Raw genomic sequence first — 144179 nt, forward strand, 5'->3', positions numbered from 1 at the left:
TAGCTTCCTTAGTTGCTGTGAAGAGACACCATGACCACAGTAACCCTTATAAAGAAAACATTTAATTGGGGTGACTCTTTTACAGTTCAGAGGTTCAGTTCACTATCATCATGGTGGGAGCAGGCTGAGAGAGCTACATCTCTCAGACAACGGGAAGTTGACTGAGACCTGGGCCATATCCTGAGCATAGAAAACCTCAAAGTCTTCATGCATAGTGACACACTTCTTCCCACAAGGCCACTCTAACAAAGCCACACCTCCTAACAGTGCCACTTCCTATGAGATGGGGGGGTATCAGTTACATTCACATGATCACATCAGCTTTGCTCTCTCACGTTATTCTGTGAGCAGCTGGGCCATGGTACACCTTCAGGTGCAGTGCTGGCCACTGGGAACAGGGTGGCAAGTAACAGGAATGATCCTGGTGTCCTGTGGCTAGCATCCTGGTGGAGGTGACTTTTAATGATCTTTTGGCTGTCAATCAAGCACATTTCTTAGTATAGTACAAAAAACATACAAACAAACAAAAACAAATAGGAGACTCGGCTGTGTGGCACAGGAAGAACACTCTCAGGGTGACTGCTGAACAGGGAGGACATATTAGCCTCTTGAGAGCCAGTGTGAAGACCTGGATATTAGGGGCGCAAGCAAAGCTGCTCCAAGACAGACTTAAGAGGCAGACATGGGACATAAGAGTGGGGCCTGATACCTCAATAAGGACTTTATGCTGAAGCCCTCAAAATGAGGAAGATTACTGTTAAAGATGCCTGATGGAATAATGAAAGGTCACATCATTATTTGATTAAATTGATTTACTGAAAACACACAGGGAAGACTTAGTAAGCACTGTGAAGCCACCAAGTTTTAAAATAATTAAACAGAAACTTACTGAAAGAAAGTGAACCCAGTCAGCAGAAGATGTTTTGAAAAAATGCTGTGATTATTCCAAAACATTTGCACATACACACACATATACATACACACACATACACACATACACACACACACCTCTTGATGACAAAAGCAGCATTTTTGTAGTTATGTATGAAAAAAAAACCACCAGTCAAGTGGTTTTTTGGCCTGTGCAGTCAAGTTGCTATGGTTGGGCTGTGTAAGTCTCCCCTCCTGCCTCGGTGTCGACTGCAGAGAGCATGAGCAGTGGCTGCTCCCTGTACAGGGCAATACCATGCTTCTCTGTGACTGCAGAGCTGTGGCAGGGGCTGCTCAGTGGGTAGAACAGAGAGTTCAAGTGCAGGCAAACCATGCTTTTGCTGCTATTTGCTAGACTCTGCTTCAGAACCAGCTGTGAGACAGATGGTCCTAGGCAACCTGTGCAGCAGCTTCTACAGCTGTGGGACAGGTAGTCCTGAGCCACGTGTGCAGCATCTACAGCTGTGAGACAGGTGGTTCTAGGCCACGTTTGCAGCATCTACAGCTGTGAGACGGGTGGTTCTAGGCATTTGTTTTGCCTTTCACCCAGTCTTCTGATTTGTAGTTTTCCATCCACAGCTAGGCAGATGTTTAAGATATGCAGTGTGTTGTGTTTGCTAGCCACACGGTTCACCTACCTTAACCCCTCCACAACCTGTAAAAAATGCAGTTAAGATGATGGTCACCCAGCCCAACCTCATCCACAAACTCCCTCCTCAGCCTTGAAAATCCAATTTGCAACCACTTTAAATAATTCTCCTCTTTAGTGGCCCCTTGACTTTCTAATTAATACAACTTATGGGAAGGGAGGGAGCACTGACAGTTTTAAATACATGGGGTGGTAAGTATAAGCAAAGAGTGTACTAGTTGTTACTATAATGAGCTACATGAGGCTAGACACTTCATAAAGCAAAGAGGTTGATGTCATTTTTCTGGGCCTTCAAGGGCAGGTATGGTGGCTCTGTCAAGGGCTTCTTGGTAGATGACATCACAATGGCCAGATATCACTCTGTAAGATAGGAAGCCAGAGAGCAACTGGGGCCCAAGAATGACTTAAGAGCTACCTACTAGGGTCTTGTATCACCTTCATGATGAGGATCAAACTTCTAAGTCTGGAATCATCTGAGGACCAGCCACATCCAAATCAAAACCACAGCAGCAGGAAGGAATCTGATGCAGCACGTCCTGCCAGGGGACCGAGCTGGACAAATGCCTGTCCCTTCATGCCCATGGATGGGCTGGTGCCGTGGAACCAGCCTGGGCTTTTCTGAGCCAAAGCATCAGAGACACCCAAGGAACATTCAAAATTTCAGCACGTGCATGTGGGAAGTCTTTATTACTTTTTCTTTTAGTGGGGTATTTTTTTTCCAGTTTATTTATTTTTTATTAAAAATTGCCATCTCCTCCCCTCCTCCTCCCCCTTCCCTCCCCTCCCCTCCACCCATACCCCCACTCCCTCCCTCTCCAGGCCAAAGAGCCATCAGGGTTCTCTACACTATGTTGAGTCTAAGGTCCTCCCAACTCCCTCCAGGTCCAGGAAGGTGAGCAACCAAACTGACAGAGCCCGTCCATGTCGTAGAGACCAAGCCCATCGCCATTGTCCTTGGCTTCTCGGTCAGCCTCCACCATCAGCCACTTTCAGAGAGTCCGATTTGATCGCATGTTCCATCAGTCCCATTCCAAGTGGACTTGGTGGTCTCCCATTAGTTCTGTCCTGCCGTCTCAGTGGGTGAACACATCCCTCATGGTTCTGACTTTCTTTCTCATGATCTCTCTCCTTCTGCTCCTCATCAGAACTTTGGGAGCTCAGTCCTGTGCTCCAATGTGGGGCTCTGTCTCTATCTCCATCCATCGCCAGGTGAAGGTTAAGGCTCACAGTGAGCCCGTCCATGCTGTAGAGTTCACATTCATTGCCGTTGTCCTTGGTTTCTCAGTCCTCCTCCACCATCAGCCACATTCAGAGAGCCCGGTTTGGTCCCCTGTTCCATCAGTTCCATTCCAACTGGACTTGGTGGTCTCCCGTCTGTCCCACCGTCTCAATGGGTAAACGCACTCCTCACGGTCCTGACTTCCTTGCTCATGATCTCCCTCCTTTTGCTCCTCATCGGGACCTTGGGAGCTCAGTCCGGTGCTCCTATGTGGGGCTCTGTCATTTTCTCCATCCAATGCCAGGTGAAGGTTCTATGGTGATATGCAAGATATTCATGAGTATGGCAATAGGATCTGGACATTTCTGGCACCCTCTCCTCAGCTGCCCAAGGACCTAGCTGGGGGCGTCTTCCTGGACACCTGGGAACCCCTCTAGAGTCAAGCTCTGCCAACCCTAGAATAGCTCCCTTAAGTAAGATATATAATTCCTTGTTCCCATATCCACCCTTCCTATATCCCAACCATCCTATTCCCCCAAGCTCTTCCCATCCTCCACTTCACACTTTTCTCGCCCCATCCCCCCTCCCCCCATCCCACCTCACCCCTATGTTCCCATTTTTTGTCCGGCAATCTTGTCTACTTCCAGTATCCAGGAGGATAACTATATGTTTTTCTTTGGGTTCACCTTCTTATATAGCTTCTCTAGGATTTTTACGAATTATAGGCTCGATGTCCTTTATTTATGGCTAGAACCCAATTATGAGTGAGTACATCCCATGTTCATCTTTTTGGGCCTGGGTTACCTCACTCAGGATGGTGTTTTCTATTTCCCTCCATTTGCATGCAAAATTCAAGATGTCATTGTTTTTTACCGCCGAGTAGTACTCTAATATGTATATATTCCACACTTTCTTCATCCATTCTTCCACTGAAGGGCATCTAGGTTGTTTCCAGGTTCTGGCTATTACAAATAATGCTGCTATAAACATAGTTGAACAGATGCTTTTGTAATATGATTGGGCATCTCTTGGGTAAATTCCCAAGAGTGGGATTGCTGGGTCCTGGGGTAGGTGGATCCCAAATTTCCTGAGAAACCTCCACACTGCTTTCCAAAGCGGTTGCACAACTTTGCATTCCCACCAGCAATGGATGAGTGTACCACTTACTCCACATCCTCTCCAGCAAAGGCTATCATTGGTGTTTTTGATTTTAGCCATTCTGACAGGTGTAAGATGGTATCTTAACGTTGTTTTGATTTGCATTTCCCTGATTGCTAAGGAGGTTGAGCATGCCCTTAAGTGTCTTTTGGCCATTCGAACTTCTTCTGTTGAGAATTCTCTGTTCAGTTCAGTGCCCCATTTTTTTTTTTTTTTTTTTGGTTTTTCGAGACAGGGTTTCCCTGTAGTTTCTAGAGCCTGTCCTGGAACTAGCTCTTGTAGACCAGGCTGGCCTCGAACTCAGAGATCCGCCTGCCTCTGCCTCCCGAGTGCTGGGATTAAAGGCGTGCGCCACCACCGCCCAGTTCAGTGCCCCATTTTTTAATTGGGTTAATTAGCATTTTAAAGTCTAGTCTCTTGAGTTCCTTATATATTTTGGAGATCAGACCTTTGTCTGTTGTGGGGTTGGTGAAGATCTTGAGAGGACAATAATCAACTTTATATGGAAGAACAAGAAACCCAGGATAGCCAAAACAATCTTATACAATAAAGGAACTTCTGGAGGCATTACCATCCCTGACTTCAAACTCTATTACAGAGCTACAGTATTGAAAACAGCTTGGTATTGGCATAAAAATAGAGAAGTCGACCAATGGAATCGAATAGAAGACCCAGATCTTAACCCACAAACCTATGAACACCTGATTTTTGATAAAGGAGCTAAAAGCACACAATGGAAGAAAGCATCTTCAACAAATGGTGCTGGCATAACTGGATGTCAACCTGTAGAAGAATGAAAGTAGATCCGTGTCTATCACCATGCACAAAACTCAAGTCCAAATGGATTAAAGACCTCAATATCAATCTGAACACACTGAACCTGTTAGAGGAGAAAGTGGGAAGTACTCTACAACATTTGGGGACAGGAGACCGCTTCCCACGTATAGCCCCAGCAGCACAGACATTAAGGGCAACATTGAATAAATGGGACCTCCTGAAGCTGAGCAGCTTCTGTAAAGCAAAGGACACTGTCACTAAGACAAAAAGGCAGCTTAGTGGGGTATTTTTAAGGCACATGAGTGAACGGAATGTGGATGTCATCTGAGTTAGATGGATACTCATTTCTGTTCCCCATGGCAGGGGGTCCCACCGTGATGTAGCTGCTCCACTGAACACTGGAAATGCCATGCCATTCTTTCTCTAGCATAGTCACAGGTTTCTGAACTAGCTCTTCAATTTACATGGTTTGCTTTATACCACAGTCTGTGCCCACTCTGGGGCTGCATTCTCCATATGGATCTTGGACATAGGGCAGGCTTTCAGCCCACTGTAATTAAACTTTCTCATATCATGGAGTCAAGCCCACACGTTCTGAGTGCAGTATTCACTCCTGGAACAATTGGACTCTTAGTTACGCCTCATCCAACTCCTCCCCTGGCCTCTTACATTCTGCTACAGAGAAAAAGGAAAACAAACAGGGAACATAGCCAAGCACTACAAGATCATTCTGGTTTGAAAATTTTAATTTTCTTGCACTACCTAACAATGAGCTCTGGCGTGTCACCAATCTGTAACATAATTAACTTCTTGTATCTTTTGTTCCAAATGAATTTACATATCCAATTATCTTTTTATTTAATTTCTCACAGTTTTGCTACATTGACTAAAACTTTTTAACGAGAAAGTTTTTTTTTAATTTAATGGGCTTCGCAGTTCATGTATAACCAGTGAGTTTTTAAAGTTGGTTTAGGATTCCCCTGCGCCACTGCAGGACACTGTAAAACCTCGGCAGCAGGATACAGAGCCCAGGTTACTTCAGCATCAGGCCTGAAGATAAACGGAGGGAGAGTCAGACAGGCAGAGCTCCCAGAGGAGGCGGCACAGCAGATCCCACAGTGCAAAGAATTTTAAGTAACTCTTTTTTTTTTTTTTTTATTCGAGTGTTGTATGTCAGTGGCCCTTAGCATGGTGTAGTTTGCCCAGTGAGTTCTGTGTTGTTCTCGGGAGTCCGCAGCACATGCAGTTTCCCCAAGAGGTCCATTGTGATTGGATAATACTGTGGCTGCCTGCAGCAGAAGGATAGAAACAGGGCAGATGCGTGGGCTGTCCAGGGCCTTCATGCTGCATTCTCTGTTTTGGTCAGCTGAGTTTGTACATAGAGGTGATGTCTGTCACCAGAAAAGCAAACACACCCTCACATGAATCACCCGTGTTCATACCATCAGCAGTAACAGCCAGTGGTGGCTATGAGGAATCTGTGGGCCCGGGACGGAATGGTACCGTTTGGTCTGCCAGGAAGGAAGGATGGGCCTTTGTTTCCCCAGTGCTCTGGGAGTCAGGATCACAATGTAGCAAGAGCAGATGCAGTTTGTTTGAGGAATTATTAAATATCACACGTGGGTACTGAGCTGGGATTGAGGGCAGGAGGTGTCAGAAACAGTGGGATTTGAGGGCAGCGTGAAAGCTGCACAATGAGGAGAGTCTCACACCATAATCAGAAAATATGGCTTTGTAACGGGATGACAGCCCCCTTTTGAATACAATTGAGAATGGGACCCTGTACTTTGATTTACATAAAAGGACATTCATTTATAAACCCGCCTGTCTACTCAAACATTGCTATGAGGGGCTGTGAACATTCTGGCAAGGTGAAAGGTCATGGGCATGGAAACTGGGTGGGCCAGGTGGGGAGTCACTCCTTCATCAGCTCCTTCAGGTCGTCGTCAATTCCTCCTCGACTCAGCTCATCTAAGCTGTAGTAACGATGAACAATTTTCTCAGCAGTGACGACCACTGCGCGGAGCCCATGGGTGTCTTTGCCTAGTTGGCATCCGATGGCCGATGAAACCACCATGTCAAGGTCCTGGTAGGTTCCCCCAGCATTCCTGTGGTAGTGACCGGAGAATACAGCTCTGATACCTGCAGGGGAGGGAAAGATGTTAGGAGGGCCTAGGACTTCCATGTAGGTTACCCGTTGGCACCAAGGTTTGATTCTGTGAATGATATTGCCATTAATGCTAACTGTTGGAGAATGCATTAATTGAACTTTTCATAGGGGTCATGAATGATGAGTTCACAAAGTTCCTTAACGTGATACCAAATGGTCACAGGGCTGGGAGTGGAGCTTAGTAGTAGAGCATGTAAGTCAATACATTAGTACATGGGAGCCCCAAGTGTGATTCTCATTGCATGCATGCTTGTGAACACATGTACCTAGGAGTTCTCCAGTGTACCTCTGAGCTTGAACATCACAACTTGAAGTTCTAGAAAGGACAGCAGATTCGGGCTTCGTTTCCAGATTTTACAGTGTTATCTCCAAATGGTGATGAAGAAGTCAGATGTGAAGGAGGGTGTGTGTGTGTGTGTGTGTGTGTGTGTGTGTGTGTGTGTTTGCGTGCTGGAGGGGTAGCCAAAACCACCAGACAGGGAGTGTGATGCTGGAACCCAAACAGAAAGTCCTGATCATGCACCGAATCAGAAGAAACAGCTTCCAGCCCTTGAAGAAACTTCTTGTTAAGTAAGGCAGCCCAGATACCTTAGTTAGGGGCAGGAGTTCACTCTAGGATTAATTAGAAGAAAGGGCCTAGCAAGTATTAAATATCTTTTATATATCAGAGTTCTTCAGAAAGACCAACAGCCATAAAACTAAGACCCTTTGATGGAAAACAAACAAAAATTGAATAATGGGAAGCAGTGAAAACTCAGGAACAGTGTAACATGGAAAGTTCCACTAAAATCCCCAACAAAACAAAAGGAGTAAATTCTACTAGGAAGCAATCAAAGAATAAATGAGCAAACAGAAGAAAAGAATCAAGGCAACAAATCAGAGGACACACTGGATACAAAGTAGTGAACATGAAACCGGGAGAACTAAACAGGTGTTTGGGAGATTGGGAACAGAACTGGAAAGGAGAAAGGAGGGAATGATGCAGTAAAGTGTAGTGATGAGCTGCGGGCCGGCTCCCCACCGCCCGGCTCCCAACCACCGGCTAGCTTTATCCAAAATAATTACACAGAAACTGTATTCTTTTAAACACTGCCTGGCCCATTATTTTCAGCCTCTTACTCACATCTTGATTAACCCATATCTAATAATCTGTGTAACACCATGAATGGTGTCTTACCGGGAAATACTCAGCATCTCTGGCCTGGTGGCTGGCTTCATGGCATCTCGTTGTAAAGGCAGGGCAATTGTCTGATCCATCTAACTCACTTCCTTTTTCCTGTTCTGTCTACTCCACCCACCTATTTTCTAACCTATTAGGCCAAGCAGTTTTCTTTATTAATTATCCAATGAAATCAACAGATTGATAGAAGACCCACCTACATCATAAAAGAACAAGAATTTTAGCTGAAAGTTTCCAAGGAAGGTTGAAGACATGGGTCCTCAGAGAAACTGTCGCGGAGGAAACAACGATCCCCACACTGATACATAGCACGATAAAACTGGCACATCAGAGGAGGGAAGGAAACACCCTTAGAAGGACGGCGTGGTGCCACAGTCACACCAGACGACTTCAGACCAAAGGACCGGCCTCCCCTGAGAGCAGGAGCCAGGAACCTCAAATCCCATACCTAAGCTCACCTGACATTTGAGGGTAAACAAAAGACATGTCTAGAATGTGTGTGTGTGTGTGGGGGGGGAATCAGACTTCTTCATTTCCAAAATCTGTACTTACAAATCACCAAGAGAAACAGTTCAGCAAGGGACGAGAAGACCGGAAAAGAGGAACACTGGTATGTGAATCCTGACGCACCACTTTGGCGACTACTAATTGTTGATTTAAATATCTATAGTTTCCACTGCTAAAAGTGAGACCAAGCGATGTCACACGCAGCAGGGTGTCTATATAAAACACAGAGAAAGCAGCGAGCACTCACATGCCTTCCCAGATATGGCAGTTCTCATGCAGTCATCTAGATAACACTACCCAGAGACCTCGCTCTAGAGAAAGACCCAAGAGAAATGACAGCACACATCTCCGCTGATGGCTGAGCATGAGAACCGCACTAAATGTCCATCCATATGATGGAACAGTAGCCAGTCACATAAAGGAACAAAGTATAAACACCGGCTACAATGTTATGAAAACATTAAGCTGGGTGAGAGAGCCAGACAAACGGCCATCAGACAGAAGACCCCGTCATACGGAATGTCTGGAGTAAGAGGAGTTAGGTGCCAACAGTGGATCCCTGGCACAGGCTGACAGGAGTAGGGGCTGATGCTGAGGACATGGATTCTCTGTGAAATGGTAAATAAAACTGGCCAGCTCCCAGACACTAGTGATGCTGCAGAACCTCTTGAAAATATTTAAACCACTGAATTTTACTTTGAAAGGCAGAATTGTATAATGTGGATTGCAGTTAGGAAAAAAACAATTTATGGGAAGGACAGGAAGCTGGAACACTTGACTTCAGATGGTCTCAGAGAAGGGACCAAAGCTGTGTGCTGTGTGTGTGCATATGTAACTGTCTGTAATGTTTCTTTACAGGTGCTGGTTTCATTGTACACAGATGCCCCCCTTACCCATGAACAAGATCGTCATAGCCCCCAGTAGATGCCTGAAACTGGCTGTACCGGCCCCAGGAATTCCATGCTTTCCCTATGTATGCAGATGGCACAAACACCATGCTTCCCCATGTATACATATGCCATGAATGCTATGCTTCCCTGTGTGTACAGATGCCATGAATACAATGCTTCACCCATGTATACACATGTCATAAATACCATGCTTCCCCCATGTGTACACATGCTATGGATATCATGCTTCCCCCATGTGTACACATGCCATGAATACAATGCTTCACCCATGTATACACATGTCATAAATACCATGCTTCCCGCATGTGTACACATGCTATGGATATCATGCTTCCCCCATGTGTACACATGCCATGGATATCATGCTTCATCCATGTATACATATGCCATCAATACCATGCTTCCCCAATGTATACATATGCCATAAATACCATGCTTCCTCCGTGTATACTAACCCCATGAACTTTATGCATTTCTATGTCCCACTGAGGCATTGCCACACAATGGAGTCCATCTGTCTTTCTGCATGTTCTGCCTTATTGCCAATCTTGCACTTAGGGTCTAGTAAGCAAACTGTGATATTGTGACAGCCAGCGTGATACCCGAGAAGGCTGCTATATACTAAATGCGTGGACATCATATATAGTGTGGATACTGAACTAAAGGACAATCTGGGGCAGACAGAGGACATGCTATTCAGAACAGCGCAGAATTTACAATTTATATAGACTGTTTATTCCTGGAACTTCCCAGTGGATCTTTTTAGATGGGAGGTATACGTGCATAGCAAACTTCTAGATGGGGCAGGCTTCTGAATATGTATTTAGAACGGAAGTGGTTCATATCTGCTGGTATTGTAAGGGGTTCTTAGCAAGGGGATCTCTCTCCCTTTCTCATCCCTGTAGATGAGCTGTTCCAACCTGTGGGTGGTGACCCCTTGGACAAACCTTTGTCTCTAAACGTGTTTATATTATGATCTATAACAGTATCAAGATGATAACTGCGAAGTACAACAGAAATAACTCTGTGGTTGGGGTCAGCACACCACAAGGAGCCTTAGGTGGAGAAGCACCGCTGTAGTCAGTACTTACGGTGAACGTGACTGATCTGTGGGTCAGGAGTGAACGTGACTGATCTGTGGGTCAGGACACGTGAACGTGATAGTGGTGGCCAGATGGCCCAAACAAGGGCAGGTGCTGTCACACCAGGGTGAACCACTCAGAGCTGTAGCAGGACCCCCAGGTTAGGTACCTGAAGGGTCTTCACTACACACAGAGAACCAAATGCTCCCAACTGCCAGACCTGAGTCTGAAGGCTGTTGGGATCTGAAGTTCCATTGCCCTGGAAACTCTCAGGAGCTGCAGAGAACAGGCTCGGCAGGGTTCTTTGTGTGTGCTAAATGTTAATGAAATATGACTCTACGTCTAACTCACAGTTGTAAACAGCACTGATTTTTGTAGCAGAAATGCCTGGTGATTTTGAGAAGACCTCACAATAGCAGTGGTTAGCTAGACTCATTTTTGCTGAAGTGTCAAGCCATTTTCCTTGGGATTCACAGAGAGGGGAGCAGGGGCCTTGACTGGCCAAGGGGCCCATGGGACTTTCAGAACAGAACTTACTGGACTTCAGTCATCTGTTCTGCAACATGTATGTCCCCTTTCTGCCACACCCCCAACACTCTTAGGGTTCACCATTTACTATTAGTGTCCAAAGACAAAAAAAAATGACCAAATGAGAATCCTTTGCAGAGAAAAGATACCTAAAGAGGATTAGAAATAAGCAGTCAGTAAGCAAAGAGATCCCCTCGTGATAACAAGGAACTAATACTTTGGGGGCCTGAGTAAGAAATCAAGCAATGGCAATGTGATGTTTACAAAGGAAGGGTCTGGAAGGAGGTTGTAGTCTTTCTAAAAGCAGCCAGATAGAACCCTTCCTTCCTGGACTCAGATGGTGCTCTCAGCAGCTCTGGGTCTCCTGGCTGGCCGAGAAACCAGACACAGGAAGGATGAGATACCATAGGCAATGGCGGAGCTTCTGCAGACCAGAACTGGATCTGCAGGAAGCCCTGTGTGGGTGGCCAGTGGGAAATTCTGGGTCTCTCTCTGACTCTAAGCATTTTGAATTGGAACATGCTTTTTTTGCATGGCCTCGCTAAGGATGGGGGAGTGCTGTAGAGTCCTCTTGTCCTTCATCCTGGTGCTTCCTCCCAATGGCCCAAATGAGAACAGTGGGGCCCAGTGAGGTTAAGAAACCAACTCAGAGCCAGATCTCAGATACTTGCAGACTGAGGTTCAATTTTTGGGGGAGCGTGGGCACATTTCCGTCCTCTGTGGCTGACTCCTTACCTAAGGTGGATGCTATCAATAGCACATCCATGGGCAGGACAGACATCTGGGGAGAAGCAGGGAGGGTTAACAAGCTTCCTGCCTGGCCTTGCCTCTGGACAGCCTTTCTCTAGGGCAGGCCCAGCTGCTCACTGCTGGCCTGGGGCCCAGCTCTGGGCTGGCATCTGAACTCTGCAATGTGCATATCATGTTCACGCCTATAGCTGTGAAGCCTCGTCAGAAGTTTCACTGCCTTGGCTCAAGCAGCTTCTGAGCATTGACTGGCCATACACAATGCACACTGATATGTCACGGCTTCCGTGGTGTGGCACTGATGGTCACGGGGTTTCCAGGAGTCAGGCAGAAGAGCCAGGCCACCCGTTCTTCAGTCATCTGTGGTTGACATGCTTCTGTGCTTCCTTAGTTGAGAATTATGGATAAACTGATTTTGAGTTATGAATGGCTCTCTTAAAATCACTGCAAGGGAAAGGATTCCCAGTGAAGGCCACCCCTGCATCTTCAGGCCTTGAGTGTAGCTGTCACTGCCCATTTATTGCTCCATGGCATTAAGTCATAAAGAGACAAAAAAGCTACTTTTAAAGTTGCCCTGACTCAAATTCATTTGGAATTAATCAGAGGACTGGGATACAATCTCCATATAATTTAATATCCTAATATTGGAAACGTGCCATAAGTCACAGAAGTGAGCTGCAACACACAATTCTGGTCTGAATGGTGGGTGGCGGGAAAAACTGGGGTGCTTCTGACTTAGGTCTGAAGTGTGCCGGGTTCTAACTGGACAGTTCTCGTTTTTATTCTGTGCTGAGTATATATTAATGAACATGCGATGCCACTGTATACTGCTAGCTGAAGCAGTGAAAACTACGTAAATCTCCAAGCACACTTGATTTATTCTTCCTCAGTGGTGAGGGAAACTCTAACTCACAAAGGCGGAGGGGGGTAATAAAGGAAGGTGTGAGCGGTGTGGGGCAGCAGAAAACAGTACACATCTATAACCTCACAAGAAATAGGGTTTCCTCAGCAGGCAGTCAGGGTTCTGGTGTAGAGCTACGACTGTGAGCCCACTCTGGCTTCTGAACGCAAGGGCTCCATGGGTTTCCAGTCTGGGAAGTCTACACTTCTCATCTTCCCGTCGGGGCATGTGGGGATGACTGGCGGTGGTTAACTACAGGCTCTCAGGGAAGGCAGGAGGCAGTTTCTCCCCTCAGCCTGAGGCCAACACCGCTCTTGAAGCCACATGTTGATAATGCACAACAGGACACTGGGGTGACCTTCCCGACAACTGTGCAAGGTTCACATGTGGCCAGGGAGCAATGGAGGGCACTACTCTTGACAGCGGCGGGAGAAAGCACTGAGCACGCTCCATCTACTGAGTGGGGCACTTTGCACACGCATTAGTTCCCACAGGGAAGAAATTACCCAGCATGCAAAGGAAGGAAGACACAGAATAAGGTCAGGTGGCTTGCTTGGGGGTACACAGCTCAGACACAGATCTGGCTCAGGCTGGTTTAGGGTATGTTCAAAATGCTAAAGGCCACAGAGATGAATCCGCACACGGCTTCCTGGAGACTGTGGATTGGCCAGAACACACCTACACTTCTAGCTCTCCATCCTGATCTGGCATCTGAGGGAAGACACTGTAGAAACAATGCTGCCAGACACTGCTGTGGGCATGCAACTGGCTTTTAATTTACATCCCCACCTTTCCCTAAGGAGGGAAGGATGCATAGTTTTACAGATAAGAAAAGGGAAATCTTGAAACATCCAGCATTTGGCTAACTCAGGTTAACTGAATTGTGATTGGCAGTGTGTGGTCCCAGCCCAGGCTCTTAACCAGCAATGCCTGGCCCGAAAAGTCAGAGGGTCAAGGAGGGCTTCAGGAACCATGGGATTGGACAGAGGCTCACCGGTCTCCTGGGAGGCCTCGGAATGTTTCCCCAGCACTTTAACCGTGCTGACACTGGCGTGGGAAAGAAGCTTTTCCCAGTGTTTTCCAGGAGGGCTGGGAGTGGGAGTGGAAGTCTGTGTGGGACACAGCAGCAGACTCAACAGGCATCGGTTGTGCTGGAGGACAGGGCACGGAAGAGCTGGGCCACGGCAAGATGGACCTTGGCGGGGGAAGGGCGGAAATGATTTCAGCAAAGTGTCCCCCCCCCCCCAACCTGTCTACCCCACACCTGGCTTCTTGCCAGAAGCAGGGAGGCAGAGTTGCAACACTCAGCCTTTCATTGGTTAAACCCTCCTGAACACTCTCAAGCTGGGGACCCCTCCCGTGGGGTCCCAGACATTTCCACAGAGCTTCTGAGAATAGGTCCTAACTCCATTGACCTCCACCTTCCAGAGCAGGGCAGGGAGGTCAGCTTTGTGGACCCGGCCAACCACTCCTTCCCTTCTGTATGTGAAAGCAGGGGGGGGGTGTGAGCCTAGGTGCACAGCTGTGAGCCAAGAAAACCTGGAGGAGGAAAACCTTGGCAAGGCAGGAAGAAACACTCTTAAAAATAAGCAGTCTACCGAGGTTCAGCCAAGATATCAAGATTCTGCAAAACCTGCAAGTTTCTGTGCTTCTCAAGGCTAACGGAAATGATACATGTGATACTGAATATAGCTTATGAGAACAGCATACGATGCTCACGGAGAGTGGTCCTTCAGGAAATGGGAGCACCTGTACAAGGACAGACATCCAGGAGGCCCAGAGTGGAGACATCTGTTCAGCAAACTAGAGGTCCTGGGTTTAACCCCAGAACTGAAAAATAAACAAAGCATCACCCTCCTCCCTATGAACTGGTCTATTGAATGTTAGAGAAATGTAGAAATATATACACAGAATCAAGCCTCGAAATTTTTATAAAACATAAAACTGGCTGAGCTTAGTGGCACATGCCTTTAATCCCAGCACTCGGAGAGCAGGCAGAACTCTGTGAGTTTGAGGTTAGTCTGGTAAATATAACAAATTCCAGAACAGCCAGGGCTACATAGTTAGACCCCATTTTAGGAACAATTGCTAGAATTTTGACTGAATCTGTGTATCAGTTTTGGTACGTGCCATATTGCCTGCCTGCAGAGCCAGGGATGTGCCTTACCTTCCCACTTTTTAAACCGTTTCTGCCTTCACAGAGTTTTGGCTCTCCTCTGGGACACCACGCTCCTCTCGGGAATTTCTGTCCTCCTCTTGGACACCACGCTACCCTCGGGCTACCCTTGGGAATTTCTGTTCTCCTCTTGGACACCATGCTACTCTGGTGGGGGCTTTGTTTTCCTCTTGGTGGTGCTGGAGATTAAGTTCACCTAACAATTGATTGCTAAGAGTATGAAGAACAGAATTGAATTTTGCCTGTTATTAGCTCTACAGTCTTGGGACCGTACTAAATAACTTACTAATAACTATTTTTGTTGATTTCTGGGATTTGCCAAATTAAAAACAATAACCACCTGCCAACAGGTACTGCTTTGGCTTTGATCTTTATGTCTTTCCTTTTCCTTGCCCTTTTACAAGGGTAAAGGTATCCAATAAAATTTAAAGAGGTGTATGAGGGTAAGCATTTTTTGATGGGAATGTAGTCTTATTGCTATTTTTCCAACTTGACACAATTCAAAGATTCAAGTTATTCTTCAGAAAAATTTAACTAACTAAAATCCCATCAAGGTTGTGAGTCTGGCCACAGGGATTTCTCCAGTGGCAATCTCACAAGGAAGGGATACGAAGTTCCTATTCCCTAGAACATCCAGGTACTGCTGTTGACTGCCGCTCTGGTATCCTCATGCTGACGGCTGGTGTCTTCCTCTCTAGTGGACACCATGATAGCTCCTGGACAGGCCGAAGTCCATTCTCTGTTGTTGGGAGGGCAGGCTGCTCAGGGTGCAGAACAACTTTTCTCAGGAGGTTCCCTTCCCTTGATGGGTCTGAAGGAATCACACCCATTCAAGCAGCATGCTATACGGAGTCATTTAAATGAACGGTTCAGAACAGAAATAACCCGTGGCCGAGATTTCTAGAGTTGGGGTGAGGTGGGAGGAAATGCAGGGGTAACTGCAAGAAGGTTACAAGGTTGCTTTACGGGAAAAGAAAGTGCAGAGCAAATAGCGGTGTGCATAAACTTTTGATAACTGAATTGTATGATGGGATAAGAATATTTCAAAGTGCTATCAGAAAAAGGAGCCAATTATGGTAATTGGAGCTACAACAATAGTTAACTCCCATAGTAACCGGAGACCTGCTGTGGTCCAGGCACTGTGAACAAACTTTAGGACATGTTATTTAAACTTCCTTAACATTCTCTCCCCCCACTCCCCATTAACAGTCTTAAAATAGATGACCACACATAGGTTAGGTGCCTGCCCCCGCCTCAGGACGGGGCCCCCAAGGATCTAGCTGGGTCAGATGATGTGTGAGACCGTACCTTTCTTGGCTTTGCTGTAGTCTCACTTCCTTACTCTCCTATCCCCCAGAGCCAGCTCTAATCCTCGTCCCAAAGTGTCCTTCTAGGGACTGCACCTAACGCAGTTACTGGCTAGACCTCATGAGCTCACACTGCTGTGACTGCAGGACATGTTCAACCCACAGGAAGTCAGTGACAAGCCCAAGGGCTCCGTGGCCACTAGCATTTCCCCAGCTAGGCCCAAGTAAACACGACTGAAACCTGTTACCGTTTCAGCTTTTGTCACTGCTGTCTTTACCTCCTACAAAAGCAAATCATGCCTCAAGAGAGATGAATAAACTGTGGCTTGCACACACACATGCACACACATGCACGCATGCACGCAGCTGCAAACAGAGAGAGGACCATCTCCATGAGTTGACAGTGGAGTGACTGCTAAGGAAGTGACTAGGCTGGCAATAGGAGAGAGCAGACACACAGGAAAGGCTAGCTTTTGTGTGATGCATGCAATTAGACGTCAAATAGATCAGCAATGTATGTATTTTACACACACACACACACACACACACACACACACACACACACACACTAGCTCTCAAAAACAATCAAAATAATAAAGCAATGGGGTAAATGATCAGGACAAATCCCAATAAAGGACAAAGGCATGCCATTTCCTACCACATCCTAGTAACTTTAATGTAAGCCTAACTGTATTTCTGGATAGAAAGATAAAAAGAACAACAGATGACCACTAGAAATGAAAGCAAATATAAAAAGTGTAGACTGTCAAGGCAAAACAACAACAACAACAACAACAAACAGGAGGCAGAAGGAAAATACCCTTCAACCTTTCTTCCCACTTTGCGAGTTCAATATCTTCTTTCCTGATCATCTGAATACATTAGGGGTGACGGGACTATATGAATGCATACGGATTTCACAAGTGGGTGCACCATGTAGGCATGTGTGAATTAGTGGACTATGTTCAAAAATACATTTTCAGGTGTTCCACGTAGGACCCACAGCCGCATTTCAGAGCTACCTAAAACCCTGAAGAGGAATTACTTCCCAGCTCCCCTGCTTACCCTGGAAACTCTACTGCTGATCTGTAAAACCTAAGGCTAAGATGCTCTTTTTGTATTTTAATAAACACTCTGTCATCATGGAAGGTGGGTGGTTTAAGGGTCTTTTAGCCCCCCCACCCCCGGGACTGCTCAGACACAGGGACTTAGGCAGCTAGTGCCCCCTCAGGAGGGTACACTTCAGGTGTTGGGGTGTGGGTTGGGTATTGGGAGGAGCTCCTTGCTCCAATTCACTGATCTTCTTGAGCACAGATTCTCTTGGTTTTGGGGCACACACCACCCAGCTGCTCCACTTCTACATGACTGAGGCACTTGACTGAGGATTTTAGAGGTTGGAAGTCTGGTTCTATGGTGGGTGCTCTGTGTACCCAGATGTCACATTGGCACTAGTCACATCAGGCAACTACTTGAATATTGGGTCTGAGACATAAAGTACCTGGCTTCCCTGGGAAGCCTCCTCTTAGTGGCTTCCTCTCCCCACTCCTCCTTCTCTTCCTTCACCGTTCTCTTTTCTCTTCCCTTTCTGGGTCTCCTCTTGATAGGAATGACCCAATTGCTAAAATGACCTTCACCCAAGGTCACCTCATTCTATATAAATTACAGGGATTCCTTCTCTTTCTTTCAAGAACTTCTCACCATTTTTTTTTGTCTAAGAATTAGGTATGGAAATTATACTCATCTTGCCTCATCTAAATATTAATCAAGTCACATTTTAATGGCAGCCAGCAGAGGATTGGCGCATGCGTCTTGGTGACAGAGAAGCAGAGGAGAGTGAGAGCAGGATACGTACAGCTGACCTAGCACACAGGAGGCTCTTCTGTAAGTCTCCACAGGAGTGGGATGACGATGCTCAGGTCAGCACCATCACAGGAATCCCTGGGGTGAGTGTAAGGGACCAGAGTTCTTATTTGTAGTATGGTATTTCCCATGCCAGCCTTTGCACACACACACAGTCTGCTCTGCCCCCTGCAGCCTGCAAGTTTTCAGCTCCAGGGTAAGCAGTGGTGCTGGGAAATAGTTACTCTCCAGAGCCCAGAGTGCAGCTGCTGTGAATCCACTGCCCAGGAGGTGTGGTTGACACCCAGTACCACTCCCTGGATGGGACTTCATGGTTAATTACAGTCCTGCAGCCTTGCTGCCACACCCCTGAATCCTCTACTCCACAGCAGATGATGCTCGACTTTTTAAGTTGACTTCCTTCTGAATGAGCTTGGCATTCAAAACCTGGGGAGACCATACAAGAGGTTTCTCTTTTTTACTCATATCGGTATTTGGCTGCCAGAGAAGCAGTACCAGGAAGGCACACTCTGCGCTCCCTTCTGTGGTGTCAAGGTGAGTGACATGGTGCGTGCTTCCACATCTCCAGGCCGTGCTCTCCTCAGTTGGAAGGCAGGCTCAGCATTGACCACCCTGGGCCACTGAGAAAGTCAAGTGAGAAGTGAATGGCATGCAGCTGGGGTCTGGGGGATGCATCGCACGGCAGGAAGCTGCAAGTCACATATTGAATCCTTGCTTGATAATTATATTTCTCATCTTCCAACTATCTGATCAGGAGATCTTTTATTCTTCATTTACATCTTTCTTGCTATTCATAACATTCTCTGTATTTCTAAAAGAAGTGAGCAAGCTTGGGAAAGAGACGGAGTATGGGGCAGGCGTGAGGGCTTCAATCCAGAATGGACAATTTTCTATACTTCTATACGCTTCCCATGTCCTGTCTTAAACACAGCTGTCAGGACAAGAGGCTCATTAAAAAGATTGTTTTGACTGATGCAATGTTCATGTATCAAATTGGAAATCCATCCAAAAATACTAGAGGGAGGTAGACAGAGGTGGCTGTGAGCCATGAAGGGAACAGTCTCGCAGAACGTGAAAGGGACATGTGCCAGGAGCAAGTGCCTCTGCCTGGAGCCAGCAAAGACTATAGACATCAACTATGAGCACCATGGCTAGGTCCATTATGATTTAAAGCCGTGGAAAGGGAAACTACTACCAGGAGTCCCTTAAAGAACACGTCAACGGCCTACGCACCGGAATGCCCGTTGCACAGTGGCTTTGAACAGGGACGAGGGGTCGCCCTAATGTCCTCTTCCTGGTTCATTCTCCTATTTGGACCTGTTCATGAGCTTCCTCTCATTTTCAGAGTGCCCTCTGGGAACTCCCGTCGGCTGTCCTCTGACTCTAGTGTGTCAGGATGATATTCAGCTGTTAGAGGCCATGGAGTCTTAACTAAAGCCTGTGTCTATGTTTAGCTGTGATTTGCCGATCCCTAAGGGAGGCGGGTGGGCCATCCACGTTAGGGGGGAGCAACTACTTGAAGGCTTCATTAAGATCCAGGCTTTTATCTTTCTGTTTTAGTACTCTGAGACTGTAGCTTTTGTCTTCAACAACATAAAAGAGCTATGGGGCTTCTGGACATTACATCTAAGTTCTAGTAGGGAAGCTTTGCTTGCTAAATTCCACAACTGGGTCATGAGGCCACACTTAGGTTTACAGAGAGTGTTTTAGTCTGAATGGCAGCCTCAACAAAGCAGGCACAAAGTGGTGCTCTATGAATAAGGACAAGACTGAATAGGGCCACCTTCCCCAGTGCAAATACCCAGCCATATCAATTATAGAAAAGCATCAGGCCCCACTTCAGGACCCTTATCTGGCTCCTATTCTGTGACATCACATGAAGATATAATTTATTAAGGAGTGCAGAAAACAGGAAACAGACTCACAAATACAGAACAAGGCAGATGCCACTGCTGACCAGCTGCTGTTGTCCTGCCGTTCTGCCCAAGGGTGAGACTAACTACAGGCTTTCTCCTGCTCTCACCACCCCCAAAAAGAGAGCACACAACCCCTTCCTCAGTTTTATCTGGTCACGTATCCAGAGGTAACCATGCCCACAGGGCTACTCACCACCAACATAATTGGCTGAAATGGATGGAATTCCCCTAATAGTCATACAGTATCTCCCTGTGCTGCAGTCACCCGGTACCTCAGAGCTGGCCCTCTTCCTGCAGCTCTGTCTTCTGCCTGCCCTCTGCTCTGTTCTCTGGCGCCTCTTTCCTTTTCAAATGCCTTCCAGAGATGCCAATAATTGCATTATTGAAAAACTCATAAAGAAATTCTTAGGAAAACAAATTAAACCTGAAAACAATCTTCAACTGTTCTATTGCCAAAAGTCAGAGTTCAAGTGCAAGATGCTGTCAATGAAGCTTTTTCAGACAATCCAGGCCAGGGTAACCAAACCAATGCCTGCCCACTCCTCTGCTCGTTCTGAGATGGTGATGGTACACCCTCGGGGACAGCTGTCCTCTGCTCGTTCTGAGATGGTGATGGTACACCCACAGGGACAGCTGTCCTCTGCTCGTTCTGAGATGGTACACCCTCAAGGACAGCTGTCCTCTTCTCGTTCTGAGACGGTACACCCTCAAGGACAGCTGTCCTCTTCTCGTTCTGAGACGGTACACCCTCAAGGACAGCTGTCCTCTGCTCATTCTGAGACAGTACACACGCAGGGACAGTTTGCATTTTACCAATGGTAATCTAATGGTTAGTGTTCTCAGCCTGACATATGCCCTCCCAGATCACCCGGGAGAGCTTTGTGGACTGCTGTGGAGGATTCACTGGACTGTATTAGCTGAGATGATAAGATCTGCTCACTGTGGGCAGAACCAGTCCCTGACTGAGATGCTAGAAAGGGAGCCAAGCAGCAATTAGTCATCACTCTGCTTCCTGACTGTGGACTGGATGTGGCTGGCTGACTCAAGCTCCGGTTGCCTTGACTCCCATACCATGATAAATCCTCCTCTTGACCCAAAAGCCAGAATAAGCCTTTCTCCCTTAAGTTGCTTTTGCCAGTGTTTTTATCATGCAAATATGAAGCAGACACACATTCACTTTTAAGATTTTAAATTCTTTTAATTTTATTCTTTTTTTCTAGATCCATAGTTCCCATTTCTAGTGACCTGTTTCTGGAGTCCATAATTCTTAGCTTATGTGCCCACCAGGATTTATATCCCTGAGGAGCTGTAGGGGCTAGGGTCCTGGATCCCTCCATTTCAACAAAGACCAGTAACAACATAGCTTGCTCATATGCTCAGGGTGACAGGAGAAGGAGGGAGGCACAACCTGGGGGTGGCTGGAGCTGCTGCTAGCCAAGCCCCCTTCAGCACAGAGTCTTTGGGACAGTCATGTGCTAAGCTTGCTGGCTGGGCAGACCAGCTCCTTCCCTGCAGAGGCCCTGGTAGAAGAGCTTAAAGGTAGCTGTCCTACATAGCTGTGCTTTATTACCCACCCCTTCTGGCTGTGGGCACTAAAGATACTCATTAATGTTCTCTGGGTATTTGAACAGATCCAGGCAGGACCCCAGCCCAGTCTCACTACCTCCTGCCTGGAAAGTTTACTTGACCTCCTGCCCTTTAGAGTGTCCTCGTCTGTATAAGGTTACAATGGCACTTGCCACGGAGCATTTACTAAACGGCAACTAGTAATAGTCTAGTTACTGTTTTAAATGTACACTTTAAAATTGATCCTCAAGGAGGCTGGCTACCCCATGAACCTAACTATCCACTGGAGACAGGGTGAGGTCATTGCAGGGACACGGGACCCCCAGCACAGTCAGCAGAAAGGGAGAACATCAACACTAGACAATGCTCCAAACAATATTATTATCAGCATGCTAAAGATACTAAAAAGAAAATATGCCCCCTAAGTCTCAATTTATCTAACGTGAAGTCATTTCAGTTTTTTCTCAGTAATAATAATGAGGAGATGGATGGAAATGAGGAAGACAACATTTAGCAGTCATAATTTGCATTAATGAGCACCAGTCAGAAGCAGTTTCTGGGTCAAGCGACTAGAGGCCAGCACCTTGTGGCACAGCCTCGCAGCCCCAATGAGAACTCGGCCTCTGGGACCTGAGTTTGCATGCCAATGCAACGGAGAGACCATGCCACCTCAGACTCGTGTGGGTATGCCAGCAGTGACAGGAAGATGTGTACCAACTTGTTCACCTCCTGTGTTTTTGAGGAAAAAAGCTCCTCCTTTAGGGGTCTTAACTGAGAAGACATCGCATTGATAAATCCCAATAGATGGGAAGCTCAGACTGAGTCCTCACCCTGACAGGACAGATCAGTGCTAAGGCTAAAGTCAGCCTTGCTCTGATGTGACCCCTTCTACCTGTGATGCTGCCTCAGGAGCAGTTGCTCAATGGACGCACTCCTGTGCCTATGGAATTATAAATGGACACAAGGCTTGGACAGCCCCTCCTAATTATCCATGTCTTGGTTGGCTCCCCCACCTGTACTGTGGACAGGAATGGGCATCTGTAGTGATGGGCTGGCATGGAGGACAGTCTGAGTTACTTTTCTATTGCTGTGACAAGATACCATGACCTAGGCGACTCACAAAGGAAACTCTTTAATTAGAGTCCACAACCACCATGGCAGGGAACGCGGCAGCAGGCAGACAGTCATAGTGCTGGAGCTGGAGCAATAGCTAAGTGCTTGGTCAACAAGCAGGAGGCAGAGAGAGCTAACTGGGAGAGGTGTGGGCTTTTGAAATTCAAACCTAGTGACACACCTCCTCTAAGACACAGCTCTCAACCTTTTCTAAACAGTCCTACCACCTGGGGACCAAGCGTTCACATGTATGAGCTTATGAAGGCCATTACTCTCATTCAAACTGCCACAAGGACCAGGACTGTGTCAGACCCAAGGGAATATTGCCTAAGTCTACTGTTATCTTACTTCCAAGGTTATGATCAATATGAAAACTCTTTAACATTTTTTTATATTTATTTATTTAGCATGTGTCTAGGCACCATGGCACATGTGTGAAGGTCAGAGGTCAACTTGGAGGATTCAATTAGCTCCTTCCATCACATGGGTTCCCAAGCTTGGTGACAAATGCCTTTACCCTCTGAGCCAGCTCACTGACCCTGCAAATATTAAATAAAACGAAAGAAAAGCAGCAACATTCAAGCAATTCTAGGTGACGCTGCACAGGGAGGTTCCAGACCTGGATTGTGCTGCTGGGAAGTGGAGATGAATCTAGAAAATGAAGAATTAGAACTGAAGAGGAAGTTAGGGTGTTCTGCTCAGACAGGGACTATGGGTCAAATGTCCCCACAAAGAAGTCATGCCATGGTTTCACACTCACCGTGAGGTACCAAGAGAGTGCTAACGTAAGGGTGGGGCCCTGATCTGATGGGTTTGTGGGTTTATGAGAAAGACCTGGGACAGGGTGCTGGTCTCATCGTGTGACATCCCATACCGCCTTAGGACAACAGGGAATCCTCACGAGCAGAAAGGACTGGAAGATGCAGTCTACTGATCTTGAACTTTGTAGCTGTCAGAACTATGAGCCAAATGGACCTTTATTCCTTATAAATGACAGCCATGGTGTACAGTTAGAGCAGCAGAAAATGGACTAAGACAGTAGGGATATCCAGCTCCTACAGAGGAATAGCACTGGCCATTTCAGAAGGATGTTAACTGCCATTTTAAAAATGTGACCTGAAAGAGCAGACAGGATATCCTTCACAAACCCCAGACTCCGCTTCTTTGAAAGGTTGCAATGCAATTTTCACCAATATGTTTAACTTGCACTTTAAGAATGATCTGAAGGCTGAGGAGATGGCTCAGTCAGTCACATGCTTGCTGTACAAGAGAAGCTGAGTGCAATCATCAGAACATATACTAAAACAAACCCAGATGCAGTGGCATGCCTTTGTAATCCCAGAACTGACAGGGGGAGATGGGCAGATCCCTGGGCTTGCTGGCCAGCTGGCATCCAGGTCAAGGTGGATGGCACATGAGTTGACCTCTGGCTTCCACATGCAAGTGCATATATATATACACTACACTACACACACACACACACACACACACACACGCACGCACACACACACACACGCACACGCACACATGCACGCACGCACACACACGCATGCATGCACACACACCACATGCAAACACACACACACACACGCACATGCACACAAACATACACAACACACACACACACACACACACACACACACTACCTGGAACTCTGGAGAAGGAATGGCTACCTATTTTGTTCATTCCTCTGGCCTGTGTGCTACTGAGGGGCCTGCACTGTTTGCTGCGTGAATACAGGCTGGCTTAACTTCAGGAATCAGTAGAACGCATTCGCACGCCAGATTTTTGATTTATAAATATTTACCATCAGGACTTGATTTTTAACTTTAATTAGCCCAACTGTTAAGGATACCTCCAAAGTGAGAAATGAAATCCACCACTTCACACCAGATGCAGCTTCAGCAGCTGGTCTTTATCTTCTATGGTGGAGGAGATGCAGGCATCAGATGATATTTTACAATGTATGATGTTTTACAATGAAAGGACCAAGACATAAAACTGACCAAAGCTGGAGAAATGAATGGGGACAACATGCTAGAAGACAAGCAAAGGGAGGGAAATTCATCAAGCTGATCTGCCCCAGAGCTCAGGGTCTATGGATGCTTCAAAAAGGGACACTTGTCTGGTCTATTACAAAGTTGGCTGAAAAGAAAGGTCAAGATAAGCTTCTTAAAAATGTACTTCGGAGGGCTCTGTGGGGGTGATTACCACTGTCCTGCAGTCACTCTCTTCTTCTTCTTCTTCTTCTTCTTCTTCTTCTTCTTCTTCTTCTTCTTCTTCTTCTTCTTCTTCTTCTTCTTCTTCTTCTTCTTCTTCTTCTTCTTCTTCTTCTTCTTCTTCTTCTTCTTCTTCTTCTTCTTCTCCTCCTCCTCCTCTTCCTCCTCCTCCTCCTCCTCCTCCTCCTCCCCCTCCTCCTCCTCTTCTTCTTCTCTTCTCCTCTCCTCCTCCTCCCTCTCCTCCTCCACTCCTCCTCCTCCTCCTCCTCCTCTTCCTCCTCCTCCTCCTCCTCTTTCTCTTCTTCTCTTTTTTTTTTTGAGACAGGGTTTCTCTATAGCTTTGGAGCCTGTCCTGGAACTAGCTCTTGTAGACCAGATTGGCCTCAGACTCACAGAGATCTGCCTGTCTCTGCCTCTCGAGCGCTGGGATTAAAGGCGGCGCCACCACTGGTGGGCACATTTCTTTACTTGGAAATCCTGACTATGGAATTATGCATCCAGAACAATAGGGAAGTGTGTGCTTTAATAAACAATCACATGTAATTGTTAAATTTCAAAGGAACTTTGCATCTAGATTTGTGGCTTTCCCCCTTCTAAACTTGTGATACTTTTGGTAAAACTAAAAACACCATGCAATCCCATCTACTCTAAAGAACATCAGGCTTGAAGCAGTATAATTCCCACACACCCCTGGAGCCAAAAGGCTTTGGTCTAGCTTTTGCATGATGCCCAGGGTGGACAACTGCACCCCGAGCAGCCTGCAGGTGGTCTTTGGAGCACACCTGGCTCTGCCAGGAATGTTCCAGTGATCCCTCAGAGAAGGAAGCCAGTGTGCCTGGGTTAGGAAACACCCGTCTAGTTAAAGGAGAGCTAAGGAATCTCACCTCAGTTCGGGGCAGGTGCTATAGGGCAACAGCTCTTCACAGAGCACTCACGACGTGCAGGCATGGTGCCCAGTACTTCTCGGCCAGGCCTCATTTTATCTGCCGCACCCACCTCAGGATGAGAACCTCTGTTTCACAAAGACAATGGAAAGCAGAAAGAGATGCCACTTGGCTGAGGGCCCCAACCCATGGCCTAGCGCTTACCTACCCTATCACACAGCTTCTCCTGTCCCATCAGCCCCCACATCAACCACCCTGGACCACTTTTACAACGTTTCCCTTATTGACATCCTAGATATACTATTCTTACTTAGTACCCATGTTTAAATTAAATAGCTTATGTTTTTCTAGTAAATGTTAAAATAAACATCAACCATTAGACATTTTTAAAATGTCACCATGGGCCTTCCCATCCCATCTCCAGTCTAGACTGCATCACAGGTCCCAGGCATAATATTGGGCTCACCCAGCCTTCTGAGAAGCAGAGGAGTCTGTCTGTAGGCAGACGCCACAGTGAGCCAGCCACATTACCACAGTGAGTTTCAGGAAGCGCACTGCCATCAGACACGTCAGGAAGCACACTGTCGTTAGACATGTACACTGTCTACCCAAGGACTGAGGCAGCAAAAGTGCCTGCTGCAAGGGAACATGTCTTACAGACAGGAGCAGGACCACCAGCTATTGTTTTAAAATGGTTGGAACATGGCTATAGCCAGTTGACACATTATGTCTTGTCAATTCCATATTACAAAAGCATTGCTGAATAGCTCTACCGAGGCCTCGGGTCAGCAAGCCTAAAATGTTTATAGCTTCACAGTTTTCAAGGGAAGCCTATGGACGTCTATTCCAGGCGAGGGCTCCTTCAACTTTTCCTACTCATGACACCGTTTCACTTGAGAAATTTTTATACAATCCTGAAATATAAAATAGGTGTGCAAATAAAAATCACTGACAACAAATCATAAAACTATTTCATCACAATCCTTTGAGGTATATATAATTCTATCATTTATTAAAGATGAAAACAAATCAACATGCTAATGAAATGGGTATGCTTGCTTATCTTTACAGAAAGAGCTAAATCTTGGGGGACTAGAGAGATGGCTCAGCACTGATTACTCTTCCCAGAGGACCTGGGTTCAATTCATAACACCTACATAATGGCTCACAACCATCTATAATTCCAGTCCCTGGAGATCTAATACTACTCTGGCCCCTGTGGGCACCAGGCATAGACACACATGCAGGCAAAACCCCTGAACACATAAATAAGTAAAATTTTAAAAAGAGAATTAAATCTTGGCTGAACATTTGATACTATAGGACATTTTGCAGAGTGGATATTTTGATTTTATAATTACAATGCTGAGAATGTCAATTGACAGAAATATGTAGTATAAAATGGCAGAAGCATGTTTTTATGACCATTTTAGAAATTGTTGTAAATTCTGTCTTAATCGCAAACCAAAGCCATTAGCATATTTTAAAGGGAACTCAAACCACAGCTTTTAAAATGAAACATTCTTACATAATCCAGTGATGCACTAATTCGATTCTCACACGCTAAGGGATGACTGTAGGAAACAATCTTCTTTGTTTTCTGCAATTAAGCTATTATGTTTCCACAAGAGCAGAACGCTTCATGTGTACATCTAAAACGCCCTCCAGTTCATAACATATAACCTCAAATCTGAGCAAAGACACTCCGAGCAGCAGCATTTGCGGGCGTGTGGCATGATGTCCGTGAAGGGCTGAGTGTACACATGTCAGGTGTTCAGCTGCTCTGTTTTCTTTTTGATATTTCGAGACGCGGTATCTCTGCATAGCCCTGGCAGTCCCGGAACTCACTCTGTAGATTAGAGGCATGCACTACCACTGCCTGGCTGTCCCGGAACTCACTCTGTAGATTAGAGGCATGCACCACCACTGCCTGGCTAAGGGTCAGAACCAAGGCTGAAACCAATGCAACACAACACCAGTACTGCAAGAAACACTCCGGTTGTGATGGGTTTCATTTTGAGCTACATGTTGCTCACGGTGTGTTCCGAAATGTTTTCCTGTCTGCCCAGCCCCACCTTTGGTTGCATGGCCCTGCATAAGGTCGCATGGCCCTGCATAAGGTCGCATGGCCCTGCATAAGGTCGCATGGACCTGCATAAGGTCGCATGGCCCTGCATAAGGTCGCATGGCCCTTCATAAGGTCGCATGGCCCTGCATAAGGTCGCATGGCCCTGCATAAGGTCGCATGGCCCTGCATAAGGTCGCATGGCCCTGCATAGGGCCCCGTTTAGGCAGCAATGCTTTTTTAGGCAGTGTTTCCCGCCAGAACTCAGCTGGCCATTACAGGCACTGCGGGCATCACCGGTGATGCAGCTGCTGGGGCCATGCGAACCAAGCCAGGCTCTGTCCCTGTCAACCACTATGCCATTATTTATCAAGGGGCAGCTACCGTGTGACAGGCAGAGGGCTGAATTTCCACCGGAAAATACAGCTGGGATCTTACTCCGTGGTGGTATCAGGATGTAGACAGCTTCAGTACAGTGGTAAGACAGAGGACCTGACATTCTCTTCTTCCTACAGTGTGGCCCTGGAAATCTGACCTCTATGTTCTTTCCTTAAAGACTTGAAATCCTAAAACCAAAACCAAAGACCGAGAGCTCACCTTTTCTTTCTGTTTCTTTGTTAAAAAACACACAAATGCTAGAGATGAAACTAGTCTTTGAAATTACCCATTAACTTTTGCAGGAAAGATCAACTTGATGGAATTTGTGTAATTGCCCAATGTGCCCCAAGCTCTTTTTAGCACAGCCCTTAAGCTCTGTGCTAAGAATGAGGGGAAAGAAAAGCTACTGAGGCATTAAGGGGAAAGATGGGCAGCTAAGGAGCCAGACTTCTGCTTTTGTTTGTTTGAAGACTGGATCTTTAAACTGCATCTGCATTTAACTGGGTCACACAGTAACTTTCTGCAGAGAGAAGCCCAACAAACCAGAAGATGTCCAGCTTCCCCTAGATTTCATTATCTAAGATCTGTCTTTGCAACTCCAATGAGGTAGCAGGTGAATTAAGGAGAAAACCAATTTCTACATCCCTTGGATGTGATGAAATTGATTATCCCCAGGCAGAGCAGAGAAGACTGGAGATAGCTGGTGCTGCTTCACATTTGTGCGCCTGTCCTGCCCTGATACCTGTGTATTTCTACCAGCTATTGACAATGTGTTTGTACCACGCAAAGAAGCCCCCCCCTCCACACACACACTTATTGACTTCAAAAGCAGAAACAGGAAACATCCGTTTCTAGGGAAACCTGAGGTTGGAAGCTCTCGGCTTTCGGAACACAGAGCGCATTCCTACACAAATGGTGGTCTATTGTGTGTTGACAGCCCTTCCTCCTCATTTACCTCATCCCATTTACAAAAATTAATGCAACAATGGGAGATGATTGTTGATGCTCATTATTAAATCATTTATTCATCTCACACAATGATTCAGAATTATTCATTAAACTTGCTGGAAGGAAGCAGGGTTTTATCTCCACAGTGGCTTGGGGAGGAATGTGTTCTTTAAAAGAATATTTTATAACAACACAATTATCGTAATTAAAAGCTACCCTGATCACCTGATGAGCTTCTGACATATTTTTGAGCCCTGGCATTTTAGCACAAGGAGAAAAATGAGACTGAAATGGTATTAGGAAATAATATTGCCTTGGGGGACAAAAGCTAGAGGCAACACTAAATATACCTGCCACTGTCACCCCAGCTTTATCAAGGTCTTTAAGTTAATGAATTTTACCAAATATGCTGAACTTTTGGCTTTCCAAAATGAGTTCAAGTTCTGTTGCTGGGGTTTCAGCCACTGTCTCCTTTCCTGAGCAGTCAGTGGCATCTGACCCCCGTGCCCCCAATCTCTCCAATCTACTATCCAAGCCTCCCAACCCAGTAGCCATGGCAATATTGTCCACAACTTCAGATGTTGCCTGTGTTTGTTCCCTGTCTGACAGGGCCTGGCTTAGTACGCATGGAATCCCACCAGTGAATGCAGGAAGGGCTCCCACCTCCCTGGTGAAGTGGGCTTGCTTAGGGGAGGTATCTCCTATCCCAGAAGGTGCCGTGGGGCAAAGCAGGGGAGGGGGGAGAACGAACTGCTGAGTGACCCCAGAGGACAAGGCAGGCGAATGAGGCGGAGAGACAAGAGGCCACGGCGCCCTATGATGTGGTAGGCACGTAATGTGGGGCAGACAGTCTGGATTAGAGTCTTTCCTGCATGTGCGTGTGCCAGGGTACGTCCTGGGCACTGACTGTGCCATGTGCGCTGGCCACTGAGATGGCACCTGAGCCAGAGCTCCCGAAGGCAGAGGCAGAGGGACACTGTCTCTAACTCCAAGGAGCCCACAGCTGCTGTAAGGACCCCTCCAGACCGTGGACAACAGGGCACTGAGGGATCGACTGGCTCGCTGCCCAGGGCAAGACCGGCTGGTCCTCCCACAAACTCCCAGTCCACAGGATCTTCTGAAGCTCGTCAGGCCCCACACTGCCAGCCTTGCCCTCGTGACTATGGAGGAGCCTGGGGAGTGACTGACTGTCTAGGTAGCCAATCAAGTCTCTGTCATTTTTAAATCAATAACTCAGGTAAAATTTTATGCTCCTCAAGAACTCTGATGCAGTTTGACGGCTGGGAGGTTTGCCAGTTTAAAAGGACAACCTCACAAAACAGACGTCAACATAACTTCTTGCCATGTTTAAATAAAAGGTGTTTGAAGATGCAAAGCTCTAGATGTGAGGATCTAAGACTGTCTTAGGGTCTAAGGTGTTTCAAGATGTACAAATACAGGCTATTAATGTGTGTACGTGCAAGTTACAGAGGTCTGAGGATAAAAAGCTGAAGTCACGGCAAAGACAAGTGATTTGAGATGTTTGAAAAGATAAGGCATGTTCCAGATTTCTCTCTTTCATTCTGCTGCTGTTATATTCGGACTCCAAGGGCCCACAATCTAAACACTAATCAATAAAATCCTGATAAACCATTAACTTAGCTCTGGCAGAGTACGACCATTACCATAACTGCAAGATCAAGATTTTAAATCCTCCTTGGTCACTTTCTAATGACAGACCTAGAAGATACTTTTCACTGTGCAGTGACATTTGTCATTGTCATTTCGGAAAGGCATGTACTTCTGTTTCTACAGAAAAATTTCGGTCCAGATTATAAACGGTAAAAATGCTAATGTGTCTAAAACTTACATTTTCACAAACTCAAAGAGTTCCTGTAGGATCCAGGGAGCCAACTTGCAGGATTCACTTCAAACAGGTCAGATACACCCCTCCCTTGATTACCAGGCACTATGCGCCCAGGCCTCCCCACATTCCCCTGGTCCTAACACCCTCCCACTCAGTCACCAGGACCTAAAGAATTTTTTTTTCCCTAAACTTAATCTTGTTCTTTGCTCTGTCAGCACCTTGCTAGGTCCAAGAAACACTGGACAGTTCCACAGATCCACAGCCCGGTCAGCAGTGAAACAACCACCTAGCCCAGGATGTGGCCAGCATCCCAGCTTCCTCAAAGCCCACAAGTCAGCAGGAAGCAGTCTTGAGAACTTGATGCCCTCATCTTCTTAACCTCCCATGCCTAATCCCTCACCTTTTTAATAAAAAAAAAGAAGGGAGGAATGTTAGCATCCAGGCACTTCTTGGCCCTGCCCCTTGGGAACCTGGCACCCCTCTGCCTATGGCAAGCAGTTCCCTGACTATATGCAGGTGCAAATGTCCCCTTAAGAAACAAGCTCCGCTCACCCGAGCGCGCGTGAGCGCTCTCTCTCTCTCTCTCTCTCTCTCTCTCTCTCTCTCTCTCTCTCTCTCTGTCTTCCCACTGAGGTAAACAGGTCTCTGCCTTCCCCTCTCCCTCCTTCCTTCTCCCCCTCCCCTGCCCTCTCTCTCTTCCTCCCTCCCTCCCTCCTACCCTCCTCTCCTCTCAATAAACTTCACACCCAAACTATGTCTGCATGGTGTATTCTGTCACCCACAGTGGGGACTGCCAGGGTCATAACAATGTCAACAACACTTGCAAACCCCCTTGACAATCTCTGGGATCAAGGAAACACTATAGAGAATTGTAGAGAAAGGAGCTTTATACGGAAAAGGTGAACACTGAACAGGTTTTGCCGTGTGACATTGAGGCAGCCAGGGCAAAAGGCTCTGGAAAGGGCAAGCTAAGGAGTTGGACCTTGGGCTGGGGTAGGAGAGGGTTCTGAGGGCCTGGCTGTGTAACTTCTTCATGAAACATGCCCATGCATGAACACGATCTTGCCAGGCAAGGAGGCCCCTTTGAGCCCAGAGCCCACAGGATGCCAGGGTCCGATATCCACCAGGAATAGAAAAGGAAGGTGAACTCTTGTGCGGCCTCATGCTCACAAAGCAACTTTCAAATTGTAAATTGGCTTCCTGTTTAGCTCTGCCTATGGGAAGGGGCTGCATGGCCAGGGCTTGTCCAGCCTCATGGTTGTGGATCAGCCTTTGCCAGATGGGCCATGAGATTCACCTCGGAGGCATACACACCCCTGGGTAGACATGCTGGCAAGACACCTGGTTCCAGAATCTGTTAGAGCTGTTGTATCCCACACACAAGGCCCTCTGTTCTCGGGGTAGCTAGCTACCCCGTGCTCTCCAAGGCTGCCCTGCTAACAACATGGGTCCTTTCAGCATCTGGGCATCCTCACAGATGCCACGTGCTCTGCTGTGGGACGGGCAGCCTAGACCCACATGCTACCTTGAGGATGTTGACAGATGAAGAACAGAGAGCAGAAAGGGGACTGCATTTTCACCGATTACCATTTGTTGTGGAAGGGCTGGTTTTGTTGGTACTGAATGTCCTACTGGCTTGACTCTCCATGGTGGAGTGGGTACCACCCTGCCACGATGCTTCCTTGGCATCAAAAACATTTTCCACACTAACTCAAGCGTGGCATAAAATTTCAAAGGCCTTTAGTGGAAGTTCCCAACTTCATCTCTGTGGAACAGTTGGAAAATGTCTCTCATTATGCAAGCTTTTTGTAAAATGTCTCAGAAGCACAAAAGTGCCTATTGGACTTTCACAAGTAAATGAAAACACACTGAACATTGGCAGATGAATAAAAGAGTACTGAGGATTTTTTTTAAGTTTTTTTTTTTTTTGTTTAAAACATTTTGGTTCTTGGGTGAGATACCTCCTTCCCTGCTTCTTCCTGAAATAACCAAATGAAAGGATTCACATGTCCCAAGAGTTCCACACGAATAAGCTGTGCAACAGTCTAAGAGGGGAATTGGGGACAGGACACACATAGCTGTCTTAGTTAGAGTCCTGGCAACTGCTGATCACTTAGGCAAGAAACCCAGGACATTCCATTTCTTTAGAGGGAGGGGATCTGAGGAGGGGCAGGTGGCAGGGGCTAGCATGAGGGAGTTATGCTATCAATGGCTAAGATACAGGTTTAAAAACAGGGCATCTTCATTATCTGATTGCACACTTGTAGATCACACAAAGGATAAGTTGCAAGTTTACATCAGAGAGATCCTATACACACATCTATCTCCCTGTCCGAATTCAGGAAGGAACCACAATGTACTCCCGTACAGGTGAACCCATGAAGACTCCAGGACCCATCTACTGCAGCCTCAGCCCAGGTTTCCTGCATGGTGCGTGAGGACGTGGGAGGATGCCTACTTCTCAGGGCTTACCTGCCCTTCAGCCAGTTCATGCTTCCCACAGAGACGAAGAAGGCCATTTCCAGGTCTTCTGCTAGGACCCCTCACCTCCAAGGCTCCCATCCCCAAATGTGGGCGTTTACTTCAGGTTGGTGCTCAGAGGTCAGGGGCCACCCTACATAATTCCTAGGATTACTGCTCGTAACCATCCTATGATATCTGTAGAGACCAAGGCAGGAAGGATTTTGCAACTTGTCCACAGCCAAACCACTGGTGAGTGATGAGCTGGGATGGGAACCAGTCCCTCTGAAACCCCGTCCCCTTTTCACTCTGCAACTGAAAAGAAGTGACAGAAAGAAGGGGACACCCCAGGCCCCAGACGTCACCTGCTCTAGTGAGCTTGCTTGCCAGCTCCTTCCGCACGGCCTTGGTGAGGTTGAAGTAGTCGTCTTCCTCGTCGATGCTGCACAGGAACAGCGGGATGTGCTGGAAGACAACGGCGTGTTGGCACTTCCGCTGCTCTGCCATGCTCAGCTGCTCATCCAGCCAGTGGTCCTGGGCCTGCTTCAGTGCAGGGCACTTGGAGGCATCGTAAAAGAACTGGGAATTGAGCACCAGGAACAGGACGCCCCCCACCCAGAAGCTGAAGTAGTCGTCTCCCCATGTCTGGCAGAACTCCTCCACGGTCTCGGCAGTGGGAATGTTGCCCAAGTCATGGTTGCCACTGACAAGCACCAGCGGAATGTCTTGGTCGATGGCCTTTAGTACTTGCTGCAGGTCCTTGGTCTGTTCCTTCCGCCAGCGAGTTCCTAGAAGACAAAGGGTGATCACCTGAGAGGGCTGGAGACATTTCCCTATTTACTCACATGAAATAAGACAGACCAGGAAATAAATGTCATAGAACTGTCAAAAAGTAAGCGCCCGCTGGAAGCAAGATGATGAAGCAGGTACCTGTCTACTCCTTAGAGTGGAACAGCACATCCTGCTCATTTCTGCAAACCGCGAAGTTCAGTGTCCGTGAGATCAGACAGCAGAGAAGCAACTTCCCCGCTGCCCCAGCGTGCATCTGGCCATCCTTGTGCAGTGTTTGTGTGGACCTGGTTTTGAACAAGGACCTCACACAGGTATCTATCTGGCCTGGCAAAATCCATCAGAACCTTGAGGGGAGAAATCCTGGAACTAGCGATCAATGTGCCAAGACCGGCACGGAAGAGGCGGTCTGTGTTCCTTCAGCAGCTCAACAAGGCACACACAGGCCCAGCATCTTAGCACTCAGCACATCCTCCCTCCCACTCTGGCCTGCAGGACTCAGAATGGAAATGATTATTTGGATAGAGGGTTGGAAAATGTGTGGGCAACCAGCACTCTCTTTCTTCAGATTGCTGGCTTCTGCACTTCCCGTAATAATGTATTAAAGCTTTAATAAATGGATATTGAAATGACCAATTCAATTCCACATCTGTTCTTCAGAGCCTCTCTGTGTGAATTTATTCAACAAGTATTTACTGAGCATCGACTATGTGTGAAGCACCAATTTAGTGACAGGGATAAGCATAAGTCCTTCCCTCTAAATTGGGGTGTTGAATCGTAGGTTAGGTAAATTACCACTGTGTACTCCACCTGCCTGTGATGTCATGAGGACTTAATGAGAAAAGGAAAGCAGAGTGAGAACGCAGCTCCAGACAGCTGCCACAGACAGCGTGGACAGTGGTCCTCAGCCCTCCTAACGCTGCGACCCTGTATACAGTCCACAGACAGTGTGGACAGTGTGGTCCTCAGCCCTCCTAACGCTGCGACCCTGTATACAGTCCACAGACAGCGTGGACAGTGGTCCTCAGCCCTCCTAACGCTGCGACCCTGTATACAGTCCACAGACAGCGTGGACAGTGGTCCTCAGCCCTCCTAACGCTGCGACCCTGTATACAGTCCACAGACAGCGTGGACAGTGGTCCTCAGCCCTCCTAACGCTGCGACCCTGTATACAGTCCACAGACAGTGTGGACAGTGTGGTCCTCAGCCCTCCTAACGCTGCGACCCTGTATACAGTCCACAGACAGCGTGGACAGTGGTCCTCAGCCCTCCTAATGCTGTGACCCTTTAATAAAGTTCCCCATGCTGCAGCAACCTCCAACCATAAAGTTATTTTCATTGCTACTTCACAACTGTTATTTACTACAGTTATGAATTATATTGTAAATATCTGTGTTCTCCCATGGTCTTAGGTGACCCCTGTAAAAGAGTCATTAGACCCCCCCAAAAGAGGTTGCAACCCAGAGGCATAAGAAACATGATGAGGACGAGCAGGCCCACTCCCTAAATGTGATGAAGCCAGAGAGGAGGGAAAGATGGCTTTGAGAGGCCCTGGCAAATGCTGGGTGAACACTGGAGTTGATGCTGTGTCCTGACACTGTGCTGGACATTAGACATGAGTCCAAAATCTGCACAGCCCACAAAACTGCACACTTAGGAAAAGTCCCACGAAGCATCTGAGCTAAGAAAGGCTGGAATGCAGAGATGAAGGAATCTGGTCAGAAAGTAACCCGTATGCAGTGGGAACAGGAAGAACTCAGGGCTGATGCTGAGGAAACAGCTGCAGAAATGACGGGTGCACAAGGCCACTGCTTCCAAGGGTGGCCCTCCTTGCTGTTCTGGAGGTCCCCGTGAGCTTGCCATCCTTGGTGCTGCAGCTCACACTGCCTGCACTTACTCTGTGCTCCTGGCCTGATATTCATTAGCTCTGAGAGGCTCACTTAGGTGGTCAAAGTGGCGGTAGATCGATCTGTTTCTCTTTGTGTCTCTGTGGTCATGCTGGTCACTGTTAGCCGCATTGTTAGTATGTGAGGTCAGGCTCTCAGTGCCACCGAAATGCTTTCTTCGTGGATGACCCCAATGAAACTCATAAAATAAACAGTGCAGCTCTTCTGATAAGATGCTGTCTGTTTCCGTGAAGAGACACCATGACCACGGCAATGCTTATAAAAGAAAATGTTTAATTGGGGCTGGCTTACAGTTCAAAGGTTTAGTGCATTATCCGCTTGACGGGGAGCATGGCAGTGTGCTGGCAGATGTGCTGCTGGGGACTAGCTGAGAGCTCTGCATCCAGATCTGCAGGCACCAGGCAGCCAGAGGCACTGGGCCTGGCTTAAGCATTTGAAACCCCAAAGTCCATCCCCACTGACACACTTCTTCCAACAAGGCCACAGCTCCTAATAGTGCCACTCCCTAGTGACCAAGCATTTGAATCTATGAGCCTATGAGCCAATTCTTGTTCAAACTACCACAGGTGCTTACCACGCATAGGGTTAAAAACATAAGACACAAAGAGTAGAGTCACATAAAAGTGTTAAAGACTTCGAGATACATTCATGTTTTGTGGAGAAAATGTCTCTAATGATTCAAGGAGTTGGAAAACTTTATGTATCATTTCTCCTTCCTTTCTCTCTTCTTTCAGCAAGGTTGGGTGGTAAGGGAGAGGAAGAGTGGGATGTGGGATAAAAGGGAAGGGGGGAAAGGGAGCAGGTAAGAGGAGAGAACTGGGAAGAGGGGAACAGAATGGGTAGGGAGGGAGGGAGGAAGAGGGAAAGGGGGAAAGAGAGAAGGGAAGAGATGGAGGAAGGGGGAAGAAGGAGAAAGAAGAGGGATGTAGAGAGGGACAGAGGGGCAAAGAGGGAGAGAGAAAGAGAGAGGGAGAGAGAGGAAGGGAAGGGGAGAGGAGAGGGAGGAGGAGACAGGAGAAGGGGGAACACAGAGAGACAGAGTTCTCTTAAGAGGTGCTTTTTGCCAGAAGACTCCAGGGCTTATTATAGAAGTTTCAGAGACTGTCACCCAGGCATGTCACCCAGTGGAACTTTCTGGGGAGGGGGAGGAGGCCACACAGCAGCAGAGGTGAGGATTCAGTCTATGTGCACAGCTAACAGCCTAAGCTGGAGAAACAGGAATGCCACCTAGCACAGGGACTAGAAGGAGGCTCTGGTAACGGGCTGAAATTTCACATAGCGTGAATGACCTGGGTTAACTAGTTCTGAATCCAGGTTTGCAAGTGCCATGGACCTGCAAGTATCTTCTTCAGCTGACCCCAGATAACGTGTGCCTGTGCTGAGGACCCTCTGAGGCTCGCTGGTTCTTTTCCATGTGACCAAGCTGCTAGCTCAGACCTTGAACATGGCAGACTACTTTCCAGGAGTTCCAATGATCCTCCTCCTGCCACCCTGACAGAGAATGCTGCAATGCTCTGGGATGGCCACCCTAAAGTCCTGGCAAATCAGGCACTGTACCAAGACTGGCCCACAGCAGACAGCACAGCTCAATCAGAGGGCTGCCGGGATTTGAACCGGGCTGTCCAGGCCATGAATGAAGGTCCTGGGTCTCAGGTGAGGGTGCTCAGCCAGCCAGCTCCTTGGGCTTGAACTTTATGACACTGTGGTGTATATAGCATCTCCACTTGCTTTAAATTTATTTATATTTCTTTTCAAGACATGGTGTCTCAATGTAACAGTCCTGACTGTCCTGGAACTAGCTCTTGTAAACCACACTGGCCTTGAACTCACAGAGATTTGTCTGCCTCTGCTTCTGAGTGCTGGGATTAAAGGCGTGTGCTACCACCTCCAGTCTCTCTCTCTCTCTCTCTCTCTCTCTCTCTCTCTCTCTCTCTCTCTCTCTCTCATATATGTATATATATATATATATATGAAAACATTAAGGCATTTTTTATTTTCTTAATTGAAAATAATTTTTTCATAAAATCTAAAATCTATTCTGATCAATTTTTCCTTTTTTATCTCCTCACAGAAACTCCCCACCTTCCACCCATCAACTCCATGTTTTCTTTTTCTCTGTATTTAAAAAAGAATACAGGCAAATACAAACAAACCAGAATAAAAAAGGAATAGGAAACACAACACACACCCAGGCACATGCCTGCACATGTGTGTTCACACACATACACCATAAAAACATCAAGTGGGAAAGCATAAAACACAAGCAAAAGATCAGTAAGACAAAAAAATGTCCAAACAAAGCAATAGGAGACAACTGTCTACAAAAATACCATTGTGATGACTATTTTTGTTATCAACTTGACTACATCTGGAATTAACTAAAATCCAAAAATGCAAAGTCCATTAGTGAGGGATTTTTGCTTAGTAAGAAGTAGGACGAGGCACTTTCAATCTGGATCTTGAGGCAAGAGGACGAACCTCTAATCTGGGCCACACCATCTACCGCAGCCTATATAAAGACATGGAGAAGGACTCTCTGCTGGCTTGCCCATGCCTGGCTAGCAAGTCCATCCCTTCACTGCAATACAGCTTGCTTCTTCAGGATTCCAGAGGCTGCTGAAGACCAGCTGAGACATCCAGCCTTGTGAACTGAGCAACGTCTGGGTTCTTGGACTTTTCATACACAGGCAGCCATTGTTGGACTAGCTGGACTGAAGCCTGTAAGTATTACAATAAATCATTCAAACACACACACACACACACACACACACACACACACACACACACAGTGGGGGGTATGGACCTGCCTTTAAGTGTGACTTATGTGCCCAATGACACTCCATTAGAGAAAACTGATTTTTGTTCTGCAAGTGGTTAGCAGTTGGAGATAGCTTCATGGTTAGGGATGGGGGCTCTTGCCTACCCCTCCCTCTTTCAGTACCAGGACAGCATCAGTTGGACCCACGCAGGGCCGCATGCTGTCAGTCTGTCAGTCTGTGCCATTTCATCTGTGCATCAGTCCAGCTGGGTCTGGAACTCTCTCTCCCTCTCTCCCTCTCTCCCTCCCCCCCTCTCCCCTTCACCCTCTCCCCTTCTCCCCTTCTCCCCCTCTCCCCCTCACCCTCTCCCTCTCTCTCCCTCTCTCTCTCTCTCTCTCTCTCTCTCTCTCTCTCTCTCTCTCTCTCTCTCTCTCTCTCTGGTTTTTCTAGACAGGGTTTCTCTGTGTAACAGCCCTAGCTGTCCTGGAAATGGCTCTTGTAGAACAGGCTGGTCTTGAACTCACAGAGATCCGCCCGCCTCTGCCTTCCAAATGCTGGGATTAAAGGCGTGCGCCACCACTGCCCAGCTGTTTCCTTGTTCTCTACCCCCTCTGGCTCACAACGTTTTCCTGTCTCCTCTTCCACATAGTCCTCCAAGCGCTGAGGAGGGACTGGTGAAGACAGCCCATTTAGGACCCAGTATTTCAGTCTCTCACTCTCAGCACACTGTCCAGTGTGGTCTCTATTTGTTCCCATCTCCTGCAGGAGGCAGCTTCTCTGACCATGGCTGGGGGAGGCACTGCTCTACTGGTACAGCAGAAGGTAGGTAGGAGTCATTCTGTTGCTGTGTTCCTTTACCAGAACAATACTATTTGCTTTTCTTCTAGTCTCGGCTGTTTACCACTGGTGTTAGGCACAGGCTCAGTCGGTGTCAACAATCACCCCAGCGTTTCAGGCAGGCGGGTCACCACTGCATACTGAGGAGTCTGTAGCTGGGTTGGTGATGGCCTTTCCCTGTGTCAGTGTGCAGAGGACCTTCCAGTACCATGAACCCTGGTCAGGAGGGGTGAGGGCTCCAGTTGGGCAGCAGTTTTACTTCTCTGTGTTCAACAAGATGTATAATTGTCCTCAGCAATAGAGCCTGACCAGTTTGTAAATAGGAATGGCTTCCAAGAGTTCATGGATTTGAATGCTTTCTCTGCATGGTTATGGACTGGGATATTCTGGTAAAAGGCCTGAGCATGTGTTTGTTTGGAGGACTATGGAACATACTGAGTCTGTGGATTAGAACAGCGGTTGAATGCTCTAAGTGGGGCTTAATGGACCATTCTAGTAGGAAGGAGCATGGAAGACAGTGCTGCTGAGCATGATCTAAACTGTGGGAGCCCTGCTCAGGAGGTTTCGGGGGATAAGAATTTTAGTATGTGGCATAGAGATCATTCTTGTGATATTTTGGCAAAGAATATGGCTGCTTTCTGCCCTTGTCCAAAATTTATGCCTGAGGCTAAATTTAACAGCTTTGGCAGAGGAGATTTCCAAATAGCCTAGTATGGAGTGGGCTGTGTGTGTTTATTTGTGGTCAGTCTTAGGCAGACTCTAACAGCAAGGACTAAGCTAAGCAAGGAAAAATACAAACTGTACAGTTTGTGAAGAGAAGGGGACTAGGAGGTGTGGACTAGGAAGGAAAGTCTGATGGTAGCTGGAACAAAGGAGTGGTGACCTCAGAGCAAGACCCCACTGAGCTAAATTGCCAACTGATGAAAAGGAATTAAAGAAAAGCTTAGGGCTGGTTGTGGTACACACCTTAATCCCAGACTCCAAGGCAGCAGCTGATGGATCTCTGAGTCGGAGGCCAGCCTCGTCTACAGAGTGAGTTCTAGGACACTTGAGCTTAGGTAGTGAAGGAAACCGCTGAAAACACAAAGCTGGTGAAAATTATTTGAATAAGTGGGGCATGTTCCTGCCCCAGCAAGCTGGTTTCCTTGAGAGAGTGTTTCTCTGTGTGGCCCACCATCCTGGAATTCCTCCTGAGTGCTGGGATTAAAGGCGTGCACCAGTTTAGACTACACAGTTCTGGATTTAGAGTCAAGAATACAAGAAAGGGGTTATGGACTCCCCTTCTATGACTAAGCAAATCTGTTGAGGCCAGGCATATTAGGGGTGTCCCTGCATGGAGGCCTACAGAGGTCATTGCATGAAGCTGTGAAGCTGAATCCTGGGTGGCCTTGGAGATCCCAAGAAGCTGGAGATGTCAGAGCCATAGGATACCTGCCAAGGAGAGCTGCTGACAGGGAGTGGAACCAGCCTAAGAGAAAGAACTGTGTTGCAGTCAACACAGCTGAGAGGAGCTGGAGATCTGAGGAGCCCTTTGACATCAGACATGGAGTCGTTTCCTCAGCTGATGACTCTATCTTGTGTCCCGTTGACATATTAAAGCACCCTAGTACAAGAGGACAGAGCGGTCAGGTTCAGGGACAAGAGCTAGGATGGAGGCCACTGTAGCCACAGGCAGGAAAGAATGAGAAGTACAGGAAGAAGCTTCAGTTTTCTAAGGACCTTATGAAATGGGGTTACGGGTGCACAGCAATAAGGGTGTACAGGGTACCAATGAACTAACTGCACACTCTACATCTCTGGGCTGGGATGCTGATAGCAGTGGGCACAGGAATTTGAAGTTCAGGGATGTGGTGATGGATGCAGTCATGATTACCATCAGACTCCAGTGCTGACAACTTCACAATGTAAAACTTTAAGACAATTCTGAGCCCTCTCAGTCTCAGCAGTACTGCTCCCCCTCCCTGGGAACCAAGGATCTAACAACTACACATGCACATACTGAAATGTTGGGAACTTTCCATCATTTCCCTGAATCCTTGTGAATGTTCTCCAAATAGAACTCAGTTATTGAATAGGGGTAAGGTAACCCTTAGGTGTTGACTCAGTTCCTGGTGTTTTGACTCAGTCCCTGGGAAACGGGCAAAGTGACCCTCAGATGTTCCCTCTTACCTCACCTGATCTGGCAACCACTCTCCAGCCAATTATTGGTAATAGCCCATTGAATCATAATAGTTAAAAAAACAACCCCCCAATAACCTCCCTTGCTTCTGTTGCTTTTTCCTCTAAAAATAGCCTGTACCAGCCATTCAGGGTCTTTCTGGCTCCTTGAAAGCTGAAAGACCCTGTCATGACAGAATTAATAAAATCCTCATGCTTTTACATCAACTGTGGTGTGAGAGATGGTCTCTTGGAGCAACTCCTCCTCGGTGATTGGACTCTAGGGTCCAACAACACTACTGCCCTTTGGGCTAGCATTTCAGGAAGGAGCAGGTGAGGTCCCTGGACTCAGAGAACTTGAGCTGTACTTTGAGGGAGTACAAGATTCTCTGAGCTTTGGGGTTTCTGGTTAGGCCCTAAAACTCCATTAGGGAAATGTGGGGATGAATGAGATCACATACATAAGTATTCAACACATAGTACATGTTCGGCCTCCTTCCTCTCTCCACTGAGAAGGCAGGGCTGATGTCACCTGAGATTTTTCTCATGCTCAGAGAGCTTGAGGTCAATGTTGCCACCTGAGCCAGGGGGGGAAACTATAGCACAGGAATGGCTCACGTGCCAGAGACAGGAACTTCTGGCCCAGCCCTCAAGAGGTGGGGAATGGGGCCAGCAATATCCCTTTTTCAGTGTAGGCTGGACACAGAACAGTCAGTGCAGATACCAATTACACAGCGAAAATCACAGCGTGACTTTAAAACTTTCCTCACAGGGCCATTAAAAACTATCAACTCAAACTTTCAGTAAGGGACCAGAGTGACACCAGCTTGAAGAAGCACATACAAGAGCCCACAGCAGGCCTCTTCCCTGTGGCATTAGCTGGGACCTCATCTGTGAATGGTGGTGTGTATCAGCTGTGTACGGTGGTGTGTCCCTACTGTGTATGGTGGCATGTCCCTACTATGTACGGTGGTGTGTCCCTACTGTGTACAGTGATGTGTCCCTACTATGAACAGTGGTGTGTCCCTACTGTGTATGGTGGTGTGTCCCATCTGTGTATGGTGGCGTGTCCCTACTGTGTATGGTGGCGTGACCCACCTGTGTAAGGTGGCATGTCCTTAAGCAGTAATATGAACAGAGAAAACCTGCATCAAGCAAAAAAAAAAACACCACCACACTCTGTTCCGGCAGTTTGAGGGAACTTGACATTGGGCAGGGCTAGGGCAAACAGGAATTGGCAGGTGCTATTAGAAATGACACAATTTTGTTGAAAGTATCAAGAGATGAAATATCTAGAAAAAAAAGACCAAACTTTTAGTGCTACTATCTATGGGGTAGGAGAGAGGGGCAGATACACTCCAGCTTCCTGTATACACTGAATGTTGCATAAGCATAAATCACTTTTAAAATAAAAAAGTCAGAATATCTAAAAACTACAAATGTGCTGAAATTAGCTCTTGTTAGGTAAACAAGTATAAATATAATTTTAACAGGAACAGACAAAGTAAATGCCAAGGCTGACATGCAGTTCTAGCTCTTAGAGAAACAGAGAAATGGGAGAGGCAAAAATGACAGAAAGGTGCTTCAGAAACTTAAAAAAAAAAACAAAAACAAAACACCACAACACCACCAGTAACACCCATTAAAAACACACATAACAAGACTGTGCTCGGAAGAGACTGTGTTCTAACAATTGCATTTCCTCTAACTGCACTCTGCTCTAGGACAGATGCCTTCCAAGGCCAACATCCAAGCATGATGATATGGCTTGGAGGCAGGACGGGGCTCAGTCAGCACCCAGGCATCTGGAGGGACAATGGTGCCAAGGAGGGAGTGCTCACCAAGGTTTCAAATATCCACAGGAGATGCTGTTACTCCATGTTTATGATTATTAATTCTAACTATAACTACTGATTCCCCTAAGGAGCCTAAAAGTACATACGGCCTCTTCTTACCCTCTATGTGTGCTATGACTGACTTCCCCCCTGTGAACCACGCTTCCAAGTTATATCTGCTGAGTGACACTTGGTTTATAACTCAACACAGTGCCAGGTTATGCTCCGATGGGGCTAAACTCCCCATCTGCTCCATCGGTTAAGAGCGTTCACGAAAAGCATCAACATAGGAATGGTCAGAATAGCTTTCTATGGGCTACTGCCCTAATCATTTAAAAACAATGCTAAAACCCTGTATGGAGAAACCTGGAGATGAACTCCGGGCTTCCTGAGGAGTCTAAGGCACCACCTTTTATGGTTTACTGAGAACCAGGTGACGGGTTTTGTTTACAAGAAACATTTACATTTCATTTACAAATATCCATACTGCAGCCATTTTCCCTCTTCAATAAGGACTGATTTTCAGAGGGAAAACCACTGAGTTTTACTTAGTTGACTTCAGCCAGAGGCACAGGCCAACACCACAAAAGGTAGTGAATACCAAGCATAAAACATCACAACCATAACATGCCGTCTTCCCTCTGAGGGCAAAGAGGAAAGGAACTGCTAAAAATGACGAAGACTGTTACCCTCTTACAGACAAGACAAGACAAGAAGTGAGCGGCCAGCCCCTGGACGTCTCTTTGTGATAGCCCTACTCTGTGTAGTAGCCTGCAGACAGGACAAAATTCCACTAGCAAACTGTTACTTAAAAGTTATCAGGGGCTGGGAACACAGCACGGTTAGCAAAGTAAGCACCAGGATCCAAGACTGATCCCCAGAACCATGTAAGAAAGCCGAACATACTGGCCTGTGCTTGTGATCCCAGCCCCGGGGAGATAGGAAGACCCCTGGGGCTCCCTGGATGGCAGCAAAAAACATGCCTGCCCTCTGAGGAAAAATACCTGAGTTTGCCCTTTGGCCTCTGTATGTATGTACACACATGTACAACTATACACATGTACACCTACACGCATGCATATGTGAGCACATGTACACACACTGACACACACAAGTCATCCATTTCTAAGACTTTCAAAATGTCTCCTCTTCTCTATGGCTGTTTAAATAATATATTGCAAACAGGTTCCGGCAGGCTACGGATCCATTTACTGTTTCACTAACAAGAACAAGCAAAAGAATGTTCTCTGTAGCAAAAAGACAAGATGGGATGTCGCTTAGTCAAAGAAAATGAGATCTTTATAATCCCTACTCCCTGTAGGCACAAGTACTCTAGAGAACTGATCATGATATACTCAACTACTGCTGGGAAATTTTTAATTAAATAACAGGACAACCTCAATAAGCTGAGAAACATGATTTGGGGCAGCAGGGTGTGTCTCCCCACTCATTACAAGCCACAGTGAGAAGAGCAGAGAAGTCGATAAGGCCTCCAAGGAAGCAAACTCAATGATCTCACCAGCTGGGCCAAATGCAGGGCAGCAGAGTGGTGGGCTGTCATGGGGAAGAATTTCCAGGTGGCATCACAGCGGCTGCCCTTTGTCTAGTCCAGTCCCACACACCTGGTCTCTTTGGTGGCCCAGCTTTCAGGAGCTCCTTTTGGAGTGTGACTTTAGACCCCTGGGTACGCTGTGCAGGAAGAACACATGCCAGCAGCACCTTTCTTGGCACAATGAAGGTGCTCAGTAGAGATGAGTGGATTTGTTCGGCTTTGTGAGGCACCATGTGCAAAAACAGACAGACTGTGGAATACAGACAGAACACCCCATCTGCTGTCTTTACCAAAATTTCAGTGCTGGGCTGTCAATGGGGCAGCCAGAGGGTCCTTCCCACTGCTCAGGCTTTCCAATGCAAACAGCCCAACCCAATTCAGGTATGCATACATACACGTATGTGCATGTACCCTGTACACAGTACTCTGTGTACACATGGCTTCACCTTAACTTGGAGAGCAACAGCCAAGCCCTAGAGTGACAAAGGCAATTCACCTCCCAGCTTACTGTAATCTGGGAGGTCACCAAAGGTAGGACATCCTCCTTACTGACTGAACAGGGTTCCCCTCAATTCTTAAGTTGAAGCCCAACCCCCAGGACTTTAGGATACTATGCATTTGGAGCTGGGTTTTGAGGGAGGTAATTAAACGAATCCCTTGTAATGGGCCCCAATTCACTCAACCCTGGTTCTCTAAGGAGTTTAGGACACAGGGACACAAGGAGAAGACATTGTCTGCAAGTCAAGAAGAGAGAACATGGAAGGAACTGAGCCAGTTTAACCTTAGAAGTTATATTTCTGTTGTTGAGAACAAGTGGTCTTGTTAACACTAGCACACCTCCTGAGGGGCAGGACAGCAGGGTTGAGCTTTCCTGGCCTAAATCTGTGACTCTAGAAGGAACACCTGGAAAATTCAGCCAGTGAAACAGGATGGGCTATGGATTTGTGAAAGGCTTCAATTTCCCTCAACAGTTTCTGCCCATGCCTCATCCACCACATTCTGCAAAAGCCATTCCACTCACCTAGCTCCTAAGAAGGGTCTATGAGTGTTCCCTGACTACTTGCTCCTTCCTTTAGCTGCTGTATCCAGCCACCAACAGATCCTAGACATTTGTCTCCTAAGTGTCTTTCACATCCACACACTGAGCCACTGAGCATTGCCTCCCTACAGCAGCATCCTGCATCCTAACATGGGCATGCACTGAGCATCCTCTCCCTACAACAGCATCCTGCATCCTAACATGGGCATGCACTGAGCATCCTCTCCCTACAGCAGCATCCTGCATCCTGACCTGAGCATGCATTGAGCATTCCTCCCTACAGCAGCATCCTGCATCCTGACCTGTGCATGCATTGAGCATTGCCTCCCTACAGCAGCATCCTGCATCCTGACTTGAGCATACACTGAGCATCCTCTCCCTACAGCAGCATCCTGCATTCTGATGTTATTCAGAACAAGCTTCCCCTAAGACCTGAGGACATGATGTTAGCACACACACACACCCCGCCGCTGGGGCCTGTCTGAGCTTCTAAAACAGACTGATGAGAAGACGGATGGCGGTGACAAGGTACCTTTCCATTCACAGTGGAGGGAAGGAGCAGATAGGATGCAATATGCTCGGTGGTAAGATGTTTCAGCCTCTCTGACTCTGGTCATCTGCCCTCTTTCAATGAAGGCTCTCACGAGGGAGCTCAGCAGTTGTTCTCAGCATCAGTTTCTCAGAATCTGACTTCTTCCTCATGTACTAGAGAGCCCTCAGGACCACATTCTGCCCTGGTCCCAGACCACTACTTGAAGATAGCAATAATTCCTTCCTCCCAGGAGTGTCCTGTTAGAATCTATGTGCCTAACATCTACTGGTCCCTTCCTCCCAGGAGTGCCCTGTTAGAATCTATGCGCTACCTAACATCTATCTGGTCCCTCCCTCCCAGGAGTGCCCTGTTAGACTCTATGCGCTACCTAACATCTATATGGTTCCTCCCTCCAGTGAGTGTTCTGTTAGAATTTATGTGCTATCTAAATTTCTCCAGCTATAAAATAGAAAATTTGTGTTTATTTTCAAATAATAGAGAAAAATAAATAATGATTTGTTGTGTTTGAAGCTAGGTGCCCTGAGGATCCTGACATCAACAGCATGGTCTCTCCTCTATTATACACTCAGAGCACAAGGTACACACCAAGGTTTATGCCAGAGCTGAGGGTGCTGGATGGTGGACGCTTCCACTCCATTATAAGCATGGTCCACAACCACCTGCCATGCAAATACATAGCCTACCCAGGCTTTCTATCCTACACAACCAACGTCTGGATACCAAGCATGCAACACATGCCCAGTAGAGTGGAATTTAAGACACTATTGAAAGGTACCTTGCTAATCATCCATACAGGTGTTCCATTGATTAGAGCCGACGACACAACACTCAAGCCCTTGCAGCTTACCAAAACTGCTCTGTTTTCCTGGAAAAAATATTTGACACTTCTGTTAATGTTGCAAGATTTTGTGTCATTTCTCCTTGTCACAATAGCTCTGTTCACTAGCCCAGAAGCCCAAGCACTAAGCATTCTCTGAGACAGCAATGACATAAGGGAACTCAATACGATAAGGAAGACGGACATATTAGGTAGAACAATAATGTTGAGTGAAAATATTATGAGGCAGGGAGATAAAAGAATCTTTAGGTTAATAATCATGAGGGCACAAGTCTTGGACCTCCAAGGAAGCAGGATCGAGCCAGAGACCTCTGCAGGACTGGGTCCAAGCCAGGGACCTCTGCAGGAGCAGACCCAAACCAGAGACATCTGAAGGAGCAGGCCTGAGCCAGCAACCTCAGACAGAGCAGGCCCTAGGCAAGGACATCCACAGAAGCAAGTACAAGGGACCCACTGCTGAGAAAGCAGACTGGAGCCAGAGACCTCCACCAAGCAGGCCTGAGCCAATGACCTCTGCTGGAGCAGGCCCAAGGCAGCAACCTCATCTGGAACAGGCCTAAACAATCCCTAGTGCTGCAGAGCAACCCCTGGGAGCACTGAGCGACCTCTGGGAACACCAAATGACTTCCAGGGTGACTGGAACTGTGCCCTTGACTGCACCACAAGGAGCAACAATCTGAGCCTTGGATCCACTGGCACCTGGAAGATGGATCATCAGAGACATAGCCCCAACTACACCAATCAGAGGAAAAGACAGGTAGACAAGGTAAGAGCACAACAGCACAAAGAGCAACATCACATCAACAAAAACTAGTGGCTCTACAACAGTAAGACTTGAATACACCCATATAGATAAAGCAGAAGAAAATGACATAAAAATAACTTTAGGAGAATGTTTAAGACCCTAAAAGAAGAAATGAAAAATTCCCTCAAAGAAACGGAGGAAAAGACAGACAAAAATGGAAAGAAATCAACAAATCCCTAAAAGAAAACCAAGAAAAAGCAATAAAACAGATGAAAGAAACAATTCAAGACATGAAAACCAAAATAGAGACAATAAAGAAAACACAAACCAAGGGAATTATAGAAACAGAAATTATGAGGAAAAAATCAGGAAACACAAATGCAACTATACACAGCAGAATACAAGAGATGGAAGAGAGACTCTCAAGTGCTTACAATACAATAGAGGAAACAGACACATTGGTCAAAGCAAACATTAAATCTATCAAAAGTGTAACACAAAATATCCAGGAAATATGGGACACCATGAAAAGACCAAACCTAAGAATAATAGGGATAGAAGAAGGAAAAGAAGTTTAACTCAAAAGCACAGAAAACATATTCAACAAAATCACAGAAGAAAACTTTCCCAACCTAAATAAAAATATGCCTAGGAAAAATAAATGAATAAATAAATAAAAACAAAACAAAACAAAAAAGAAGCTTATATAGGCTGGATTAAAAAAATCCCCTTGCCACATAATAATCAAAACACTAAACATACAGAATAAAGAAAGAATATTAAGAGCTGCAATGGAAAAAGGCCAAGTAACATATAAAGGCAGACCTATCAGAATTACACCTGACTTTTCATTGGAGACAATGAAAGCCAGAAGGTCGTGGTCAAGTATTATGCAGACATTAAGAGACCACAGATGCCAGCCCAGACTACTATACCTAGCAAAACTTTCAATCACCATAGATGGACAAACAAGATATTCCATGACAGAATCAGATTTAACCAATACCTAGCCACAAATCCAGCCCTACACAAAGTACTAAAAGAAAAACTCTAACCCAATGAAGTTGGCTACTCCAACAAAAACACAGAGAATAGATAGACTCATAGGAGTAAATCCCAAAGAAGGGAAAAACACACATAATAACATCAACAACAATGAAAACTAAAATAACAGCAACTAGCAATCACTGGTCATTAATACCCCTTAATCTAAATGGACTCAAATCACCTATAAAAAGACATAGGCTAATAGATTGGACATGAAAACAGAATCCATCCTTCTGCTGCATACAAGCAACACACCTCAACTTCAAAGACAGACATCACCTCAGAGTACAGGGTTGGGAAAAATTTGTATCAAATGGACCTAAGAAACAACTTAGTATAGCTATCTTAATTTCTAACAAAATAGACTTCAAACAAAAATTGATCAAAGAAAAAAAAAACCAAAGAAGTACATTTCGTATTAGTCACAGGAAAAGTCCATCAAGAGGAACTCTCAATACTGAACATCTATGCCCCAAATACAAGGGCACCCTCATTTGTAAGAGAAACACTACTAAAGCTTGAATCACACAACAAACCCCACACACTAATAGAGGGAGACTTCAACACTCCACTCTCACCACTGGACAGGTCTGTCTGACAGAAAAATAACAGAAATAAGGGAACTAACAGATGTTATGAATCAAATGAACTTAACAGACATCTACAGAACATTTCATTCAAACATAAAAGAATATATGTCTTCTCAGCACCTCTTGGAACCTCCTCAAAAACTGATAACATAGTAAGGGACAGAACAAACCTCAATAGATACAAAACAATTGGAATAACCCCACGTATCTTATAGGATCACCATGGCTTAAAACTAGAATTCAACAGCAATACTAATTCCAGAAAGTCCACAGACACATGGAAATTAAACAATGCTCACCTGAATCATCAATGAGTTAAGAAAAAAATAAATGAAGTAATTAAATGTAACATGGAGGGGTCTGCTTGTTAGGGTTTCTGTCCTGCCTGGTATCCCACAGCCGGCAAGCCCCAAAGAAAATCACACAAAGATCTTTATAAGTTATAAAGCTGATTGGCCCATTAGGTCAGGCTACTTATTAGCTCTTGTAGCTTATATTAACCCATTATTCTGATCTATGTAAGCCATGTGGCTCAGTACCTTTTCCAGTAGCAGATCACATCCTGCTGCTTCGGGGGTCTGGGCAGGAGTGGGAGGAATCAACTTCCTCCTTCCCAGAATTCTCCTGTTCCCATTGCATCATTTCTACTTCCTGTCTGGTTTTCCCGCCTAAACTTCCTGCCTGGCCAATCAGCATTTATTTAAAACATGATTGACAGAATACAGACAATTATCCCGTACCAATTAAAGACTTCCTAAAATTCAATGAAAATGACCACACAACATACTCAAATTTATGGGACACAATGAAAGCAGTGTTAAGAGGAAAGTTCATAACACTAAATGCCTACATAAGGAAGCTGGAAAAATCCCACACTTGTGAGTTAACAGAACACCTGAAAACACTAGAACAAAAAGAAGCAAACTCACCCACGAGGACTCGATGGCAGGAAATAGTCAAACGGAAAGTTGAAATCAACAAAATAGAAACAAACAAACAAAAAGCAATACAAAGAATCAATGAGAAAAAGTTGGTTTTTCGAGAAAATCAACAAAATAGACAGACCTTTATCCAAACTAACCAAAAGGCAGAGAGAGAATATCCAAATTAACAAGATCAGAAATGAAAAGGGGGCCATAACAACAGATATGGAGGAAATCCAGGGAATCATAAGGTCATATTTTGAAAGCCTGTACTCCATAAAATTGGAAAACTTAAAAGAAACAGACAACTTTCTGGATAAATATCACTTACCAAAACTAAATCAAGACTAGATAAGCAAATTAAATAGACCTATAACTTCTAAAGAAATAGAAACAGTCATTAAAAGTCTCCCAGCCAAAAAAGAAAGCCCAAGACTAGATTGTTTCAGTGAAGAATTCTACAAGATTGTCAAAGAAAAACTAATATAAATACTCCTCAAATTGTTCCACACAAAAGAAACAGAAGGAACATTGCCAAAGTCTTCTTATGAGGCTACAATTACCCTGATACCCAAAGACATTACTAAAAAAGAGAATTCCAGACCAATCTTACTCATGAACATATGAGCAAAAATACTCAATAAAATACTGGCAAACCAAATCCAAGAACACATCAGAAAAATCATTCACTATGACCAAGTAGGCTTCATCCCAGTGATGCAGGGTTGGTTCAACATATGAAAATCTGTCAATGTAATCCACCATATAAACAAACTGGAAAAAACCCCACATGATCATCTCATTAGTGCCGAAAAAGCCTTTAACAATATACAGCATTCTTTCATGATAAAGGTCTTGGAGAGAGCAGGGATACAAGGAACATACCTAAACATAATAAAGGCCATATACAACAAGCCAACAGACAACATCAAACTAAATGGAGAGAAACTCAAAGCAATGCAACTGAAATCAGGAATCAGACAAGTTTGTCCACTCTCTCCATATCTATTCAATATACTACTTGAGGTTCTAGCTAGAGCAATAAGACACCAAAATGATATCAAGGGAATGTAAATCAGAAAAGAAGAAGTCAAACTCTCACTATTTGCTGATGATATAATAGTTTACATAAGTGATCCCAAAAATTCTACCAAGGAACTTCTACAACTCATAAATACCTTCAGTAGGTAGCAAGATACAAGATTAACTAAAAAAAAAAAAATCAGTAGCCCTCATATATACAGATGATAAATGGGCTGAGAAAGAAATCAGAGAAACATCACCCTTCACAATAGCCACAAATAACATAAAGTATCTTAGAGTAACTTTAACCAAACAAGTGGAAGACCTGTATGACAAGAACTTTAATTCTTGGAAGAAAGAAATTAAATAAGACACCAGAAAGTGGAAAGATCTCCTATTCTCCTGGGTAGGTAGAATTAACATAGTAAAAATGGCAATCTTACCAAAAGCAATCTACATATTAAACACAATGCCCATTAAAATTCCAGCAAAATTCTTCATGGACCTTGAAAGAACAATACTCAATTTCATATGGAGAAACAAAAAACCCAGGATAGCTAAAACAATCCTGTACAATAAAGAAATTTTTGGAGGCATATCAATCCCTGACTTCAAACTCTACCACAGAGCTACAGTACTGAAAACAGCCTGGTACTGACATAAAAACAGATAGGAGGATCAATGGAACCAAACAGAAGACTTGAATATCAATCCACACATCTATGAACACCTGATTTTTGACAAAGAATATAAAATGGATAAAAGAAAGAATCTTCAACAAATGGTGCTGGCATAACTGGATATCATCATGTAGAAGAATGAAAATAGATCCATGTCTATTGACATGCACAAAATTCAAATCCAAATGGATCAAAGACCTCAACATAAAGTCAGCCATACTGAACCCAATAGAAGAGAAAGTGGGAAGTACACTTGAATGCATTGGCATAGAAGACCACTTCCTAGATATAAATAACCCCAGTAGCACAAACACTGAGAGAAACAATTAATAAATGGGACCTCCTGAAACTGAGAAGCTTCTGTAAAGCAAAAGACACGGTAAACAAGACAAAACGACAGCCTACAGAATGAGAAAAGGTCTTCACTAACCCCACATCAGACAGAGGGCTGATCTCCAAAATATACAAAGAACTCAAGAAATTGGTCATCAAAAGAACAAATAGCCCAATAAAAAAATGGAGTACAGACCTAAACAGAGAACTCTCAACAGAGGAGTCTAAACTTGATGTGGGAAAGTCTTCTGTTTTAATAAAGAAACTGCCTTGGCCAGCCCTTAGGTGGGTGGAGTAGACAGAACAGGAAAAAGGAAGCGAGGTAGATGGCTCAGACAGTTGCCCCGCCTCTCCTCTCTGGGGCAGACTGCCGTGCCTCTCCTCAGGGAGAGAGATGCCATGAAGCCAGCCACCAGGCCAGATGTGCTGAATCTTTCCCGGTAAGACACCACTCGTGGTGTTATACAGATTATTAGATATGGGTTAGTCAAGATGTGAGTAAGAGGCTGAAATTAATGGGCCAGGCAGTATTTAAATGAATACAATTTGTGTGTTGTTATTTCGGGTGTAAAGCTAACCATGCGGGAGCCGGGTGGGACGAAAAGCAGGCCTGCCCGCAGCTCCTCACTACATAAACTGGCTGAAAGACACCCAAGGAAATGCTTAACATCCTTAGTCATCAGAGAAATACAAATCAAAACAACTCTGAGATTCCATCTTACACCTGTAAGGATGGCCAAGATATAAAACACTGGTGACAAATTATGCTGGAGAGGTTGTGGGGTAAAGGGAACACTTCTGCATTGCTGGTGGGAATGCAAGCTGGTACAACCTGTTTGGATGTCAGTGTGGTGATCTCTCAGAAAATTAGGAAACAACCTTCCTCAACACCCAGTAATACCACTTTTGGGTATATATCCAAAGGATGCTCAATCATACCACAAGGACATGTGCTCAACTATGTTCATAGCAGCATTGTTTGTCATAGCCAGAATCTGGAAACAACCTAAATGCCCCTCGACCGTAGAATGGCTATGGAAAATGTGGTACATTTACACAATGGAGTACTACACAGCAGGAAAAATGACATCTTGAAATTTCTGTGCAAATGGATGTATCTAGAAAACATTATATTGAGTGAGATAACCCAGAACTAGAAAGATGAATATTATATGTACTCATTCATAAGTGGCTTTTAGACATAAAACAAAGAAAAACCAGTCTACAATTCACAATCCTAGAGAACCTAGACAACAAAGAGGACACTAAGAGACATACATGGATCTAATCTACTTGGGAAGTAGAAAAAGACAAGATCTCCTGAGTAAATTGGGAGCACAGGGACCATGGGAGAGGGTAGAAGGGGAGAGTAGAGGAAGGGAGAAGAGTGAAGAAAAATATATAGCTCAATAAAAACAATTAAAAATAGTATTCTTGAGACACCCCTGCCTCTTTAACCGCTAGAAGGCCTGAGAGGAGTCAGCCGTGATTTGGTTTTGGACAAGTGAAAGTCATAGAATCCCATGTGTAATTGCTGTTCTGCAGCCTGAACAGCCCATTCCAGTGGAAGATGCTGCATTCCTAGAGAGAACCACAGCATTGCTGCATTCCTAGAGAGAACCATGGCATTGCTGGCATTCCTAGAGAGAACCACAGCACTGCTGGCAGTTTTGCAGCACAGGAGGGACAGATAGGATGACTGCAAAAGGAACTCAAGTAGAGAACAAAGGAGAGCTCATGGGAGAGTCATTTATCTCTAGGGTACCTTCACACTGAGCATGCCTATGTCTTGTCTGTCTGCTGTCGAATCCCCACAGCTGTGAACAGAGGAGGAGCCATGACTTCTTGTCATCTCTGCCGGGCCTGCCAGCATATCTGCACAGGAGGAAATATCAGGGGGATTCTGGAGGTCAAGGGCACGGGGCCACTGCTGCTTTGGAGAAACCTGTTCTGACTGCTAATTTCAGGGACCCAAGTATTCAACTGTGTCTCCTAGCCCAGTTAAATGCAAACCAACATGGTAGAGACAGCTTCAGAAAGAAGCAGAGCTTTTAGGAACCAAGTTTGGAACATGACAAGGTTATACATTGGCATATTTCAAGGCTAACCACATTCAAATTTGTAAGAACTGAACTAGATCAGCTTGAAAATCCATAATCCAAAGTATACAGATACTAGGAGTTCTAAAAACTTGGGGAGAAGTGTGTCAGAAAAATCATATCACAGGCTATGCTTTTGAATCATGCTGCCTATTAATCACCATATCTGGTAAAGAAGCAACGTTGGAGTTAACTTGGCATTTTGTTGGTGATTGAGAGCACAAGGAATGATCTCTGGAACTGCAGTGAAAGGCTGAGAGCATTAGACCCCTGTTTCTAAAAAACCATTAAGCAAAAATGACTGAGATGAAAACAGCAGGGTAATTATGGCCCCTGAAACGAGGAATGCAAAAAGCCGCTGTGGACTCCTAGCAGTGGTTTCCAGATGGGGATGGTGGACCTGAGTACATCCTTCCCTCTATTCCTTCCACACGTCCCATTACAAAGACAGTCCACACTCAGAGAGAGATAAAGTAGTGGAGAAATTAGTCCCAGACTCTGTAAAACAGAGCAGGTGGACAGGTGGCAATGGGCTTAGCTGACTGAGTTTATATAATCAGACAATGAGAAAAAACACAAAACCTCTGACGTAGTACAACCACTCTATGTTTTCACTCGGGAATGCTGTTCCTTTGAAACATTGAAACAAATGGCTGAGTACACAGGTCTAGTAAGTGAGGTGTCCAAATGTGTCCAAAGCAGATTTAGTCACAAGAGTCGTGAGTAGAAGCAATCCGTGTCCAGCAGCACTGGAGACGCATTCAGGAGACTGTACTGCAGGCAGTGATAAAGAACAACCTGTTGACATGCACTATAACAGAGTGGAATCTCAATATGTCCTGCATAATTCCATCTTTACCACAGGAAAAACCAACTAACAGGACAGAAAGATTTATCACAAACAAGGACACAAGAGAGGCCCTTCTCAGGACTTACATGGTGCCAAAGTTGAGCCTTCACCGCAGACAAACCAGTGAATCACTTTACATTACATTGGAATTTTAAAAAACAAGCTTTTTTTAAAAAAAAAAAACAGCTAATAAGAATGAATGTGTGTGTGTGTGTGTGTGCATGTGCATGTGCGTGTGTGTGTTTCATATTGATGACCTCCTAAAGGCTTGGGAGGTTGCAGCACAGGTGTTCCTGTGAGGGATTCAGAGGAGTGACAAAGCAGAAGGGCGAACGGCTGCAAACTCAATGCTGCACCCCAGAGCTTCTGTTAGGAGGAAACAAGGGATGTTAAGGGGGAAGGCTTGACTTCACCAGGCATCCTTTCTCACCCACGGGTTTTCTTCAGCCCTTAGAATGAAAGCAAATGGGTCTAATCTCCCATCTAGTTGGCACCACTCCGCAAGACTTCGAGAGCCTCAAACATGCCTTGTAATCTTGGCACTCAAAAGCCTACGGGCTGAGAGCTGCAGGCCACCACCTTGTGAAGGCCAGTCTGGGTATGGATAAGTAACCTAAAGACATTGGTGATGGGGAATAGGAGCCTTTATCACCCACGAAAGGATCTAAGTCAATTTTTGTGTTCTTTGCACATGCTTTGAGCACTGGGCTCTTAAACTGCAGCAAACAACCAAAGACTGACAGACATTAAAGGAGTGTCTAACACAAGAAAAAAGATGATAAGGAAAAGACTTTTATAGAATGAGGGACAATATTAATATGTTTTGAGAGAAGAAAAGTCACCATATCCACCGAATTACAGAATGATACTTTTAAAAGAAGTGAAATCCAAAAGAGAAAAGTTAGCGTGATGGCAGCAGAGGACCTGCGGAGATGTCTCGGTAGCTAAGATGCATGCTGCCCTTTCAGAGGAGTGAGTGCAAACCCCAGCACACCAGGCATGCAGGTTACGACTGCCTGCAACTCCAGTACCAGGGTATATATGCCTCTGTGGGCACACAGCCACGGATGTAGATGCACATATACATATACATATATGGAAATAAAATCTTATTTTAAAATGTCTACAGAAAGAAAATGACAGAAGGTTTAAAGTTAAGAAACAATCTTAAGAAGTAGAATGAGAAAGAAAAGGGGGGCTAGGAAAGGGGCAGCAGATCTGCAGACCAGACGAGATCATCAGAAACACAGGAAACTAAAGGATTAACTGTAGAGGACTTTCTAGAGCAGAGGTCTACAGATCTCAGAGACTCAAATGTGGTGTGGCACCGTTATCTAAGCAGTTTGGTTGTAATGAAAGATGCTACGCTCTCCCAGTTTCAAAGAAAGCATCAAGAGCAGCAATGGAACTGAATGGCTTAAAACTCACGCCTGAAGTGCAAAGACGAGGAAGCAAAGCCTTCAAAATCAGAGGAAGCCACGAAGTAATTCCTGTGCTTCAGTCCAGCACTCAGGGAACAGAGGCAGGAGGATCTCTGTGAGTTCGAGGCCAGCCTGGGTTACAGACTGAGTTCCAGACAGCCAGGGCTGTGTGGTAAGGACTTGTCTTGAAACAAAAACAATGCTCAGAGAGAACAAATGGCAGCTGCCTATCACTCGCTACTTAGCCAGACTGGAAAACCTGTCAGCTGAGTGGATGTGGAAGGAGGGAATCTTCCCAGGAGCTCCAGAAGCTGGAATCCACCTAAGGGGGAAGCAAATGGGGTTCTAACATGAGACAAACGTAAAGGAAAGCCTGGAATAGAGACAATATGTGTGTGTGTGTGTGTGTGTGTGAGAGAGAGAGAGAGAGAGAGAGAGAGAGAGAGAGAGAGAGAGAGAGAGAGTGTGATTTGACTATGAATAATGCTTAAAATAATGTTCATATAGGTAGGAAGTCATCAGTATTGAATGTTCGTGTAACCGAAATCAGGACCTAATGATGACCTGGGGGAAGAGATGGATGGAGGAAGAGCGGGGCTGTGTCTTCATCAGTCGGCAAACTCAGAGCAGCACTGAGCAGACGCAGGAACTGCAAAGCTATCATGGCATTTAGACTATGGGAACAAACTGGGACACTCACTGGGGGTGAGTGAAGACTGGGTGAGTCAGGGGCTGCTGTTCCTCATAATTGTGACAATGTTTAACTCATGATAAAGATAGGGAAACAAAAAAGTGTAAATCACAGTTCTGCCTTTGTCTACCACAAAACAGTAACTGTGTCACCAACAGAAACCATTATGTAGCTGTGTTTGCTTCAAGGCAGAGGTCTCACAAATACCAGGCGCATGCTCAAAACTGAGACATACACCCAGGTCAAGGGCAAGTCCTATAATTACAAGACAAGCTTTTCTGTCCTCAAAGATATTTAAATGCAGCCCGGCTGCCCGAAGAATCTGGGGTCCACCTGACACTGTTCATCAGAACAGGCCAGGCTGTGCACCTGCTGAGATCCATGACTAAGGAGTGGGGAGACAGAGAGAGGGCCAGAGCAGGTGCCTGTGCATTCCAGTCATACTGGTTCACCGGCATTCATCACAGACATCCGAGGCCATGGGTTTCTAGAGAACCTCTGGGTTGAAGTCAGGAAACGAGTGAAGGCTTCCAAGAGAAGCTGGGAGGATACCCATGCAATCATCAGGAGGACCCTGCCCCATGATAGTGCCCAGGGATGGAGAGACCTTGAGTGAGAAACTCCCTTTATGGACCTGACAATATGTTCTACTTCCATGACAGCCAAGAAACAATGATTCGTTTTGCCTTTTCCTTGGGAAAATAGACGGAACTGCCACCAGCAAGCAATGTGCGTCCCTTCCTCGCAGGTAAATTACAGCCAACCACACAATAAGCAGAGTCAGCCTATCCCATTCACAGGACAGTGCAGAAGACTAAGTAGCTCATTTCTGTAAAGCAGCAAGGGCATTCATTACCTTGTCCATTGCAAGCCTTGGAAATGTAAGTCACTGTAAGATAAAATACAGCACAAACATTTTCACCAGTGTGCTGTGAGAAGCTGCACTCTGCCCAGAAACGGCTTGTGTACTGATTAAATACTTCCACAAGAGGTCAAAAGGGGGCCTGTTCCCCTCGGCACCCCAATGAGGAAATGAGGTTATATTTAGATCAAACTGCCCCCAACTGGGAGAAGAAAGCCATGCATGGATACCATTATGGGTCATTACTTCACCCTGGAGAAGAAGTGAGTCAGACTCTTCCCACCAAGGGAACAAGATGCCCTGTGTCGTCTAACTGAGCTGATGCTAGCACTTCTATGTTCTGACTTGGTTTCGGTGAGCCAGACCTGGGCAGTACCTATTAGCAGGACAGTTCAGAGGAACCCTGACTCATATACCGAAGTACAGACGCTTCTCAACTTATGATAAGTACATGAAAATATTTTAAGCTGAAAATATATTTGCCCCACCTAGCCCTTCAGAACATCCCTGAGTAACAATACAAACCTCTGTCTCTGGGTACCTCGTGACCACAGGGCTGGGTGGGAACGCTGCAGCTGGCCAACAACAGCTCTGGAAAGAGTGGAACGATGTGGCACCGCTCAAGAAAGGGGTCCAAACTCAAACCTTAAAGTATGGTTTTGACATCACATGAACTGAACTGCTTTTAACATCATTACATGGTCAAACAATCCCAGGTTTAGCCGTCTTAAGTATGAGGTCAACTTAATGCAATGTACAACAAACTGGAGGGTGTACTTCTAAGTGGGTCTATGAGGGATCTCCAAAAAGGATCGACGGAAGGGAGAAACCCCTCCCTTGAAGTGAACAGCATCTTCTGACAGGTGACCCAGAGAGAGAGAGAGAGAGAGAGAGAGAGAGAGAGAGAGAGAGAGAGAGAGAGAGAGAGAGAGAGAGAGAGAGAGAGAGAGAGAGAGAGGGCCAAGGAGAGAAAGAGCAGCCCTGCCAGTCTCGCAGTCTCCTGGTGAGTGTGCCCACCCAATTGCTTTTCTTCCTGCTGCTGTATCCTTTGCTGATAACCAAATTCAATTTCTTCTGCCTTCCAACATGGATTAAAGATCAGATTCTCTAAGAGTTTCCAGGCCTTTGGCACCAAACAAGGACTGCAGAGACACTAAGCCTTGTGGAATATGCAGCTACTGGCTGCTCAGCCTTTCCAGAACGTAGACTGCTCCTGTTGTTAGGTAAGCCAATCGTTGGAATTCCTCCTATTATGTGTGTGTGTGTGTGTGTGTGTGTGTGTACACATATATGTATATATGCATAAGTAAACACACACAATTAGTTCTGTTCCTCTAGAGAACCCTGTCTCACACATTTAAATCAGGGTTATGCATATATTTCCTGGCTTTACCCATAGATGAGATGACAAGATATTTGGAGATTTTAGCTCTCACTGTCCAGAAGCTTCTATTTGCTTCAAGAATCGGTTAAATTCTATCTCACAGAGGTAAATGCAAAAAGAAATAGAAAGGGAAGGAAAAGGAGAACAAAGGGGGAGGGACTCAGCCTGAGTGTTCTTTGTGCTGGCTTCACAGGTCCTCACCAGGGCCCACCTGCTTTGAGAACCCCGCTGAGACAGAGGCAGAGCACACACATATTTCTGCTTGTCTGTAACTTACATTTTAGTGAGGAAAGATGGAGTCTCAGTGCAGTGAACAAGTAGAATCTGCAGTGAATTAGATATGCCAGTGTTACAGAGACAGACAAAGCTAAGAAAGGGTTTGAAGAGGCCGCAGAAGTGGCCAATACCCTGAAGGAGTGGAGCTTTTGTGGGGAGCAAAAGTCCAGGTATAGGAAAGAGCACAAGATGGGGGAGGATGGACCCACATTGTGAGACCAATATGTGGAAGGGACATTAGTGCTGAGGACACATTGCTTCTGTGGGCCCTACTAGTTTAAAAGGTCAGTGGCAGGAGGGGTAGCAGACAGAGCCTTGTGGCCACCACAGGGTCTGGATCTGGATTCTAAGAGCTGCCCGTGACCATGGACTTGCTCAGAACCGAGCTTTCAGATAACCTCCGGCTACAATGTTAACCTCCGGCTACAATGCTAACCTCCAGCTACAATGCTTACAATGTTCATTTGTTTCTGCTGTTTTATTCCCCACCCACCTTATTTTTAGGGGGAGACAAGGTCTCAATTTGCAACCCAATTAGCATCAATCACATGATCCACCAGTTTCTGCTTCTTGAGTTCTAGGAATACGGTACACACCACACCTGGCTTGGCTGAAATATAGTGACTGTCTGAGCTGCCAAGCCTTTCCTGACTTCCAGTCTAGAACCCTGTGGGGCTGGAGTGGCCAGAAAACCAGAAAAAAATAGGAAGCTGGAGCTGGTTAGGGTTAAGGTTAGGGCCTCTGAGGTCACCACAGTAGCGGGCAGATGAGGAACAGTTGGAGGAGCCATCTAGAAGAAAGGTTTTCATGGTCTTCCATCATCTCTGTGTAGGTCCCTCCATGCCACCTGCAAGACTAGAGGACCTGACCATCTTTAAAATACATAAACAGCAGCACCCTGTATGACCAGGCAGTCACAACACCAGGTATAACAGCTGCCTTTCTCACTGATACACTGCTAACTTGGCCCTTTCCCTAACTATATTTTTGTGTGAATGTGTATGTGTGTATGTGTGTGTGTGGATATGTGCTACAGTTTTGTGTCTGAAGGTCAGAGGAAAACTTGTAGGAATCAGTTCTTGTACCATGTGGATCTCAGGTATTAAATTCAGGTTGTCAGGCTTTGCAGAAGCACCTTTATCTACCTTGCCATTTTGATGGGCCCACATGTCGCCTGTGCTGTGGATAGCCCTTTTGTACACTGTAAAGATTTGTCATTCAGCCGGGCGGTGGTGGCACACACCTTTAATCCCAGCACTCAGGAGGCAGAAGCAGGTGGATCTCTGTGAGTTCGAGGCCAGCCTGGTTTACAAGAGCTAGTTCCAGGACAGGCTCCAAAAGCTACAGAGAAACCCTGTCTCAAAAAAACCAAAAGAAGAAGAAGAAGAAGAAGAAGAAGAAGAAGAAGAAGAAGAAGAAGAAGAAGAAGAAGAAGAAGAAGATTTGTCATTCAACTTAGTTTAATAAAATGCTGATTGGCCAGTAGCCAGGCAGGAAATATAGTGGGGTGACCAAACTAAGTATGATGGAAAAGAGAAGGGTGGAGTCAGATGCAGAGGGAACAGGAGATGAATGTGCCACACTAACAGTGGAACTGCCCCATGGCAAAGTATAGATAGAAATATGGGTTAAGTGTGAGAGTTAGCTAGTAATAAGCCTGAGCTATTGGTCAAGCATTTATAATTCCTATTCGGCCTCTGAGTGTTTATTTGAGAACTAGCGGGTGGGAAAGAAACATCTGTTTACATATGGCATTCCAACATGTGGCACATAAAACCTGACCAAGTCTTTAGAAAGATTCTAAGCTCACAAAAGAACAGAGTCAAGCACAGCTTCTTGGGTGGGTTCTGTTTCCTGACAGTGAGCAGAGGTGTGGCTCCTTTAAGAGGTTAGGCTTTTATTTCCACGGGAAATGAGAGGATGTGAGTTCATTCTGGGTTAAGGAAAATCAGGTTTGATTGAGGAAGACCCCCTGAAATCCTGACTGCAGACATAAAACAAAAATAAACCTGGAGAAACTGCAAGACATGTGCTGTATATTTTACCTGCTCAAAAACATAACAACAAATTAACTTTGGCTGACTTGTGTACAATTCACAGTCTATACTTGCATTAATGTATGCTACCTTTAAAAGCTTATGTATCTTCAGAATGAGGAGACCAGATACCAATAAAAACAAATGGCCCAGGTAATGCCTATTGCAGTCTCTTTGAAGTTCTTCATCCAGAACAGCTTTAGGGCTGCTAGCTGAGGTGGACCAGTTCACAAACCACTCCAGCCAAGACTTAGCCATAATCCCACATTTTCTTAGGGTCCCCCAAAGATTACTAGCATCTCAAATCTACAGGAAGTAGTCTAGAGAGCTATATTCACATTCCCAAAAATAGATTATGAATGTTTCTAATTGTTTAGTGGGGTTGGTTACAAGTTATTATGGATAATGATCAGGAAAAAAGTTGAACAAAGGAGATTAGATGTAGGGATCTTGTTCTGAACATAAAAGGGGATATAGAAAGGATAGGACAAATAGACTATTGAATCTACTTTAAGCCAAAACCAACTATTAATCTTATATATTTTACATTGGTATGAATTTTGACTTATTGATACAAATTTAAAGTTAATTTTGTTATATTGTTTGTATATTTCTATTCTTGTTTAGGGTATTATGTTTATGCAGCTCATTTAAAAACATAATATACAATTAAGAAATACAGATTATGCAGGGTGGGGTGGGGAAGGTGGGGGCAGGAGGAATGGTATAAATATAAATATAAAATAAAATTAAAAACTAAGTATGTTTTAAAAACAAAAAAGAAATACAGATTAAAAGTCATCTATAATAGCAAACTTATAGTCATGTTAGTTAGGTTTTCAAAGTAATTCAGAAATATATTTCAGATGAATATGTAATCTTCAAACACTTCAAAGACCTACAGAATATGGCATTTAAAATGTTTTTGAGAACTTAGACTTTTCAAGACAGTGAGGCATGTCTGTTCTTGGCAGCACCAATTTATTTTAGAGAAGATCATGGGCACCAGAGAAACTATATATGGAGCTTATTTACTTTATGCCCAAAACTAGCCAAATGGGTAAAGAAACTGCCCTTGCCTCAGTTGCTGACAATATACTGTCCAAACAAGACAGATGACTGCTGAACTTTGCCAAGATAAGGTAGGACAGTCCTTCAAACTTCCCTGCTTCATAAAAAGTCTGTCAGACATGCTAGACCTACAGGCCAGAGATGGATGCCCCAGCATTACAGAGGAGCTTTGGGTGATTATCTAGGGAACCAGCTGTTTCTGTCATTTCTTAGTTTTGGAAGTTGTTTTCTCTACACTTCCTGTTCACTCAGGTAATATTATTTCCTTCTCAGGTCTTTGATGGAATTGAAGAATAGATAGTTATAGCATTCTTTAGTTATGATAAAAGGTAAATTAGGTATAAAACTTTGAACACATAAAGATAAGCTTGATAAGAGTATGTTCTCTAATTTTGCCAAATACAAATAGACTTGATATTGTAAATGGAATTCTTACTTGATAACTGTTTTTTAGAGTATTTACCTTGATTGTTTAAATATTTATTTATTTATTTATTTATTTATTATGTATACAGTATTCTGTCTGTGTGTATGCCTGCAGGCCAGAAGAGGGCACCAGACCCCATTACAAATGGTTGTGAGCCACCATGTGGTTGCTGGGAATTGAACTCAGGACTTTTAGGAAGAGCAGGCAATGCACTTAACCACTGAGCCATCTCTCCAGCCTGATAACTGTTTTGTTATAATCTTACTATGTTAAAGTTTTTTTAAATTAGACAAAATTGGAGAAATGCTGTGGAATAATCCTCTTGTACACTGTAAATATTTGTCACTTGACCTGGTTTTATAAAATGTTGATTGGATAGTAGCCAGGCAGGAACTATAGGTTGGGCAACCAAACTAAGAATGAAGGGAAGTAGAAGGGAGGAGTCAGGAGTCACCACCCAGACATCGAGGGAGCAGATGAATTGTGCCATGCTAATAAAGGTGCAAAGCCACGTGGCAAAATATAGATAGAAATATCTAAGAGTTAATTAGTAACAAGCCTGAGCTATTGGCTGAGCATTTATAATTCATATTCAGCCCCTGAGTCAGTTATTTGGGATCAGGTAGTTGGGATAAGAAACTTCTGTTTACACACTTGCTCCCTTTTTTATGAGTGGTCTTTATGTGTAGCCCAGGCTGGCCTTAAGCTCAGAATCCTCCTACCTTACTCCATCCAAACCAGTGAAATTATGGTGTGCACTACCATTCCTGGTGTGGGCACAGTACCCAGTGCAGGCAGAGGACCTGCTGGCTTATATCTAGATCTGGACTATTCTTTCTTAGAAAATTTAGCTACTGAAGGCGCTGCTTAGAGACTCCTTGAAAAGAGGGAACCTGGAGGAGTTGCCTTCATTAGACTAGCCTGTAGGCATGTCTGTGGGACATTTTCTTGATTCCTAATTGATGGAGGAATGTCCAGGCCACTGTGGCTGGTACTCTAAACAGGTGGTCCTGGGAAGTATAAGAAAGGCAGCTGAATGGGCACCTGGATACAAGGCAGTGTGGAGTGCTCCTTTGTGGTCTCTGTTTTGGCTTTCCTTGAAGAAGGACTGCCACTTGGAAACAGAAGATGAATCAAACCCTTTCCTCCCCATGTTATTTTCAGTAATGGTGTTTATCACAGCAACAGAGATGCGAACTAGAACAGGTAAATATCATGACTTCCCAAGATTACCCATGTGTCTGTCCACCAGGAGAGAAATAAACCAGAAAGGAAGCGTGCTAGCGGTAAAGTGTATTTTGCAGCCATGCACAGAGGTACTTGCAGTAACAAGGAGGCTTGTCTGTGTTACCTACTGCAGCACAGGAGACTGCAAAGGGAGTAGGAATTCAGCCATGAAAAATACATAAAAAAGATTAGGAAGGAAATGTCAATATGTTAATCTCATTGCCTCTGGGTGGTGTAGAATTAGGAGTGACTTTTCGCATTCTTCTCAACTTTTTTCCAATTGCGTATCTATTACTTTTATAATCACATGCACCAAAAACCCCTGCACATTATTAAAAAAACATGTTGTAGGGATAAAATGTCTGTGAATATTTTAGTTTTCAAATGCATGACTGTAAGCTGTGGACATGAATATGGATGACCACTGTTTCATTTATTCTGAAACAGGGATGCTGGGATTTTTCAGCAATAATAAAAGGGCAAAGCCTCTGGCAAAGTGCTTTCCCTCCTGGAACTGGAAAAGGTTATGCAAATTACTTAGAGTCTTGAGAGTGGGGACCAACTACTGGTTAAACGCCTATTAAGTAGTCCACCAAATGAGGCCCTGTGTTAAAAGTGATAACCCTGCTCATAAAGTGAATGCCACTTCGTTAGGGTTGCCAACACAAAAATCACCCCGAATTATAACTTCATTTTTTTCTGTTGCAATACCTTTAGCAAACCATTTTGCCAATGTATGTTTAACACTGGAGTTCAACTGATGAGTGAATGATATCCTAGTAGAAAAAGACCCACACTGGGATTCCACATGTGGTCAAAGAAGGCTCAGGGAGGCAATGCCACACCATGGAAGCTGAGCAGGTTTTGGAGGGAGCTGCTTTGAGTGTTGTCGTGATTCTGCCCATCCAGAGGTGCACAGACACAGCCAGGCCATTGCTCTTCCAGAAACTGTTTCTAATCACAAGATAAGAACCACAGTATCCACCTTTTCAGAACAGAAAGGAAAATAAGACAGTGTGTGTGTGTGTGTGTGTGTGTGCGCGCGCGTGCGTGCGTGTGCGTGTGTGTGTGTGTGTGTGTGTGTGTGTGTGTGTGTGCGCGCGTGCGTGTGTGTGTGTTGGGAAAGTGCCTACACTAGTGCTTGGGCTACAGCAGACAGAGTACATGACTGAACAAAAGGAAGATCAAGGCTGTGGGGTTCATCACGCCAATTCCGGTGCTAGGAAAGCTACCTGTATAGTTTGTAGTCCTTTCTCTGACTGAAAGTGGCCAAAGGACAAAGACTAACAAGCAGAAAACAGCTAGGGATAATTATGGAGAACACACGAGCTTCCTTATCAAAGGGACAGGGGTCAGTGGTACAGCTTCCCTTCTTTCTCCTGGAGAAGTGATACCTAGTCTGCCGTGGTTATTCTCCACGAGTAAGGAGAGTAAGAAATTGGCAGGTATTGAGGCGATGTGTTAACTGAGCCAGTGTAAGACACTGACTCCATTTACCTCATGTGAGAAAAAGAAGCCCTGCTTTATTTACCATCCTACCCTTTACCTGCAAAGCCAAAGAATTCCTAATGAATACAAATCATCAATGAGCTCATGTCTGGTCCCCGCTCTCAGGACGCTCAGGTGACTCTTACAGGTGACTGTATGTATTGGGTACGACAGTCGCAGAGCAGTAAGCATATGTTCTAGACACTGACTGTATGTATTGGGTACAACAGTCATAAAGCAGGAAGCACCTGTATGTTCTAGACACTGACTGTATGTATTGGGTACGACAGTTGCGGAGCAGGAAGCACCTGTATGTTCTAGACACTGACTGTATGTATTGAGTACGACAGTCGTGGAGCAGGAAGCATATGGTCTAGACACTGACTGTATGTATTGGGTACGACAGTCGCAGAGCAGGAAGCACCTGTATGTTCTAGACACAGACTTGGGTATGACAGTCGTAGAGCAGGAAGCACCTGAAACCCTCTGCATGCACATCAGGAGTTTTGAGCCAGCTGAAGTAGCCAAAGGCAGCTTCCCGGGTGAGTAACAAGGATGTTAGGACAGGAGAGGGTAAAGGACAGCATCTCAGCAAAGTGAATACAAAGATCCATTCGGGCCTTAGGGAGGACAGAATAACTGGCAGAGAATGTACAGAAAAGCATCTGGCAAGGTCAGAAGGGTGGCAACATCCAGCTTCTCTGGAACCTAGCAAGGGTACAGCCAAGCATGGTAATTTCACTTTGGAGCCTTGTGGGAGCACACTGGTGTTTTCTCCAGTTAAATAGTCTAAGGTGTTGTATTAGTAGAGATCTCTAGAGTAACAGAACTTATAGAATGAATCTCTTTCTCTCTCTCCCGTGCCCTCTATACATAATACGTACAGGTCAGTCTAGCTAATCCAACAACAGCTACCTATGAATGGAAGGTCCAAGAACCCAGTAGTTGCTCAGTCCACAAGGCGGGATGTCTCAGCTGGTCTTCAGTAGATGCTGGAATCTCTAAGAAGTTAACACTAATGCCACTGAAGAAACTGACTTGCTAGCGAAACAAGAGCAAGCATGCAAACAGCAAAGCTTCCTTCTTCCATGTCCTTACACAGGCTGCTGGCAGGTGTGGCCCAGATTAGAGGTGTGTCTTCCCATCTCAAAGAACCAAATTAGAAGTGGCTCTTCCCACTTCAAATTAGCAAAACCCTCCTCACAGGTGTGCCTCTCTATTTTTGAGTTTTAGTTAATTCCAGATGTAGTCAAGTTGACAACCAAGAATAGCCATTACAGCTGTCATGGATAAGCCATCAGCCACTTAATTGACAGCTGTCACACCTTCTGTTAGGTGTTACCCTGAGAAGAGAGCTACTAAAGCCAAACAGTTCCTTCTTCAACAACTGGCCAGATCATTGCTTTGAACATTCCAAGGTAAACTATATAACCACTGTCAACTGGATTTGGAATCACCAAAGAAACATCCCTCTGGGCATGTCTGTGTGTTTCCAGAGAGGTTGGTCAGAGGAGAGAGCCTCCCATGGCAACAGCATCCCTGTGTTGGGGTTCTTGTCAGAATAAAAAGGGGGAAGGAGAGAGCAAACAGAGCACTAGCATCTATGTGTCTCTGCTTGCGGACTGCTGATACAATGTGACCAGGGGACATACTTGGCCATCACCACAGTGACTACACTGTCAAACTGGGAGCCAGACACACCCTCCCCTTCTGAAGCTGCTTTGGTTGGGTGTTTGCCAAAGCGGTGAGAATGTGACTAGCATGGAAGGCTGGTGTGTAAGGCAGTCATAACTGTGAGACATGTGTACATGGCTCCCAGGTAGTCAGAAATGTTAGGGCAAACGTTTTCAGCTGTGAGCTACAGAATCCCCACAATGCTGGAAGCAGAGCTTACTGGGTCATTTTGGTGGGATGCTGGGAGATCAGAATACAGACAGAAATGTGGGTAGTAAAGACTGTGCTCATTAGGTTTCAGGGGGGAACAAGGACTTTATAGGGAACCGAGCTTGAGCCCATTCGTGTCATATTTGGGCAAAGAACCTGGCTACGTTTATATCCGTGTCCTGAAGACTGGAGAGAGGCAAAATTCAAAAGTAACGAACTAAGTTGTCTGGTAGAACAAATTTCCAGACGTCTCATTCAGGCTGTCTTGCTCAGATTATTGCATTTATTTATGATGCAAAAAAAATGTGTGGTTTGAAGGGGCAGGAATTGTGATGCAGACACAGTGGAAGGCAGCTGCAACCGCGAAACAGATTAACACTGTTAAATCACTCCTCACTGATAAACAGGAAAGGAGCTCTGAGGTCAGGAGCTCACCCGTTGAGAGCTTGGCTCACCAAAGTGAAAATCCACTTGAGAGATCCAGAATTGAGAATGCCATTGAAGGGGATCCTTGCTCAAAATCTACCCAAGGAAGTAATTCCCATGTTCAGTTACCAAAGTGCAACACAGGCCACTGGTCAGTGTGCTTTGAGTGTGTGTGTGTGTGTGTGTGTGTGTGTGTGTGTGTGTGTGCAAAATGCAATCGTAGAGGCTTGCATCAGGTATCGTATACACAAAGCTGGGAAGACAAAGTTTCTGTGGAGACCTCAGGACACCTGAAAGTCCAGGACTGTGGGACTCCTGCTGAGGAAAGCCACGTGCATGGTGAGGTACTGGTTCAAGAGAGCAGCTATGCGTTTTACAGCACACTGCAGAACCAGAGGGGTGCAGCGACCCAAAGCTGCTGGAGCCCAGCTGGTTCTAGTCCAAGCCCCAGGCAGCAGCTACAGCGCTGCAGGGTTTGGTCTGCCTGCCTGGGTTTCAGTCTTCCTTTAGTCTGCCCCTTCTCTGCTGTCCTCTCCTTCTGGCCTTTTGGAATGGTAATGTCTCCTCTATGCCCTTGCATATTGGAAGCATGTGGCTTTTTGAAATTGCATGTAACTGGGGCTCACAGTTAAGGCTCACCTGAGTCTCAGAAGACACTTTTGAACAACACTGGAACTGCTGAGATTTTGGGCACTCTCATAGATAAACTAGATGCAGTTTGAATTGGGATGCATCCACTAGGACCAGGGTGGGGACCAGGGGAGAGTATGGATAAAAGCCATGTGTCTGGATGTCAGGCCGACAAGAGGCAGACATAATTACTGACAGTCCTAGTACCTGTGCAGGCAGGTACTAGGGTGTTGCCGGGAGGTTTAGCTGAGGAGGGAAGATCGACATTGGCGTGAGCAGTGCCATCCCTCGGCCTCTGATCCCACACTGACGGAAAAGGACAAAAGGAGGAACTGGACTGAGTGCCTCATTCACTGCTCCCTACTTCCTGCCTCACACTCTTGTCTCCACACCTTCTCCTCCATGACAGACTGCATCCTCTCAAACTGTGAGCCCAAATAAACCCTTCCTTCCTTTAGGTTTTCACTGTGTGTTTCATCACAGCGGTGAGAAAGGCAATTAAGATACATGGTTCCTGCCACAGCCACTCCTGATGGCCCAGAGACTTCAGGGCAGCCATGACCACACGTCCAGCCTCCACGCCTGCTCTGACCATCATGACAGCAGTCTTCAAAGGGGTCCTGGAGAGGAGGAGCCAGCATTCCACTATGGACTTAGCAGAAGCTTGTGATCCCTGGAGGAGTCTGGGTGTTCCTGTGTGAGGCTTGTGGTTGGTACATACATGCATACACACATACATATGAACATACATATGTACATACATACATATACACACAAAATCTGTGCTTGGTATGTATGTGAGGATCATGATGGTGGAATCAAAAGTTATCCACATGCAAGTCTATGTGATTGGTGAAACCAGAAGCTGCCCAAATGGATGCCATGCCTCTCTTCTGGCAAAAAGGAAAATGGTTTTCACCCCTTTGGGGTATTTCTTGTGTCCTACTTACTCCCCCACTCTTGAGTGCTATACCATGAGGCTCCAGTGAAAATTCTTCCCAAATAATCATTTCTTCTGCACTTGCCATCTTCATCATAAAGATGTGGACTTAGAGTGGACTAAGCCAGTAACACTCAGAACAGATGAAACCTGGGCTTCAGCCTCAAGAGCAGCAGCTAGAAGGCGGCTGAGAGTGATTTCCAAACCTTTGGGACTGCCAGGGCTTGAAGCCCTTAAGCCACGCAGAAACTAGAAGGAAGCTGAAGATTTCCAGGAGCACCTGGGAGCAGGACCTGCAGACAGCCAAGACTGCAGAATGTGAGAAGCTGTAGAGAGCTAAGTTATAGCTGGGAGCACCAGTCCCTAGGAGAGCGTCACAGAGCCACCAGGGGCTAAGAGCCAGCAGCTGCCAGGTGCTGGCTGCAGCCAAGCACACACAGCCCAGAGCACTACATCTCCAATCCCAGGATCCAGATGTACAAATTTCTGCCTTTGGAAGCTTGGATCCATAAGCCTCTAGTTCTTGGAAAACCTGGAGTCCTAAGCCTGGGGTTCAAAGGACCTAGTGCAATAAGCCTCTAAGTTTGCAATCCCAGTCTGTCCTGTAAGCCTCTTGCATTTAATAGCACAGGGCTGTCAACATTAAGGGCGCTGTTCCTGGTCTCTGTGTAACAGGGTTTCATCTGTTCTGAACAGAGCAAAAGGACCCTCATCTAAGCAGGTGTGTGACCAGGTCACCGGATGTGGGCAGACCAGAATTCTCTAGACTCTACTTTCCACTATTAGTTCCTGCTCACGCCCTCCCTTCAAAGACAGAAGTCTTTTAAGTCAGTTTGGCAAAGAGGTTCTCATGTTCCAAATGGATTTTGGAAGGTGTGTGAAAGCTATTTGTGGTTGTGAGAGGTGTGTATGTGGGTAACTAGAGGGGGGAGGGAGCCAGGGCGAGAGTGTAATAGAGACAGAGATATCCAGGGTTATTCCGGGGTCAGCACAGTCACCCATGCAGTGTCCTCTCTCCCCTCCTGTAGTCTGTGTTAGTTACTGTTCTGTTGCTGTGATAAAATACTATGACCAAAAGCAACGTATGGAACAAGGAGTTTATTCTTGGCTTATGCTTCCAGAGAGGTAAGAGTCCATCGTGGCAGGGAAGCATGGCAAAAGCAGCAGGCATGGCTGGGCTGGGATGCTGAAAGCTCACATCCTCAACTACAAGCACAAAACAGAGTATGTGAACTGGAAGTAGTGTGAGGCTTTTAATCTCAAAGTCTACATCCCCAGTAAGGTACTCCATCCACAGTTGTGCTACCTAAAGCTCCGCAAACAGCTCTACCAATTGGGAACCAAATGCTCAAATGTGTAAGCCCATGGGGATATCTCTCATTCAAACGGATACATGAGCCAACTGTGCACCAGTGTCTATTTGCCCTTCAACGTCATCAGAAACCCAGCTTTGCTAGGTGTAGTGATGTGGGATTCCCCTCTGTATTCTGTGAATACCACTGGTTAATAAAGGACTTCTTTGGACCTATAGCAGAGCAGAACTTAGCTAGGCAGGGAAAAACTAAACTGAATGCTGGGAGAAGGAAGGCAGAGTCAGAGAGAAGCCATGGAGCCGCTGCTGGAGACAGACATGCTGAAACTTTGCTGATAGGCCGCTACCTCATGGTGATGCACAGATTAATGGAGATGGGTTAAGTTAAGATGTCAGAGTTAGCAAATAAGAAGTTAGAGCTAATGGGCCAAGCAGTGATTTAAATAATATGGGTTCTGTGTGATTATTTCGGGACTGAGCGATCAGGAACTAACAAGCGGCCTCCTTGCAACAGGGTAGTACTATGTCATAATGACTAATCCAAACCAATAAACAAACTTCTCGTCCCTGTTGTTCACAAACGCTGGAAAGTCCAGGAATTTCTGTGGGGTCAGATCTGAACTGTGGGGCCTCAGCACAGTCTACCTGGTGGTAGATATGGGATTGGCAGAAGCCATCTAATTAGTGTGTTTGCCTTCCTGGCCAAAGGAGACCCACACATGGCAATGCAACCATCTTTGGACCATGAGACAGCAAGCAGGAAGAGGAAACCGATTTACTAAGGGGGCTGATGATCCAGTGAGCTAGACCCTGGATTCCCAAGGGCCCTGATGGATGGCTGACCACAGACGCCTCCTGCTTAAGCTGCCAGGACACTCACAGGTGTCTTGCTGGAGTTAGCATCACACTCACAGACAGGGTGACTACAGATGATCATGGACTGCCAGTGACACAGAACAAGACAAGATTCTGCATATTTTCCCCAAAGATAAATGACAGATGTTTATGTGCAGTTTAACTTAAACATGCAATGTATAAAAATGTATGAAAAGATCAGGTGGCACTCCACTACCATGCACCATGCTTCAGTACCAGCTATGAAGAGGTAAGGTACTCCATCACTGATGCGGCAGCAGTTCTGGCTGCTGGAAGACAGGGATGCAGTCCACGCTGCTGTCACTTACCCAGTAGCTCCAGGAACCAGTGCTGTACTGAGACAATTTACATTTCCAACCCAGGAAGATGGCCTGGCATGACAATCTAATGAGGCCCAATTATGACAGAATATGACAATCACTTCAGGCCAACTGGCTGGCTGGTACCCATAATGCAGTGGGCAAAGATGGCAGGGAGGGTAAATCATCAGACAGAGTGGTTCTGCCTCATAAATGGTACCAGAGATGCTTTTGGAATGGTTTTATACCAACATTTAAAAATCAAGAGAAACAAATTAATCTCCTTTTAGATGTTCTTTTTGTGGAACAAGCGGATGGAGACAGGCTTGTTTATGGAGCCCTGAGGAGTGTCTGAGGCATTAGCAGTGGTCAGATGACCCTGCCGTGAGTGTGACTTAGGACTCTAAGACTGATGCTGAGCAGTGGTGAAAATGGCTGTCATTGTTTGCTTCCCCTCATTAGGAGAGAAATTAGTTGGGCACTACTAATTTGTTTATGTGAGTACCTGAGAAAATCAGCACTGCATATCATGGTGGGTGGTGCTTCTGCAGGCAGAAGATATCAAATGAGCAGACGTGGCTAGAGTTGGGGGAGCAGGTTCAAGTTAGCTATGCCACAAGCCATACCGCCTGGTGTGGAGTGCCAATCACACACAGTCAGCTCTTCCCTCCTCTCTGTGGCCAAAGATAATATGACTTAGCCCATTATAAAAAAAGGATGCTCTTACAAAGGCACAAACAAACCAACCCTTATACACTGTGCTGGGAAGCTAACTGGTCCAGCCAGCGTACACAGCAGTATGGAGGCTCCTCCAATAGAAAGGAGAACTACCCCATGAGCCAGCTAGAGAACCTCTGGGTCTCCAAGTCAGCACACCACAGAGACACCTGCATATCTGTGTTTACTGCAACACCATCACAATCCCTGTTGTGGAATCAGTCTAGATGTCCACTCACCAATAAAGAAATGTGGTGCATATGCACAACGGAGTTTTAAACCATAAAGAATAAAGTTAGGACAGTTGGAAGAAAATTTAAAATGCATTCTCCCTCTCTTTCTCTCAACCCCCCTTCTCTCTCACACACATGCACACATGCAGACACACAAACAACAAGGGAACTACTTGGGTAGAAAACGGAGACCAGGAAGAGGGGAGAGAAGGGTGATAATGCAGGGAAGATGAGCAAAGAACGTGACCCGAGTGGGACAGTGTCACAATGTTGTACAATGAGTTCATGCTGATGAAGGGAAAAGAAAAGAGAATGACCAGAACACTTTTAAGGACAATGTGAAAACTGTGGGGCACTGTCTTCAAGCATCACGGTGAGACTGTAAGCATCACAGTGTGACTGTAAGCATCATAGTGTGACTGCAAGCGTCACAGTGTGAGTATAAGCATCACGGTGAGACTGTAAGCATCACAGTGTGACTGTAAGCATCATAGTATGACTGTAAGCATCACAGTGTGACTGTAAGCATCATGGTATGACTGTAAGCATCACAGTGTGACTGTAAGCATCATGGTATGACTGTAAGCTTCATAGTGTGACTGCAAGCGTCACAGTGTGAGTATAAGCATCACGGTGCGACTGTAAGCATCACGGTGTGACTGTATGTTCATATTCTGAGGGGGCAGTGGCTACAAGATCAGTTTGAGGAGTCAAAAGCCACAAAGAAAGACAGGGGTGTGGAGTCTGGAATGTAACCTTGGGGATTCAGATTTGCAAGGAATAATTGGGATAGCAGGAAATACCTAACTAAAGACATCAGAGAAACACAAGTTCCAAAATAATAAAAATTGTGACTACCATTATGACTACCAGTTAAAATAGGTATGAAAATATTTATGTCACTATTTACAGAACACATACAATACACCCACTTGTAAGATTCATTGGTAGCCATCTAACTCCCTGCTCTGCCTCCCTGCTGGGACTTTCACTGTCCCTTTTATAACAGGGTCACAACCACCGGTAGGGACAGTGTTGTATGCCATGTCCTTCCCCAGACCTCTGAGAGGAAAAGGGTGAGACCAAGAAGCTGACATCTGAGAGCAGAACTCTGCCCAGAGAGGCACTTCTCAGTACTACTGGAACATCAAGGGGAGAGGGTGTTCTATGGAGGAGCTGAGACTAGCCCAAATGAGGCGAGTCAGGCTAAGAGGACTCATGGCTGTGACTGACAGGGAAAAACCAGTAGACGCACAAGGCTCTGGCTAGTCCCCTCTCTGTCCTAAACTTTTCCAGTAATGACCACGATGGCATGTGTCACTGTTCCTACCAGAGAAGGCCATGGAGACCAGAGCCAAGGACTTTCTTGGAGCTGGTCACAAAGACAACCTTACTTTTCCAGAAGGAAAGCTGAGGCTCCCTAAAAAATCACTGCTCATACATCAGTCATGGCATGATGAGCTTCTGTGGGTGGCCAGTGGCTGACAGAATTCTGGGAATCCAGGCTGAAAGAAGTCTGCTGAGGGCCTGCTAGAAATCAGGCTTATCCTGGGCTGAGGCACAGGGAAATGGTGCTGGGGAGCTTGAAATACCAGAAAGAGAAACAAGATTGCTTCTATCCTGACATAGAATGAAACTCAATTCCTTCCCCAGGCCTGTGGGGGACGGCAACAGGGGAGCACAGGATGCAATGACACTTACATATGAAGACATTAGGAGCCACCCATCACTGTATATGCCAACCCCAAAGGTTAGGGACCCCAGAAGAGTGACTTCTTAGGTCTGCAGTTGTGGTCCAGTGGTCTTGCAGGTATGAGGCCCTGGGGTCCATTCCCATTAAAACAAACAAGCAAACAAACATGCTTGCTGTTGTTTTAGAGACAGGTACAGCTATGGGCTGGCCTAAAACTCTCCATCTTCTGGCCTCAGCCTCCCCAGTGCTGTGATCACAGGTGTGTGCATGCCACCACCACTTACCAAGAACAAGTCCTTGAGAAAAAAAAATAGAAAGGGACAATTTAGGCACCTTGAAGACTAAAATTCCTGTTTACTCATCAAAAAAAAATCCCACCTCACCTTTATACGTCATGCTTTATTGACAACCATGGGAGACCTGCCCCCTTCTGAACAGAAACAGAGGAGGAGTGGATGGGAGGGGGCAGGTGGAAAGATGGAGGGGATGAGGTGGGAGAAGAGGAGGGAGGGCAAATTGGTTGGGATATGAAATAAATGAATAAATTTAATTAATATATTTTTAAAAAAGAATCTAACTTCTAACAGAGAAAGGAAAGTTAGGTCTAAGAAAAATAGCAATAAGCAATATAAATGGTTATTTATTAAAAATTACTCTGTATAGGAAGGACAAGGACATGCCTCCCAGTAGGACAGACCACTGGGGTGAATGGGAAGCTCAGAGAAGAAAATCCAGCAATCAGACGACATGTAAAGCCAGCAGGGGTGGCACTTGGGACGCATACAAAACTGTCTCCAAAAGACAAAAGGCACACTGTAATCAAGTCTTTGTCTCTTGTTGCCAGGGATCAACCCCCAGGGCCTTGAACACAACAGGCAAGTACTCTACCAAGCTGCATTCTCAGTCTGGATTTTTAAAAATATGTAATATTTTAATTTTTTGAAAATTTCATAATACATACAATGTATTTTGATTGTATTCACCCTCTCTCCTCTCTGTAACTCCCCCAAGATCCATCCCCAACTCCCTCCCAACTTCATATCCCTTTAAAAAAATAACCCATTGATTCCAAATTGTGCTGCATATACACTCATAGAGCCTATCCACTCACAGGCATGGAGACATCCAAGGGAGCATGGTCCAGCACTGAGCATCAGACCTTTAAGTTAAACTGACTGTCCCTCCTCCACTAGAGCCTCTTCCCTCCCCTCCGTCCTGGATAGTTGATTGGCTTGACCTTGTCTGGGCAACTGCAGGTGCTGTGTTCACGAATGACACTGTTCGTTCTGATCCTCCCTGGGTTCTGGCTATTACAATCTTTCTACTCCCTCTTCTGCAATGGTCCCTGAGCCTTGGGGGAGTGTGTGCGTGTGTGAGTAATGTGTGTGCATGCACTCGGGCATGTGTGTGCACATGTGATACTTATTCTCTCTTCATTTGGACCAGTTTTGAGCTTCTCCATTAATCACCATCCACTGCACAGAGAAATTCCCGAATGAGTTCAGAAAGCAGATGGTTACCGCGTAAGTAACATCCATGGGCATATCTTGGCATACCAATCATTACTGGAGTTCACAGCTGGACAAGAATTTGGTGATTTTCATCCCCCATCACCTGCATGGTACTATGGGAGCTAGCCAGGAAGGTGGAGCTTTCTGGTCAGTACCACCTTGATTTCCCTAAGTTCTGTGGCCAGTGGATCCACCCGAGAATTTATGTTACATATTTGTCAACCATATGTTAGTGAAGCCAAAGTCAAAATACAGCACAGTGCCACCTCACACTCCGGAGACAAGCAGCAATGAGAAGCCAAGCAATTGCAAATGTCGGTGAGAAAATGGCCAGTGTGTACCCTTACCAACTTGTGCTATTTTATAGAGAAAATACAGTGATCTTCAGGAATGTTAACAGTGGGAGGCACTGGCCCAGCACTCCCAGTCCTAATGGCTACTCTAGAAGCTGAAGCTCATGGGTACAGGAACCAATGAGAGTCCAGAGCAGCCCTGGGCAGAGATGGCCAGCAGCAGCAGAAGCAGCAGCGGCGGCGGCGGTGGCGGTGGTGGCGGCAGTGGTGGCGGTGGTGGCGGCGGCAGCGGCAGTGTGGAGTTCACCCCACAGTGACAAGACAGGAACCAGAGGAACACTGAAACAAGCTGGAGGAGGACACTCGGGACACTGACTTGTTACTGTGAGGTTTAAAAACAACAGAACAAACCTATATATTACTGTGGAATTCTTACACATATAATAAAAATATAATTTCAAAAACTCCCTTAACATGGGGGAAGCCCTGGGAGAAGGCCGGCAGGCACACCATCCATGACCCTTCTCTTCACCCTCACTACCAGAACCTACAGTCTGGTGGCAGCAGAAGTGGTCTCTGGCAGTGGCATCTCCCAGTACAGTTCTGGCTTGTATGTCACTGGATAAGACAACTTACAAAGTCTTCTTGCCATTTCCACTTGTTCTTCATAGATGTGATGTGATGGTTTCTGAAACTCTTTTGTCATCATGAAGACATAGGCAATACTCCAGAGATAAAGGAACAAAAGCTTAAACCACTTGGCTTCCAGGAATAGCTGCCTCTAAACTCCTACTACCTGAGGAAACAGAAGCTTCTCTTACATAGGACAATGTTATTTGGATTTTCTGTCACATGCTCTTAATCCTTAACAGAAACTGGCACAGGAGAGGATTCAACAGAATCAATATTTTATTTCCTAAGCTGGCTGGTAGGTTCATGTGTATTCATTAATCTCTGAACTATTTTTGGTGTTCTTTATGCTTTTCAGTTTTTCTAATATGCTGAAATGTTTAAAATTCTTGAAGAATATTGTCCAGTTCCTCATAGTAAAATCTGAAGGACCTGTTAATTAAATACGAGAAATGCTTGCATTCAGGCAACTCAGGAACAATAAAATTATAATAGTGGAAAAAAGTGTCCTAGATTATTAAGGGCAAAATACAGGTGGCAGATCTCAAAAGCAGGCTTCTCATTGCCCATGTTCCCAAAGACTAAGTCCAAAAGCACAGCTTTGCCCAGCCTAAACACAAAGCTCCCGGTCAGCACATCAGCTTCCACACAAGGCCAGGCACAAAGGGAGTGCAGCAGAATTTCAGACACTATCTAAAGCAAGAGTGCTCTCATCAACAGAGCCGATCACGAGAACACCAGACTCGCTAGACTGTGGTGAGCAGCAGTCTTTGGCTGTTTCAAAGTCTCCTTAATGCTAGCTGACTGGCAGGACCCAGACCTGGCCCTGTCCAGAGTTTAACTCGACTGGATCTTGACAGCTCCTACTTCATCCTTGCTAACTCCTGTTCACAGAGCTACAGTCCGACCAGGGAGGAAAACAACCTGTGTCCGTTCTGAGCACACTGGGAATCAGCTACTTGGGGCTACCCCACCAGGAAAACAACTGAAGGGCAAGGAAGGGACAACACAGAACACACGGGAAATCACATCCAATCTCTGCCTGTGTGGTAGTACCCACCCCAGGCTCTCCTGTCTTCCAGATTTATAAGCCAAGGCCAGGGAGCCGAGTGATGTCTTCTTAAGCAAACTTGTCACAGTCTGAGCAGTTTATTGTCTTTTCACGTCCTGCTGCAAAGCTCTGTTAGCTACTTCTACCTTGCCATCATGTTATTCTCTTGACCGTGACTCCAGGAGTGCCTATTCATCCCTCACCAGCATTCTCCCGGGGTGACCTCCCACACAGCTTCAATGGAAACTTTACCTGGGAATACATACGAACACCTTTGTGAAGGTTATGGCTGATATAATAGCATTGGTTCACTCATTTCAGGGGCAAACAGATAGATACACTTAGCAAATTTGGAAGATATGTCTGGGGTATTGTGAAACAAAGTCCAGGTTCAATGGCATATTGACAACCCTTTGCAGCTATGGGTTTAATAAGGACCGATGCAACCAAACATCTACAAAAGGATTTTTGTTTTTTAAATCTGCATTGTACCTAATGTCTACCAACTTCTGTCTACCTGTTCTTCTACCTTACTTGATGCAGCAGAGCAGGTCTCACACAACATGCATAGAGCACCAGACACAGTAAGTCACCGAGACTGTTAGTACATGGAGGACAGGCCTGGGTCACCTGCAAGTAGTGTGACACTGTGTACACAGGGGAATCAACATCCCAGGATCGTCATGTGTGAGGACACACGGGAGGCACCCAAGCTCAAGGTTTATCTTACCTCAACTCAGGTACCCCACCACCTTCCTTGACTCCTGGCTAGCAGTTTGGGTTCAGTGTTTTAAAAGGCTCGTGTCATCACAAACTCCATACAGATCCCCAAGAGCTCCGCTCCTTCTATCAGGAGCGCTCGCCTGCCTTCAAGTGCCCACAACCATAGTGGACCCCCAGCACAGCGGACTAGAGAGTCACTGGGTTTGGAGCAGGATAGGACTCCAAAGTTCATCTACACATAAGCATCACCGAGAAAGGAAGGGCACCTATAACGCCACCTGCTTACGGAGTTGCCTACTTTATAATCCTATTCTGGGAAATAAAAGCCCACACAGCTGAATGACAGGTCTTTCCTTTCAATAGACAGATCTTCAGACTCACACATGTGTCCATCCCACTTACACATCCCATGTTTGTATTATACACGGGTCCATCCCACTTACACATCTCATGTTTACATTACACATAGGTCCTTCCCACTTACACATTCCATGTTTGTATTACACATGGGTCCTTCCCACTTACACATCTCATGTTTGTTTGTTTGTTTGTTTGTTTGTTTGTTTGTTTTTTTTTGGTTTTTCGAGACAGGGTTTCTCTGCAGCTTTTTTTAGAGCCTGTTCTGGAACTAGCTCTTGTAGACCAGGCTGGCCTCGAACTCACAGAGATCCACCTGCCTCTGCCTCCTGAGTGCTGGGATTAAAGGCGTGCGCCACCACCGCCCGGCCACATCTCATGTTTGTATTACACACGGGTCCTTCCCACTTACACATCTCATGCTTGCACTGAGGAAACTGCCGAGGGAAGACAACTGAGCTACCCAGGCCCTCCCTTCTGGGCTGGCTCTCTGTGGCATGGGTGTCATGAGTGACAGTTTACATACATGACAGGCTTCCTTCCTGGAAGATAATCTGTACATCAGTTCCCGTCTCTCACTGTCAGATGATGTCAGAAATCCCCATCACACTGTCAGATGACGTCAGAAATCCCCACCACACTGTCAGATGACGTCAGAAATAATCACTAATTATTTACAGGAGTTGGTGGTGCATCATAGCATTTGGCCAAAGGTTATTCCTCAATAGATTTGCCAATAGCTGGGCTGTTCAAAACCAGAGCAGAGGCCTGTCAACACAGGCAGAGGGATTGGGCAGCTCCTACCCCGTGTTTCACATGGCATCTCCCATGGCACTATTCCTCCATTTAAACTCTGGCATATGTAGAATATGAGCTATGGGGGCAAAGAGGAGATATTAAAGATCCTTTTTGTTCCACATACCCATTTCCTGCAGGAAAAGGAACTTAGCAGCATGTGACCAAGCAGGCTGTCACATGAGGACAGAGGGAAACAATGACATTGCCCTGTGACTACTGCCGCCCATGTGTGTGTCAGGTCCTGTAATGTACAATCCTGCTGAGTCTCCTGACAACCCAGAGATGTAGACAGAAACACTCTGGTTTGCAGATAAAGTCCCAGAAACTACCCATGGCAGTCAGTCCAAAATGACACTCAGCTTTAGTCCCATTTGTCCCTAACAAGCCTCTATGCTTTGACTATCTATACATAATCAAGTATCGTGGTCACTACTCAGACCCATGAAGAGTGTAACACTTGCATCTGACCACTGATTTGCAGCAGCTCTCCCCACCAACAAATACTGGCAGGCAGTCTCCTGGACATCTGTCCCTGTGCCCCAGCTAGCAGCCTCACAGGTACCGTGACATCTCACCTAGGCAGAGGGCACCACATCCAACCCTACCGCTGCCTGCCTTCCGCCTGAGAGTCACAGCCTGGCTGCAGGCTCTTCTTGTGAACCCCTGATCCTCAAAAGTTATAAAAAAAAGAGGTCCCCGCTTTTGCCAGTGGGCTCTAATTCTTTTTGGACGCCCTGCCACGCTATATATCTTTGGTGCTAAGGTCTTAACTCTCCTCGGAGCCCTCACTGTGCTGTGGCCCTGGCTGTCCGTCCGTGTCATTAGCAACTCTGCTAATAAACTCCTTAGTCCCCACCTGTCCACCTCAAAGCTAACAGAGGCAAAGGAAGAGAACTACTCCCAGAAGCCTTCCAGCCTGAAAGGAAGAAAACCCATGGCTGTGGCTGTTACAGTCTCTGAAAGGCTCACTGCCGGCTAAATATTCTACTATGAGTTTCCAGTCATTATTTTGGCTAATCCTTCCACCCACCCAGGGATAAAGGAAACTGCTTTCCATTTCTATTGAGTCCGTACCACGTGATGCTCCTAGAGAGGTTTCATCCCACCATACGCCTCAGCTGGAGGCACCACAGCTAGCTTTGTTTTGTTTCTGGGCTCTGTGATCCTAACACGCTGGGCTTAGCAGTCCATCCGCAATAGGCCAATTAAACAGAGGCTGCTCTGAAAGCAGAGAGTTCTTCACTACGGCCACACTGAGAAGAGAAGCAAATGGTCCAGCGGTCCTCCTCCCCACCCCAAGTCCATCTCCAGGTCCTGCTGTGAGCTTTAGGTTCATTTAAGGCAAGAAATAGCATAGCTAAGCAGTGTGGCCAACGTGTGGTCCCGCATATCACTGCCACGTTCCAGTCAGTCATATAAGGTGCTCTGACAAGCTGCCAGTGTTGTGTGGAATCCCTCCCTGAAAGACAAGCTCTGTTTCCGGCCTGTACATGACTTTAGACTCCCCCCCAAGAAGAGGTTTCCAGAGAATCCCTGGTTTTTTAGGGTCCCTGTTTCAATAGTCTGAGGGCCAAAGGAGGGACATCAGTATCTCATTGGAGAATCTTCATTCCAGCCAGGATGATAGCGATTTACAAGGGTGATGACCCATCCAGCAGGCCAGTGCTCTGGGTCCCCACCTCTATAGACGTGATAGAAAAGGCAAACACTGGGGTTTTCAGTGAGACGTGTCTGGTGAATGAGGAACATCCCTCACTCCCCTACAGCTCAGCAATTCAGAAGGTTTTGGTATAGCCTAGGCAGGGAGGAAACACAGCTCATATGTGAACCAAAAAGCCCCCAACTAGAGCTGGGATGTGGCTCAGTGGTAGAACACTTGTTATGCACTGGCATAGAGCCCATGGAAATGGGCTTTGTAAAATGATTCTAGGTGAGGACAAAAAGGATGCACCTCTGTGGCTCAGGGTATGGCAGCATATCTGCCACCAAACAGGAGGAGACTAAGAGGAGTGTGAGCTTGGTGGGACAGACAGCGGCACATAGCAGTGTGGGAGCAAGAGCAGGTAGGGGTGTGAACAGAAGACATGGCTGGGGAGTTTCTCCTGGTCAGGCTCTGTGTGGTTGCCTCTGGCTACTTCACACAGAGAATCAATTTATCAAAGAGATGCTAGGTCCGAGTGGGAAGCTGGAGAGCTAAATTGAAGCTATGAGGGCAGAGGTAGTTTTCCCAGCCCTTCCAACCATATATAAACTGTTCCCAGGGAGAAGTGTGCTGGGGCGCAGAGCCCTAGCTTGTCCCATTGACACACCTGGAGCCGCATGTCAAAAGCTGATCCTGGTCCAAGTGATCCTGGAATAGCAGAGGTAGCTGCAGTGTCTCTCCATGATTAGGGAGAAGCCTGCCTCTCATTCATCACTCTTATACAGGAGTTGTATACAGTTCAGGTGGATCTAGCTGAATAAGAGAGTCACAGGTCTGAGCCATGTGACTGAAGGATGCCAGAGAGTTTTCAGAGCGTCTTGCTGCCAACCTAGCAGGTGGCCTCTGCTTCCTTCCAGACTGCACCTAGAAGGAGACTCTTCAGATGTGAAAGGAACTCACGGACAAATATCTACTATGAATGGCTTCAACAACAGCAAAGACTGATGCTAAATTTGTCCTTCTCAAGTGAAAACGCGACTGCATGTCCCAAAATGAGCAGAGAGTTTAGAAAGGAAACTGCAGTGGGAGGCGGTCACACCAGTCCTCACTGGAGTCTGGGGACTGCTACCATGCTGTGGTGTGAGGTGGTCACACCTGTCCTCACTGGAGTCTGGGGACTGTTACAATGCTGTGGTCAGTTTTTTTTCTTTCATGTTGGGGTTGTGGTAGGGCACTCCCTCAGCAGACATGGGCACAGACAATGAAACAATTGCTTTTCATCACAAGTGCTGCCAATCCCCACACCATGTGACAAGTGTTTAGAGAATCCTAGACCAGGGACTCTGGGAGCTGATTTTAATTTACTGACAAGTAAAATTTTTAAATGTGCCAGTGTTGAATACTGCTGTCCCAGTCTATTAAACAAAGAACAGCAGCTCCCCAGGCGGGAACTTCCTATTAACCTAACCCTGCCAATGCCCATGTGGCCAAGGGCTGCCAGGGTGGCCCAGATCACAGCAACACACCCTTTCTATTTTACCACAAGGCTCTGCTCTGGTGTAGATGGAGAGAGAGATCATTTTGCACTTGGTGGTCTAGATCTAAAAGGGCATCTTGGACAGGCTGTCATCAAATTCAGGAAGAAATGCAGGTCTTTGCCACACTGGCCCCTCTTTATCTGTCCCTGTGAGGTCTCAGCCCAATGGAGGGCACCAAATGAAAGACTCATCAGAGTGGGCGCAGTGACAGCAAGTCCAGGCTTGGTCACTTAGCTAAGCTGCAGCCATAGAGTGGTGCTGGGCAGGGAGAGCCAAGGGTTTCCACATCTCCACAGAAGGACAAAGGCACCACTTCCTGCCAGCGCAGCTCCCTCCCCGTGTGCAGCTCTCATCATAGCTCTCAAGAGTATCTGACAGAAACAGCTCAGAGATGAGGAGGTCAGTTTGCTCCACAGACCACAATGGTGGGGAAGGTGTGGAGGCTGGAATGAGCAGACTGGTCATGGCAGTGGGAGCTTGTCCGTTGCTTCTCCCATGGACGCACATAGAGGAGACCCGAAGGGGGACTAGAGCCAGAAGCAGGCAGCACTTTCATGGCTAGTATCCAGTAAGCCACCTCTGCACATGAAGTCACAGTCCCAACTCTCACAACACCACCATGAGCCAAAGACCCTGTCACACAGGAACCTGCAAGAGGCACATCCATCCCAGTCATAACACCAGGGACTTCCATAGCAAGCCCTTCCCAAATCCTGGTGACCATTGAAGTTTGGGGACAAGGAGTCCATCAGGGAACACTGCATTCTCCGAAATGACTAAATGACTATTCAGGACACACGTGAAGTCAGAGTAACCATCCTGAGTCGGGGTGGACACGTGTGGAAGTCGGAGTGGCCGCCCTGGGTCAGAGTTGGTCACATGTGGGAGTCTGAGTGACCGTCTCTGTGGGCACCAGGCACACATGTGGTACATATACCTACATGGTGGCAAACATTCACATTTGATATATGAAACATCAGTAACTGTAGGCATCAGAGGACACTGAACTCCAGCAGAGCCCTCGGACCTCTTACACTTCTCTCGCTGGACTCTGGTGAGAAGCATGTAGTTGGTATAGTCTTTCTTTTTATAGAAACACTACCTAACTAAGGAGGAAATGAGTAACTTACCTGGAGGAAAGAGTCAAGCCAGGATTTGAATATCAGCCATGTGACTTCGCAGCCATGTTCTTTTAACTGATGCACAGAGCCAGGCTCACAGGGACAACTTACAACCACAGGACCTAACATGAAAGCCCACCAGCAGGGTCTGTTTAGAGACCTGCAGGGATTCTGTTCACAAACAGTAAAGTCTATGTAAACCTGGTTTTCAGTCAAGGACCCATGCTTGGTGTCTGTTCCTGTCTAGCCTTCAGGCTTCCTGTGGCCAGACACTTTGCCTGCTTCTTGCTAAAACAGCGTTTGCCACATGAGGGTATTTGCTGTCAGCAACTAGAAAAGCGAATGAGTACAATCTGATGGCTTGACTTCGAGAGCCAGCTGAGGGACTAGCTGGGACCACAGGGCCCAGAGGCACTTCTCAGGAAAGGGCCCTCCATTACAGGAACTGCTTCCCTCAGGAGAGGGGACATGGCTACACGCTCTGCCACATGTGGGACTCATAGGAGTGACTTACCCCTTTGTTTGGACACATGTGCTTTCATCTAGTCTCGGGAATTTATGGAGCCATAAGCCTTTCCATCTCTAAAGCGTTCATTATCTTCCCCTAATTACTTGAGGTAAATTCACTGTTCTCAAACTTTGCGGGCAGAAACATCAGTCACTTGGTGACGCGACCACGCTGCTAACAGATCAAGCTTAATCCGCTTCTACCAGTTTTCAAATTATACATGTTATTAGATAAGATTCACTTAATTCTGCATCTAAAAGCTACAGCTTACTATCCTGCAGCACCCAGGCACTTCTAGCTGCTTGCTGCTCCATCTGCACCATTAGCCAGCGGAGGGGCACAACTGACACACCAAGAGGCTTTAGTATGCCATCGTACCTGCTCTCGTGTGCTTTAAAAACAGAAAAGAGAAGATTGAGAAGGGCGAACTGTCCACACAAAAATTCCAGTTATGACTGATTGACACAAAGTCCCTTCTCCCCTCCCACCAACCTGGACTAGCCCTGGGATACACAACCAAGCAAGTATGTAGCTGCTCAGAGACCCATGCCTCTTTTGACTTTTTTTTAAGATTTATTTATTTATTTATACAGTATCCTGCCTGTAGGCCAGAAGAGAGCACCAGATCTCATTATAGGTGGTTGTGAGCCACCACATGGTTGCTGGGAATTGAACTCAGGACCTCTGGAAGAGCAGTCAGTGCTCTTAACCGCTGAGCCATTTCTCCAGCCCCCATCTTTTGACTTTTTATTTTGAGACAGAACCCCACTAAGTTACTCGGGCTAGCCTGGAGCTCACTCAGTAAGAAAATCCTGGCTTTGCAATCCTCTTGCCTCAGTCCCCTGGACGGTTGAGTTTACAGACCTGTACCACCAGGCCTGGCTTAATACAAAATTTCTTCACAAAAATATCTTAAAAATTGTAACAGTAGTGCTTCACCATAATAAGAAAACAAATGAAGAAAAGAATAATGAAGTTTTATAGAAATCAAATAATATATGGCAAACAGAACCTGCAGGGGCTTTCCAGTGGGCTACGGAAGGACAAGGTAAACAGAACCTGAAACACACAGGAAAGCCTCTAAATACTGGGAGTCTGAGAAACACACTCCTCAGCAACTCTGGCATTTAAACTTCCATTTTCCAGTCTCTCATTATTTTGTTCATTTCCCGTTCTGATCACTCGACCAATTATCTGATAATTGAACTCCTTCAGGATCATGCCCCCTTTTAGTACCTCATTTAGTTGCAGAAAATAGGCCAATGAAAGGGGTGGAATGTTCTAATTCCAGAAAATGGGAGTAGAAACAGCGCAGGAAAGATGTAAATGCTGCAGCTAGCTAAGCGGAAGCTAGAAGGCATTAGCTTCGCCTGCTCCATTTTGCTCTGCTAGGGCTTCTTCAAGTTTAGGATGATTCTATTCACTGGCTCCAGAAGATCCCAAGGAAGGTGTGAGGGTGCTGCGGAGGTGGTCTGGCACCTCTGAGCAGACTGCCACTGCTCTTGTCTAATGGCTGCCAGGCATGGTCTGCTGTGAGGCAAGGGTCCCCAGGAGGGAGTGGAAGTTAGGAACCAGATCATAAGCGTATCTGCTCTTAGGACCTTGGAAGCTTCCTTCCCTCAGAGTCCCAGAGCCAGTTATGTGTCGAGTTCTCCAGAGAACCAGTAGGAGCTACACAAAGTATTATCAGAGCAAAATACACAAAGTATTATATGAACTGGCTCATGTTTATTGAGGCCAAGAAACCATGCCCAGCTGCCTTTAAGCCCAGGAAGGCTGGTAGTGTGCACGCCACCCTGAGACCAGAAGCAGTCACATCCAAGGAGAGACAAACTGGCCCAGCTTCTGCCATTTTGCTTTAGAGTGACCTCTGTGCTGAATGTTTCCTGTCCACACTGGTGAGGCCAGATCTCTCCTCCATCTGGACTCAAATGCCTCTCTCTCCTGGAAACACCTTACAGACAGAAGCAGAAACACTGACTTAACAACCACTAGGCATCCCCAGGCCCAGTGAAGTTGACACACTAAAATTAGGTCTCAGAAGTCATTAAAAGATTTTATGAAAACTAAGAAACTTTTCTTCTCAAATTCCTTAAGGAATCTATGCAAATGCCCTAAACTCCACCCAGTTTTCCAGGGTTTACTAGGGGGACAAAATCCTTCTTATGGAAACCACTCAGGTCTTCCTGAGTGAAGAGTCACCATCTTGGACCTGTGTTACAGTAACCAGAGGAAGTCCTGACTTGTCACGAGGGCCTCTGCTTGCCTTTGGCCTGACTTCTGTTTCTTACTTACTGTTTTCTATGGGTGCCGGGCTCCTTTTAAGCTTTCTCAGTGTGTCATGGAGCGCACAGACATGGGAAGTTTCCCTCAGCTGGCGAGTTTTTGTTTGTTTGTTTTGATCTCAGTGCTGAAGTCAGAGATAAAGAATCTGGTGGACATTGTGTGTGTCCCTCATCAAAAGGCAGTTTATCCCCTACTATCGGCTCCAGTCATTTCTTTTCTTCAAATAACCAAATGGCCATCCTTTCCTATACTGACATTTCTCTCCAGTTAAGAAACCTTTAATTAAACGTAAAGGTTCCCCACCTAATTTGTGTGTTGGCCAATTACATTGTCCACGCCGTCACGAAGATGAATGTGCTACTGTGGGGGACACAGGCTCTTAGTCTGGGCCATAGGACCCGCAGAAGTGGGGTGGGGATTCAAGACGGGAGAAAACTAGATTCCCTCTAAATCCATGCTGATGGAGCACCCCCTTCCATTACAAAGTTAGCAGCAACTCGTGGCGGCAGCAACGACACAGACGTTTCTGATCACACTTCAGTTGCTGCCCATGCCACAGACTACGGAGTCCACTGTCACTACAAAACTCAGCAGCTATTAACCGGGCCACTGTCAGTAGAATGCTTGGCAGTTAATCACCCTGCTGTCAGATGTCAAATAACGGATCAACAGAGAAGCACGCGTGCCACCCAATCATATTATGGGATACTACTTTGCTGATTATATTTCAGATTAATTGGTTTCACTGGGAATCTGTGTTTAAAAACATTATTATGTGATGTGGTCCAGGAACTTTGCCAATCTGCCAAAAGGATCCCCCAGCACAGGCAGGGTTAAGATGCCCTGACAGGGAACAGAGCTGACACCATGCCAGCAGCCATGTGCACATGTGGTAGATGAGGGCAGTGGTGGAAGTAATCACACACCTAATCAGAAACAGCCATGCAGCTGAGGCCCCATGTTCCCCTAATTAGTAATATTAGGTAGATTAGTTCAAACCTCTTTTAATCAGCCTTAGCAGAGGGGAGCATTGTCCCTGATTGCACAGATACTTCCATGGGGTTTATAATGGATGTGAAGGCGTGAGGGAGCCAAGGAGCTGAGCTGATTGCCCTCTGGCTGCTTTTTTGCATAGAACTGAATGGAGACAGCCCCACTCATTCCCCATCCCCAAGCCTGGTGATGTTTTGACTGAGGTATCACACCCTTGCAAGCAAATAAATCCCCATTTCTGTATAAGAAGCTGTACTGTAAACTGTCTTTAAATCTTGGTACTTCTGGAGAAGGCACTTAAAAATAGCAAAGCCACAAGGCTAATTACACACTGGAGGAAATAAATGTGAAGTAACCGAGTTTCTTAAAAACAAAAGGAGCCACCTATGATGGACACAATGGCTTCCACACAGTGGAAACTTTCTGGGCTGCAGTGCGCGGTGCAGCAGCTTATCTACCCGTGTCACAGGGACCATGGCTGTCGGCTGCCTAACAGGGACCACACGGAAAGAAAGTGCTGGTTCTCCAGAGAGGCACAGAGCAGAGTGGCTGGTGAGGAGGGCACCCTACGAGGCACTGAGGCAGCACCTCGGATTACCTCCCACCCTCAGTTATCTCAGGGAGATTACCTCAACCAGGACGACCAGAAGGGAAGGCTGACAACCGGGAAGTGTATGGCACCATCTGTGCAGATCAGCACAGGATTGTCCAGACAATTGGGAGGGAAGAAGTAAGTCACAGCACAATGCGTAGAGTGTGGCTGTGTTGAGACTCTGAAGAAGGTTGTTGTGCATGTATGTATACAGGCTTTGAACTACAGTGAAGGCGTCATGGCTGCGTCTACATGAAGGCTTTCAATCACATGTTGCTTGCACAATTTAGAAAGTGAATAAGAGACCCAGATCTTTTTTAGCTCGAATCCTTCAAGAGAGTAAAGTGACACACGCGCACACATCATACACACACACACACACACACACAGATGGGGGGTCTCTCTCTACACATAACCTTTACTTCCAGCTAAAATGCAGGTTCACCCATTTCCTTCACCGACGGCTCTAGACCATAGTCTGGTACCGAACAGGCATAGAGGATGGATTTGTCAAATTAAATTTCATCTATTCTAGAAATTTGTAATAGGGTGCCTACCATGAGCAGCCACTTGCTAAGACCCCTGGGAAGCAGACACAAGCTCACATGACCTGCATTCCCTCCCCACGCCCAGCAGTCAATAATCCCACACACTCCTCCTGTGCACACTGCCCCCAGGACCTTAGAACTAAGCTTTGGGGAAGGTGAACTTGGTGGTATTAGGGGCTGAGATAAGGTCCTTTGCTGGCCTGAGCCTTAATCCCGGTTTTGGTTTTAAATTATGCCTCCGAGGCTTTGCTTATCAGACTCTCTCCACCAGAGTCTGCCTGTTTGTTTGTTTCTCACTGTTTGTGTGCCCGGCCTGAGAAAAATGAACATCAACTTCCTGGACTGTGTAAGCAACAGAAAGACGAATGGTTCTGTTTCTTGCCTAGAGCCCAGGGCACCACATACTCCATCCTTGCTCAACGCCTCCCTTTCCCAACTTACTCATTCTTCACAGAAGTATGGGCCACCATGTGGGGAAAGTGTCTGGATTTTTACTGGGTGGCAACAACTTTTATCCAGACTTTTGCACCCAGTTTAAGGTGGAGGCTACCAAGCCAAAAGAAAGTTTACTTTTTTGGTCTGTTCAGGCCTTTTACCTGAAGGAAGAGCATAATTCCATTTATCGGTATCTTTAATTCACACTTCCATGGTGACACCCATTCCTCAGTACCTGGCCACTGAGTAGCCCTCTCCAGCCTCTGCAGCCATTTCTGCTGAAGCCTAGCCCCTCTCTACCATGAAGACATGTCCTTCTTAGTGGCTTATTCTCAGCTGTCCCTGACAAACCCCACCCCCTTCTCCAATGTGCCCCCAGTCATCTCTGGGGCAATTCCAGGTCCACATTGAGACCCTTTGGTCCCAACAGAAATGGTCCCAAAATTTGAACTTTAAGACATTGGAGAGCATTTCAATCTCGAAATTAGTAAGTGTTTGCCTTGTAAAAGATGTGCAGAACTTAACTTGGGGAGGGAGTCACACACCTCAGAACCAGAAAGAAGCCTTTGCTTCTAGTGATGAGATGTTCTTGTAAGTTGTAAGCATCTATTCTGCAGACCCATAAATTCTTATGCAAAACCCTCTGGGTTACATCTCATTTAAAACTAGAGTTTACAAACTTTAGAAGGGGGAGAGAGAGGACAGACTATGTAGTAACCAAGCGAGAGCTTGAGAACCACAGCCCGGGAATTTTCTACCAACAAATGTGCAAGTTCCATTAGCTGAAGACAAGGAACAGTCAATTCAGGGCAGTTTTGTTATATCAAATAAATTTAAATATAAGGAAAAGTCTTAATTTTCAGTGTTGGAATGACAGATAGAGTTTTGTGCAAGTACGTGATCCAAATAAGAAGCTCAGTCCTGACTATCCACGTACAAATTCAGCTAAAGAAAATGGGTGTGCTTGCTCTCCAAGGCACTTTGCCAATGTGCTGCTGTGGGCGTTTCTATAGGAGAGCATCCTGCTTTAATTACTCAGAGTATTTAAGAAGAAAAACAAAACCTACACACTTCAAAGCATTTCCTCGGAAACCTGAGCAAACGTATAAAGGAGTGGCAGTTCTCTTCTTGCTTAAAAATACCATCATTAGTAACATCTGAAGGGAATTCTCACTGGCCCCTGGAAGGCACACAGGTATTATATATAATATATGAGAACACACTGGGCCTATGCATCCTAGTCTGGTGTAAGCACACCCATCTCAAGCCTTATTGTGGGTCAGATTCATCTGGCGACTTCATGAAGACCCTCTGGATCTACCAGGGGCAGAGGTCCTCCATTTCAAGGGGGGTCCAGTCATTTCCTGAGCCACATTTTTAACAGTAACACAACCGTCAAAGTGTAAGAGGTCTGGGAAGGGAGCGAGTCCACTACATTTAGGCTATGAGGCCTTGGGAGAAGGCCTCATACATCCTCGCTCAGAGCCAGTTACCGTGCCAGCAAAAATGGAAATAGTAAAACTCTCGCATCTGTTTTGCATTGCTGTTGACAGCAGGTGAGCTGGCGGCCCCGACACTGGCCAGTCATACACCCCGAATTTCACTCATCACAGGTCATCTGTGGTGGCCTGAGAAAGCCCTTTCTGAGATGCCGGCACACTGACTCCCAGAGGAGACTCTGCCGATCGAGAGACTACTCCAGGTTATCAGGCAGGCACGGTGTCATCATCCACATCTGTATCAGAGGGACGGAGGGCAGTCAGATGGAGAAGGAGAATCCCAGAGGCTGGAGCAGAGGCCGGAGAAAAGACAAAAGACTACAGGCTTTGAAGATGCACAAGAAGCCAAGAAATCACGCAGCTTTTGGATGGGAGAAGCTTCCCAGGAGCACAGCCCTGCAGACTCAGGCTGTGCTTTTGTGCCTCCAGACCCGTCCGAGTGAGCATGCCCTGCTTCAGCTGCTCGGATGAGTGAAGTGAGCATGGGCTTGCCTCCCTTTACAGAACGGAAGCTTCTGAGGCTGACGCTCACAAGAAACTTAAGCATGCCACAGTTGCTCGGGCAGCGCTAGCATACAAGAACTCTTCCAAGACATTTTATATAAATGAAGCACTAGCATACAAGAACTCTTCCAAGACATTTTATATAAATGAAGAATTGACCTGTTATCCATTTCATGGAGTTACAGCAATGCAAATACACAGGGATGCATGTGTGTGTCAGTAGCACACACGAGGCTCACTGGAATCTTTTGCTTCCTAATTATATCATCACATTCCAATTGCTCATCCGCTCAGAACGGCTGGGATCTAACAAGGCTCCTGGGGACACTGTCAGTGGGTCGATGGCTCAGTGTCAGCAGGGCCTAGAAAAGTCACCCTGGGCTTGAGCGCTGAAGGGCTGGAAATCGATGGTCTCAGTAACACGTACAAGGTCTTAATTTGCTACTTTTAATGTGGCTAATCTCGCAGAGAAGCTATATTAGAAAATAAAAAACACTTAAAAAATCATAAGAGTACCTGTAAAATGAAGACCAAAACCAAGCTGGAGCCTTAGCACAATGACTCCTCCCACCACCTATGCATCTGTTTCCGTTAACTCTCAGTGGCGACACAACTTGATTTCTCGTTTCCATTGTTAGACCCACAGTGACCAGTGCTGTCATTGACACTCTTCACCCAGGGAATATTTGTGGATGGATGAATGTTATGGTGGATAGTTACAATAGAAAAGGGTATGATTTTCATTAAAAAAGTCATTATTTGGAAAGTTGTTCTGCTTCATTTTGAGTTAATATCTACTTGACCCAAGATACTATTTATAGTAGAATTAAAAGCATGCCTCCTGATTTTATCTGCTTATTAATATATGCATTTGGTCATTAACAATGTGCTAAGCAGTCAAAGCAAATAATTACTTTTCTAGGCAGCCCTGGTGTACGCGTTAAGTGAGGGAAGCAACTTACTACATAGTAAAAAGAATTGTAACTAGCTTTAAAACATTCTATTCAATCTCTGACAAAATATTCAAAACAGTCCTCTGTCTGGCAGAGCTAACACCCCTCAGCACAACCCAGATCTTCAGAGGAGATTGAGTTCCGATCCAGTCACCTTGGATATAAAGTGTGCACAGGAGGTTGCAGGCTCACATGTTAAGCTCCTCTGACCAACGGTTAAGACTGATCATAAAAATGTATCTTTTCATTTATTTGTGTTCACTGTATTCTATTTAAGAAGCAATGTAATTGCAAGAAAAGCTTTTATTTTACATCTGATTTTGAAATGTGACTGAATATATTAACATAATTCAGAACAAGTTGGTAAACATCCATGAGAACATGTTATATAATTCCAGGCAGCCTCATGATATCCTGAAGCCACTGCACAGAAAGATTTTGTATCTATGTTCAAGGATCAACAGAACCAGATCTTTGGTCCAAGCTGATGGCACATGGGGCCCTATCACCCTGAAGTGAAGACATCAGCTAACTGCGAAGAAACCATTTGGCAACAATGATGATGGGCTGGGTTGATGAAGCCATCCCCTCAGCTTGCCTTGCTATGGCAGAAGCTAAGCCTATAGCTATTTCCGCATTGTAGTATCTTAACACGCGCGAACCTCGGGCCATAAATCGTCAAAAATGGTCAAGTCAATGAGTGGCTAAGTACTAACTTCACTATAAAACAAAGGACTGTGTAGAGCTGCCCAGATGGTCACCTCTGTTGTACAGGGAGGGTGCTGCTGTCCCCATTCCATGTGTCTGGATCCCGGGACTCCGAAGCTGTTATGGGGTCCGAGTCTCTCCATCACTCAGCTCTGCTTTCTTACTACTATGTAGCCCCAGGCCATGTTGGGGTTTTGCATTCTTGCTGTTTCTGTGGTTTTTTGACTCAAAAACGGAGAGCCTGAGGTGAGGGGACTGCTTCCTCCCACCTACTCACCACAAAGGGGCAGGGAGCTGGTGGCCCAGGCTCCAGGCTTCCCTTCCCTCTTCCTGTCACTGTTTTTACAGGTCCAATCCAGGACAGATGAGGAGCCATGGGCACACGCATAACTTTGTGTAAGACACCAGCGACCAGAGACAAAGACACTCCTGAGAATATTCCCTGCTTGTTGTTCGCCATGAATGTTAAAGAGAACCGTTCCGGCTGCCACTTTCCCAGTGCATCTTCACTCTGGGTTGAGTTCGGATGCACAGGTCAGACAGTAGGAGTGGGATTGTGATACCTGAAATGTGCCCTGCTATTTGCAAAGTGTCTCGGCTTCTGGAGCAGTTAAGACAAGTCCAGTTAGACAGGTGCAGACGCTCCCAGTCACTGCTCATGACTGCTACCCGATCTTCAAGTCACTCTGTTATAGTAAGCAGAGCTGGGGACAGGGAAGGGGAAGAGGCCATGGAAAGGGCCTCTGATGGGAAGGGCCACCTTCTCCTAGCTTACATTTGATCACTGGGTTGAGGGCCTTTCTGAGACAGAAGGATATTGAGTGAGGGTGTCTGAGAGAAGGAAGAGAGTTCCAGAAATATCCAAACACCTTTTCCTCCTGAGCCCTTCTCACTTGCTCCCTTCTCTTCCCTCCTGCCCTCCCCTTCTTCTCCTGGGAGCAAAGCGTGGTCAAAGCAGAAATGCTCGAGGGCCAGCATCTTACTTTTCTTCAGGGAAACTATCCCATTCTTCAGACAGCATGGCTGTCGTGGAACTCACCTCACAATTTAGCTTTGGGCCCATGCGAGTTACATGAATGTGGTCTGTGACTCTGACTGGGCTATCCAAGACAGGCCACTTTGTTTGTGTCTTCCCTAGAGAGCCTGACTGCACATGGAGTCAGGTAAGTGGGAAGCACAGCTGAGAGACAGAGAGATCAAACTCAGATAACAACCTCTGAGCCCCTGTGGGAGAAATAAGAGTGTAAAAAGCAAAGGAAGTCGGGTTAGCGAGATGGCTCTGTGGTTAAGCGCTCTTGCTGCTCTTGAAAAGGACCTGGGTTCAATTCCTAGCACCCACATGGTAGCTCACAAAAGTCTGGAACTCCGATTTGAGAGGATCTAATGTCTCTTCTGGTTTGCGCAGATACTGCACACACTGCACATACACACATGAAGGCAAAACACCCATACACAGAACATAAAAATTTAAAAAGAAAGACAACTAAAGAAGGGACCAGATCACCGTTAAAGATTATTGGGAGCCTTGAGTACCAGCCTTAGCACCCCAACAGGGTCCAGCTAAGATTTGCCATAGCAGTTGAAAACCTGGCTAATTGATCTGAGGGTAAATGGAATAAATGAACTCACGTAAGCTACCTTTACATTTTTTTTATTCTTCGGGGCAAAGAAGCAGTGAGGAGAAGAAGGAAAAGGTGGCAATCTCCACCAGGTTTCTAGTTTTTACAGACATCTTTGGGAAATGCCACAGGCAAAGATAATCACATCACACGCATTTAGAACCACAAAAAGGGCAGGTACAACCTGACAAAGTGGCACACCAGAACAGGTGACACCATCCAGGAAAGAGCAGCATCCAAGGGGAAATACCTGGCATTCCAAACAATTAGATAAAGCTACGAAAAGTCCCTGAATCTGGACTTCACCCACACCTAGACCTGTCTGTCAGGTGTGTGTGTGTGTGTGTGTGTGTGTTTAGGGGGATTGTCTCTATGTAAAATTGACTGCTAGAACAAAGAGTGAATGTTCTCACTCTAAGGCCTCCGGCCTCTGGTGTTAGAGAATGAATGCCACGGTGCTGCTGAGGCATTTTGGGAATGAATCCCATTTCGAAGGGAAGAATCATGGCTTCACAAGGTTTTACAAACTTGAGAGTGACTTTTCCGAAAGGCAGGTGCTCCTGCAGCTGTGCTGAAATGGGACGTGGACGTGGACATTTCCCATGGACTGGTCAATTGGTCTCTCAGCTGTGCAGTCACTGTACAGTCTTATGGGCTCGAACGACAGAGTAGAGTTAAAATTCCAGACGTAGTGTTTGGAAGTTATAATGTTTGTCCTTGGAAATGTAGCAAGGAGACAGAGAGGGAGGGGTTTTCCTATTAAGTTTGGATCATCAGAATTGTAACTGGGCCTAATCACTGTGATTAACTTTGCCAAGTTCTAAACAGAAAGTGAGCACACATTTTCTGATATTCGATGATACCAGATCCACCTTCAAGAATAAGAACAATACCAGACAGAGCTGTCTCCGGAGGAAAATCTCCTTTTCCTGCCTATAACCTGTCAGGGTCAGATGAAGAAGAAAAGATCACCCATGACAACCCAAGGCTTACCTGGCATGGCGTGGATAAGGTCGCCACAAAGAACAAAGAATTTGGGTTTGGGGTTCAGCTTGTTGATGGCCTCAACAGCTTGCTTAGTGAGACGGATCTCCTGTTCCCATTCATCACCGCCACTGTCACAATCCCCAGTGGACCAGGCCTTCATCAGCCCAAACTGTGGGTCTGCACCTTGGATGAAGTAGAATGGCCCTTTCCATTCCCTTTCCTTTTCTAAGAAAAAAAAAAGGTAGGGGAGGGATGAAAGAAAATCTGTCAGTGAAGGCATCCAGGTTACCATGCAAGTAATACTTTTCTTAAATTAGGTCGGCCTTTTGGATAAGATGCTCTCCAAACATACTGTTTTCCTGTCACTGACTAGAGGATTTTGATTTATACTAATTATGCTAGAGAGCTGGTGATTCCCAATGGCCACAGGAAACCACATGCGTTGCTCTAGCCCTGTCCCCAAGCTGTTTGTTTAAAAGCTAGACATCGAAAATGAACCCGAGACCACAATGGAGCACAGTGCAGAAGACATTAATGTTCAGTAATAGTGTTCTAATTGGAATTAAAAATACCCCAAACCAATGCTGCCAGAATGTTATATTTAAATTACCAGGTAAAGTGCTTACGAATCTTTTCTTCCTGGCTTAATGGCACCATTTGTGCTGTTTTGGGGGAATGCAACAGAATTTTAATTATAAAACTTGGCATTCAAAGTTCTGGCTATCTGGTGGGAGATGCAGTGCCAGGAACAAAGTCTTGAAATCTTGAAATGAGTGAATCAATATGAAAGGGAAAAAAAGAAAAGAAAAAAAGTCAATGCTAAAAATTCAAAGGCAGTGTGAACTTGGTGACAGCACACTGTGAAAGTGAACATGGGAATTCTATTTATTTCAGTTTAAATGAGGTAGAACCAAAACTATATAAAAAAATAAACCAAAAGACCCCCCCACACACTGTTGTGTTGTTACACATATACAAATATAACACATTATAAAGTCACCAAATGTGCAGAACAAAGGGTACCTGCATGTTAATCCATTAATCCTTGAGCTATCATGGCCTTTAAGTCCATCCACAACCAACCTGATCTCACTGCAGGCAAGGAGTGGCAGGGACTCTGGTGTGCACCTCACTGTTCAGGACAGACAGCAAGCTCTACTGAAGGATTTGACTCATTTTCATTCAGTCCTTGCTGTGTGTGATAGAAAGACCAAGATAGTCCCTAAAGGTACTACCTGATAGTATTCTCAGCCTTTGTAACCTTGAGTATGGACATACCTGCTTCCAATAAATAGAACACAGTCAACAATGCCCATCAGTACAGGCTGAAAGAAGACCGTGATCTTCTTTCCTCTGCTTTCCCTGCTCCCTAGTCAAAAGCTGTCACATCAAGCTGGATACAGTGGCACATGCTTTTAATCCCAGTGCTCAGAAGGCACAGACACATTCCAGGTCAGCCAGGGGCTATATAGAGTGATTTTGTCTTAGGAGAAAACTAAACAAAGCTGTCATATAATAAACTGTCCTATGGGGTAGCAAACCAGGCAAGGAACAGACGGAAGAGTCTGGCCAACATCCCAGAAAGAACTGCATCCTGTCAATGGCCATGTGTGTGGACCAGGAAGAGGATGTCCATTGCTGAGCTTTCGGGTAAGAAAGTGCCTCAGGTGGAGCCTTAGTGGCAGCAGAACCCAGCAAATGTACCCAGACCCCCATACAGGACTCTGTAACAATGCAGGCTTGCTGCTTCACACTGCCGAGTTGCAGGATGATTTGTTGGTGGCAATAGATAACTACAAATCAAGCAGGAGACAATGGTCACGGGAGAGAGGCTCTTCCTGAAGAGCTGAAAATGTTTCATAAAAAAAGAAAAAGAAACAAGAACCCTACTAGATTCTTTGTGTTTTTAAAGTTAACTGTTAGTAACATTTTCCTATTATTTCAATAGTAACCTTTGTATGCCATTGATCGCCTTTAGCTATGTTCTGATTTCTGAGGTCTTTGCAGAGCTATTTAAAACATATAAATTAATCAGAAGCAGATCCGGGAAGTGAATGGCACCCAAGGTCACAGAGTAAATCAACCTGCTGACACAGTTTAGAAAGTTTCCTGCAGCAAACACTTTAATAAGTGGTTTCCCATGACAAATAGCCAAGAGCCTCAAGAAGTCAATAGTCCTTGGATCTATTAAGATAAATCTTTCATTCCATATTTACTTAGTAAAAACTTAGAGTGTCAATTTTATGATGAAGAAGTACAAAATAAATAGATTCGACTTGTTGATTCAAAAATACAGCTTTCACCTCAAAGGGGAGAAAAGAGTTTATTCTGGAGCCAAAGATGAGACCATGTGACCTTGCCCCAGGAAACAGATTCAAGTGACTCCGGATTCTATTTCCAACATGGAAACAATTTCATGAAGCTTTTAAATAAAAGAACACAGGAAATCATAAATCAAAACATTCTTCAAATATGTTGGTGGAGACATCAGGTATGTGATGGCATTCTAAGCCTGTTCACTACTAGAAGCTATTGTGTACATTCCAAATGATTTAACTAATGGCCACAAAGATATTAGGTCAAATATACAGGAAGGCAATAAATGACTCCTAAGTGGGCTAAAGATGACCCAAAAAAATTTGGATCTGGACTTGCACCATTGCAAACTGTCCATGTCAGAGAACTAGACGGTTAATCAGCCTTTGTAGTCAAAGCTTTCAAGACATTCTCATGCACGTTTGATATCCAGCTACTGTAGCAACCTGATCAGGCAGCTGTTGTCTCAGGATCCTGCACTTGCAAGATATCTTTTAAGGGTTTGCTCAGGGGCTGATGGCTGTTAGTATCATCTTAATGTGAATCATGCTGAACAGTCCGACAGCATGGTGACACATGTCTGCACACCTGGCACTTGGGGATGGAATCAGAAAGAGCTGGAGCAGGAAGCCACCATGGACTACATGGTAGGTGTTTGTATTTTAAAAGGAGATGGCAAGAGATAGCCCAGTACATAAAGGCTCTTGCCACACAAGCCTGATAACATCAATTCCATACCCTTTCCTCCAGTGGAAGAGAATGAACTCCCAAACGTTGTCCTCTAGCCTCCAGTTACACAGCTGACATACAAATGCCTACACATACACAAACACACACACATATACACACAAATACACACACATACACACATACTCACATGCACACACACGTACACACATGCACACACACATAGACACATGTACACACATACACACACATGCAAGCACACACATACATGCATGTACACACATACACACATGCACGCACACACAGACACACACACACACACACACACACACACACACACACACACACACACACACACACACCCGTTGCCTGAGATCTCTGTCCCACCAGGTCCTGCAGCCATTCAGTCCCAAAGAAACACACAGAGGTCTACATTAATTATAAACTGGCTGGCCTATTAGCTCAGGTTTCTTATTAACTAATTCTTACATCTTAAATTAGTTTATTATTCTTGTCTGTGTTAGCCACATGACTTGGTACTTTTTATCAGTGAGGCATTTTCATCTTGCTTCCTCTGTCTGGCTTCCTCTGTGTCTACTGCAGACTGTTTTACCTCTTCCCAGAATTCTCCTGTTCTCATCCCCCGCCTCTACTTCCTGTCTGGCTACTGGCCAATCAACATTTTATTAAAGCAATACAACTGATAAATCTTTACAGGGTACAAGATCATTGTCCCACAGCACACACGCATCACTGCAAAAGTAAATTTGAAGGCATATAAAGAGCAGACTGAATTAAAGCTGTGGGACTAGACAACCGTTGTCCTGGAAGGGGGGCTGTTCTGAGTGCCCGTCTCCTTCATCTCTCAGGGGTCAGCTTACCCCAGGATATATGACCTGTACGCCATCCTTTCTAGGGCAAAGCTACTGTCTGCTTCCCACCCCATCAAAGTCCAGCTCTTCAGGACCCTCGGAAGCACTGTCAGAGTAGTTCAGGTCATGGCAATTAGCTAAGCTGAGACCATCCCTGAATAAACTGATTTATAGAGCTTCTGTCACTAATGAAAAACACATGCCCAGAGACCCCATGTCCCCCTAACTTTTCCTGAGAGACTGTCCTCTTAGAGGTAAATGCCTGACAAATCTAATTAAGGAGAACTGCCTGGAAAAGAGGTTGGAGGGAGGAGGGAGGAGGGAGGAGGGAAGAGGGAGGAGGGAGGAGGGAGGAGTGCTTGCAACAGTGAAAGTCATGCAAGGTAAAGAGAGGTATCTAGCTCGCTGTCCTGTGCAGGGCCAGCAACATCAGCAGGAGGTGGGGCCTAGTCAGTTGAATCCAGCATTGACCTGTGACCCACTGACATCTGAGAATAGCTGGCCTGCAGCCAGCCAAGGATGTTTGCTGGTAGGAGACTCGGGTGTCCTGGGGGAGAGACAATACTGAGAACGGTGCCCATTTATTTCGGCCCATCCACAGGAAATTGTAAAGCTTAGCAACAGTGGCTACCTAAGTTATGACGAGTTCCTAAAAGCTGAACTTAACCAGCTTTTTATTCAACCAAGGTGTGATACTAAGAGTTAGCTAGTATTTCCAGGACTGGAGTTCAAGGTCACAGAGCTAATACCTTTTGCCTTGGAGCCTTTGAGCATCTCAGGCTGGAAAGACGCGCAAACCTGACTGCCCAAAAGTTGTTGATCACTATGTAGACATCTTGTCTCTAGAAAGTTTCTCCAAGTGGAGTGACTCAGTAAATGAGAAGAATGCATAAAATGAAGCTGGCAAGGCCAGCACTTTCTCCCCGTAGTCTCTGATGATCACACAGTCTGCCAACAGCATGAGGCGGACACAGGGTACGGCTGTTGCCCAGACACCCAGCTTCTGAGGCTGCTAATTGGTGATCTCCAGACACGCCAAACTCAAGGTCTGGCTAGCAGATGTGTTCTCTTAGACCCACGCACTGTTTACAAAATTTGAAATCTGTTGCCAACATTTTAAATTCATATTCTATATGAATATATATATATATATATATATATTAATGCATGCCTGGATTTCTGGATTCTCTTGGAAAATCTGTCACACTGTGCTCATATGACACATGCTGAGGACTGGCTGAAATGCGTGGTCCTTCCACAGGCCCTGAACTTGCTCCAGCCCACACACAGTCAGTTCACCACCTGGCTCCCAGCTAGGAAAACTCTTCTATTTTGTTCAAGGTGAGGAAGAGGAGACTCAGAAAACATAGGAGCAAAAGCAGGTTCATATGTCCTACACCCCCGTTTGGGATCCGGTGGTACACATCTGCGATTACACAGAAGTCACAGCCGACGCTTCAAGGTCGCTATCAATTTCTACTTTAAATTTTAAAATTTTAAATTTAACGTTAGAGAAAAATCTTGTCTTATCAAACCAATTTATCTGTCACACACAGAGTTACAAGGTCTGGCTAACTCTGATTTCTGCTGCCTGATAAGAAACTATCATGGCAACCATCTTGCAAAATTAAGGGATTAATAGTGGATCTCGGGTGAGAATAAATTCCTCACAAAAAAAAGCCTCTGAGATTTTTCAGACGTTTAATCAGGTGCAAGGCAACCTGACACAGGGACGAACCTTAAAAGCCTGTGGGATTCACACACTGCCTCCCTGAGACTGCTTGTGTGCCAAACCCTGCGGAAAGACAGACTCAAACTGCAAGTCTCTTTACAGTTGGCACTGCCAGTGTCTCAGAATAAATGTCGGACCTGTTTCTGCCAATGTATTTCCTCTTTCTCACCTGTATTATCATTTGGGTATATTTGTCAATTGTTAGTAGAAGCTGACTTTTAATACATTCTTAAAATGAGAAACATCATTGACTCTTTTGCTATTGCCTGCTAGTCACTGTATATATACATACATAATAAATACTATAATAAAATCACTGTTCTCATCCCATGACTAGGAAGAGGCTAAGGAAAATCACTGTGTCACTAATGCCTGTTGCTGTAATAACGTATGCACTCATGATATGCTACACAGAGGGACCCAAATGACTACAGGTAAAATACAATCATAAACAGATCTCTTAATTTTTACAAAGGGGGAAAAATCACACTTTCTGTCTTAGTTAGGGTTTTTATTGCTGTGAAGAGACACCATGACCATGGCAACTCTTATAAAGGAAAGCATTTAATTGGGTCTGGTTTATAGTTCAGATGTTTAGCTCATTATCATCCTGGCAGGAAGCATGGTGGAATGCAGGCAGACTTGGTGCTGGAGACGTAGCTGAGAGTTCTGCATCTTGATCCCCAGACAGCAGGAATTGAGAGAGTCACTGGGCGTGGCTTGAACTTCTGAGACTTCAAAGCCCACCCCAGGTGACACACTTCCTCCAACAGGGCCACAGCTCCTAACAGAGCCTCTCCCTATGAGCCTGTGGAGCCATTTTCTTTCAATCCACCACACTTTATAAATTGAGTTTGGTTAAACACAGCACAAAGTGTAAGACCCTGGCTGAGCAGTCTGGTCAAAAGGCCTCAGGAAGAACTACCTCACTTCATTATAGGGTACAACAATTTAAGAATTCAAGGTGTTGGTTCCTATTCATTTAGCAAACTCAAAATAACACATAACTAGACAGCCAAAGAATTAACTTTAAAGAGAGTAGGCAGGTATTTTTTTCTTCGAATGTCCAAATGTTGAATTCAAAATCCAACATTTCTACAATTCACGCATTCCACTCACAATTCATCCTGGCTCTTCCTTCCCACCCCGCTCCGTATCCTAAGTTCTGCCACCATCACCTCTGGCCCCTTAGTCTACACATCTTGGGATCATGTCTTTGAGATCACACATGTGATTTGGCATGTAGCAAACACACGATGATCGCAGGCATGAGTGAAGATGCCTCTGGACCCTGGCTCATTCTGACACTGGGGAACTGGGAAGAGGTCAAAGCTTTTCCAGCTGCATCTACCACAGGTTCAATCAGTGGCTCTACACTCAACAGCTGGATGATTTTAGACACTTTAACATCCACGCCACTGGATGACTTTAACATAAAATGTCTAGACATTCTTGGATGTCACACTGGAAATGGGTGGTTGTATTAGTTACTGTGATAACCAGCTGGCAAAGGGACTTAAAAAGAGAAGGATTTATTTGGGATCACTGTTTGAGGGCACAGTTCACCATGACAGGGAGTCACAGTGGCAGGGGCTTGAAGCAGCTGGTCACATTGTATCTACATTTGGGAAGTAAGAATCCCAGCTCAGGACACACCACAGTACCCTCCGAGATGAATCACTATCTGCCTCCTCTCACATACCCATACTTCCCATCCCGCCAAGGACTGTTCTCCATTCTGTCAACTCTTTCAACTGGAAGTGTCATCTACTGTGGCCAGCCCCACTGCACAGAGCCTGCCTTCACCCCAGAAAGCAGATGCACTCTGGCTCCCTTCTTTCATTCCAACACATGGGAGTTGGGCGTGATGGTGCGTACCATGTAGCTCCAGCATGCAGGAGGTTGAAGCAGGAAGATGATGAGTCTACACAGTAAAGGAGGGGAGCACATTATACTCTGGGCACGCCTCTGTGGTGTGGGCCATGTGCAATGCTAGACATTCAACAGTGGACAATGCAGGTAGGTCCTGTCTTCTGAGGCCTTCCAGAACAGTGGGGAAGGTGGACAGAATGAGGTTGTTATTTGACACCATGCTTGTTAGGATCTTAGGTGTAGTCACAAGGTGGAATGACTAGTGGGGTCCTGGGAGGGACACACTCCTGGGCGGGGTAAGGCTGGAACAGGAAGCTGGGATCAGACCACACATGACCTACCCTAACCTGGTCCATGTAGTCCACAACCTGAGTTTCAAGAGTTCATGCCCTGATCCATTTCTATTTTACCAACTGTACCACACTCAAGCTCCTTACCCTCTCCAGGATGCAGTCTCCTCATCTGCGGAGAATGGATAAAGCCAGCTCCTTATGAAGAATTACTTAACATATATAAAGCATTTGAAAAAGGCTCAGAGTAAATGGTCCAATGTGAGCTACCTACAGTTCCCATGATCACCGTGATTTCTGTCTTAGAGTCAGGCTCCTGGAGTTTGACCCATGTCTTTGTCTCCATGAAAACAGCCTATGACATTTTAGAATAAGTATCTACAAGCTCTGTCCCAACACCCTTATCTTTCCCATACCATGGATTCTGTGTTGGTTACAAAACAGTAAAAACAGCAAAGCCTTACAGCTGCCTGGAGGCTGCGAGGCTAAAGAGCAAATGCCAGCAAAATGCAGTTTTTGCAGCTCCTCCTCACAGCAATCTGCATGGTGAATCGCAATCTAAATGTCTTCAGCAAAATCCTTTTTCTTCTCAGGGGACTAATCTTATTTTACTGGAAAAAAAGGTTGCTAAATAATATTCACTACTCTGGGACTCTTTCTAGTCTAACAATAGTCTCCTCATAATATGGCCAGGCTGGATGTGGTAGATGTGGTGTCCTTCCTTGTTCTGGGGCTGGGGCTGGGGCTGGGGGCAGCTATAAGTTCTTCTTCAGGACGGTGCAAGTCTAAAGCTTACTGCAGTGAGAGTTGCACAGCTCTGTGCATGCGATAGAGAGCACAAACCCTGCACCTAAAAGGGGTAATCTGTCCAGTATGCGAAAAGTAATTTTAAAGTGTCCTTCAGGGACTGATTCCTCTCCCCAAAGGATTAGAAATAATAGTTTTCCTCAGAACTGCCAAATCATTTGTCCCAGGTACCAGGGTGAATTGACCCTATTTTTAGTTCAAATACATTTTAAAAAATGGTTTTGAGACACAGACTTCTGAGTCAAGGCTTGATGGGCACACTTAGCACCCGATGGAAGACCTGTCAAACCCTTTGGAGACAACAGGTGGATCAGGATTTCTTGGGCAGGTGGCTCTTAGCACCCCTAGCTTTGGCCAAGACTATCTTAGACAAGTTATAGAATAGTAAGACATCTTCAGGGCCTTCTTGTGACATTTTTGGGGTGTTTCAAGTAGATATTGGCTATACCTTTGCCCCATGTCCCTATTTCCCTACCAAGACATAGGCAGCTCTGACTCACTGGGCTCGAGGGAGACATGGAAGTGGTGCATCCTCTGGGCAGATGAAACCCTGCAGGTACCAGGCTTGGCACACAGCGCCTTGAATGCAGAAAGAAGGCAACATTCTCCCAGCTGAGGCACCTATTGGTGGTCCAGTGTGGGCTCGAGGAACACAAGCCGTTTGTCTAATACCTTAACATCAGTTCTGTTTGTTCAGGGGATCCACACATACAGGGATCCATCCATCTGCACATTACACACACTGCTGAGTGTGCTTGACCACCAGCCACTGTCCAGATCTGGGCAGGAATCACCTATAATCTCGAGGTAGGAAAGAAGAACAGAATCATAAGAAGAATATGCATTAGGAATGGTCCTATGTGTCATCAAGGAAAAGAATGAATTAAAGCAAGTGTGGGGACCTAATTTATAAAATATGAGCAGTACAGACTTCTTCAACTACAAGCTGAAGGAGAAGACATAAGGGAGAAAGAGAGACAGAGAAAACCTTAGTTTGGTGGGGACAGACTCCAAACTTGTTTGAGGCAGTCCTCTTGGAGCTAATGGTGTAGGCCCATGGGAAGTACTTGCCTAGAATGTATGAAGCCCTGAATTTCACCCTAGTACTGCCCACAAAACCCAACATTTCCCAAAATGGTTACTGAGGAGACTGTAGGGTTAAGACTGAACACACAAAGTTGCTGAGACTGTCAAAGTGTGAGCCAAAGGTGGCCAGTGTTCTTGTGATGGCAGCTGGGGAGGAGAACGGCAGACACAATCAGTGCGCCCTCAAGGATAAATGCACAGGCTAGGGATGCTTTGCACAGGGAAGAGATAGACAATGCAAAATCACTTAAGATCACTCAGCTTCAAGTGAACTGTGAGCTGGAAACCCTGAAGAAAGAGCAGCCTGGACAGATGGAAACCCTGCCCTGCTCCAGTGTCATTGGCAGCAAAGGCAAGGGGCCTGTCATCAGAGCAGAGGTCTCTGGACCTGCCCATTCACCAGGGTGACTTACATCACGAAATGCTTTGGTACCCTTTATGTAGGAAGTCAGCACAAACCAAAGTCAATGAGTGTTTGATCACAGCTGTGCCTTAAAGCAGATCAACCAAGCTGTGCCCCCATTTTATAAATGAGGACAGGTGGCACTGGCATGCTTTCTCTTCTCCTAAAGAAAGCTAGGCAGTGTGTGGTCACTTATTCCTTGGGTGCTTGGTTGTGGGGCAGAAGGCCAGGAGTTCCTAGGCTGCTGTGGTCTGCCGTTGGCCAAGCCCTGCATCAATGCACCTTCCTCATTGGCGCACTCAGCAAAGTTCAAATTTGGGTAGTGCACAAACATAAAAGTTGTCTGTCCACCTTCTCTGGTAAGATGTCCACAGGATTCCTGGAAGGTCTGGCCAGCATTCTAGAAGGCTTCTGCAGAAGGCAGTGTCATCCAGAGGCCAGCCAGCAGTTCAGCCCACAGTGACACTCCATTCTCCTGCACTCTGCACACTTCTGAACCCAGCCCAAGTAGTTTGCTTTGACTTGTCCTCAATCTGTGGATGCCGATGCTAACTTTTAAGTTGCCTGATTTAATGAAATGTGTGGCTCAGAGGACCATGGAGAGTTCTTTCCAACTCTAAGCATGCCTCTAACAAAGATGAACGTTTTGGGGAGAGACTCAATAAAAGTGAGCTGGTAAAAATAAAACACCATTGATTTGGGTGGTAGGGGGAAGAAGTGTCAAACAGGAGGAATCTAAACCCAAGAATCCCCCATGGAGAGTGTTTCCCAGGTGAGTTTTAACTGACTACATGTCTATGGGGAGTGGGTTGCAAACTGGAAAAGATTCTTTCATTGGTACTTAGTGCAAAGAAAAGTCACTCACAGAAGGTCCATCTATACACCCAGGCTGTAAGCCACAGAAGGTCCATCTATACACCCAGGCTGTAAGCCACAGAAGGTCCATCTATACACCCAGGCTGTAAGCCACAGAAGGTCCATCTATACACCCAGGCTGTAAGCCACAGAAGGTCCATCTATACACCCAGGCTGTAAGCCACAGAAGGTTCATCTATACACCCAGGCTGTAAGCCACAGAAGGTTCATCTATACACCCAGGCTGTCTAAGAGATTCTATAGCTGTGTAAAGACACCATGACCATGGCAACTCTTATAACAGAAAACATCCAATTGAGGTGGTGGCTTACAGTCAGAAGTTCAGTCCATTATCACCATGGTGGGACACTGCAGTGTGCAGGCAGACATGGTTCTGGAGAAGTAGTGAGTATCCTACATCTTGGTTTGCAGGCAACAGGAAGCTGACAGAGACACTGGACAGTGTCCTGAGTATAGGAAACCTCAAAACCTGCCCGCACAGTGACATACTTCCTCCAAGGCCATGACTACTCCAACAAACCCACACCTCTTAGAGTGCCATTCTCTATGAGCTTATGGGGGCCAGTTACATTCAAACTACCACACAGGCCAAGACAGGTGCTTGGCCTGACCCAAAAAAGATAGGTAAATAAATGTGTATTTATGGTCTACATAAAAATGAAAAGTTAAGAGCCACAGTGTATTCTTTCTGTCTAAACTGTTTGATCTCTGAAGATTGCACTGTGGGTAGAAAAGAAAGGAACAATGGGAGCCTCGCTCCGTGTCATACAGTCAAATCACCTCAACTCTGTGCAAAGAGCCGGAAGTGTAGCCCAGAGGGTGAGGCCTTGCCGAATGTACTTGAGGAGTGGGTTCCATACTCATCCCTATAAAGTGATTTCTTTAACTTTATTATTATGGTGGGCACCCATGTGCCACAGCGCACCTATGGAGGTGAGAGTACAATCTGGGGAGTCAGTTCTTGTCTTGCACCTTATTTCTGAGGCAGGCTCCCTTGTGTTTTCTGTGCTGCTCACCCCAGGATGCCTGGCCTGCAAACTGCATGGTCTGCATTCCCTGTCTCCATCTCATGTGTTGCTGTAGGTTACAGACACAGATTACATCTGTCGGTTCCTGGTATCAAATTCCAGTCACCTGGCTTTCATAGTGAATGCTTTTACCCTGTGAGCCAGCTCAATGGCCCTCTAAGAACTTAAAAAAAAAAAAACTTGCCCAAAATTTAAGAACTGTTACCATAAAATATTGGATTAAACCTTCATAATCTGTAATTTAGACAAAGAAATTTTTGTCGGAGTGACACGATAAAGGGAAAAGCAATCAACTGAATTTCATCCTAATGGAGAACCTCATCTGAAGACGACTCACAGAGTGGAGGACGGCACCTGTGCATCACACTTCCAGTGAGAAATGGGTCTGGTCCAGAAACAAGACCTCTTTGGGCCCAATTATAAAAAGACAACACACAATTTTAAAATGACTAATAATCTAAGTCAATTTCTTCCGAGATCTACCAGTGGCCACTGAGCACACAAAAAGGTATTCAACACTATCAGTGTGGAGGTCAGTCAACTTCATTTGATTTAATGAATCACCATGGGAATACACCTCTGGTCATGTCTGGGGGTGTTTCTGGAAAGTTTGACTGATGAGGGAGATCAGCTCTGAATGTGGGTGGCACCCTTCAGTGGACTGGAGTCCCAGACTGACGAAAGCGGAAGCAGAGAACAAGCATCCATCCCCAGCTCTCTCTGCTTCCAGAAAGCGGATGCAGTATAAACAGCTGCCTCACAGTCCCGCTGCCACAGCTGAGATCCCTTCGCCACCACACCTCGGCCGTGAAGAACCACACCTCCAATTATGAGCCAAAAATAAACCTTCTCCTTGAGTTGCTTTTGCTACGCATTTCATCCCAGTGATGAGAAAGCTAACTAACAAATCAGCCACTAGGAAAAATACAAACCAACGCCATGTGAACCCACCCCATGCTACAACCAAACAGACAGCAAGTGCTGCAAGACAGCAGAGAAACTAAACCGCACAGACGCTGCGGCAAGGAGGTAGCCGGTGTAGGTGCCGTGGCAAACAGGTCAGCAGACTCTTGGGACATTAACTATAGCTACTGCATGACCCAGAAATTCCAAACCTACACATGTGCTCCAAAGAAATAAAAACAAGCCAAGACTTGTATATTGCTGTTCATAGGAGCTACTCATTAAAAAATGTGTTAATGAATATCCCACAATATAAAAAATCTAAATGTTTACCAATAAGTGGACATACAAATTTGGCTATTTACACGGTGAAATGAGATGCGGTAAAAAGGGGCAAAACACTAATCACTCGCTACAGTGTGGATTAGCTTCTCAAGCATCCTAAGGCAAAGCCAGCCAGAAAGGCCACATATGATTCTAATCACAGGAAATGTCCAAGTAAGACCTGTCTGTACAGGAATTTAGTAGCTATCTGTGAAGCGTGGCAGTGGGAACACATACGGACTACAGGCAGACACGAGGCTGCTTCAGACTGCTGCATGCCTGCATTACTCTCAGGCAGACACACAAGGCTGCTTCAGACTGCCGCATGCCTGCATCACTCTGCAAATTTACTGAAAACAAGCTGTAAGCGCAATATTAATGAAAGTTATGGTAAGTGGGTTCCCAAGAGTTTTTAAAAATAAAACACAGACAGATGTGATTACATCAGTAATCCTAGTCCTGGGGAGACTGGGCAGGAGGCTCATCAGCTCCACACCAGCCTGGGCTAGAGCCTATCGCAAATAAACAAATAAAATAATTCAGTTAGAAATTATTTTTTGAAAAGTGTGATCTCTTTAAACAGGTAAATGTGCAGTGACCACTGGATCCCATCGCTGGGCATTACGTTAAGGAAGTGAGAAAGGGCCAGTCTTCCTGTCTAATCACAGGAACTTCCTGTGGTCAGTTAAATTTAGTGCAGTTATTTGATCAAAACAAAGACAGACACTTACGAGCAGGCAGCTCCTAGAGCCAGTGCATCTGAGAACTCCAGCACCAGGCCATTTAAATGAGTAACAGAAAGCAGAAGTGAAGAGTAGGAAGCAGTTTAACTGGCTACAGCATAGTCAGTTCAGCAGCCACTGAGTTACAACTCACCTAGTTAATAGCTTAGAGCTCAGTTAGCACCACAGGGCCTTCCACAACTAACCCAAGTTCAGCTACTATGATTAAACTCTGTATTGATTGAGGCTGTTGGCCAAATCTGTCCACTCCCACGGCTTTTATTGAACCCCTCTTCAAATAGGAATGAATTTGTCCTAATGAAAAGGCGCGACTGGAGCCCTCACTTCATCTTCTGCCTGTTACAACTGTTTAAACCTGATCATTTCTCCCGAGAATTTACTTACTCTCTGCAGTGAGAGGACTTACAGGAAGGACCAAGAATGTTCAACATTAACCAAAGTAATCAGTTCCTACAAGGCAGCTGCAGAGGTGCAAAACGGCCATGAAAACAAGTCTTTATTTGCTATGTTTTAAAATACAGTCCTTTAAATTATTTTTTATTCTTTTATCTCTGTGTATACCTGTGGGCTTACCTGTGTGAATGTATACTATGCCATACACATCTAGATGCCTGTGCAACCTAGAAGAGGGCACCAGATCCCCTTGACGGAGCTCCTGGAGGTTGTGAGCCACCTGACCTGGGCGCTGGGAATCTAGAGGAGGGCACCAGATCCCCTTGATGGAGCTCCTGGAGGGTGTGAGCCACCTGACCTTGCCGCTGGGAATGGAGGCCAGGTCCTCCAGCAGAGCAGAAAGTGTTCTTAAATGCTGAGTCATCTTCCCAGACCCAAATAAACTTTGAACGGAAGCCACCCAAGAAGGTGGAAATACCTGATGGGGAATTTCAGGAAAATAAATCTAGTATCTCAGAAGAAATTAAATACAGTTTAATTATATCTTATTGTTTATTTATGTGTGTGGGTGTGGGTGTCCACATGCCACGGCACACACCTGGAGGTCAGAGGACAGCCAAGGGGAGTTGGTCTCCTCCTACCATGTGGACTCTCAGAATCAAAATCAGGTGGTCAGGCTTGGCAACAAACACCTTTACCCTCTAAGCCATCTTTGCTAGCTGTTAAATACAGTTTTTAAAAGCACCTTTATCCTGATTTCTCCCTTTCAGAATTCCTTCGGAACAGATGTACTAAATCTGAGAAGACAGTTACATGCAGAAAAAAAAAGTCCTAATTAGGATATGTGTCAAGGAACTCTAATTATCAATTTGCCTAATTAAAATGAGTATCTGGACAGGACTTAGGAACGCAAACTTGCTCAGGTGAGACATTCCAATTTTATTTCTTATAAACACTATCAGCAGAGTATAGCAGATTATGTTAACAGGATGGCTGAAATTGAGAGTCACTCACCCAACTCCTGGAGAAATGGAAGTACTGCACTCAGGTAAAGCACCTCTGGTGGGGGATGGTATTTTCATCTCATTTGGGACTGTGAGCACAGTGTAAACTAGGGACAGCTGCTTGAGTTAACTGAACTCCTCCTTGGACAGTCGTGTGAGATCTGTCTCCACAGACTTAAGGCTCTGCTTCCCAGGGCGACTGCACAGCCCCGGGAGCACAGGCGAGGCAGCAGCTCAGCTCACATTCGCATTTCTGTGGCATGTGATACTGTGTGCCTTCCTGCCTAAGCCTTCCAGCCAGGCTTTGGTGGCAAGACTGGCTGCTGGTTTTTCCAGAATTTCTGGCTGTTCTGCTCTTGGATCTTTGATATATGCTACGTGCATCTGAATAGTAAACACACAGACAACATACAGGCACCACCCACTATGGCACTGTACCCCTTCACAATGGGGTCTCCATATCTTAAAGCAACAAATCCCATTCTTACCTGTCTAAACATTCAGCATTCAGAATTCCAGATGATATCTCAAACCTACCCTCTGATACCAATCAATGCCCCACACCCCTTCACCCCTACCCCAGCCATCAAACATGGCCAAGTACTTACAATCCTGATTCCTCCCACTACAGTGGTCACAGGATGCCAGGGATTACTAGTCTGTACCACAGCTCTGTGCCTAGACTTGGAGCTGAGGGCTGGGATTTGTCACCCCTTCTTTTTATATTCCCCACAACTCACTCATTTGGGATGGGTTGAATGAAAGAAACTATGGGGGATAATTTAATAGGCAGAAAAAAGGAGAGCAGCTCTCACTCAGAGGCATCGAGCTGGAAAAAGAGTCTGAGAAAACAGCAGCAGGGAGAAGCAGGGTCTTTCTGGGGAGGACTACAGCCTGCAAGAGGGGGCCCCGGGAGGGCATCAAGTGCAGGAATAATGTGCTGGTGTTTTCTTTTCCCTTCACCCTGACCTCCCACGAGAGCTTCTCATTGGCTAAGTCTCTTCCTTGCCCAGCTTTCAAGGCTCCTAAGGAACAGGGCAAAGAGTTCATTGCTGCCTGTACGTAGCAGTCACTGTCCTGGAACACCGTGGGAAAGAGAAGAAAGATTGCAAGCTGGAGAAGGCTCAGCCTACCCATTAACAAAATGTACAACACATACACTCAATCAAATGGAATATTGCCCAGAAGGAAATAAGGACTACTTATAGTAATATGGATGCATCTCAAAAAAAAAAAAAAAACATATAGAAAAAAAACGAAGACACGTTAAAAACTGTGGAAAATGGCAGCACAGCAGATTGCATTTTCCCCAGTCAACCACAGTGGACTTTTAGCTGTGCACTCATGCAGAACCTTGAACTGCAAAGAGGGAAAAGAACCAAAGACCTAGGCGAGAACTGGAGGTCTGATCCTCTTTGGCTAGGTAGCCGGAGGTAAGACTGGGGAAATGAACTTGAAAATAGAATGTGAAGGCTGAGAACCCAGACTTCCCAGTCCCACCAGGGGCCGTGAGAGCAGGGAAGTGCAGGTGTCAACGTCCTCCAGGGTTTGGAACCAGCCTGCTTCTTTTTCAGACCAGTTCAGGCAAATTGGAGGCAGAAGAATGACGCAAGAAAAGACTGCCAAGAGCCAAGAAAGGTGAACTTTCCTGTGGTTCTAAGTGCCCGAGAGGGATCAACCCCAAAGACCCAAACAAAACAGGGGAGAACAGGAACCAATCGCTGTTCCCTCTGGGTGGCTCAAGGCCTAGCGTGTGTGCCACCCTAGGTTACAGAAATATTCTGAACATGTTTACGCCCCCTGTGAGGCTAAGCCCGACGTCCAAGAACATTACCAGGACCCAGGCTATCTTCTTCTCTACTGTTACAGTAAACAGCTGGAAGTGTGGTGAATAAAATAAAATGCCGTCACAAAAGTCACAACCTCTGACATGCACCCGCGCTTGGCAGGTGCCTCTCACAAGCTCGCCTTCCATAACCACAGTTCTAGGGATGAGGGATGAGGAAGTCAAAAGATAGGTTCCACAGCAGAGCCAAGGCTTCTCTGCCAGCCAACTCCACCCGACTTCTCTTTCTTTCTTTCTTTCTTTCTTTCTTTCTTTCTTTCTTTCTTTCTTTCTTTCTTTCTTTCTTTCTTTCTTTCTGTCTTTCTGTCTTTCTGTCTTTCTGTCTTTCTGTCTTTCTGTCTTTCTTTCTTTCTTTTTTTGCTTGCTTGCAAGGTCAGGTCAAGGCCAGTGAACCCAACACCCGAGGAAGGCGCAACTCCTACAGAGGTCCCCTGGTGTCGTGTGCAACCGGCGAAGGGGTCCCTCTGGAAGCGTGGCCCGTGACCGGAAGGTTCCCTGCGCGGAAGGTTCCGCAGCCCCGGAGTACCCCTTCCCGGGCGAAGAGCCAAGCAGTACCTGAGCAAAACGCGTCCAGGGTCCTGCCCCGGGCTCTGCGGAAAACATCCCCCGCCTCCGCGGATGACATGGCGAGCGACTTTCTGCCTTGCCTGGGCACGTCCTGTGGGAGGAGGGAGCGAGTCCACACCACCCTGCAGCCCGCCGGAACAGTTTGTGGAACCTGCCCTCCGCTCTCAGACGGACGGGCGGGGCGGGGCCGCGCGGGTGCCGCTTGTGCGGCCTGGGTGGGACAAGGGACAAGGCGTCCCTCTGGGATCGACCTCTGCGCCTGCCAGGTCAGAGTCCTGCTTGCACAGGAGCAGATCCGGTGTTGAGGCTTTGAGACCCGGTGTTGCCATATTTAAAAAGTATAGTGCCTCTTTGTAATTAGTGATTTCAGATTGAAAACAAGAATAGAAAATAGGTTTAGTATAAGTATATCCCATGAACTTGAAAATAAGATGTGAAGGCTGAGAAGGACCTAGACTTCCCAGTCCTACCAGGGGTCGTGAGTGCAAGGAAGAGCTGCTGGGAGATACTGATGCTGTTACTTTTTCCTAATATTGTTTATCTGAAATTCCATTTCAATTCGATGCCCTAACTTTTAAATTGCAGCCCTTCCAAACTGCCCACCATAGTCTCGGGGATCTTTAAGGCGTCTTGACTGCCTGGACGTTGCCACTCTCCTTTCTCTTGCCCTGCAGCAGCCATTGCCCTAAGCACTTTGTATTTAGCTCAATATCTCCTTGGCTTCCTTTGGCAGGTGGAGAAACTGACACTCAGAGAGTAACACAATTCTTGAAAATTAAGAATTGCTGCAGGTGGGCAAGGCAAGCTGGAGTCTGTCCCGCTCAAAAGCTATTCACAGAACTACAACCCTCATTCTTGCTATCAATTTAGATTTCAAAGTTGAAATGCTGAATTCAGATCTCCAAGAAGAGGACGTTTTCATCAAGCACTGCAGGGGTAGTCTTAGGGTTTGCCAAGTTTGCAAAATTCTCTTCTCAACAAGTGGCCTACACCTGGAATGTTTTTGTGTTTAGTGGAGCTTAGTGGACCCAGGAGACTGTCCCATGACCTCAAACTAGAGTCAGATATAGGTCCCAGTGATTCAGGACAGAAATGAGCTCATGTCTCCGTACTTGGGTTCATCCCAGTACTATCACTTACTATAGGCATGATCTTCAAAATTAGTCTCTATGCACCTCAGTTTCCCTACCTATCAAATGAGAACAATACCTAGGGCTATGTTTGTGAGTCTCAATCCTTCTAATGCTGTGATTCCTTAACACAGTTCCTCATGTTGCAGTGAACCCCAACCATAAAATTATTTTATTGCTACTTCATAATTAATTTTGCTACTGTTATGATTGTAATGTAAATATCTGGTATGCAGATGTGGTGCGGGAGAATTGTCTGTATTCTGTCAATCATGTTTTAAATAAATGCTGATTGGCCAGGCAGGAAGTATAGGTGGGTAAACCAGATAGGAAGTAGAACCAGAGAATGCTGGGAAGGAGGAAGCCAGTACCTCTGCTGTGAGGCTGGGAAGCTAAGGAATGGGCTGGATCTAGCTGTCAAAGTCACGATTTTAATCCTCTCCAAAAAGACTCATGTAGAGAGATATACAGTAAAGAGAGATTCAAAGACGAAGAAAACCTCTAAATGGTTTACAGTGTGTTAAAAATATATGCAGGCTAAAGGTTAGAGTTCTTAAAAGTAAAAAAGGAAGAGAGTAGTTGGGTGTGGTGGTACATGCCTTTAATCCCAACACTTGGGAGGCAGAGGTAGATTGACCTCTGTGACTTCAAGGTGTGGTAGCATGCACCTTTAATCCCAATGCCTGGGAGGCAGAGACAGGTGGATCTCTGTGAGTTCAAGGATAGCCTGGTCTACAGAGTTATTCCAGGACAAAGATATACAGAGAACTTGTCTTAAAAAGTAAAAGTAAAAATAAAAGAAATAGAGGTTAAAATAAAGCCACATAAAGATGGAAAATACACAGAGAATCTTGATACTGTATGCTATTATGCTCTCTTTGAATTGTTTGAATGCTGAGAAAGGACCAACAGCTGCTAAAAGATATTTGTTTATAAATGCTGCTGAACTAACCCAAGATAGGTATTTTGAAAATACCTCAGCTTCAAAACTGAAGTCAAAAGGTATGTTACTTTGGAGAAGAGGTTTTGCTTTTGTTTCCATAGAAAATGAGAGGCTGTGGATTCATTCTGAGTTAAGAAAAATCCAGTTTGATCAAGGAAGACCACATAGGAACAGATGGCCCAGATGTCTGAGTTCTACATCCAGAACAGGTTCAAGACGGCTGCCTGAGATGATCAAGACTCACAGGATACTCCAGTCAGGACTTGATTGTAACTCTAAATTTTCTTTAGATCCCCATAAGAAAATCAGTGCCCCCAACCAGCAGGAAGTAGCCTGGAAAACTACGCCACCCACTTTCCCAAAAAATGAACTATGAATATTTTCCTTTGTTTAAAAAAAAAGAGGGGGAAGTGGGTGCGGGAAAATTGTCTGTATTCAGGAAGTATAGGTGGGTAAACCAGATAGGCAGTAGAACAGGAGAATGCTGAGGAGGAAGCCCATTCCTTGCAGTCCAGCCCAGACCACTGAATAGGCAACATGTGACCTGCCCAGCTGAGAAAGGTACCTAGTTGTGTGGCTAACATAGATAAGAATAATGGGTTAATATAAACTACAAGAGCTAATAAGAAGACTGAGCTAATGGCCCAATCAGTTTTATAACTTATGGAGATCTCTGTGTGATTTTCTTGGGGGCTTGCCGGCTGTTGGGTACTGGGCGGGACAGAAACCTCAAGAGCAGGCCCCTCATTGTTACACAGATGCTCTTAGGCAACCCCTGTGAAAGAATCATTTGACCCCCAAGGGGTTGCGACCCACAGGTTGAGAAGCATTGGGTTATATAGGGTTGGTAAGAAATTTAGATAATGTTATGATTCAAATATAAGATTCTCTCATAGGCTCTTTTAATTCCACCAGTTGAGAATAAGACCACTACCAAAATTTAAAACCAAATTTAAACAAGCTTTAATTAAATACTGACCAGGTCCATCTCTGGGTTCCCAGGAAATAGCCACAAGTCACATTTTTGCAGGAGCTTAAAGAGGCAAAACCCATAATTCACTGGATTTCCCATCAGGTCCAATCAAGAGCAAGCATACACCCTGATGCATTTCCTGCTCAGGTACCTCCTGCCCACATGTGATCAAGCCTGTCCAGTGCAGATGGGCCCAACAAACATGGGACAAACAGAAACTTATTCTTAACTGCAAAAAAACTTTTAACCTTAAAGATAAATTTTTCCTGTTTTGGTTTCCATTTACTTGCAAGGTGTATTATTCTTGTTCCAGCTCATGCTGGAGAGTTCATCCCAGCTAGTGACAGTATTTTTGGAAGTTCAGAAGGTGGTGCCAGGTTGGAGATACAAGTTATCTTGGAAAGTGTCCCTTGGAGATGATCTTGTTCCTAATCACCTCCTGCTAGCATCTACTGCTTGTCCATTGTGGATTGAGAACATCCTCTACTCTGGCGTACTCCCACCTTAGTGATGTTCTGCCAAGAGCATGGTCCAAGCTTCTGAACCGTCTGAACAGTGTGCTAACATAGGTCCTTCCTCCCTTAAGTTGTTTCTGCCATAGCAATGAGCAAAGTCACAACTACTGATGCATATGTATGTCAAACTGCTTAAAATAATAGTTCCATTGGCAAGTAGTGGGTAACCAAGGCATATTTGCTATGGTTATTATTGTTAATCATTATACCTCTATTGCCCACATATAACCTGGACTTAAGGAGGAATCTAAGGAAATGTACAAAGTAGAAGCGAACGACTGGGAGTCAAAGCCCTAGTGTTCCTGGGTGGTCCAGCCCCAGTTCACTTCTCAGGCAGCAACTTCTGCAGCCACAAGTCTCTCAAGTCATTAAACGTGTAGATATAGTTCTTTCTTTGCAAAGCACATTTGAGTGGGATCTTTGGAAAAGCAGAACTGTTACCAGGGGTGAATTGGGAGGAAAGAGGTAGATTTCAGAAGGGTGGAAGTCACTGGCTGGAATGCCACTCTGCCCCATGATTGTCCTTTTTAGGGAATGGGTAATCTATTTGGCAGTCTTAAATAATTGGCTGCCCCATCTTTCTCAGGAAGGCATGTTCAGTCATATCTCTTTTCAGGAGGGTGGAGTTCCTGTCCTAAGCATGTAGTTTGGGTGACAGTGACGCCAGCTCTTCCTCTGGGGTTCCTATGGCTGGAGCTAATAGAAACTTGCTGTCTATGCCTCTCAGCTTGGGTTTGTAGCAGTTTCTTCCAAGTTGAAACATTGCATCCTAGAGGGAAACTCCTGTCCCAGCTCCCTCCATGAAGCATGCAGAACAATTGCCTTCATTCAGTGCTCCAAGGTATGAGGCATTTTTTTTTGACATTTTCTTTCAACTTTTTGTAGACCATTTGTCTCTTACTTGCAACTGGGTTGAGAGTAGTCACCCTTGTTGTCCCAGAACCCACCATAGCACACTCCTGCAATCAACCTACCGGTGGCCTGTGAGCCACCTTGGCTTCTAGGTATCAGCTCTGCAGGGGAAGCTGCCGCCTGATTTACATAAAAGTGCCTTCCTCTAACAGACATCAGACATCAGTGTTCTGGGGGAAGGAGGTGGGCTCTGCAATGGATAATTTATGACTACTTTACTGGCCATGGGGTCAGGATATTTGTTTGAACATCACTCTGGACCTCTCTCTCTCTCTCTCTCTCTCTCTCCTTTTCTTTTGATTTTTTTGTTGTTCGTTTTTTTGTTTGTTTTTGAGATAGGATTTTACTTTGTAGCTCTGGCTGTCCTGGAATTCACTTTGTAGACTAGGCTGACCTTGAAGTCACAGAGATCCACCTGCCTCTGCTGGGATTAAAAGTATATACTACCATGCCTGGCTACTCTGGATATTTCTGAATTAATGATTTTGAATGAGTTTGTATTTACCTATGTAGTTTGCAATTTTACTTTTCATAGCGTGGTGGGTCTTATATTAGTTACCATCTTAGGGTTCTCTTGCTGTGAAGAGACACCATGACCACAGCAACGCTTATAAAGGAAAGCATTTAATTGGGGCTTGTTTACAACTTCAGAGGTTTAGTCCATTGTCATCATGGCAGGGAGAATGAGGGGCAAACAGACAAACATGCCCAAATATGCAGACATGGCGCTGGAGAAGTAACTGATAGTCCTATATCAGGAGCTGCAGGCAAAGACAAAGACACTGGGCCTGACTGGAGCTTTGGAAATCCCAAAGCCCACCCCCACTGACACACTTCCTCCAAGCTCATACCTCCTAATCCTTGTCAAATTGTGCCACTCCCTGGTGACCAAGCATTACCTTTCTCTTTGCTCAGGCATTGGAATACTTGGTACCCGATTGATGGCACTGTTGGGCAGCTTAGGAGCTGGGGCCTTGTTGGAAGAAGTACATCACTGGAGGGCGTCTTTTAGAGTTTAAAGCCTTTCACCTTTCTGCATCCACTCTGCTCCCTGCTTGCCAGTCTAGATGTGGGCTGACAGTAGTTCCCACCGCTGTGCCTACTGCCATGATGTCCCTCTAGAATGGCAAGCCCAGATGAACCCTTTCTTCTGTACGTTGCTTCTGGCCATGGTGTTTTATCACAGAAAGGGAAACGACTGATACACCAGACAGGAAGCAATTCAAGTTAAAAAATGTTTATTTTGACTCCCAGTCTGGTGTGGGGAATGAGCGGTGGCAGGAGTGTAAGGTCACGTTGCATCTGCAGTCAGGACACAGAGAGAGATGGATGTCAGCGCTCGGCTCACTGTCTCCTTTTCATTCACTCCAAGATTTTAGCCTATGGATGATGATGTTCAATACTTAGCAGGGGTTCTGGCTTTTTGCTGTAGTTAACCTACTCCAGAACCCTCACAGGCCTGCCCTGAGACTTGATTCTAGATCCTGTCAAGTTGGCAGTTGATAGGAACCATCACAGGCCTCATGATGGAGAAGAGCCTGACCTTTTCCCAAGCAAGAGGAATTCAGCACAACAGACAGCCTTTGAACTTAAAGCGAGACTCAGTACTCATCCCAGGGTTTTCCGTGCTCATCCTGGGGTTATCAGCCTGCCAGTGCACAGGATAGCTCCTAGTTACATGGGCAAATTCCTCCAAATAAGCTCATGTAGATAAGGACACATGCTATTGGCTCTGTTTCTTTCAGAACAGACTTTGATCTTTCTTCTAAAATGCTGAAGTCCCAGAGTTGGGAGCATGGTCCAAACTGGTGCCACCTGCAATGAAGGACAATATCCTCACAGAAAGTTGGAGGAGCAGCATGTCTGCTCCGTTCTACTCAGTCCTAACTTGCACAGGGCGTGGTTGGAGTCAGGACAGAGAGAAACCCAAAAATGGCACAGGGTCTTCACTTCTGCGTGGTGTTGGAGGTTCTTCTGTTTGTGTGTTGCTTTCATTGGTTGAATAAAGAGACTTGCCTTGGCCTTTTGATAGGGCAGCCCTTAAGTGGGCAGAGTAGACAGAACAGAATGCTAGGAAGAAGGGAAGTGTGGCAGACGCCATGCTTCTCCTGCCCAAGACGGGAGCTGGTTAGACTCAGGCCGGTAAGCCACAGTCAAGTGGTGATACACATTAATGGAAATGGGTTAATCAAGATGTGAGAGTTAACCAGTAAGGGGATGGAGATAATGGGCCAGGCAGTATTTCAATTAAAACAGTTTTCTGTGTAATTATTTTGGGGCTAAGCTAGCCAGGCAGCAGGACACAGCCCGCTGTTCCTCCTACTACACTGCAAATTTGGTCTCTGCCATGTATGTGTGTGCACATGTGTACATTCCTGTTTGTGTACATGTGTATGGATGTGCATACCATGAGCATGGTGGCCAGAGGATGATAATTGGGTCATTCCTCAGGGACTTCCCTACTCTTTTTTTGTTGTTGTTTGTTCTGTTTTTGAGCTAGGGTCTCACTGGTCTAGGACTCATCAAATAGGCTAGGCTAGCTGGCCAGCGAACGCCAGGGATTCACCTGTCTTTGTCTCTCCTTTCCTGGAATTACAAGCACACAGCACTAGGCCAGCATTTTTTTTATGTCAGTGTTGGGATTGAATTCAGGTTCTCATGCTTGTAAAGCAATTCATGAAGCTGTTTACCCAGCCACGGTCTGTTTTCTGTTTTTGTTTGTTGTTGCATGTTTGTTTTGCTATATGTGTGCGTATTAAGGGAAAAGCAAACAGCTTGTTTTCTGGAACTAGAAATGCCATGTGTGCTGGAAAAGCAGCAGCAGCAGCAGCAGCAGCAGCAGAGCAGCAAGTGAGGGTTCTTTGTTTTGTTTGGCATTGCTACTTTGAGATAGGATCTCAATAAGAAGGACAGGCTGGTCTTCTATCCTCCTATCTCCTCCAGAGTACTGAGATTACAGGCATATGCCACCATGCGTGGCTTACTTTTAATTTATCATTTCAGTGATAACGGTAATGGGCTGATAGTAATAACACTTCTCCTCTCGTTAGATATATTTTTGGATGCTTCCAGATTAGACCTGTATTCTTCAGCAGTAATGTGAACTCATGTCCTTGTCCCCTTTAGAGATCTCTATAACACTCTTCAGGGAGTTGTTAGCTTTCCTGGCTTTTGTTATCAGAAATAAAACTATTTTGACTGTCATAATATATAATTGTCATCTATAAGTTACCTACGATGATGTGCATTTTCTATAAGTTACCTACAAAGATATTTCATGTATATTTTCTCCTTTTCTTACCCAAACAAAATAATTTTTCACATCTTTTTAAAGTAGAGTCCACAGAACCTGAGACAATTTGCTTGGAGTCACAGTCATTTCCCAAGAAACTGCAGAACTTAGATCCCTCTTCCTGTTTCCTGTCCTTTGGTGTCAGTTTCACACCACCGCTCTTTAGAGCTCTTCTGTTCTGACTTTCTTTCTTGTCTACCTTTTGACTGTAAGAGTTTCTTAAGTCTTTTTATTTTGAAAATGTCTTATTGTATTGCCCACATTGACTTAGAACTCCTAAGTCCAATCGATCCTCCTGTCTCCACCTCCCAAGTTCTAGGACTACAGGTATATATCACCCACGCCCAACATGAGTTCCACCAGACTTGTCTTTGAGAATATGTCCATTTGACATCATCGTTTAGTTACTGACCAGTAGTTGACGTACCTCTCGGCTGCTGAGTCACAGAAGCCTAAATCCAATCACATGTCAGTGTTTGTTCTACTTGTAACTACTGGGGACTGAGGCAAAGTCATTAATCTCACTGAGTTCTGTTTATCTCAACTGTAAAATGGGACTTGCCATGTTTAACTACAGGTTGCTGGGAGGATTTGGTGGCATGGACTGTTTAAAGCACATATAGAAATTGTTCAGTATAGTAAAAGTATATAGTAATTGTTGAACAAGGGCTTGTTGTGGTCATTGTACTGAGAGCCATCAGTGGCCTTTCACAGGGCATAATCCTCAGGCCCCTTGGATACAGAGGCAGGCAGGATCCTAATATTCAGAAGCCTTTTCATCTAGTAACTTGAATATGATCAACTCTGTGACTTTCTGTCCATCCACCAATCCCTACACTGTATAGTACTCCCTTGAAAAGATGATCAAATCCTTTTCTTCATCAGGAATGGTGGGTGACTCCATCCCCCAAATGCATCTTAGTGTTTTTACATTTATTAAATTTGGTGGTAGAATGGTCTTGCCTCCTTTCTCTGTAAGAATAAAGAACAGCACTTTTTCACTTTAAACCCATCCTCTTGATTCCAGTGTCTGAGGAATGTATAGTTTATACTCTCTGGACGATACAAGCTCCCACAGGGAGCTTAGAGCATAGCAAGAATCCAGAAAAGTCCATCATGACTCAAAAGCCCTTAATCAGTGCAGGATGAACATAAATGAGTTTTAGTCTTGATTAAATTTGTTGTTTTCCATCCTGAGAGCAGACAACATGTCCACCTCAAAGGTCATCAATTCCATATAAGGATCCCCAATAAGAATAACTTAGACTAAACTCAAGACAAAAAATTCTTTTAAAGTTATAAGTATGTTCAGAGACTTTGAAGAGGATACAAATAAATACCCAAACTGTTGTGGAATATTAGTTGAAGACATGTTACATTTGTTTATGCTGTGAAACATTTGTTTAATGATGCAAAGGTATGTTGCATTCTTTTATGTTACATTTGTTTAACTCTATGAAGGGGTATTTCTTTGCCTGTCTAAAACACCTGATGGTCTAATAGAGCTTAACAGCCAATAGCAAGGAAGGAGCAAGGATAGGCAGGGCTGGCAGGCAGAGAGAATAAATAGGAGGAAAAATCTGGGAAGAGAAGATGAAAGATTGAGAAAAGAAGGAGAGGAGATTGAAGGGCCAGTCATCCAGTCACCCAGCCACCCAACCAGACATGTAATAAGAAAGGAAGAGAAGACATACAGAAATAGAAAAAGGTAAAAGCCCAGAGGCAAAGGTAGATTGGATAATGATGTAGGATTTCTCTCTGTATGCTATAATTACCATTAATGAATAAAGAAACTGCTTTGGACCTATAGCAGGGCAAAACTTAGTTAGGTGGGGAAAACTAAACAGAATGCTGGGTGAAAAAGGGTGGAGTCAGGGAGAAGCCATGGAGCCCCACCAGAGATGGACACCAGAACTTTAGCTGGTAAGCACAGCCATATACAGATACACAGATTAATAGGAATGGGTTAGATTAATATGTAAGAGTTAGCCAATAAGAAGCTAGAGCTAATGGACCAAGCAGTTATTTGGGGCTAAGTGGCCCCTGCCTCCTCCAACAAATTGATGCCAACATGGTGGACTAAATCCACATATAACCTGAGAGGGCTTGCTAAGGAATTCTAGACACTAAAAAACAAAGTTTAGCCACATTTTTTTTTCAAATGGGCTTTGCTTGCTGGTGGCACACTGAAGCTCCTTTAAGAGAGGTTTTCCTGATTCAGCAGTAGCAAAAGAAAAAAGCTACCGTTTTGAAATGCCGGCTTTCTGGGCCATGCTGCCAGCATGACCTCTGACTCTTTCAGGAGACTGAGCATTTGAATGGGGTTTGTGAACAATGTGCTATGGCTTGCTTGGTGGCAACATGGACCGGCTCTGTGCCTAGAGATGGGCCACTGTGCATGGCTCTCGGAGGCAGCAAGCAGCTCTGCCATGCTGGACTGGGTGGGGTAAGGAGGCACTGCTGTATTTCCCCCAGCAATGGTGCAGCTTAAGTTTTAAGAAGTGCTTAGCATTTTAAGAAGTACTCTTGGACAGAAAAGAATTAAAAATACACAATAGGACAGATTCAGACTTAAAAGACCTCTAAATAAGTCACAGTGTTGGATAAATGTACATAGGCTTGAGAGAGAGTAGAAAAAGTGTATAGAGGTATAAAAATAATTAAATGCTTTAAAAAAACAAAATAAAACAAAGTCTTTAAAGAGACAGCATATAGACAGTCATAGATTAAAAGAAATAATGAATTTTCCACGTAAAGATGGAAAATTTGCAGAGAGTCTGGATTATGTATATTATTGTATTTTCTATGAAATTTTTGACTGTGAAGGAGCTAAGTACAGAGAAATATTTCATTGTATGGGCTTCTAAGCTAAACCAACATACATATTTTAAATGTATCTTGATTTCAGAATTTGGTTCTAAGGATATGTTGCTTTGGAAAAGAGATTCTTCTTTTGTTTCCACAGAAGATGAGAACCTGTGGATTGCTTCTAGACTAATATAGTTTGATGAACCAAGTCCCCCTGAAAGGTTGCCTTGAATACCCCTCAAAAATGACTTCACCCAATAAACAGCAGGAAGAATTTTGGAGAATACTATGCCCAAACTCCCAAATATTGTTTATAAATGTTTCTTTACATTTAAAGGGGGATATGCTATAGAGGTTTGCATTGGTATGGATCTTGCTTTATTGATACAAAATTAAGGTCAATTTTGTTATTTCTGATCTTGATTAAGGTATTATCTTTGTGTAGCTCATTTAAAAATGTAATGTATAACTAAAATATAGGTTAATAGATAGTCATCTATAATAGTCAAGCTTCTGGTCATGTTAGCTAGGTTTTTTAGATAAATAGAGATATATATTTTCAGTTAGGTATTCTTCAAGTCTTTAGAGACTTTCAGAATATAGCATTTAAATGTCTTAAGAAATTAGGACTTTTTATGACATTGAGATACATCTGCACCAATTATTTCAAGAGGAAGATGGGTATCGAAGTGGCTCCTTATAGCATTGGTTAGCCATTTGGGCAAGAAACTTGCTCTTGCCTGGACTTCTTGATGAACTGGACATGCAGGACATGCAGAGAAATGACTGCTGAACTTGCCTAAAGGTGAGATGATCCTTTGGGGATCCTGCTTCATGAAAGAGTCTGAGAGACATTCTGCTGGACACAGAAGAAAGTGACTGACAAACTGCCAATATAGGTGGAACTGTCTTTGAAATTTTCTACTTTGTGGAAAAGTTTGCTGGATACTATGGCCTGTAGACTGAAGATGGATGCCCCAATGGTACAGAAGAACTTTGGGTGACTGTTCAGGCAGTAGGAGTCTCTGTCAATTCTAGAGTTTTGGAAGTTGCTTACAATGAACTTATTGTTTACTTAGGTAATATTATATCCTTCAGGAGTCTTTGATAAAGTTGAATAATTTATAGTTATAGTTTTTGTTAGTTATGATAAAAGATAAAGTAGATATAAATATTGTAAGTATAATTCTTGCTTGATACTTGTTTGTTATATGTAATTGTACTATGTTAAAGTTAAAGCTTTATTTAAACAGAAAAGGGGAGGTGATGTGGGATTTTCCTCTGTATGCTGTGATTGCAATTAATGAATAAACAAACTGTTTTGGATCTGTACCAGGGCAAAACTTAGTTAGGTGGGGAAACTAAACAGAATTCTGGGAGAAAGAAGGGCAGAGTCAGGGAAAAGCCATGTAGCCCTGCCAGAGACAGATGCTGAAACTTTAGCCAGTAAGCCGCAGCCACTTGGTAATACACAGATTAATGGAGATGGGTTAAATTAATATGTAAGTGTTAGCCAATAAGAAGCTAGAGCTAATAGGCCAAGCAGTTCTTTAATTAATACAGTTTCTGTGCGATTATTTTGGTTCCAGGCAGCCAGAAAGAACAAGCAGCCCCCTCCAACAGGATAATTTAAGAAAATCTGACTAGAAACAAGCCAAGTTAAGGACACATATTTATGAAAAAGAATGTCTCTGTGTATTTATTTGGGTGGTGGGTCCCCCAAAGAGCCGAAGAGTCAAAGAATATAAAATATTAACAACACTAAACCAAAGAGGATAGGATAAATCCTTCAGTAAATTCCAAGGAAGCACAAACATTTGAATGAGAATAAGAAAGACAATTCACGGGCTGGAGAGATGGCTCAGAGGTTAAGAGAATTGTCTGCTCCTCCAAAGGTCCTGAGTTCAATTCCCAGCAACCACATGGTGGCTCACAACCATCTGACAACAATGGAGTCTGGTGCCCTCTTCTGGCCTGCAGGCATACACACAGACGGAATATTGTATACATAATAAATAAACAAATTTTTTTTTAAAAAAGAAAGACAATTCAGGAAAATTGAAGTCGGTAAAGAGAAACACTGAAGAAAATGCAAAAATAAATGAAGCTGGAAATAAAAAGTTCAACCAGTCTCCTACAAAATCCACTGGAAGTCCTCACTTATAGAATGGGTGTGTGGAAGACAGGGGTTGAAAGAAAGTAGAAGAATTGGGTCATTTATTCAAAGAAAATGATTTTTTAATCCCATAAGTGACACATGAAATCTTTGTGACGCCAAGAAATAATCAACTTTGACTTATGGGCACTAAAGAAAAAGAAGAATTCTGTGCTAAAGGCACAAAAATATTATTAATAAAACCAAAGAAGAAAATATCCCAGATATACTGAAAGTGCAAGACATCCAGATAAAAGAGATATATAAAACACTGAATAGGCAAGATCTGAAAAGAAACACCCTCAACCATATTATAGTCAAAACACTAAATATACAGAACAAAGAAAATGCCTTAAAAGCTTCAAGAGAGGGCTATCAAGCCAAATACAAACAAAGCCACATGCGGGGCCAGCAGAGTAACTGCTTACTTCTCAATGGGAACCTTAAAAGCCAGAAGAGCTTGGAACAGTATGTTTGGATTTCTCCACAGATGCCAACCAAAACTAGTAAACTCAGCAAACTTATCAGTCACAATTGAAGAGGAAACAGGCAACTGGATGATGAGGTAATCTTCAGAATGGAAGAATATCTGCCTGCTATTGTATACCTGACAAAGAATGAATACCTAAAATATACAAAGTGCTGAAAAAAGTTAAACGCTGAGAAAGCAAAGAGAGGAGGTTAGCGAGTGGCTCCTGGGTAGAAGCACATTCATGTAAGCCTGGGAACCTGAGTCTTTCCCCCTGGAGCTCCATGGTGGAAGGTGAGAATGGGCTCAAGGAAATTATTCTTGGCCCTGCATCCACATGCGGTGGCATGTGTGTCCCTAAAGTAATGCCAGTCTCGCCATGAGTGGAGCAACAGAAAGCTACTGGTGACTGATAACTTCTTAGAACACTTGCCTAGAAATGGGGCCACTGTGTTGAAGAGTGTCCTCCCATTCCCACAGTGACACGTGGGACTTCTCCCTTTCTCACACCTTTGCCAAACTATCCTACAAGCCACAGGGGAAACACTTGACTAGCTAAATCCATATATTCCTCTCTCAGTTGGATCTTCTGAGGAATTTTGTTCCCAGTTAACTCCCTCCAGCATCCCCTTTTCTCTGGCAACTGGACACACAACTGTCTCCCTCACCCTGGGTGTGCAGGGGACACACAGCAGAAGCCTGACTGTACCTACAATGGTAGCATGGAATCACCTGAAATGTAGTTTCTAAACATTGGCTTATGTCTTTAAATTTTCTCCACATCACATTCATCATCCTGAGATGGACAAGAATCGTGACTACAGAATGTAGTGAAAAAAATACAGTGTAAAGTCAGAACAGGGCACCAGCTGCAGTGTTAAGTGATAGCTTAATGCCTCATCATTACCCTAAGATCTTAGTATCAGCATCCCCACCTTCAGATATGGAGATGGTAACTGCTCATCCAGACACACAGCTGCTGAACTAGTTCCCTGTCAGAAGTGAGCACTTTAACACAGCACATTTATTTATTTACTATTTACTGATTTTCTTATTTAACACATTTATTTTTAAAAATGGGCCTTGCTATGTAGCACTGGCTGGCCACAAACTGACCCTCAGTCTCTGTGTGTTGGGACTGTAAGGCATACATCACCATGGGTTGTTCACCAGTGTTCTGCTGTGGGTTTGCAAGAGGCTGAGATCAAGGCAGCAGCCAGGGCTGGTAGGGAACAGATCTGCCCATGTGGTTGTTGGGTGCTCTCAGTTTCTCAGCGGTTGGTGAATAGTTAGCCATACTCACCTGTTGGCTTTGTATCCATTGTTCTTTCGAACTCAGAAGCTCCCACATGGAAGCTCACTTCCTTAAAGCCAGCAAAGGACAGGATGAACTTCTTGTGTAGCCTTAACACAGATGGGACATCCCATTGTCTTTGCTGTTTCTTTTGATTAGAAACAAGTTCCAGGCTAGCCCACTGATGGTAGATATTGATTGTCTATGACACAGGGTCCAGAACTGCCTAGGAGACAAACTCCTGGTCGTGTGTGATGCAGCTCTAGACTGGGCTAGCTGAGGTGGGAAGACCCATCCTAAATGTGGGCAGCACCATTCCATGGCCTGCAGTATCAGACTGAATAAAGAGGAGGAAGAGGGCTGAACACCAGCACTCCTGTTCCCCTCTTCCTGACTGCAAATGTCACGTGACCCCAGGTTCATGCTGTCCAGATTTGCCCACGTGCTAGACTGCCTGCCTGTGTCCTTGAATGGAGAGACAAAGTAAACCCTTCCTTCCTTAAGATGCTTTTGTTGCAGGTAAATAGCAAAACTGGGGGGTTGAAGCCACTCCCAGAAACCCCGAAGCTCCCCTAGTTAGCCACTATGCTCTGTTGCCTCAGATGAAGTCACCTGATTATTTCCCTGAAAGGATAATGCTGTTAGCCTCCTATGGACTCCAGCACTTCTAAAAATGTGTTATTCTTTTCTATTTATCTTCCGAGGTAGAAGGAAGCTGAACAGTTCAGTGGAGGAGGGCACACTTTCTACAGATTTCATCTAGAGATAACTTTTATTGTAAGGCTAATAAGACTTTTAATGCTAAACCCTGACCCCTAGCTATTAAACATAACATTCTATGTGATTCTTAGAATAGCTGACCAATTTGTATAAGGAGAAATAAAAAACCAAGCAAACTCAAAGCAGAGAAGCCTTGAGAGGGAGAACTGATATTATCCATGCAATCTCCCCCTCTGCCTTTGTATTCTGCTTCTGTAACTAAATTCAGAATTGAAATGACTAGCCTTGACAAACATCTTTAGACTCAGCCATATATCTGTGTGTATAGATATCTGTGTGTGTAGTTTCAGGGGAATGGGGGGCTAGTTCAGCCGAGCCTCTGTGGGCAGAGGTATATCTTAATTTACTGAAATGTTCCTAGCAACAGAAGTTGTTTTCTTTTTCGCCCCCAAGTCCTCTGAGTAGAAACAGACAAAACTGATGACAAGAGATTGGGAAAATGGTCGATGTATTTCAGTTTCCTGTGTGTGCGATTTGTGTGGTAAGTATATTCTGTTGCATTTACCAATATAAAGTCAAAGTGCTGCGCTTTTTAAAAATCTAATGACAAACATGAGTTCCTGCGGGCTTTTCTTCCTTCAGAAGCTAACATAAGGAGCAGCAGGTAAATGCGGTCCCATCACACTGCCTAGGGGTTGTTCTGGCATCTCAATCGCATTTTCCTTGCAGCGTGAGTTTTCTTATTATCTGTTTCCATATTATTTAGCTCTGCATGCATTCAGAAGTTAGCTGACTCCGTTCCTTCTGGGAAGTAACAATAACAATAATAGCAGTTATTAGCGTCTTTGTTGATCACTATGTGCTCAGCCTTCCCTGTGCATTCTGCATGTGTGCGTGGTATGTAATGTGTGCACAGGAGCATTGACTTAGCTATACTTGTAGCTATGCTATTTGTGTGTGTGTTGTGATGGGGGTCAGCACTCCTGCCCACTGAGGCCCTCCTCAAACTCTATTCTATACATTTTCCATGCAACACATCGTTTTGTTTTCATAGTAATCCTAAAAACATCATTCATTCTTACTGATGACAGAAACGAAACTCCAGGCTTGTGTTACTTGTCCACAGGGGCACTGGTAGCAATCAGGAGAGCAGGGTTTGAGGCCCTGCTCTCCAGACTGTCATGGACTGCCTCCCTGACGTCTCAGCAGATGTGATTAATGAATGAGTGAGCAATTTGGATGCTCCATGTTCTCCAGCCTTCCTTCGCACAGAGTGCAGTACAGAGAGCCCTCAGTCCTGAACGCTCCCATGGAGAGTGCGAACAGTGGGGCCAAACAGCCTTGTAGCCCAGTTCAGAACTGCAGTTTCTTAGCTGTGTGACCTTGGCCAAGGTTATAAAACCTTGAACTCTGTTTGCTTTGTAAGAACCCAGGAGTTTTCTGATTGTGCCTGCTTCTTGCAGCGGTCGTGAGAGTTTCATGAGGATATGCATGTAAAATGCTTAGCATGGTGCCTGGTATAATGGATAAAGATATTGATTCGGAAGTGATGACGAGTCTTGCTTCTGTCATTTATTATGCCTTTGACCAGGAATAAGCCATTTAATCTTCTGAGACTCAGCTGTTCTGTCTGTTAACTGGGCATCATAATACTACCTTGACAAGGGGGATGTTCTAAAAGGCTGACTGGAAGACTCCAGATGTCACCTAGGAGACATTTTGCAATGCCTGAAGCCATTTTTATTGTCAGAGCTGAAGGATACTCTCTCTCTCTCTCTGTGTGTGTGTGTGTGTGTGTGTGTGTGTGTGTGTGATGCAGAACATGTCAAATGGGGGAAACACAAGTCAAATTATCCCAAGCTAACTCCAAATAGGGTATTCTGAGGCTTTTCTTTATTAAAAGGAAAAACTCAAGGAACAAGAATGGGGGTCCAACATCAAGGTGTGGAGCACGGGAAGAAAGATGCAAGCAGGCAGCACCATAGCCTTTTGGTACCCCAAAGCCAAGCTTCAACCTGGTCCAGCCTCTCAAAGGTCATTGGCTGAAGGAAGTTCCCCATTGTGTGTGTGAGTGTGGGTGTGTGTGTGTGTGTGTGTGTGTGTGTGTGTGTGTGTCTGTCTGTCTGTCTGTCTGTGATGTGTTACAGCTAAGGATATTGGATACTCCTGGAATCTAGTAAATATAGGCCAGGAATGTTTCCAAATGTCCTATAGGCACAGGACAGCCCTCTACAACCAAAGATTATCTGATCTGAAATGCCAGTAGTTCCAACATCACGCTATCCCACTGATGGGCATTTCACACACAAGGCCCAACACATTCTAGCTGTAATTATTTTCTGTTTTTTGGGGGTCTCCATCTTCCTCATTATTTTTAAAGGTCCTTCCAGCTTTAGAACTCTCCGATTCAGCATGAAGTAAAACATAGATCCAGCTCCATCTAGGACCCGAAAAGGGTATAAATACTGTGTCTGAGTAGGCTCTCATCAAGATGAATTGGAAGCACTGATCTATTTTGGTGAGATAGAAAACACTTTTTTAAAAACTGAAGTTTTATAAAAGTCTTACTTTCAAGTGGTATTTGAAAGAGTCTTTACTGAAGCTTCATCCCCTACTTCATTTTAGAAAGAACAACTCTAGGTTGTCTGCTCGTGTTGTAATCACACTCCTCTTTGCAGGGGCATTTAAAGATAAGCCTCACTGTTTTCTTTTCTGAGAAGGGAAAAGATAAATTACCACTGATTTTTTTCTAAATCATTATTGCTATGGACAAACCCACACACTCTTCCTAAGAGTAATGGGGCCAGTTGAGGTAGCCCACACTAGTGAGCTAAGAGGCAGAATCAGAAGTTTGAGGCCAGCCTTTGATATCCATTTAAAAAAATTATCAGTTCACAATGAAGATGGATCAGAAAGATGGTAAAAGACAGAAGGCAGGGAAGACCAGAGCAAAATGATGTCTCCAGAACATGAAAGGACTCATGAGCCCACAGCAGCTGTGCCCGCACAGAACCTACCCCAGATCAAGCCAGTCAGCACCGGAGGCGCTAGGAGTCATTAATCCTTAGGCTTAATTGAAAAGCTGTTGACAGCTGATGTCTTCTGAGGGAGATGGAGTCCTTTTCTTTAGAGTGTAGCCCCTGGTAGGTGGGCCATGCTCCAGTGCACCGTCCCATACCCATGAGGATGCTGGACTTAATGAAACGGACGTAACATGAGGTTGTGCGTATGGGGCTGAACCTGGGAGGGACACAGTGAGTGTCATCAAAATACTTTTTAAAGAAATTCTTTAATTAAAATGTTATATTTTTCAAAAAAGAGCTCTCCCCCCAAATAAAGTTATGGGACCTGTTAAGATGGCCTAGAAGGAAGAAGCACTTTCCAAGCAAGCCGGATGACCCAAGTTTGAGTCCCTGTGGTGGTTTGGATAGGAATGGCCCCATGGACTCTTATGTTCAAATGCTGGGTCATCCAGGAGTGGTGTTACTTGGGGAAGATTAAGAAGTATGAGTATGGCCTGCAAATTTCAGGATGTCATTACTTTTACCACTGAGTAGTACTCCAATGTGTCCATTCTTCAGTTGAGGGGCATCTAGGTTGTTTCCAGGTTCTGGCTATTACAAATAATGCTGCTATTAACAAATGCCTTTGTAGTATGATGGAGCATCCTTTAGGTATCTGCCCAAGAGTGGTATTGCTGGTCCTGAGGTAGGCTGATTCCCAATTTTCTGAGAAACAACCACACTGGGTTCAGTGGAAAAAAAAATGACATTTTGAAAATTGCATGCGAATGGCTGGAACTAGAAAAAAATCATCCTGAGTGAGGTAACCCAGAAAGATGAACATGGTACGTACTCACTCATAAGTGGATACTAGCTGTAAAGCAAAGGATATTGAACCTATTGTTCATGATCCTAGAGAAGCTAAGTAACATGGTGATTCCTAATAAAAGCAACATAGATCCACCTGGAGAGGGCAAATAGACAAGACTGCCTGGCAAAATTGGGAGTATGGAAGTTGGGGAAGAAGGGAGGGTGAAAGGGGAAGAGGTGGGGAAGAGGGGAGGGGGGAGGAGAGCTTGAGGGAACCCAATAGTCGAGATGGAGGAAGGACAGAGATGAGAGCAAGGAAAGTGATATTTTGATTGAGGGAGTCATTATGGGGCTAATAAAAATCCTGGCACTAGAGAAATTTCCAGGAATCCACAAGGATGACGCCAGTTAAGACCCAAAGCAATAGAGGAGAGGGTGCCCAAGCTGGCCTTGCCCTGTAATCAGATTGATAAATATCTTAAATATCACCATAGAACCTTCATCCAGCAACTGATAGAAACAGAGGCAGAGACCTGCACTGGAGCATTAGACTGAGCTCACAAAGTCAGTTGAAGAGTGGAACGAGTGAGAATATGAGCAAAGAGGTCAAGACCATGATGGAAACACCTACTGAAACAGTTTACTTGAGCTAATGGGAGCTTGCCAACTCCAGCCGGACTGGGAAGGAACAAGCATAGGACCAAACTAGTCATTCTGAATGTGTGTGACAGTTGTATGGCTGGAGCAGACTATGGGTCATTGGCAGTGGCACCAGGATTTGTCTCTACTGTATGTACTCGCTTTTTGGGAACCTATTCTCTTTGGATGGATACCTTGCTCAGCCTAGATATAGTATGGAAGGCCTTGGACCTTTTCCCAAAGTGATGTGCCTTACCTTCTCTGAGGAGTGGATGGGGGGTGGGGTAGGGAATGGGAGGAGGGGAGGGAGTGGGAACTGGAATTGGTATGTAAAATGAAAAAAGATAGTCTGTTTGCTTTTTTTAGAGAAATAAAATAAATTAAAAGAAGTGTGGTCTTGTTGGAGGATCTGTTTCACTGGAAGTGGGTTTTGAGGTTTTAAAAGCCCAAGCCAGACCCATCTGTCTCTCTTCTTGCTGCATGGATATCCAACTATAGGCCTCTCAGCTATTTTCCCAGTACCATATTTGCCTGTGTGTCATCCTGCTTCTCGCTGTCCTCAGTTAAATGCTTTTCTTTATAGGAGTTATTGTGTATAGTTGGACTTCTTTTTCAGGACTATTGGCTCCCCAATCATGACACAAAGACTTGTTAATGAAAGCTCAGTTGGTAGCTTAGGCTTGTTCCTAACTAGTTTGAAGAACTTAAATTAACCCACATCTTTTAATCTATGTGTTTTTTTTTTTCATGGCTTGGTTACCTTTACTCTACACTGTCCATGCTGCTTCTTCTGAGTCTCTGGGTGTCTCCTCTATTTTCTGACCTTCTTCTTCTTCCCAGAATCCTCTATGCCTGAAAATCCTGCCTAGCTATTGGCTATTTAGTTTTTATTAAACCAATCAGAATGATACTTCTTCACAGAGTATAAGAAGATTATTCCACACAGTTGTGATCTCTTCACAGCAATAGAAACCCTAACTAAGAGCTATGGCAACTCTTATAGAAAAAAGCATTTAATTGGGGCTTTCTTATAGTTTCAGAAGTTTAGTCCATTATTGTCATAGGAGTGTGGCAGCATGAAGGTAGACATGCTGTTAAAGAGAGTTCTATATCCAGATTAGCAGGCAACAGGAAGAGAGGTGCACATTGGACTTGACTTGAGGATTTGAAACATTAAAATCTACCCCCAGTAACACCCTTCCTCCAGCAAGGTCACCTCCTAATAGTACCACCCCCTAGTGATCAAACATTTAATTCTATAAGCCTATGGGGGCCAATACTATTCAAACCACCACATTCCACTCCCTGGCCCCCATAGGCTTATAGTCATAGCATAATGCAAAAAAAAATGCATTCAGCCCAACTCCAAAAGTCTCCATAGTCTATAACAGTCTCAATGCTGTTTAAAAGTCAAAGTTCAAAGTCTCTTCTGAGATTCATGCAATCTCTTAACTGTAACCCCTATAAAATCAAAATAAAGAAGTAGACCATATACTTCCAACATCCAGTGGCATAGACTATACATTACTGTTCCAAAAACAGAGAAAATGCTGGACTAAAGCAAGACCAAAAACTAGCTGGGCAAACTCTAAGCTCTTCATTTCCATGTCCGATGTTAAAGCACTCTTCATATTTCCAGCAACTTTTAGCTTTGTTGACTACAGCATACTTCCAGTCCCTGTTAGCAGCTCTTTCAGGCAGGAATCCCATGACTCTGGCATCTCTAACATCTTGGGTTCTCCAAGGCAATCTAGGCTTCAGTTTCAAAGCTTCATACAATGGCCTCTCTAGGACTCCATGCAGGGCCACCCCAGACACCTGCCTGGCTTCAGTGACTTTCCTTAGTCGCAGAGGGAGATTATATAACTTCTTTCTTCTATTCTTGACTCTAAAGCCAGAACCATGTGGCCAAAGCTGCCAAGTTCTGCTGTTTGCTAGAACACGGCCTTCTTGTTCAAACAAATTTTCAACAGCTTCGTTCTTGATGGTTTCCCTCACTGCCTAAGTCTGGCTATCCTGGAACTTGATCTGTAAACTAAGTTGGTCTGAAATTCAAAGATCTGCCTGCCTCTGCCTCTGGAGTGTAGGATTAAAGGCATGTGTCACCTCAACCAGCCCTAAACTTTTCTTTAATTCCTTTTCACAAGTTGGAAGCTTAGCTGGGTGAGGTCTCTCCCTTAGGTCACCACTCCCTTTATTCAATTTAGTATCAGGTTTTTCATTAAACTTTTTATTTTCTCAAGCCCTGGACTTGACTCCATTACATTTCCTGGTACTTCTTTTCTCCTCAAACTGTACATTGTGTATCTTTCCTTGCTCAGCTTGCTCCTTTTTTTTTATTATAGATCAGCATAAGACTGGCCATTAATAACCAAACAAACACTCAAAACTAGGCTGTTTTGAAATCTCCTCTGCCAATACTTCAATTTAACCTTGGGGTAGATTTTTTGAACAAGGGCAGAAAGTAGCCACATTTTCTACCAAAATATCACAAGAAGGTTTGATCCTGTTCAGACCACTACACTGTGGTCATGGTGTCTCTTGAGAGCAATAGAACACTAAGACAGCCCACAGACCCAGGTAGAAAATTAGCGGTGGTATCAGGTTTATAATCCCAGCATTTCTACAGCAGGAAGAGAGACTGAGGCAGAAGAAGCCCCATAGGTTGCAGGCCAGCGGGCTCAGAGTATGCAGGATGGCAGAACCAATGAGCGAGCTCCTGTCGCCACACTGTGGAAAGAGAGAACCCACTCCCCAAAACACACACACACACACGCACACACACACACACACACACACACACACACATCATACATATAACAATAACAAACAAATTGTAGAGAATTAAATAGGACAGGTTGGGCTATCTTTCTTCTTGAGATCAGCCTTTTTTAAAGTTTTGATTCTTTTTTTACTTCTCTCATTTGCTTTTTATTACTACTTCTCATTTTTAATAATATACTCATGAAATGTTAAGGAATTACAGTTGATTACTGTGCAGTGACCACCGCTACGGACACAATGGGAATTCACTATTGATTTTCTTAGCTTTTATAGTTTAACACTGATCACTAACATCAGTTAATCATTGTGAGGAAAAGAAGAAGACAAGGAAAGCAGACACAATTGTCCCACCCGAATATGCCAGCATCAACCCTGCTAATAATGGCACATTTCTTCCTAATTTTCTTTCAATAAGCATTTTTACAGACATCAGAGTTATCTTACTTTTCTTATTTAACCCACAACCTTCAAAATGTACAATTACTTCTCTATAGTTCATCCTTGGACAAATCAGCTCTGAAATGTGAAAAGCTATAGAAAAATATATGACACTGAAAAATATATGATACATATATGTATACATTCACAGTTCTGTATGTGTGCACACATATTCATGTATGTAGATGCAAATATGTGAGTGTAGAGAACACAGGGTGATGTCAAGTGTCTACCTCAAACACTCTTCACCTTACATTTTGAGACAGGATCTTTCTCTAAGTACAGAGCTCAGCATATCAGTGAAGCCAGCAGGTCAGTGAACCCCGGGCACCCAACCATCTCCACTTCCTGCACTGAGAATACACGTGTGTCAGCACACTAGCTTTTTATGTGGATTGGGATTCCAAACTCAGGTCTTTGTACTCACGAAGGAGGCGCTTTCTTGACTCCACAGCCTTGCAAAAATACTCCTCCACAGAATAGTGTTTAAAAGGAAAGGGATCGTTCTGTAGTTGTAGTTACTTCTCACATTCCATGTGTGTCTTCTAAGATAGTGTCTATGGTGGCCATTAGTGTCACTTGCTAAATGTTTCCAGGTTTTAGTATCCCAGGCATATAGCATGGCCACTTGCTGCCTGGTTTATAGTTGGCCTTAGGTCATGTGACTATCTTTCGCCGGTGAGCTATATTCAGTTAAAATCTATGTAAGTACCATGAGGTTTTGCTCTGGCAACAAGCAATGCTCCAATTAGTAGCTGGTTGTCATGATTCCAGGAAGAAGGTATTGATAACAGAGCTCCCAGGCAACCCGAGAACATGAAGAATGAGAAACATCTTGCAGCATTACTCTCGCAGTGTCTCTTACAGCATCATAACCTATCTCATCCTTATTTGTATTAGAATATTATTATGCCCACATGTAGCTAAAACTCTACACATACATTCAGATATGCTTATCCGCGTATACTTATATAAATATGAACCTATTCAAATTGTCTTGCCTATACATTTTTTAATGAAAATTTAATTTAACTCATTATTAGTGGGGGAAGCAATACATGTCATGGTGTGTGCCATGTGGTCAGAAGGCAACTTTATGAAGTTGGTTCTCTCCTGTCACCTTGACCTGGCTTCTGCGGATTGAAGTCCCATTCTCAGGCTCTCTTTACTCACTGAGACATCATTTTTTTTTACCTTATTTATTCTGTTGTAATCATTCTTTTAGGGGTTATTGTTATTAGGAAATATATTTATGTTTGAAAGTGTTTGAACATCTATGTTCTATTAACTTCCAGATTCTGTGTCAATAAAAACCAGAAAAAAACAATAAGATAGCTATGAAGAGCCTATCCTCAGAGCAGCTGGTGCGGGATGTGCATTCATCTTGTAAATACTGATCTACTTTGATATGCTTAGTCCCTTCTTGTAAAGACAGACACTAATTTTTTTAACCAGGTCTCTCTGTGCATGTTTAGGCTGTTGTCAGTCGTCTCTGGTGTGAAACAAGGCTTTCTCAACAGGCACAGAGTGTGAGCGTTGTGTGTCACAGGCACACTTGTGGGCACATCTCAACTTTCCCAGTCGTTCGGCTACAAGTGGATGCATGAACTGTCTTCAGGCCTTTGTTATCTATGCACTGGTTCAATAATTAACCAAGCTATAGATTTTGGAGTGGTTGTGGATTATTTCTTTAAGATAAAAACTCTAGGATACTATAAATAGAGCCACAAGCTGGGCATCTTTGAGGCTATTGAAGTGTTGGCAGGCTCCTCCCTCCCCCACAATCTTGCTTTATGGATTTTCCTGGGCATCTGTGATAGCTTTGCACAGACAAGATAAAGGATGTGAATTTTCCAGCATCTTCCTTCAGGCCACCTGAGGAGCCAAGAAAACCAAGACAGACACAAGAAAGCTCAATTAAGCTAAATAAAGCTTGTTTCTTTAGTTTTTGATTAGTACACATAGTATTAGGTTTCATTATAGCATGTTACAATGAAAGTTATTTTTGATTCTGCTTCCCCATCCTCCAGTCCCCTTGCACCTCCCATAGCTTCTTTTCCTTTTTGAGATCTGGTTTATTTATTCTTTGAGATGTCATATTTGAATACAATGTATTCTCATGGTATCCACCCCTCCTCCTCCCGACTTCTTCCAGACTCCCATCAGGTTCCTCTCCCTATTTTATTTTTTCCTTTTTGAACTAATTGAACTGCATTCAGATGGTGCTCGCCATATATGCACACGAATGTAGATCATCCCCTGAAGTGAGGTAACCCACGTTCTTGAGGAAAACGGACACTCCCTTTCTTGCTAGCCATCAGTGCCAATAACTGCTCACTTATGGGAAGGACGTGGGGGCTCTTCGTCCATTCATGCTGGGGATGTGTGATATAAGACAAGCGAACTAAAAGGAAGGAAGGAAGGACGGAAGGCAGGAAGGGAAGGAAGGAAGGAAGGCAGGAAGGGAGGAAGACAGAGAAGAAAAAGGAGGATAGAGATGAGGGGGAGGGAAGGCATCCCTTCTTCCCCCTCCCTCCCTCTGTTCTCTCTCCCTCCCTCCCTGTCTCCTTCCTTCCCTCTCTCCCTGTCTCCCTCCCTTTTTACTTCTTTGTTTCAGTTAATGTTTCCTTTCCTTCAGATTTCTTTCCAAAGCAAGGCTCATTCCTTACTTTTCTTTAACAAAGCTGTTACAGTGGACACATTTCATGCCTGACATTAGACCTCAGCTGGCCTTAGTCCAGGGAGTGCACCCTGTGGTAGATTTCCTGTCCCACTCTCCGAGACAAGTGTCTGCTGTCCTTACCTGTACCCATCTTCCAACTTCACACCTACCCCACCTCTGCACTTGGATCACTGCTGTCCTTACCTGTCCCCCTCTTCCAGAGGCATGCCTAGCCCATCTCTGTACTTGGACCACTGTGTTAGCAACACTTTTAGTCACCAGAACCAAATTTTTGACAGGACCTGGGAGAATGGGAGAAGGCCCAAGTTTCAGAGAGATTTCAGTGTGTCATGGTAGGACAGGCATGGTAGTAAGAACTGCTCTTTCTGTGACTTTGATAGCATGTGAGGGAGTAAGTGCCTGTTAAGGCCACCCCTAGGTAGCCACCTGATCAGTAGTCCCCATCTCCTAAGGGCTTCACACATACAGAATCTGGGGACCACACTTTTAAAACATGAGCCTTTGGAGGACATTTCAGATTCAGAAGGAACAACAGTTCCTTCCTTCTTCCTATGACAGTGTTGGGACAGCCTGCCACCCCCAGAGAGAGCCCCTCTAGTCTACTCAGTAGCCACGTCTCTCATCCCTGCTTCCTGTTTTCTCACAGCACACAGTGGTAGTCAGATTCTGTTAAGGCTTACTTTCCTCACAAAATGTCCCCCTTCCCTCTCTGGAGATAAAATATGTAAAGATCCCCAGGGCAGGCTTACCAGTCAACTCTAGGCCCCTCTGAACTGCTATGGGCTGCCCTGTTCTGCTGGAGGGTTTGCCCCTGGGACAGAGTGCTACCTGTATTGCTCAATGGCCCAGAGAAGCAGGGTGTTCTAACTGCTCACAGTCAGTGTTTCTTGCCCACCAAGTGTCGGTAGTGTGACATCTAGTGCTCTTGTCCACTGATCGTTGGCAGTGTGACATCCGGTACTCCCGTTGAAGCATGTGATCAAAGGAGCAGATGAACAAGAACAATGGAATTCCATTGCCTCAGGGTTTGCACCATGCTGGAACAAGCTGCCTCAATATGCACAGCTCCATGTTTGACGGAAGAGTCAGGGTATGACTCCTCCTGAGTACACTCCTTCTGTAAAAGAAGTGTGTGTGTGTGTGTGTGTGTGTGTGTGTGTGTGTGTGTTGTTCAGGTGCATGTGGAGGTCAGAAGGGGGATCAGGTGTCATCTTCTATCACTCTGTCTTGTCCCTTTGAGGCAGGGTCTCTTTCTGAACCTATATTTTGAGTTCTTATTTTGAGCTAGGCTGGTAGCCAGCAAGCCCCAACAGTCTTTCTGCCTCTACCACCCCCGTTGTATAGAGTTACAGACATTTGAGAGACCACACCTGGATTTTACATGGCTGCTGGGATTCCCACCTCTGGTCCTCATCTTGGAGATCAGGTGCATGTAGTGAATGAGTCATATCGTCATCCTCATTTTATAAAAATGTATGGTTGTCTACCTGTTTCCTTGGTGCTAGCCATGGACTTGGGGACGTGAGGATACTTGCGTGAACAAAGTAGATACCTGTCCTCATGGGGCTTGTATTCTTGAAGAGGAATTCAGGAAAACAAGTAATAGACAAATATCTGTGTGCCAAGAGATGATCCTTAAACTATGAAAAAGTAGAAATTACAGCAGGGCAGGGGCAGAGGCAGATGGCGCTATTAACCTGGATGATCACAGTAGCCCTCTACAAGTAAACACATTTGGTTTAAAAGTGATGGAAGAGTTAACCAAGGAGATACGGGGAAAGATCTGGTAGAAAGAAATGATCCAGAAGGGGTGTGGAGGAGAGCATTCTGGGTATGGTAAGGAGCGGCAACAACATGGACGTGCTGGGAACAGAGAGAGAAAGGCTTGGTGTTTGTTACCATACAACAACCTTTATGCTTCTACTTTGAAGAAAGTACAGAGTGCTGGCGTGTGGCAGAGTGGTGGCATGACCCGACTTATGTTTTGAAAGGTTTGCTCTGATTGCTAACTTGAAAAGTGACTAACAGCTGAGAAGTGGGGAAGCCAAGAGTCCCGGTAAGAAGGCATTGCTATAGTCTAGGCGAGAATTGCTTATGGCTCAAGCCAGAAGATGCTGACAACGGAGGTGGAGAGAAATGGTTAGGCTCTGAATTTACTTTTAAAAATGAGGCCAGCATTAGAGTGCTGAGTGCTTAGAAGCCAAGAAGGAGACAGAAGTAGTTCTAAGATTCTATCCTCTGCTCCTGGAAGGAAGACGTTGTTCAGAGGGAAGATGAGAACAAGGGCTGGGAGGTTGCAATTGTGTAGCATGCAGAGTCAGAGAGCATCCCAGCAGTGCAGGCAGAGATGTCAGGGAGCAGTAGGATAGATACTTCTAGAATTCCCAAGGGGTATCTTGGCTTCATAGCCATACAGGACTCAGGTTATTTCTTCTTCTGCAGTTTTGGGAGCCATGTTGTCCATTACTGAGATGTATGTCCATGTACCTGGAATCAGTAACAACTGACATTAAAAATGATGATCCCCAACTTCCCAAGATCCTCAGTGTCTTCTGATTAATCCATCTAATAATGCACCTTTTGTTTTAGAAAGGACTTCTGCTTTAGTTTAGAAACGACAGTTGATCTTTTAAACAAAGATTTCATTTTATTCATATATGTGTGCTCATGCTTCTGAGTGTGTGTGCCTGTGAGCGTGTATATGTACATGCGTGGGGTGTCTTTGGAGATGGGAAGACAGTTCTGGATTCCCCGGATGCTGGAACTGCAGGAGCTGCAGGGTTTGAGCGCTCCCTGCCATGAGTGCTGTGCTCTGTGCTCTGATCTCATGATTGAGCAGCAAGTGTTCATACCCACTGAACTGTCTAACTAGATATCTTTCCACAGCTTCTATGGCAGCTATAACCTGAAGGCTATTTACTTGTTTTTAATTTGTGTGTGTGCATACGTGTATGCATATTCAAAATCAGAAGCTTGCATGTGCTTGTAGAGGTCAGGAGTCAGGTTAGGTTGTTTCCCTTGATCCCACAGTACCGTTTTTCTTTTTCTTTTAAAAGACATCCTCTCACTGAACCTGGAGTTGGAGGGCTTGCCTCAGTGGGCTGGCCAGCAAGCCCCACGTTTCATCTTGTCTCCATTTCCCCAGTGCTGAGATCACAGGCCTGCCCTGGATCAGCTGGCTTTTATGTAGGTGCCAGGGACTGAACCTGGGTTTTCATGCCTATGCGGCTTTTCCAGCTGAACCATCTCCAGTGTTGTATTTTTGTTTTTAGTGCATTCTGATCATGCATATTTAGCAGGAACAGTGTAGACATTTAGCGCATATTCATTCATGAAGCATAGCGATCAAATCAGGATAATTAGCAAAATGATCACCTCAAACACTGAGCGTGTCTTTGTGTTGTGAATACCTAAAATCCGTGATAGATGTCTGCATTCTCCATACCTTTCACCAATTTCATCTGCACAAAAAATGGGCACACATTTAGAATCAAATAAGCCTGAGCTCACATCTCAGGACTTGCATTTTCCTGCTGCAGTGTAATTTGTCCCCTTACTGAGGTCTTCGTCGGGTCAGGAAATACTCGCCAGGTCCTTTGAAGTTGTTATCATTGTGACATT

At 45.2% G+C, this 144179-nt stretch overlaps 1 protein-coding gene across 1 annotated transcript; it reads right to left on the reverse strand.

Annotated features, from left to right (window-relative positions):
- Window positions 1–5461: 5461 nt before the first annotated feature.
- Cpped1 (calcineurin like phosphoesterase domain containing 1) lies at window positions 5462–115166 on the reverse strand. The gene is made up of 4 exons (XM_038325959.1): window positions 114980–115166; window positions 97249–97467; window positions 33863–34285; window positions 5462–6875 (listed from the first exon to the last, which is right to left on the reverse strand). Exons 1-4 carry the CDS (start codon window positions 115047–115049, stop codon window positions 6649–6651), a joined length of 939 nt encoding a protein of 312 aa, XP_038181887.1. The 5' UTR covers window positions 115050–115166; the 3' UTR covers window positions 5462–6648.
- Window positions 115167–144179: the final 29013 nt, after the last annotated feature.

This window comes from Arvicola amphibius, chromosome 4 (genome assembly GCF_903992535.2).
Source record: "Arvicola amphibius chromosome 4, mArvAmp1.2, whole genome shotgun sequence".
Taxonomy (NCBI): Eukaryota; Metazoa; Chordata; class Mammalia; order Rodentia; family Cricetidae; genus Arvicola; species Arvicola amphibius.

What these genes read in the sequence shown, in the direction of transcription:
- Cpped1 (XM_038325959.1), bottom strand. Translation starts at nt 115,049, where the DNA reads ATGTCATCCGCGGAGGCGGGGGATGTTTTCCGCAGAGCCCGGGGCAGG. An exon ending in CCTGGACGCGTTTTGCTCAG is followed by an intron (nt 97,468 to 114,979) that starts GTACTGCTTGGC and finishes TTTTTTTCTTAG; the next exon opens with AAAAGGAAAGGGAATGGAAA. An exon ending in AAGCAAGCTCACTAGAGCAG is followed by an intron (nt 6,876 to 33,862) that starts GTGACGTCTGGG and finishes CCTCCCCTGCAG; the next exon opens with GTATCAGAGCTGTATTCTCC.